Raw genomic sequence first — 144,179 nt, 5'->3', positions numbered from 1 at the left:
TTTGCAACTCCACATGAAAAAGTTACTTTCAAGCTGACAGTATTTTATTAATCTGGTGGAAGTGGAATAGGGTAGAAATTAAAATAGAAGAGTCATCAAGGAAAGCAAAGACAAATCAAGTGAGTGTATGCAATGAATTCGTCAGAGGAAGGAGATATAATGACCCAAACAAGGGGAGGTCAGGTCACATAATAGGCTATTGAAGGATATCAGCGGAATTATAATAGGAATCGTCCCAAAGGAATCCTTAAATTGGTGTGGAACTTAAAAGAGATCAACATTCCTTGACAGAAGAGGTGGATTCTGATCTGATCTGAAGTATTGGCATTTCCTTGAAAAACAGAGGAAAAATTACCCCAAGGAGAGCATTCACCGGAAAAGAGCCTATAGGTGATTACTGATGGATCAGGTGCTAGTGTCTGAACCAGAGAGAAGGAGCTGGAGGGAGGGAAAGCACTTGTGATAGACTAAGTGAGATGTCTTATGGCCCCTGCTCAAAGAAGTGTAGGAGCATGGAAATGGAAAAGTCTGACCCAGTACTGCTGATAGCAGGCAAAGGACACTGAGGAAGAGTCTGGGGAGCAAAGCAGTAGCACTAATAATTCCTCATCAAAGGAATAGTTCATTCTGACATTCTGCAAGCAATGGGAGAGCTGTGACACGGACACTGTGCAGGAGTCACCAGCCAGCAGGCAAGGAAGATGTCTCTGATCTAGCACCTGGAGGCAGGAAAAAGCAGGGCTAACGGGGCTTTTTAAAACATTCTTTAAAAAATAGATCAAAACAAGCCTATCTTGTAATAAATGTGAATACACTTTTCAAATTCTCTTCTCAAATCCCTCTAGAAAGAAGTAGAGTGGGGGAATGGCTCATTCAGTGCTCTCAAAGGTTCAGTGCTCTCAAATATTTCTCAAGCTTCTCAAATATTTGGTGAAGGTGACAGGAGTTGAAGCTCAGATTGTGCCTTGATTAGGTCCTTTTGCACAGTCAACATGGTGCACAGAAACATTAAGCCAGCCCCAGTGGGGCTGAAGTGCATCCCACCATCATGGGGTGAATTCTTGGCTTCCCCATCACCAACACAAGGGGCATGCAGGAGCCAGCTGGTAGGGGAAGGGGCATGGAAGGGATGATGCAGTTTGGCCTGCAGAACAGTCCCTAGGGGATCATTCTAGCCAGCACAAATTTGAGCAGCCCTGTGGCTGCTCTAACTGGTTCCAGAGAATGGTTTTCCCCCACTCCTAGCCTCCAGCTGATCAGGGGAGTCATAAAAGATAGCTTAGAGCCATCTCAGCTACCCCCCCCCCACTCGTCTGCCTTGAAAAACAGCAATTACTTTTTTTTATTAAGACTTAAATTCAACAACATAATCAAGTTAGAGACAGCATCTGGCTTATTCCACAACTCCACCCACACAAAGTTCAGTGGGCTATGGAGTTACACAATACACTCAGCCAATGAAGAATAACTTAGAAGCATTACGTCATCAGACCAGACCCTAAGGGCACATCACTGTTACCTAACAACTTCAGAGAGTTGATTAACCCTTTTGTGGGTGTCAGTAACATCACACTCTGCTTATTTGTAGTTATGTAGCTCGACAGGCACAGCAGGGGGAAAGGATGGCATGCAAACCCTCCCGCCCTGCATGCGCGCACACCCACACACAGGCCGAAGTGTGGTATTTAATTTGTCATGCACCAAGTCGGGGCACTTAAAAATCCCTCAGTAAATAAACAAGATAAACAAAAAGTCTCGCAAAATAATTGAGTGTCTTAGGTTTGTTATGAAATTGTACAGTGCAGTAATTTAAAATTGACTCATGTTACATCCTTTGTTTTGGAGAAAAGATGGAATTTAAAAGGAATAAGATGTCAATGAGTATAAATATGACGTTTCTATCTAAGGCAGGCTCTATGTTGGGGGCATTCAACCTTGACAATGTCACTTTAAGATTCAAGGAATAAACTGTGAAAGAGACTAGACTTTTTTTTGTCTAAATTCACTTATTCTGTTCTTGTGTCTTTGCATTATAACCACATTCTTTCTGCGTATCTTTAGGCGCATCTCATCATTATGCATGTGTTACCAGCTCTGAGGCATTTAAAGTGATCTTTTCAGTCTGAAACAGGATAGAGACTGCATACTTTCCCATACAACCTGTCCCTTCCATACGCCTGCTGGCAATTGATTTTCATTGTTCATAAATCCAAGTCTTGTTTACGCTGGAATACAGGAAAAGCTGAAGGAGACTGCAAGTGTGTAAGCCATGGTGGCTTTTTTTTTTCTTTTTTTCTTTTTTGGCTTTTGCTATGAAGTGATAAATGATTCTAGGTCCCCTGTGGGTTAGAGGGCACCAAACTTCAAATAACTACAACATCCGATAACAAAGTTTTTCTCCATCATTTGCAATCAAAACACCAAGAACACAGCCCTCTGGACCCCTCATCCTTCATGTTCAATTGTAAATCCTGATTAAATAGCTTGCAGGTGTCAGGATTAGAGTATATTCATTGGGAGCCTAAACACAGCACCAGCTGGGTTCCTCATTTGCCAGTTGTAGTTGCTTCTTTGTTTTGAAACTGTTGACAGTACAACTAAAAATATTCCTTTGGGTAGAGACAGAGTTAAATAACAAGCAGGATGAGTAAGAGAACAGCTGTAGATATTTTTCTGTGTTTAACATACCTGCCTTGTTGATTTATAGTAAGTCCCCTATATAATGTACATTCTGTGTAATCCAAAACATTTAACCTTTGGAGCCGGGGCTGTGATAAAGCTATCAGACGCAGGAAAGGGGCTTGACAGGCCTTGTATTACCAACATTTTTCTCAAAGGAAAATTGAAATATAATTGTACCCCACTTTCAGGATACACACTCAACACGCAATATTATGTTATATCTGATGCTATCAGCCTAACAATATGCCGGGCAGCTACACAGCAGCATGGAGAGGTAATTTTGTCAATCCTGAAAATTTTCCTCCTGTGCGAAGTCCTATCGACTTCAGGGTGACTGGTAGCATGAATAAGGATTTTGGCAAAGAATACAGTGACTACCTTTGCTTTGTGCTCTTTACGCACACAAGCACATTATCAACCTGTCAAAACTAACCCTATTAATCATCAGTTTAACTTTAAAATTCCAGTGAGTCGCCACTGAAACAATGTCCCACTGTGGTACTGGGGCACTGTTTGGTTGGTACTGCTATCCTGAGATACAATACCAAGGCCCTGACCACTTGCAGTCAAAGATCATGTCACTTTCTTCTATTTTGTTAAAGCCGGGGTATTATCCAGATTGCAGTTTGGAATTACATTTTAGCTACCTCAAATTTCCTGTAGTTTTCAAACTGTTTTTTATCTTCCCTTCCCATCCTAAGCCCTCATGTAGAATAGTTACTGTGTTGTAACCCAGACGTTCCTTAATTTCAATGGTTGGCGAAGCAACTTATACTGAACATGCATAAGAAGGAAGGCATTATGTATACAAAATACATTACTAGTCTTGCTCTAAAAATGGGGGGGGGAGTGGAAAAAAGAAAACAGAAAAAAATGGTGGGTTTTTTTAAATTACATTGCACTCAAAAAGAACGGTATTTTGTGGGTTTCAGATAATCCGTTCACGATAAACTTAAACAAGATATTGGACTTTTTACACATTTGTATTTATCCATGGAAAGGATTCTGTAAAGTAGACATGCACTGTAAGGAGGCACTCACTTGCTCATGACTAGCTGGACTTGCTTTTCCCAACATCAAGTCTCCGGCAGAATTCAAAGCATACTTCAGGGATTATTTTTAAGAGGAAGTTTTTTTAAACAGGCTAAACTTGCATTGTGCTCTGATATATTCTTCCAGGTAAATAATGTAATAAAATAATGTCAGAACATAAGAGGGTAGGGTGGTAGAGAGAGTTAATGCCAGAGTTTAAAATAACATGCATTTTACCCTGTTCACATGTCTGACTGGCAGAGCAAGGAATCAATTTACAGCAAGGGCCAAAGATCACAGATTTTAGGGGAGCCTGGGGAATGATTCCCCCAACTGGTGCAGTAGGGTGAACAGATGAAAGAGCGAACGGTCGTTGTTTTTCTTTAATGGTAACACTGTATTCTGAAATGACACACAGCATGCAGGAAGAACCAGCACAGATTTCAGAGATAGTGCAGGTTTGTGCGCTGAAATACATTTTGTAAGGCCCTGGGTAACATGCTAGCCTTTCACCTCCAGAGGCCTGGGTTCAAATTTAAATAAGGTAACAAGTGAAAGTGCATTTGGTAGTTCCCTCCTCACCCTTACTGGTCATTAGTCCGCATCACAGAATTACATTCCAGTTTGTCAAACTCCAGGCCAAATTCTGCTCTCATTTACACCACTTTAAACCTCGAGTAACTTAGCCAAAGTCAGGGGAGATGCTCAGGATCTATACAGATTTTAACAAGAGCAGATTTTGGCCTTTCATCTTCACTTATAACAACCAGTTTTGCTCTTTAAGTTGTGTTCCACCATGTAAGCACAACAGACGAACTTGCAGCTTTTATTTTTCAAATCTCTTTCACATGTGCGTTTACACCAGACTATCAACATTACTGGTATAGAACTAGAGAACAGTATGTGAGCGCAGAATCAGGTTTCCCCATCTATACTCAATGGCCAGGACTGGAATCGCAGGGGTGATGCAGGTAGGATTGTGAAATACTTGCTCAGAGCCTGCTTCCAAGATGCCTAGCTCTGCGCTTTCTCATTCACGGACAAACAATTCAAACACAACCAGACTATAATTCTGCCATTTCAGATGAGGGTGCACCTTCCCCAGGTTGTACATGAGATTGGCTTTCACTAATAGAAATTATTTGTAACATAATTTTTGACTGAATTAGGTTTCAAAGTGTGCTAGGCACCTTCCAAACATACTGAAAGACAGTCCCTATCCTGAAAATCGAAGTGTGATTTAATACATAATAATAAAACAATAATATACATAATATATCCAAAGGCACAGTGGGATCCTGGTCCATGACTAGGGCTCGTGGTGCTAGCGTAATACCAATAATAAATAATAATACAATGGAAAAAAGATAATAGTTTTTAAAGTAGTTCACTATTTGCCTCTCCGCTGCCCTGATGGATTGGTAACCCAACGTGCCCCCATTGAGGAATAGGAATTCTTAGAACCACAGAGGAAAGAGACCTATTAGAGCATCAAAATCCATCTCTGTGGGGTCAGTCTAGCATTGTTCCATACAGGGCATTTTCTAGTGTTTTGTCTAATTTCATTTTAAAAATCACAAGCAAATGGGCTTCCACTAGATTCTGAGGGAGTCTATTCCACAGCCCAATACATCTCATTTGCAAGAAAATGTTCATATATCTTCACTCAAAATTTGCCTTTTCTGAATTTCCATTCCATTGCTCTTTGTTACACTCTTGTATAGCACATACAATATTCCAGTATAGCCTTGGTATTAATGCCCTTTAACAAATCTGAGACTGTTACTTCCCCCTAACCCTTTGGTTATCTTTTTGCCAAACATGGCTGCATGTATCAGACCCAGCTTTCGAAAGTGACCTCGGCGTTTGCACTTGCAAGTAGTCACAGGCACAATCTTGCAGGTGCAAATTGCTGTCGGTGCTTTTTATGGTATTCAGCTATTCCTGAGATGTAGCTTGCAACATGCCATACGGAGTATAAAACTCAGGCTAAACCTCATCTGCAGTAAAAGTTGTTCAACAGTCACACAACCTTTATTGGACAACTCTGTCTCTGTCTTCCTCTAATAGTACCCTGAGCTCTGTTGGCTGAAGTGTCTCAAACGAACACAGCTTCCAGACTGACTTTATTCTAGCACTGAATTTAAACTCCACAAGGGAAAGGTGAGGATTTGATAAACACACAGGTCTTCTTGCATCCAAATACATTCCCTTACGTGGGCACCCTGCAGTCTTTCCCATAATCTCCCTGGCAAACAAGTGTCCCCTATTTTCCTCCAGTAGAGATATCATAATGATGTCTCACAGGCTGACGTGGTCAGAGCCTATTTTAATGTATTTCTACAGGCTAGACAGTTTCCTGTTGGATGGGGCTTTCTGGACAGGAGGAGTAAGGCTGTAGGTTTTTTATATATTATGAGGCTATTTTAGGCAGAAATGCTTTTTCTCCCTTGCCCCCAAATCTTATTTCCCCTGATTTACAGGGTCAGCAAGACTTTACAGCAGCAAATGCACTTTATTCTCAGTGCCTTAAAGGTCTGGCTAAAATTTACTTCTAAAACAAATTTCTCACAAATTCTATGTCCGTTCAAAAAATATTTTTACATTAAATTGAGAAATCTTAATTATCGTGCGTTAGAGACAAGAAGTTTTGCCAGCTAAGGATGATTCTTTCAAGGCTATATTTTTAGAAATATCTAGCTAGTGTCACTTTAACCCATTTGAGAAGAAGTTCCAATTTTAAGAGGGCTAATTGCTTTTTATTGTGACTCTACTTCATGTTTATAAATATTTCCTGAATACTAAATTGGAAAAAGCTATGTGTCATAAATCTCCAACAATATAGCCAATATATTTCTTCCAGATGGGCAACAGAAGTATTTGGGGGAGGCCACAAAATGGTCTTCATCACTGTGACACAGAGACCCCTGGAAAAAGGGTCCCCCCGCACTTTGCAAACATCTCTCACCTCAGACCTGATAAAAGGTATGCACTGCACACTCCTTTCAGCAGTGAATGGAGTACGTACACTACACACTACCCCCAGCACGAATATAAATAGCAGTGTCGACTGTGAGGCGTTCCTTAGGCAAGTTGAGCAAAGACACTCCTGAATCCTGTGGGTATGTATATGTACATACAAGGCTCAGTTGTTTAGCTTTTCGCTATACTAAGACTTTTAATGGGAAACCCTCAGTGACAACGACAAATAATCAAAACTACTTAAAGGTAAAAAGAAACTTTTCAGCATGACAGGGGTTTGTTCTGTCTGTGAATAGTAACAAAAGGCAGTTTTCAGGGTAACACAGAGGAAGGAGAAGCACTCTGCAGACATTCACTGAGGAAACCCTTGGTGGAGCAGGGGGTACTTTCATGAATAATTGGGTTCTGCTTCTTGAGATACCAGCGAGCTCTGCAGTGGAGTGAACTTTGTGAGGGAAATCTATTTTATTATATAGGAAAGGTAACTAATGATAAGCATGGACTCAGGTTTGTGGTTTATGATATGTTTTGTATTGTAACCATTTCTTTCCACTACACTCTCTTGTTTCCAGTTACACTTCCAGTATTTTTTAAATATACCTACTTTTGTTTTATTACAAGTGCTCACAAGTGCTATATGGTTTACAGGAGTGGTGGTTTAAGGTAAAACTGGAATACTGGGGAACACTGCACCTTTGGGTGCAGAGAATCTGGACTTTCTGTAAGTAGCCAGTGTCAGGGGTTGAATATCACAAGGGGGACCCCCTCCCCTCCAGAGGCAGGACATAACAATGTGACTCAGTCTTGGATGCTCCAAGAACCATCACAATCACCCTTGTGAAATATTCCTGCTCCATGAAATAGTTCTGAGCAAGTTCCATGGGGACGAACTTCAGAAGCCCTTAACAGGTTGAGTATCACTTACAAGAACCCTGTCTGCATGCCTCAAGCCCGCTGGTGAAATACTAATACTAGATCACTAGAGCCAAACACATACCTTACATATTGGTCACCGGTTTTCTTCCCCTCCTTCCAACGTTCTGAGCCAAAGTAGCAATGGTAAATCCTAGAACCATGAGTGCAAAGAAGCCTAGCACAAGCTATGACATTCTTGGCTGAGAATTGTAGCCTGAATACACATCTGAAGCTCAGTGGTTCTTTGCTAGTCTTGCAAGTCTTAAAGAGTATTTTGCCTACATGTAAGATGGTAAACTGGTTTCAGAGATGGATTTAGAATGCGAACCTGAACGCTGCTGGAGAGGGCCACCACTTCTGTAATGAAAAGGTCATATTCGTCTCATATGCCTCTTTGCCAGATTTCACTCCAGGAGAAAATAATGTGTCAAAATTTACCAATTGCCCAGTAAAAGGGAGCCATAGGGGCCTCCATTACATATGACAACTAAGAGGACAGAAAAGGACCACAGCATGCAAATGTTCCATACTACAAGTAGGCACTCAGTTTGCGGACAAGCCCCTACTAAATAATGGCAGAAAGGGATGAATGCACTGAAGTGACAGAACATAAAAAGCCAGTAATGCATTTGCACTGAGTGGGCCAGTGACCAAGGTGTAGGTTACTAACTATTGTTTTCTTCTTCTGACAGGATTTTTTATTTTGGGACATACTCCCTCATAAAAGAGAAAAAGTGGAGATTTACAAATCTTGTCACCTTTGCAACGATGACAGTTTGCCACATCATCAGACAATGGATACAAGTAGATCAGCAGAGATTCTTATAATCACCGTGATTTAAAGTCTGCAGCAAATGATGTGAACAATCATCATTTACAGAAACATTGTGTAGTTCTACTTAAGAGGTTTCCTGTATGCATGGACAGTATGCTGCTCTCTTAATTCACTTATAAATATGCCATCCTTGTAAACTACCCCTTTCCATATGATCAATGAGACAATTGGTTCATCAACACAGCCAGAAGAATATGTATTTCAGAGGTTTACTCCATATATCTGCACAACCCAAGCTTTTGTTCAACACAGTCTTAAAGGTGATAGAACAACAATATCATATACAAGTATATAAACTATATTTGCCAAAAATGACATCTGTGTTCTATTTTAGCTCCACAGATTATGATTCAAAATGTGAGAAATAAGCATTAATTTTATTTAAAGCAGAAATCAATGTTTAAACCAGGAGTGGGCAAACTTTTTGGCCCGAGGGCCACATCTGGGTATGGCAATTGTATGGCGGGCCATGAATGCTCACAAAATTGGGTGTTGGGGTGCGGAAGGGGGGTGCAGGCTCTGTGGTGGGGATGAGGGGCTTGGGGTGCAGGAGGGTGCTCCAGGCTGGGACCAAGGGGTTTGGAGGGTGGGAGGGGGATAAGAGCTGGGGCAGAGGGTCCCAGCCAATGGGAGCCGCAGGGGCAGCATGCGGAGCCTCCCAGCTGCCCCTACACATAGGAGCCGGATGGGAGACATGCCGCTGCTTCCAGGAGCCGCTTGAAGTTGCATGGAGCCACGGCATGTGCGGAGCGGGGCAAAGGGAGACAGAGTAACCTGATAGGACAAGAACTATTCCCACTCTGTCAAACTGCACAACTACTTCACCTTTCCACCTGTCCTTCTCAGGTGTGTACGAGGCTTTGTGTGGTGTGTGTTTCCTGACTCTTTAGTATCACTAAAGAAACCAAATAATATAGTTGTTTCCCTACAGTGCATGCCATTAAGAATAAGTTATTCACCATCAGCCGTAGTTAAATGTACCATGGTATTTTGGGAATACCAAGGATACGTAGTACAGCTAAATATCACATTGCGGCACAGAGAATATTTGCTATAGTTCATATTGTACCTTGGATCCCCCTCCTAAATAGCCACCCTGGGCAAAATTATTTTCTCATATCTGCACTGTGGATTTCAGTTCCAACAGTCTGCATGTATGGAACTCCCTCAGAATTCCGATCAGGATTTCCATGCATCTAAAAAGAGCAGAATATCAAATTCTAGATCAGTTATAAGGATCTGAGTACAGAATTTTGCCCTTAGTCTGTAATAATATCTGGTGGCTACTTTATATACTGTAGTTCCCTCAGTGCTACTCTCATGAATCAGACAATACATTTTACAGGTATACTGTACACGCCATATAAAGGGAACCTTCAATTAACATGATGTTACCCACCCTTATCAGACTGAATATTCAGGTAGCATGGTAAGAGGTGGAACACTTTTGGAGCATAGGCTATTGCCATACGACTTCCTGAACCCTCTACTTACATTAAATTGCTACTGTAGTTACCTTCTGTCTAACAAGATGATGACCACAAAGACTATTCTGAGGCAACCATCAGTGTTACTCTGTCTCTGAGGTTCCAGATACAGAACTTTAACTCAAGTTTTAAATAAATAATTGGCAAAATGAGGTATTTGCTGATTAAAGTGTGTCAAGTATTTTAGGTCCCATCACTACAGAACTGTCCTCATCTTGAAAACTCTTTCAGACTGCATAGCTGTGCTGGTTGCTGCTGGACCTGGTGCACAGAGTTTTCTGGATTTTAGGATCAAGAATGGTTGAGTCCTGACCTGTCCACATAGGCCAGAAAAATGGTGTTGCCAGATCAGTTCTTGAAATTCTTTCAGTTCACAGGCAATGTTTGTATGTTAAAGAAGGCTTGCCTGACCTCAAATGTTTCTAACAAATACATAGATTACCCTGCTGCATGACCTTAATCTAGAAATACACACGTGATTAACTTTCAGCATGTGAGTAGGTCTATTGAGATCGCTGATTGCCCTGTTTTTCCTGTTGTTCTCTCTCTCTCCTGTCACTTTGATTAATTATCTGTTTTTGTAATAGTTGACACTAGACACCTTTTATGATAACATTTTTAGCTCCATCACATGCACGTGTTAAATTTGCAAGGAACGCCTAGCACCGCGTAACCCTCATTCGATTCCTCATGTTTGGCACCTTAGGTTGTCACTTTCATTCTTACATCTGAATGGCAGTGGAGTTGTTATTAGAATTTGAATATTCTGTCAGTAAGAAAACATCAGTCAAAGCATGTTCTGTCAAAATCAAAGGCAATCCATAAATGATGGCAGTAACTCCGTTATATGGTCACTGATTTTTTGTGCCAGCTGATGCAAGACAACAGGGAATCAGTGGCTGACAAGCAAACAGCACTCACCAATGACAAAATGACCACGCAATGAAAAACTAGAGAGTTATAAATGGTATCAGTCAATGTCAATTTGTATATCATAAGAAAATGTTTAACATGACCCCAATTTGTATAAGTTTAATGCCAGCACAAAATACTACGCATCTGAAGAAAAAGGTGACTTTTAGCACTGACGACATGAATCTCACCAACTTTCACAGACGGAGTAAAATTAATTTAAGATAGATCCAAGTTACACAGACTGAGTCCAATGGATTTCTCTCACTTTGTTAACTTGTATTAATTTCAGCAGACTCTGCCTTACACTGGCAAATTGCTGCTGATCAACATAGGTCATTATTTTGTGAGTTAACACAAATGTATAAGAAGTTCATATTCTGTCTTCCTGAATGTATCACAAGATATGGTGAGACTACTGTAAATTACTTATAAAGTCACAAAAACAAACTATACAATCTCCCAATATTTAAATCAATGAGACTTAAAAGATGCTGTTTCACAGCGTTTATGCCTGATTTACCTTTGAGTATTTTTATCAGCTATGATGGCCAATTTTATTTAATGCAATCGAAAGCTCTTTCATGTAGCATAATTTAAAATGACCACATTTTTCAGCAAACAAAATGAGAAGCCATCAATGACATTTACGCAACCTCAGGAGTACTGTTGAGGTTTGGCTAAATAGTGATCAGATGAAAAATTTGTTGGTTAACTCTTACCAAGGATGTCCACACAGAGTGAAGTCTGCACTGCAACATTGGATAATACTTGTCATTTTTTTTTCAAATGAATGTTTTTCATTTGGAGATTATATCATGAACAGATGTACAGATAATGTTAATAGTCCCTTCTGGAAACATTAATCACAAAGTTTTACTTATTATTTGTTGTAAGTATTTAAAAGTTGAAGTCTTTCCAGAACTGTCACCATTGAAATATTCCTTTTGCTATGAGTTAAGCTGCAAAACTGCGATTATTTTACAGGACTAATGTCTTTTTTGAGGTTTTTATTTAAGGAGGAAAATGGTAACAGCATGGTAACAACGTGCACCAACAGGAACAATGTGTTTCTACTTTAAGACGAAGTCACAAAACCCAACTCTACCAAACTGGTTTAATGCTTCAGTAAATAGTTAGCATCCACAGAAGAAAGATTTTGATTGTCAATATGATATTAACATGATACTTTCCATTCCCAGCTGACTGAGCAAACATTAACCAGATTCAGAGTAAGTGAAGGGCAAGGCCCTATTACCAGAGAGACTGCAGTCTCTACTCCACATGGATTCCCACATGCAGAAAGAACACTTTGCAGGTGAGCTGCTCTGCTACCACTTTGAAATACTTGTATGTGTGTGTGCTGAAATACTTAACAGCTGTGCAAAAATGCCCAAAAACCTAAGAAAATCTAAAGCAAGTCCATTCATTCCCTCTAGTCTCAGACAATGGCTTATTGGTCATTTTGCTGGCCTGGTCAGGAGTTCCAAGTTCTTTTCCCATTACTGCCATAGACTTGCTGTACCACCTTGGGCAAATCACACAGGCCCCAATTCAGAAAAGCACTTAACCACATTCTTGGGTCCATCCCTATTCAGGAATGCATGCAAGCATGTGATTAAGTGCCAAGCACCCACAACTCTAAGTGAAATCAATGCAGGCTGCAAGTGCTCATCATCTCTGATAATTAGGCCCTATTAGCCTCTCATTGTGTCAGTTTCCACACAAAGTTAAATGGAGAGATCTACTTCACCTGAGGCGTAATTAATGTTTTTAAGCCATTTGATAAAACAAAGGTTATTAATTTGTGATAATAATACCATAATGGTGAGCGTCTAGATAACAAGAGACTTTGCAATAACATGCCTTAGTCATCTGTTCTCTTCAAGAATAAATAGATTGAACACTGAATAAAGGAAGACCTGGCCATAAGGGGATGTTTCCATTACTTGATTTTTCAGATGATCTGTTTTTAGGATCAAGAGAGCTCTCTGAATGTAACGTATACCGTATTGCATTTCAGTGAAATGGATATATTCTGTACTCCATGCAACAGAATGCATTAATTTGTTGGATAACTCAGGTTGTTCCTTGCCAAACTGATCCTCTACATAGATCCTAAAGCATAATTTAAACTTGAGTGTGAAAGTGCAAACATGCACTAAGGATTATTTTGACACATGGTATCCATCATTTGGATTTACTCCTTTTCCAAAATAAACTTTCGTCAGTTTCCCTGTATGTGTGAATCTTCGGAACAAAGGCAGAGTGTAGTGTCATCAGATACATTTATATACAGACCGTTGAGTAAACCAACATTATTAATGAAGTAGAGTTGGTGGGAAGCTCTCCATTTTTATTTTGGCCACTAGAATCACACTCATATTTTAAAAGGGAAATTGACTTTATGTGTTTTACGGCCTGGTTCTGCTACCTCATAGGAGTAATCTTACTGATATCACTGAGACCACTTGGGTGAGTAAAGACTACTCGTATGAATAAGGATTTGTAGAATTAGGCCCTCATTAAGAGATATTCTGCATGGTAGAACACAAATCACATACACATATTGCATCTGTGCAAATCACAGGACATGCAGTTTGCAAGGATTCATGTGAAGTTTTTCTTCAGCGCTAATTCAAGTGGATTTACATACCCTAGGTTTTGCGCAAATATATCTCATTATGCCAAAACTTGTAATCCCTATTTAAAGGAAAACAACCTGTCATTTCCCACTCACGGGCTATTTATACACATTGGTTTTATTGCTAGTATGAATTCCTCCATAGCTGATCAATTTTTTTAAACATAGCTACAGTATGGTGCAATTTGGATAAGAAATACATTTGATTTGAATTTGATTAAAAAACAAAACAACTCCACACCAGAGTGCATCCATCCAAAGCTCTAGGGCAGTGGTTTTCAAATTTCTTAGGCTCTGCACCCCTTTCTAAATAATGTAGTCTACTACGTACCTCTATCTGAGATTGACAGAGATGATGTGTTGAGGGGGGGATCCAGGGTCACATGCTCCCTCAGATTTCTGTTTTCCATTTAGCAACAGCTTGTAGAAGTTTTCAAACTGTGGAGTGCATGCTCTCTAGGGGGCCCGGAGGAACATTCGGGGGGAGGAGTGAACAGTGACACCAGATGCAGCTGGCCCAAGCTAAGCCACCTGACAACACTAGCGCGAGTCACCTGTCAATGCTCCCCCCCCAAAAAATGTTCCTCCACACCCTCCGAGAGGGGCACGCCCCACAGTTTGAAAACCTCTGACTCACGCAGCAGAGAGGACACGTACACCAATGCTGCTGCAGTTGTAATTGAAAGGAAATTATATGTTCATTAGATTGCCACGTCTCCCTAAATAAAATGCATTGTCCGCTATTTGAGGATTTTTATCACGTACCCCTCGGGGTATGGGCACCCCAGTTTGAAAACCACTGATCTAGGAGACAGTCTCACAAAGGGGCTGTAGGCATTGCAATGCCTAACTTTTTGGTATCCTACACAACCCTGAGTTAGGGGCCCAAGCTCCCCATACAATGCATAGGGTGAATTAGGTGCCTAAAAAGGGATTCACAGAAGGCAGCACACTGTGTGGGGAGCTGCCTAAACTAGCCAATGGGAAACACCAAGGAGAGGGGTGTGGCCTAAGCCCCACCGCTCACAGAGAATTAGGTGCCTGACTCTGAATTGGGGAAGGCATCTATCTCCATTTTGGATTCACAGCTGTGAACCCTTTCCTGGAGCTAAGTGCCTAAACCAGGTGAGTCTTTGCTCAAGAAAAAACAAGGCTGTAGCAGTGCTACCCCTATAGCCTAGTGGTTGGTGCATTCACCTGGAAGCCAGGGGATCAAATCTCTCCTCTGCCTGATATGGAGAGGGATTTGAACCCAGACCTCCCATATGCCACTACTGGACTGTGGCTCTTTATCACGCTTTTTTTGGAGCTTTTCCACTTCGTATAAATAGCTAAAAATTCACTGGAGCAGAGATTAGAACCTGGGTCTCCCACAGCCGAGATGATTACACTAACCACTAGCTTACTGAGCATAAAGGGGGCATCTGTTTTATCATTTTGTTAAGGGTGCCTAATTCCCCGTGTGACTTTAGCCCCCAAAATCAAAACGTAACATTTCAGTATGTCCAGCACTTGCTTTTTTTCCTTTCAACCAAAACAATTAGCTGAAATTGACACAAATTCACAAAACGTATCAGTCGACCCACACCTGCATTTTTGGGGCAAATAAATGTTTCAGCCAAAAAATTTGGTCAAGGCTCTACTCCAGATTGTGGTTCAATCAAGCCTTCCATTAATCCAGCCCTGTTTCAAGACACTTACACAGAGAGCATGACAATCACATTTGCCATACATCTGCCAATTCTTTCTATGATATTTCCAGAGAACACATCTAGCCATTTAAATATACATTCAGCCCCTCTCCATTAATTAGCTTAGCAAAGCAAAATCCCTACTGGACTTTATGCATTCCTCTGCTCTTCCCCTTTCCGGTGAGTATGGGGGCTTTGTTGTGTTAGCCAGGTTGTTCACTCATGCCAAAAAGTTATTGTGTGTGCCCCCAGTTTTGGTTGCCCAACTTCAGTCACCTTGTGCCTGATTTTTAAAGGTATCAGTGAGCCACATGAATGGATGCACATAATTAGAGAGCATTTCTGAAAGTGTGGTTGCAAGAAAAAAATAGTAATGGTGAGCAGCTTTTCTTCTATGACTCCCTCATTGGGCTAAATGAAATCCCTCCTCCTTCCCCTGTAACCTCATCTTTATTTGCAATCTGAATCTTCTCTCAGCAGCTGCAGAAGTCCCATGGACCCAGTCTTGCATGGACAGTGAACTGCTGAAGATCAGAGCTAATACACTGGTAAATTATTGCTGAGTCCAAATCTGATTATCCTTGAGGACTCACAGGAATTAAAAATAAAGTGTATGCCCTTGTTAATACAGATGTATAATGAGCAAAACATCACTGCTCCTTGAAGTGCTGCTAGCTACATTAAACAGTGCTGGTTTCAAGGAAAAACACTTATTTAAACTGGGAATAATTAACCCATTTTAATGTATCTACATATAGAAATAAAGGAACTATCATTACACAGTCTAATCAATCTTTCTGACGAAAGGCAATAAACTCTGGAAGGACTGCATTTTAACTGCTGTAGAAACCCTTCAGTTTCATTAAATGAGGCAACAAATTGCTATTCAGGAAATTATTCTTCAGTCAAAATATATGATCAACACAAAGCTTCACACCTGCACAGTCATAGAGTGTGCTTGTTATAATGACATTTGACTTTGTGCCTATTATATTACATGACCCAGTAATGGGGTTTTAGTATTTTCAGTTTGTAATGTCTGGCAGGAGTCCCAAAGTAATTTTCAATTAAAAGGTTAGGCCCTGGTACTTGTCAAATGTGACGACATACAGTGCCACAACAATATGAAATAGCTTCCTTACAATTAAACTAATTTCATCAGGTCTTTAAGTTGGGCTTGCAAATATTATGCCTCTGGGCAACATTTCTCGACTAAATACATACATGAAGTGTAATCTTTTTCTGTCATCACCACAGCTACACAGGAATATGTGTGTGGGGTTCAAGTCCATTTAGCTGAAGGGACTCAAAGGGCTGAACATTCCACCCACATTACTAACAGTATGTGTTGTGTTGACAGTGCATTAATAGACTGACTTTTCCTGAAAACGTAAAACAGACAAAGAATCGTGCTTACAGATAATCCCATGGAGTCTGAGTGGTTTTATTAAACAAGCAATATGTGATATTGAACCTGCTTTAAATTAGCTTTCCTCCAATGGGATTGTAATAAGCATTTGGGGGTGGGGAGAACTGTTGTGGGTCATTGCTTTAATTTAATTATTTATTTTTACAGCTCTGTAGGAAGATACTTAGGAAACAGAACCTGCTTGACAACAAGGAGATGATGTGCACATCCTGGAAATCTAGGGCCGGATCCTACTTCCACTGAACTCACTAACAAAACCTTTGTAGACTTTAACACATACATGACTGGGCCCCTAATCCTTATATCAAGAGTTTGAAGTAAGAAGAGGCACTTGTGATGCAAACAAATATTCATAGGGTACTCTGACGCAGTATAGCCTAGTGGACAGAGCACTATTAAAAGGTTAACCCAAATTGCACTAACTGTCTGAGACTCTAGTGAGGACCATGGAGAAGGAGGTGCATGCTACATATTCCTTCCATCTCCTGCTCACTGCACCACAGAAGCACAAAGCTGAAGCGTCTCCTCTCACCTTTGTAAAGCATTCCACTGAACAAACAAGCACTGCAAGTCTTCTGGGCTCTTTCTGTTGACTCCTAGGAGATGCCATTTTGAATCATGGGAGCAAACTGGGCCATGGTCCTCAGGTACAGTATAGCCTCTCACAGCACTTACTAGTGGCAGAATTGCAGTACTGCAATCTTCCATTGAAATTAATAGGAAACTGCAAAAACAAACAAATGTTTATCCTAGTTCTTTATTTTTTTCTGCTCATTTCTGCTGCAGACTCTTCACTTTTTCTCCTTAGAAGTTGAGGCAGCTGGTATTCCCTTGTTTCCTGCTGGCCAAACCAGATTAGGGGGATATAGCTAGTTTGAGTGAGCTTTTAATAAACAAAGCTCATGGGGGTGGAGGGAAGCATAGAAAAGCACAGAGGAATAAATGGCTAAGACCAATAGGAGACAGAGGCCAATGAAGCTGGGTTGTGAGGTCTTGTGGGCCTACTTCAAGGGCTTGAGAGAGATCTTGAGCAAACGGCCAGTCTTATTAAAATGCTACTAGGAGATACCCTTGCTGCTACTAGCAACCTGATCGTGTTTGCTTATTCCTTCCACCCATTTGAATTAGTGCAAGTGTATATCTAAAACCTGCTATTTTTCAAAAGTTAAAAAACCCTATCATGACTGGTCTCTGTTCTTCCTCCTCACACTGAACCCGTGCAAGTGCCCAGCCCATGGCTCCCACACATAGCTGTCACGCAACAAAGAGGCAGAGTTGATGCTAATACTGTCCCTACTACATTCCAGTCTAGGTGTTACTTGCAGAGCGATGGGACGATATCACTACTAGGAATGTGCAAACATTACAGGCATAGATAGGCCCCTTAGGGGTCATCCCTAAGCTCTGCTGCAATCAGTTTGATGATTAGAGTTTTAATACAGTGCTATGGGTATACAAGGACCCTGCAGAGATCAGAGGCATATAAAATACCCCAGCTACTTCCAGACTAGGAATGTGCAGAGTTACATGGTGATGTATTATATTGTGAAACAACTCCAACCAAAGGGAGCAGCATGGCAGAAAGTGTGAAGGTAATGAACTTGAAGATGATGCAGAGAAAGAGAGGAAGCTGATGGAGGGGTCTGAGAAGCAGGCTGACAAGAATGGGAGAGGAAGATTATTTTAGCAGTAGCATTTGAATAGATTGATAATGAGACAGACAAGAAGGTAGGCCAGAGAGACGGAGTCAAGAGAAAATAAGGCTAAAGTTAAGGCCTTTGGATTGGAAGGTTAACTCTTCTGGCCTGCTGCAGATTTGATTTAGAACTCTTGGATTAAAGTATATTTATCAGGATTAAAAGCAGAGTCAGTGTTTCAATGTGTTAGGGCATTTCCATTCAGGAAATTCATAATCACAGCTTTTGCAATCAACTGAGAGGGAGAACGTGTGATAACATTCTTTAAAGATTGCGCAAATGTACCAGTGATTTCAGGAGCTGATTTTTTCCAGGTTGGTTTAAATTGAGGGATGAATGAACACTCTAAAAGCATTTTCAGGCACCCTAGGGTTTTAAATCAGCAAAAGAAAGAAATAAGAGCTATTTCAAAAGGTATTTAACACGTGGACTTCCCATATCCTGACAGGAATAGAACACTAAAAAACGAAAGAAAAATGCTAATGAGCTACACTACAGGCTCCTTTATTGGGCAGTTCTAGGGTGACCAGACAGCAAATGTGAAAAATCTCTGGAAAATCTTTGGAAAATCAGTCCAAAAATCAGGACTGTCCCTATAAAATCGGGACGTCTGGTCCCCTTAGGCAGTTCATACCTACCTAGACCTATCCTTCAGTCAGTGGCTACAGATTTTTCCTTGGCGTTACATTCTTTTAACTTAAAGAAACAAATTAAAACTTGAGCTATGCTGAACCCTGAGGCAGTTCTGAGACTGAGGATCAAATGGATTTCCATGACCTAATTTGCCATTTTCAATTAGCATGATTCTATACCCATTCAGCCTTGATTCCTTCAGAACCCATCTGTCGAAGGTGAAACCCAAAACAGAAACATGTGCACAATGCTGTTGATTTATTTTGTTAACAGTTGTTGACTATTTAAGGGTAATTCTTGAGCTTGGCTAAGCAACAACTAAAGGAGCCCATACCATTCTACCGGTACATCAAAGAGGAACAGGTACAAAGAGGATGAAATCCTGGCCTCATGGAAATCAGTGAGAATAATAATCAAGAGAAATGGGATGAACGTAAGAAAGAGAATATTTAGGCTGAATATACAGTGAGGAAATATTACCACACATCTGCACGAAAATACTCAAGGTACGCACACAAATGAGATAGATGTGTATGCATTGGTCAGTTTAGGACCCAAGTGGGGAGATGTGTATAAAAATAGCAGATTGCATAAGACTGCAGTGTGCATAAGTTAGGTACATATAAATATGAGGACATAGTTGTATGCATATAACTTTGATCATCTGACCAATAGTGTAATGCCCACTTATATGGGTGCACAACTTCCTTCTATAAGTTCTAAAATGTTTATTTTTCACCGTCCTGTACTTCTCAAACCTGCAGCACCCACACACAAGAGAAATCTCACATAAAAAGATGTTACTGTGCTCAGCCAATATGTAAACTTTGTGACTGTGAGTTCCACAAGTGCTGTAAAAGAGGACGCATTATGAAAAACATTGCCATCCTCCCTCTGAATTAGTAGCATGTTCAAGTCCATGAACAAAAGCCCCTCTTTCCAGCGGAATCCTCCCAAAACCACAAGGAGCATGGAAATATATCTTAAGTAATGCATCTTAAAATTTTCAGGGTATATTATAAACACAGCTGCGCAAATATTAGCATATGAAAAAAAGAATTTCAGCCAATTAGCATGCATTCCACCATTTAAAAGCCCCCTTGGTGTCATTTTTGTTTCAGTAGGAAGAACTTAAATTTCAATTGTAACTATTCCAGAATTTTTCTTTAATGGTAATCTGCTTTTCCACAACTTAAATCTATTTTATTTTCATTGCAATAGATGTTTCTAAAACGTAGCATCTGGCTAAAAACAAAGAGTTTGGGCATTGTTTGGCTTTGTCTTCTGTTTATGAATGCAAGGTGAAGTACATAGCAAAAGGAGAAAAGTTGTCATTGGTTTAATTCTACCTGCAAAGTAATTTTTTTCTGAGGTAGAAATAGTGCACTAGTTTTCTGTGGGATTCAAAGGTACAACTCATCCTGACCAAAGAACATAAAACTTTGATTGATGTAGATATACATTTCCACGCAGCATATTTATTTTCATACACTGCTGAATTCCACTATTACAAATTTGGAAATATTTATTATAAGTTCCTCTTTGAATAATATTTCATTCTGATTACACTAGTAACATGTTGACATTCTATCAACAAGATTTTCACCATGTGTATGTTAAGCAAGTCTTTTTAACAAAAACTATCACAGTTTATGAAAGATGTCTCCCTTGGCTGAATGTTCAGAGTGGAAAGCAAATGATAAGGGGACTTAAAAAGGGTTTTAATAAATGTGTTTGTGGGAATGTTAAGAAGAATGAATTAAACTGCAAATGTCAAATATTCCCTTTATTTAGGCAGTGCCTGGGCCAGCTAAATGCTTTATTCAGAATATTTATGTCATTTCTGCTTAATTGTGGAATAAATTGATGCTAAAGGAATTAGAAAAATAAATATAAAAAGATTATGTGAAAATAGCATTGGCAGTTTGAAATAAATGGAAAAACTAAAGCGACAGCTGGCACTTTGCCCTAGCATCTAGTTCTGTAGTTGATTTATTACAGACTTGCAGAGATGGTAGCAATAGATGCCCTTTAATGGGATGTCAGTGCCTCCACTTCCAAAAATATGGAGATCTATAAAACTTTACAGGTATCTAGAAAACACATTTTTTCCCTAGTACATCAAAAATTGATCTACTGCAGTAGAAATATCTGAAAGCGTCATCAGGTTTTAAACTAAGCCTATTGAATCAAAAACACCACTTTATGCAGCACTTCGGTGTTCTTTAAAAGACTCCCATTTCAGTTCTGACCAAGGCCAAGCACGTGATAGGATCACAAAAAATGATCGTGCTAACCTCTTCTTGTATGAGGAGATCACCAGTGCTTGGCTGCAATGAATATGTTGCCTCCATACGTGCAGGATGTTTAAGATTTTGAAGTTAAAACGAGCTTCATGTCTCAGATTAGAGATGCCACAAGAAAACTCAGCACTAGCAGAAAAATCTGATAGAGACCTAGAAGAAGCAGTGGATGCTTTTGTACTAGCCAAAGGCCCTGACTACTGAATAGAATGGTACTTTATGGCCATAAAGAAATCCTTGACTAATCCGTGGAGCTTTCCTTGATGATTCTCAATGCCACTTTAGGCTTGGTCAAGGAAAGCTGCATTTCTTGGGCTCTGAAAACTGCTAGATGCAGATTCTCTCTAGAAGGGTGGGCTCCTCAGGAGAGACTGGGAAACTTTGTCTGAGATCCTGCACTGTATTCCTACAGATCAGCTACTGCCTCTTTCTTTTGCACTACACCAGAGTCAGATTCTTCACTCTTTGCTTTTGAGGCCCTAAACAGTCTTGCCACACTTACCTCTCTGCTTTTATTTCTTCCTGCTTCCCCCTCTACACTCCTCTCTGTTCCTCTCATTTTACTGCTTCCTTAGTCTCCGTCTCTTGCTTTGTTCCTTCCATCCTACTGACCACTATAGTAGTGAGTACAAAGCACCCGTCCTCTGAAAATCAGGACCCTTTACAGTGTCTCAAATTGGACACCCAGAATAACTTGTCATTTTTGAACATTTAGGCTGTCAGAATCTCCCCTTTTCCTGCAATACCCATGAACTATTGTCCCATGTCTTGCACTGGTTTGTCTTTGTCCTGTCTACTGTAAACTGTTTATGGCAGAAAATGTCTTACCCTGTGATTTTTAAGGGCTATTTATATTTACAATGCTCTATATGTGGATCTTATTTATAAATAATTACACAGAATGTCCTATTTGCTCCAGCAGATGCTGCTAATATGAAAGCACATTATTACCATACAATGGATGTGTGTGTGGGGCATGGTGAAGGAGTCATATCCCTTATGAAGTGCTGTTTGACCTGTGAGGAGAGCTACTAAACAGGTACCAACAGACACCACAGTTGAGCCTGATCTGAAGAGAGAGAGTAATTTGTCCATCTTTTTTCCTGGTTCTCTTCTTGTCTACAAGTGGCTGTTCCTATTCATCATTTGAGAGCCCACTGAGAATTTCAAAGATATTGCCCAACCTTTTTCTAACTTGATGGAGGTCAGCTGGTAAGGATCTCTACCTGTAGAGCATTATTGTCCAGGACATCAAATGTGAATAATTTATCAGGTGACCTCCAATTATAATATTCATTTCTATAAATGGATCTCAGGGCACACCTTCTGTATATAGAAAACACCACTTCAAAGTTAAGAGACCATGTTTCCCTACCTTGCTTACCTATTCACATAAAACTCTAGAAGGCTGCAGAAACTTGTTTGGCAGAAACAAAGAAAATGAAGCCTTCTTTATAGTGCTTTTCTCTCAACAACCTGCTCTGGCCTCCACTGAACTGAACTGGGTCCCACATTCACCTCACACAGCTTGGGAAGTACATTTTTCCTTTATATTTGCACTACGAAGGGGAGTGTTATGAAGTTACAAGGAGTAAATAACAAGCAACATAAGAGGAAGGGTAACAGTCATTTTCATAGGAAGCTTTAGAATTTAGTAAAAGCAGCAAAGAATCCTGTGGCACCTTATAGACTAACAGACGTTTTGCAGCATGAGCTTTTGTGGGTGAATGCCCACTTCGTCGGATGCAAGAGAATTTAGTACTTTCCCTAATTATAAACCCTTCCTTTCAATATACCTGTAATGTCTGACATTCTAGGGATTTCAGCTCAGCCAAAAGTATGTTTCCATGATGAAGCATAATGCAAGGTCACAGCCCCTGGAAGGGGAGGGGGATGAGCACTGAATCATCTTCAAAAATGTTCCTCCTAAATCCAGGAATTATTTTGGCTTCTTCTTTGCTGAGGTCATTTTGTGTCTACACTGATAGTATGAAATAAAGAAATCTTCATGGTGGACTTGTAAGGCAGCTGAAGCAGAGTTTTCTGGGCTGTTACGCAAAATAAGATCAATGAGTTGGGGGTTCTTTTGATGGACCACAGCACTGGGTGTTTGAAAGCTCTCTGAGCCCAATAAGGTCCCCTATTCCTCCTGATTTTTAGGGAACACCTACAAACATAGCTGGCCTCATGTGTCCAGCATGCTCAGCTACACAGCATGCCCACTTTGCACCATTCATAAACTGTGCACAGTGGCTTTATACAGCACTGACAAAGTGGCACCTACTCCAGGTGATTCTCACATGTGCTTGGAGATCAGCTGTCTGCAAATATTTTCCTCACTACTTTTCTTTCATAAATTAAAGTAACAGGCCGTTTTCCCTCCCTCTACCACTGACTCATCTTCTCTGTCTTCTCTCACTCTGTTTATCTTGTGTTGTGTTTCAGGCCCTACAGATGCCTACATCTAGAGTACAGTAAATAGGGCCCCTGCAGGTAGATCACTGCAGGAACAAACATCTTTATTTTTCCTTAAAGGAAAAAATTCTTGGTGTGGTACCTTAAATTGTATTTATAGTCTCCGGAGCAGCTAGTTAGCTCTGCCTTCAAGACCCTGGCTGCTTCACCTACATAAACCGCTCTTGTCACAGCTCTGCAGAGCTTCTGTAGGAGAAGGAGTGAAGGGAACCACTGGAACAGCCCTGGTTTAAAACATTACAAAATAAGAAAATAACTCCCTGGACTGGGCATGATGGGTCCCATTCACCCATGTGCATACTGCCCGCATAAGGCCCACATCCAGCAAAGTCCCTCTGAAACCCTTCCAACAAGCTCGTTACATGGGGTGATCTTCCCCTTATTCACATATTGCTGTAAGCCACTAACACGGGGTTATTTCAGCATGGATTTCTCACCCAACGCTAGCTCATTCACGTGAACCAACAGTGAGCGTGGCCATTAACCCTAACACCACATATCAGACAGGCATACATCTCATCCGTCCTGGCTCAGTTCTTTGCCATGATGTTTGCCCACCCTGAACAGTAAATTTACTTTCTCAATGTATTTCGTCAAATGGTGGAGGAATATCAAGCTGCTGGCCTTCTCTGGCTCCTCCAGTGGGACTGGGGATTGAGCCCATGGCCCCATTCTGGCCCCCTGGGTAGCTAAGGCATCAGCAATCATAACTATACCACCATGAGCATATCAATTATTTGCAGCCACACACCTGAGTTTGCATGTTAGCCTGGATTCTGTCACAACACATGCATTATATAGAAAAGCCAGCTGTCCACAAGAAAACCCCCGGCTGGTTCATGAGGAAGAATTGAACAAGTGAAAGGAGGGGGATAAATCCTCTGCATTCTACAGCATTCTACAGTTAAAGCTGAGAATTTTTGGCTTAAGAAAATGGCTTTCTAGTGCCCTCCTGAAAGGAAGGGCCGGGCAGAGGCACTCCTGTCAGAACGAGGCCTCAATATTCTCCATGGCTTGCATGCTGAATTTCTTCGCTTTTCAGAGTTGCACTCCCTGGTGGCCTTTTAACACTTGTCAATTTGCTTAATATACATCACTTTAGGTGACCTTACTGTGTTATTTTTATTATTAATAATGGTCATGCTTATTACTTTAGTGCTTAGGGAGCAACCAAGGTCAGGACCCCACTGTGCAAGGCACTGTACAAGCTCAGAGCAGCAGACAGGTCCTGCACTGAAGAGCTAAATAGACAAAGAGGGAAAAGATATAACAGACACACAGAGCGATCGGTGTAATGGTGGCAAGCGTCACACTAGATCCACTAATTCGGAGGTGGGGGGGCTTAGGGAGATGGAATGTAGTTAGGAGAGAATGAGCTAAATGGAAAGACAAGGGATAGCCTTGCATTCCCTACACTTACTACACAGAATACCTTGAATACGACAAATACCTAGGTTATCTAATTACAATACTTATTTAACCATAAGGGACATTTCCCAAGTTTGTAAGTGTAGCGACAGTATATTGCACAAGATGGGTGAAGTCCTGGTTCCTTTGACGTGAATGATAGAACTCCCACTGATTTCAATGGAGCCTGGATTTCCCCTATGAGTTCACAAGAGTACAACTAGTGCTAATAGGGTGACTAGATGTCCCGATTTTATAGGGACAGTCCCAATTTTTGGGTCTTTTTCTTATATAGGCTTTTACCCCCCATTTTTTACATTTGCTGTCTGGTCACCCTAAGTGGTAAGCAGGACCTGTGTGAATTACAAACAGCATATATCAAAAACCCTTCAACTTGCACTTCCCCTCATTTGCATATGGTGGTTTTATAGTTTTGCAGATCAAGAAGCCACCACAGCGTTCTGGAGTTTGTTTAGCTCATGCAGCAATGAGGTACACTCAGTGTTTGGTTTTTCAACCAAAAACACTGCAGGGGTTGAAATTAGATAAAACCTCATAATTCACCAAGTTTTTCCCCTTACTCTCTATTGTAATTACCTGTTTGTTTCAGTTTGGTTACTAATATTTTTCTCAGTTCCAAAAAGGTTTCAAACTCTGTTTCCTCACCTTCAGTTACACACACAGTTTAAGACCTGAAATTCTGTCTCCCTTATCGGTAGAGCTTAAACTGCCACCCTTCGTCCCCACGCCCCCTCCTCATATGTGAGGAATCTTTCAAACCTGTACTTGGATAGATTGCACCCCAGATAAATACAGCAGCATCTCCCAGTGTTAAACATGGAAGGGCTTCATTAATTTTCTTGGGGCAGCACACCTGATTGACATCAAATTCAGGCCCTCCTAGCCCCAGCTACATAGCAAAGAGAAGGAGAAGAATAATTCTGCCTATGGACTGTGTGGATAGGCAGAGCCTGCTCGGGAGCTGTGAGAAATCTCACACATGTTTGGTTTTCAGGGGTTCGTGTGAACCTTTCCTTTGATTCTCGATTTTACGTGGTTTTGTCCTCCCTGAGTTTCACTTTGAGTTTGAGGTTTGAACAAAAAATGTAAAAGCTCAAATTGAAACTCAATTGAAACCACCACGTTTCATTTTCAAAACCATAAATGTGCTCCAGGTTGCTTGAAAGGTGCAGATTAAGGAATTTAAGTGGAACCGTCAACAGCTCTGGGTTCATTTTTGAGTTTATAACAAAATTTGAAAGCAGGCAAGTTTCATGTGGTTCTGTCAGGAACATTTCACACAGCAATTCTCCAGGCTTATTTTTGGCAGTGGGGGGAGGAATTTTCTCCCCTCACTTGCCAAAGATGTTGCAATCCCCTAATTTGCCAAATTATTTTCCTTTATAATTTCTGCTCAGAGGATCTCCTCCTTGCTCTCTCTGGAACAGGAAAAGCATAAGACCTTGAGGCCACAGATCTTTAAAACTCGGTCCTCCGAACTCACAGTTTTAGAACATCAGTGACTCCTTGCATATATTAACACGTCATGTCGTCATCGCCAAAGGTCTTATTGCAGAAGCTGGCAATCATTTGGGACTCTGCCACTCAGAACAGGGTGCTACAGGATGCCTGGCTTAGCATTCTGCAGGCACAGGAGATTCGTACACTCAGAACAGGGAACAGCCTTCACAGCTGCAGAGCACAGGAGGCCCAGAGAACCTCTTAAGGCCAGCAGCTGTGGAAGGAAATTTTGGCTGGATTGATCCATTATTGTTGATGCACACGAGGCATGAAACTCATATTCAGGAAACAGTGCATGAGCTGGAAAGACTTGCTGACTTAAATCATATGTTTAGTTATGCAACTGTATAGTAGTTGGATCTAGCTTTGATGTGGAAACTGTTATATCAGTATTGTTGGTATAAGTAAAATCTTATGCCAGCCTTTCCACTGAAACCGTCCATTATATATATACACACATATGCGCACGCACGCACACACACACACACCCTCTCCTCACAGCCGCCAGAACAATTTCCCACATCATCTACATTAGGCCATTAGTCCAGTAGTCACTGCTTACAAAAATTGTTACAAGCATAACCTATGTAAAGTTAAAGATCTCCCCTTTCATATTATGAACGAAGTAGACATGGTCCAGGATTTACTCTCACATGTAAGCTATTTGCCATTCCAGACTACCCGTCAATATGGCAGTCTGCCTGGCAACATAGCCAAAGTCTATCTTCCAGAGGTATCTTAGGTGAGCAACATGCAGATATCGAAACAGAATCATAACTGTGCAGCATCTCTGCACTTTTCAGTACCTTTGGTTCAGTCATGAAGTGCATAGGAACCAGGAGATCTGTTACCACTCTACTTCTGGCTTACTGTGACTTCTTGTGACACCAGCGCTAACTCACCTAATCTCTCTGTGCCTCAGTTTCTCCTTCTGTAAAGCAGGAATAATTCTTACCAACCTCATAGGCATTGTATGGTTTAATTCATTAAAGTCTGCAAACCACTTTAATATGCTCCGATGGAAAGTGCTATGGAAGTTCAAAGCATTAAATATGATCATTAATGGCATCAGCACAGCTACTGGGAAGGTTGGGAGGATATTTGCCCCACAGCTTTCAGCAGTGTCTTTTCCCCCTTCATCTATGATGAAGAAATAAAAGAAGGTCAGTTCCAGTCCCATATGTACTGCTGTGTGAAGTAGCAGCAGCAGACTCGACACCCTCCATTCCCTCCCCTGTGGAACCACACACCAGTTCATGAGTAGAGTTGCTCACCAGCTGAAAGACAGCAGTAGACTTAGACTTAAGATCAGAAGGGACCATTATGGTCATCTAGTCTGACCTCCTGCACAATGCACCAGACTCACCCAATGGACAGAGCCAAGGAGGAAGAGCCAGCTTCCCTCCTGCTGGCTACAAAGGAAGGGGGAGGAAGACTCCTCTCCTCACAACCCTATAGCACTTTGTCAGAGGCAAAGAACACCCATCAGATCCACTTCCAATGAGGATGAGGAAGGAACTGCTGGGAAGGTGAAAGATATGCCCCTATTGGGAGACTGGACCCTCCCTTCCCCAAAAAGAGAGGGGAGTGGGACAAAGAGCATTTGGGAAAGATGAGAACAGAGGACATTAATGGGGGAGACACAATATTAGGTACTGTGGGAGACAGGACACTGGAGGTGTCAGAACTCCAGGGAATGGGGATAGAAGGCAGAGTACTATGGGAACAGCCGAGAGCCAGCAAGCACAGGGAACTAACACAGGAAGAAACAGAGAATGGAGAGACCTTGGGATACAGCCCTGATACAGAGCACTGGATGACACTATAACAGAAAGATATCTACATGCGCACACACACAGGTGCATATGACGCTATGGTGTAAGTATATACAAGGTGCTATGGGGGGGGGGCTTTTGGGAGGACAAGAACTGAGCTCAGCTGTGGAGGCAGTTCTTTGTATATTTTGGGTCAGAATTACTCCACTTGTTCACTCCCCCCACCCCTTCTTTGTGGTTGCACCCATAGTTAATGGGGTCAGGAGCTGTTTGACCCAAGATCACCAGTTTGGCTCTATCCACATCCCTAGTGAACAAAGGTTGTTACAATCTGATGGTTTGGGGATGGCTAGTGAGAGGTGAATTTGGTGAGTCAGGTGGTCTCAGCCCACTTCCCAGTGAACGAATGTCCACATCACAAGAAAGCAAACACCACCAATGGACTAATTAGCAACCCTGCACAATGCAAGCGAGGTGTAAACAAGCCACGGAGACTCGGCTATTGCTCATCAATAGAGGCGGTTTCTCCAGGGTATGGTTGAGGGGGCACATTGGCAGGGCAGTGTAGGGAAGCTTTCACTGCTGCTGCCTTTGCTGTACCTGTTCTGTGACAGAATAAGATTTCGTTCTCCAGAACTGCCAATCCAGTTCTTCATCTCACCTTTCAAAACCTCTAAATTCTCCCCAGAAACTGGTGAGAAAACAGGGAAGTGGGAAAGAGAGAAATGTCCAAACCAAAGAACACAGAAACACACAGTGTCAAAAGAGGGTATGAAGGAAGGTACTATATTCAGGCAGTCCAGGAAACAATGGGACCCTTCCAGTCACTCACTCAAGTAAGTAAATATCAAAGCAAAAGCTCTCTCCTTCCCATTTAATATAAAAGATACATTTTTGAATATTTCTGCTTACCTCATAAAACTTAAGTGGAATTAAATGCTTCTGTTAATCAGGAAAAAAAATTATACCAAAAGGATTTCATTCCACATCCTTCTTTTGCAATTGTGTAGTCCCAAGGGCCCAATCCTATTCCCAATGGAGTCAACAGGATATTTGCCACTGACTTCACTGGGAATAGGATTGGGCCCCTTTTTGTAGCAGAGGGTTAATTGAACGTAGTTGAAGCTATATTGTAGGAGACAGGAGTAAATCAAATTATGTGAAAACATTCCCACGGTTTTGATTTACTTCACAGAAAAGAAGCAAAATATTAGACATCTTATATTACTTTGCATTTGCCTTGGGGGCAGTATGTGAGGTAAACTTGCAGAAAATTCTAAAAATGTAGCAATAAGCCCTTTCCACCAAGTTCTGTATGATTGCTGCTTTATGGAGAATATATTTTTTCTTCTACATTGTCAAGTTGTAATTTCTAATCCCATCTCTTTTATACATAGAGGCCAATGGATTTGACTGGTTTAGATTGTTACTCCTATGCAAAAGTGAAATTACAATTGTAATTATTTTTATAAACAGAAGGACTTGCTTGAAGCAAGAATACTTGGAATGGTTGTAGTGTTGCTGCCATCTACTGCGGAAAAGTGAAATAGCACCTCTTAAAGAGTTGATTAGAGGGAGGGAGTTGGACTCTGCTCTTTTTTTTATTTTAAAAATCTGTATTATATTATTTATCATCATGTATTTATATTCTGAGCACTCAGATGTATCAATCAGGATCAGGTCCCATATAAACACATACTAAGAAATGACCCTTACACTGAAGAGATTACAATCAAAGTCCTTGATCCTGCAAATTGTTCTTCTGTGGGTGCAGAAGTCCGAGTGCCTGGAACAACTTAACTTGCAGGATAAGGGCTTAAAAAGACTAGTGCAAATGAAGGCAGAATCTGGCCCTGAGCGCAAAACAGTGAATGCAGAAAACCATGCTGCACAGCTGATAATACCTGTAGAACATAATGGACATTCAAATATAATTTGCCTCATTGTGAAAAGGGAATTTCAGATAAACTGCACCAGAAACTAAAAAGGATAAATATATCCTCATTGTGAAAATGTTAATTTAAATAATGAAACAACGGGGACCTTTTGGGTGGAAAATAATTCTCTGCTGCTGTATCTGCTGCTCGTGATACATGATCATTAAATGCCTTCAGTCAATTCAGGAAAGTAGTAATGTTTTTTCTAGGATTATGCAACTCAGAAGGTTCATTTTTCCCAGTCTGAATATGGAACAACTTAGTATTATCCATTATTACAGTGCTTATCTAGTTATGAATTTCATTTCCCAAAAAATAAAACAAAAGGTCTATGTATCTATCTCAGTATGTGATAATGATTATGAACCCTTGTTTTCAAAAATGACAACTACATCATGCAAAAGTGTAATAGCTCTGAAAAGTCTTTGAGAATCTTGATGACTGTGATCAGACTTGTGTTTATCCCTTCTACTGCGCAAAATTCTTACCGCTGAGGTTATTATGAACTTACAGGAGTGTGGATGAAAATAGAATTTGACCCAGTAAGTGTTTGCAGAACAGAGTGATGTGTCACATTGTTAACAAAACAGCTTAATTAATTTACCTTTTATAAAACACACACACACACACACACACACACACACACACACACACACACACTAATTTGAATGCGTGATGATTACATTCATTAGGAAAAAACCCGGCCCTACTGAACTGAATGCCTAAATCCCATTGCCTTAAATAGGGCCAGGATTTCACCCACTACCTCCAGTGTATATTTCTCTATATGTGTAATTCTCTTTTGTTCCTGCCTACTGGTTAATGGAAATATACATTAATGGAGATCCATATCCTATTTGCATAAATGTATCACTCAGAGATTTTTAGTCATGCAGAGCCAAATCTTGCTTGCCTTTTTCACATATGTAGTTCCAGGGACTGACCGAAAGCCTCTAAAAGAAATATTATACATTTATACTCTTAAATCCATCCAATTTTAAAGGACAGCCCTTACATTCCAGAGCACTTAAGTATTTAGTGGAGTGAAATCCTACAGCCTGGCCTTTTAGCTTCTATAACATTCCAATATAATGTCTCAAATGAGAATTACATTGATTAAAAATTAAAGAAGGAGAAAGATGAAGACATAGCTGAGCAGCCCTTCGTTATACACTGAACAAAAATGACTTCCTTATTGCGTTATAAATCAATTTCAAATTACCTAAAGAGAATGTTGAAAGATTTGGCTTGTTAGAAATAACCCAGTTCCAAAGATGCGCCCCTGAAAGAGCTTGTGCTGGATTGGGCTCAGATTAATATCAACATTTTGGCGATTCTAATAACAAAAGACTGCCAGAAATATGTTATCTATCAAATGTACACACAAGAAACATGTGAGAATATTAAGACCAGATGTCACAGATATCTTAGAAAATACTTATACTCTCTCAGTCCTGTGCAAGGCCAGACATATGAAAACTTATACAAGATAAAATTAATGTAGCTTTTTTCAGATTCCTTCCAAATAACTGTAAGTTGTTATCAAACAATTTATGCTTGATGACACCATTGTGGAAAAGAAGGTTTGTATCTTTTCTTGGCAGTGGCTCTAACCCTTAAGAGTCCTGAGCAGCAACAGTTCAAATAAATAAACAAAGTCACCTTTCCTTGTCTGTTATTCAAAACAGCAAGCTCTGTTTTAGAGAAAATGTATCAGACTATTCAACTATCCATCACCATCCAGCTGTTTAAATTCTAATTACTCCTCTAATGACCAGGAGACAGTTTTTTTCTACATACCTAAGTGAAAGGGGCCCAGTAGAAGAGTGACTGCAAACCTTACTCATAGTAATTAGTGCATTAAAAAAATAATAGAGGCTAAAAACAAAAGGCCATTTAGACCAGGGTTTTGTGACCCAAAATTGGATCACCAGAATGCATCAAGGGGTCACGGTGTTGGCTGGGCTCATCTCTCCGCCCCAGGCAGTGTAATCTGGTCATGGGGTCAGAGCACCACTTAGATTTAGCCAAGCTGCCCCTCTGTCTATCTTGACGACGTGGGGGCTGGTGGGGGTAAATTTTAGTGAGTGGTGCTGCAATCCCATGCACCAGGTCACAATGTCACTTACACAAATGTGGCCTAGCCAGCCCCACCCTCCAACAGGAAGGCTGGGCCAAACTTGATTAGCAGTGCAACTTTGGAAGTCACAACGCCGGGGGTAGAGAGGCCCAACCAGGCCCACAGGACAGGAATCAGGAGGGAGTGGTGGTGTCCTGTTCTCCAGTGAACAGTCCTCACCCTGCAGCCAGGTGTCCTCACCCTGCAGCCAGGTGTCACCCCATCTTCCATATTCCAATATTGCAAGACAGTAAAATCACCAGAGTGGGCAGCACTGTATTTCTCATTGGAGGAGGTTTTTTAAGTCAATAACCAATAAATAAACCCAGCACAACAACTTGGCATGCTTTTGGCCTGCAGAAGGGTTGATATAGATTACAGTAAGCAATAAGATGGTGGCCATTTTCAGTAACCTTATTCAGCAAAATCTCCCACCGGCGTCCATTTTCCTGACCAAGTAAAGCTGAACAGGGATACAATTTACTGTCAGTTCTTACACACATACACAGAGCTTAAATGAAAGGAAGGTTCTGATACAGAAAAAAAGTCCAGCCATTTTAAAGTTAAAGCTGTTGTTCCAGCCCTAACCCTATACCACTGTGAGTAAAAGATACAGTAACAATATCACTTTTATCTGTAAAGCACTCCAAGCCTCCTACCAGAAGCATTCAGGGGTCTGCACATCACATTAAAAACTGTTTACAAAAACACAAGGGCCCGATTCAGAGAAGCTTAAACACAAATTAAATCCATCCCTAGGCAGAAAAGCACTTAAGCAGAAGTTTAAATCCGGTTGAAGGCAGTAGAATTTAAGAACATAATTAAGTGCTTCATTGAATAGGCATGGATTTGAGGACCTTCTTAAAATTAAACACATGCTTAAGGGCTTTGCTGAATCAAGTCCTAAAATGTTACAACTGAAAAAAAAAGCATCCTCTTCACAATTATAAGATGTGAAGGCACACATGGCATGTATTAATGGCTTAGTTTCTTTCTTTTGAATAATCTGATACCCAATTTCTGTAGCAAGTGGAATAGGGATTACATTGTTTTTTTAATTTCCTTTGTTTACTAATAAAGAGCAGTCAATGTGTCTTATTTACCCTCCGGAATATAGCAGAGCAAGGAAGGGGTGCTTCAGTCTCCATCAGTGGAATGTGCTGACGGGAGTAGGAGGAGGTGCTGAGGTTTTATTTACTTATTTTGTTAATATCTTTAGGCCCCAGGGCCCCATTCCTGCTCACCTTGGCTGAAATTCAGATCAGGGCTGTCAGCCTGGGAGAGCATAATATCTTCAGGCTATGGGCCATTTAGAAGTTTTTCTCAGCTCTCACTGAAATTTTTTCCTTGGCTCAGTCAGCCAGCGAAGGACCTAGTGGCTCCCCAGGTCCCTCCAGTTATTCCCTATGAATTCAGGTGCCAGCTATGGTGTCCACTTCAGAGACTGCACCCTGAGAAGGAAGCTGTGCTTGAATGCCTCATGTGGGGTATGATCCTGCAACCCTTCCTCATAGATACAGTCCACCAGTACAAGTCTTCCTATGAGTAAAGGTGGCCGGGCTTGGGTCCTTTGGATCCGAGTGGTTAGCCTGAATTCCGGCCCATGCTGCAATATCCACACTGCTATTTTTAGCCACTTGCTGGAGAATGAGCTACTGTGAGTCTGTCTACTGGTGCTGGAAATCCCAGCTGCAGTGCAGACATACTCTAAAAGAGAGGGCAGCTGCAGAGCCAGTGTCAGCTGAAGGGATTCTGGTCTCTGTGAGGGACAGGAGCCTGGAGGGAGCAAGATATGGAGAAGTCCTAGATGGCTGTGATCTTTTTAGAGATGGAGTGGGTGTTCCAGAAACAAGAAGAGGAGGGAAGAAGTAGCATAGATGTGAGGTTAGGAATGATTGACTAGAGGGGCAGAGTAGTGGCACAGATGGGTGTGGGAGGTGGAGAGGATGAGGAAGGAGCAAATCTCATCAAAGATGAAGGGGAAGAGGCAGAGGAGTGTGTGGACGTGAGCTGGATTGGTGCTGGTGGGAAGAGGGGCGGGGAGAAGAGGAGCAGGTGGAATTAGTAGAAACTGTAGACAGGTGATGGTAACAAGGATGGGGAAATGGAGGCAGTGGGGCGGGGGAGGAAGAAGGATGCTATGATGCAGAAGGGTATGATGGGAGCCTTGGGTGGCAGATGGACAAGGTTACCAAAAAAATAAATAAAAATTAAAATTAAAATTAAAAAGATACAGGGGGAGACACTGGGCCAGGAGATGGCAGGGCTTGGATCCTTTGTGTTCCACAGATGGATTTCCCTCTCATGCTGGCATAATTCCACTGACATCAGTGGACTTTCACTCATGTAAAACTGGTGTATAACATTCAGCCTCTTAGTTGGCTGCCTGATCCCAGACAGCCTCAGGACACACATTATTACTATAAAGATTTAATCACCATAGCTTCTAGGTAACAACGCATGAATTTCATATCAAGTTCCATGATGAAGAGCAAATTGACTCAGTGCTCCTGAACTTCAGCAATAAAGCTACTTACTTAGACCTTGATTCAGCAAGGAACTTAAGCAAATACTTAACTTTAAGCATGTGAGCAGTCCAATTACTGATTCATGCCCCTAACATCTGTTAAGAGAATGCCAGCTAGACGAGATGCCCCAAAGATCGCCTTACTCAGACATAGGCTGGTCTCTGGCAGTACTAAATTGCACAACACCAGAACCTTTTGGAGTTGCCCTTTCCTGCACCTTGATTTATCAACAGCTTTATAATTAAAAAGAAAAAATACTTTTCTACTTGTTACGTTTGATATAATCAGACATATCAGACCTTAACCTCCTTCCCCTTGCAGGAGGACTCTGGCATCTGTGGAATGCTGTGGTCATACAAGGTTAGAACCTGAGCTGCTGTTCCCCCCTCCTCCCACAACTGAAGGAGTTCAACTGACCCTCCATGTGCCTAGAACTAGGAATTGCATTTGGGAGCTGGAAGAGCTGCAGTTCAGGTTACAGTCGATGTGACATCTCCATTTGGATCCCCTCACAGATGCCAGACTCCTCCAGCAAAAGGGGGTCTGATATTTCTAATGAGAAAGAAGCAGAAGGAAAAACATTTTTGTGGAAGAAAAGTGTGTTACCTCATAAAAGAACACTAGTGGGCAAACCTTGTAACGTTACTTTGCCGATTCCCTTTATGAGAACAGCAATAGACTTTATGGGTCAAATCCTTAGCTGGTGAAAGGGGAAACAGCTCAACTGAAGATCCAGCTGAGGATCTGGCCCACTTTCTTTATTTTATATAAGAACTGTGGTATCTTAAGTACAATATCGGTTTACTACTATGATTTTATAAGACAAACATTTTAAGTTGCATTTAAACACTGAAAAACTGTAGAACCTTCTCTTGATTAAATCTCTGATTTACATCAATATTAACAAGGTTAAGATATTTTTCTGCATCTTAACTTAAAAGGCATATATGGAACAGACTGCTGCATATTTTTAAAATAGTTAATTAAAATTACACCCCTGCAAAACTTTAAATATCACTTTTGAAATGAAAAATAGAAACACCACATTTAGGAATGATTTAAAAATGTAAATATGCTTGTATCAAGTATCTCAATATTCATCAGGCTGAAACTATAAAGCATCATTAAACCGACGTACACTATACTACATGGGAGTTTGCAGGTCAAAAGAGGGGTCAAGGCAACCAATAGGAACAGTTTTCACCTATATACAAAGAAAGCATTAAAAGAAATGCAGGCATGTAAATTATTTGTGCTACAAACAGTTTGAAGTGGGCCTTTTACTACTGTTATCCATCTGCACTTTTCAGTGAATTATCTTCCTTTTCTTCAGGAATGAGTAATTAACCCTTGGGAAGAATGATATTAATAAGTAAGAATTACCCAGAGAATCCAGTCCCTGTGGTGAGATTGGACGGCAAAAATGGCCAGGGTAACTTTGACAGTCAATGCATTTCACATTAAGGGCCTAAGGTGGCAGTCCTCATTTAAGCACAACTTCCATTAATTTCAAGACAGCATGATCAGGCCCTAAGTTTCCCCCCACATGTAGATGTGAAGAGTATGGGTGCCTCATAAGAGAGGAGTATTTTACAATTATGGAATGAGACATATATAGAATTATAAACATCAGCAATAGGAAACATTGGTTAGCTCCTCCAGTCCTACCCTCTACCAACGCAGAATTGTTCTCTACAGTGCATTTATTAGTACTTTGTCTAATTTAGTTTTAAACATCCTGCCTCTGCACAGGGGGCTGGATTGACCTCTCAAGGTCTCTTCCATTCTTACATTTCTATGATTCTATGAAAAGATGGGACTTTCCCTTAGGAGACTATTCAACAGCTAATATACCTCAGAGTTAGGAAGTAATGCTTGATATTCAATCTATATTTTCCTTTTCTTAATTTCATCCTCTTGTTCTTATTTATTCCTCCTCACTCCCCAAATACACCACTCTCAATACTTCCTTTCCCTCATCAGTGCTTCTACAAGAGTGAAATAAATTACAGTGCATCAGCTACAATGCTGACAGCTTCTGGTGCACAGCTTTAGCAGTAAGAAATCAAGTATTCTAAGGGTTATAATTCATTTCCCCTACTTACAAGCTATAGATCAATTACAAGAAGTGAAATTGCAAGAGTGAAGCTTTTAGATTATCATACTTAAGGTTGATTTGTAGCTTTCTCTATACTTCCCTAGCCATCATTTTTATAGTATATAGAAAAGGTCTACAAAGCACAAAATGCATTTTTTTAATTAACATGGAAATTTTAAACAAAGATTCAGGTCAGAATAACCAGGATACTGGTTATTTTTTAGGATATCAAAGCAGAAAATGTATTTTGCAGATTTCGGAGAGTTGTGATAACATGGAACAAATTCTCTACATAGTACATACATCTGCAAACCTGCATTTCACCTCCATGATTGGCACACACAAGACACCAGACTTTTCCCTCTTTTCAGCACACCTTTGATGGCAGAGGGCCACTTTATGCATCTCTACAATGCAGCTGAGAGGCATGATTCCCAGCCTGGGTAGACAGATTCGTTCTAGCTCTGCTAGCTTGGGCTAGCCATGCGAGCACAGACCATATTCTTGTAAAAGTAATTGTGTTAAAACTAAGCAAAAAATGAAAAGACCCTTTTAAAAAGATATTGGGAAACAGTTTTCTTTTTTCTTTTAAACTGTAATCTCCTTTCACCACTATTTTAGTGGGCTGCATGGCTGGAATGAATTATAGAGCCCGGCCAGGGTTTTCAGAAAAGGCCCTTCCACCCAAGGAAAAGTTCAGTTGCATTCTGCTTTAATAGCATTTGGCAAGCTTACACTATTGTTTTTGTACAAACAGAAGTAAATTTGATATGAATAAAAAACTGCATTTAATGTGAATGAAACAAAAATCAAATTCCGTAATCTTCAAAAGAAATTATATACTTGAATGATTAACTATGATGTATTTATAAAACTAGAATAATTGAAAACAGGATTTTAAGGTGATTCATGTAGACTGTGCTGAAATATTTATTATTGCAAGTCCAGAAGATCTGTCTGGGTTTTGTCACTGGAAATGTCTAAACTCAGTGTCCAGATGTTTATTTAAGTTGCTCCCACATAGTTCTAATGTCAATTACCAGAGGTTATCAGAGAGCATCACTGTGTATCTTCCTTGACTAATATTCTCATTTCTTCTGCATCTTTGATGTTTTCTTTCATTAAAATTCCTGGCCTACAGCCACAAAAATCTGCTGTTCTAGCAAAAAAATGGTCTGCAGACATGACATATGATGATGCCCTATGTCTGTGCAAGGATAATATTTATCATCAGCTATCATTTAAGTAGTATTATAATCAGTACAGTGCCATTTTGAAACAGCTAAGATGAATAATATGAAACTAGAGGCTGAGAACTTATAACTAATATGAGACAACATAAGTCAGTAAAGAAAATATTATTTCACATAATGAGGATTTGGGGAATCCGTATATTTATCTTTTTCCTTACATGGGGGGAAAAAACCAGCTGAAGACAGAGGCATTTCACACATAATTAGGACTGGATCTGATGGCTCTGTAACTCCAGAAAACACAATTGCGCCCAGAAGCTCTCCTGAGACACTTAGGAAACTGTGGAACTTTCATAGTAACCAGGAGGCAACAGAGCATTCATAATCTAACAGAGACTTGAACATGTCTGTCATTTTATGCACAGTCCTGAGGTCTTTCCTAAATTCAAATGCAAATATGAATAATTACTGTCTTGCTGGCTAACAGCTTTCTTTGAAAGCTCATTTATGCTCTTCTTCCCCTTGGAGATCAGCAGGCTCCTTTGGCTCATGTGAGTTATGAATAGGGCCTTATCAAATTCATGGCCATGAAAAAGGCGTCACGGACCATGAAATCTGGTCTTTTGTGTACTATTACCCTATGCTACACAGATTTCACAGGAGAGACCAGCGTTTCTCAAACTGGGGGTCCTGACCCAAAAGGAGGTCATAGGGGAGGTGCTGCAAGGTTATTATAGGGGGATCGTGGTATTGCCATCCTTACTTCTGTGCTGCCTTCAGAGCTGGGTGGCTAGAAAGCGGTGGCTGCTGTCCAGGCGCCCAGCTCTGAAGGCAGCACCGCAGAAGTAAGGATGGCAATGGGCGGCGAGAGTGGCAGCTGCTGGCCGAGGGCCCAGCTCTGAAGGCAGCAGCACAGAAGTAAGGGTAGCAATACCATACCAGGCCATCCTTATTCCTATGCTGCTGCTGGCAGTGGCGCTGCCTTCAGAGCTGGACTCCTGGCCAGAAGATGCCACTTTCCAGCCGCCCAGCTTTGAAGACAGCACTGCCGCCAGGAGCAGCGCAGAAGTAAGGGTGGCAATACGACACCCCTACAATAACCTTGCAATGCTCCCACTACCCTCTTTTGGGTCAGGACCCCTACAATTACACCACCATGAAATTTCAGATTTAAATAATGACATTTATGATTTTTAAAATCCTCTGACCAAGAAATTGACCAAATGGACCGTGAACTTGGTAGGGCCTTAGTTATGAAAAATGAATTACAATTAAGGCTGTCAAGCAATTAAAAAAATTAAACGTGCAATTAATCATGCTGATAAACAATAATAGAATACCATTTATTTAAATATTTTTATGTTTTCTACATTTTCAAATATATTGATTTCAATTACAACACAATACAAAATGTACAGTATTCACTTTATATTTATTTGTATTACAAATATTTGCACTGTAAAAAACAAAAGAAATAGGATTTTTCAATTAATCTATTACAGGTACTGTAGTACAATCTCTTTACTGTAAAAGTGCAACTTACAAATGTAGAATTATGTACCAAAAAACCTGCATTCAAAAAGAAAATGTCAAACTTTAGAGTCCAATCAGCCCTACTTCTTGTTCAACCAACTGTTCAGACAAACAAGTTCATTTACATTTGCAGAAGATAACATTGTAAACACAAAACAGGCAACATTATCTGAAAGTGAGAACAGGCATTTGCATGGCACTGTTGTAGTCCACGTCGCAAGATATTTACATGCCAGATGCGCTTAAGATTCATATAACCCTTGAGACTTCAACCACCATTCCAGAGGACATGCATCCACACTGATGACAGGTTCTGCTTGATAACAATCCAAAGCAGTGCGGACTGATGCATGTTCATTTTCATCATCTGAGTCAGATGTCACCAGCAGAAGGTTGATTTTCATTTTTGGTGGTTTGAGTTCTGTAGTTTCTACATCAGAGTGTTGCTCTTTTAAAGACTTCTGAAGCATGCTTCACACCTCTTCCCTCTCAGATTTTGGAACGCGCTTCAGATTCTTAAATCTTGGGTCGAGTGCTGTAGCTATCTTTAGAAATTTCACATTGGTATCTTCTTTTAATTTTGTCAAATTTGCAGTGAGTTCTTAAAATGAACAATATGTGCTGGGTCATCCGAGACTGCTATAACATGAAATATATGGCAGAATGCGGGTAAAACAGACCAGGAGACATACAATTCTCTCCCAAGGAGTTCAGTCACAAATTTAATTAACCCATTATTTTTTTTTTTATTGAGTCATCAGCATGGAATCATGTCCTCTGGAACGATGGCCGAAGCATGAAAAGGCATATGAATCTTTAGCGCATATGGCACAAATATCTTGCGACACTCGTAAATGTAAACAAACTTGTTTCTCTTAGCGACTGGCTGAACAAGAAGTAGGACTGAGTGGACTTGTAGGCTATAAAGTTTTACATTGTTTTCTTTTTGAGTGCAGTTATGTGACCAAAAAACCCTACATTTGTAAGTTGTACTTTCATGATAGAGATTTCACTACAGTACTTGTATAAGGTGAATTGAAAAATGCTACTTCTTTTATCATTTTTAGTGCTAATATTTGTAATAAAAAATAATATAAAGTGAGAACTGTACACTTTTCTAAGTCTCATTCAAAGTCAACAGGATTTAGGCTCCTAAGTCACTTCAGCACTTTTGAAAATTATATCCACAGTCCCTATGACAAGGAGCTTACAATCCAAACCATATGACAACTGCAGGGACAGGGATAACAATCACATACAGACTTTTTTTTAGCAAGAAAAATCGTATAAACAAAATATCATCTGCCCCTCAATCTGTGCTCACCCACTTCACAATCGAGGAGGTATTGGAGCTCTACATGGCTGCCACAGCCCATCAGCTCAGCCCCTAGCTGTTGCCAGCCTTCTACAGTCTGGCTCAGACCCTCCCATCACTGCCAGTCCTGGAAGGACAGAGCTTTACACTGGGCGCTGTCTATACAGGGACCTTGAACATCAAGCCTTAGTAGGCATAAATTTCTCCTTACTCAGGCCTTTCACACTGCACTTCCAGGAAGGACTCAGCAATGTATTATGAAAAAAAAATCACCAAATCATAAATCTAAGTAACATTGTCATGGAATTGTGGGTTTCCTGCCACAGAATTGGAATTTGTGTCACAGATTAGATAGGGCCTGGGGTTTACTATAGCAGTGGGGGAGATGGTAGAGCTGCAGTTCAAATATTGGTAGAGAAGAAGAGATTATTTTATAACTAGCTCTAGGCTAATCCTATCGCTACTGGGCAGTCTTTTAAGTAAATAAAAGGGTATGATATCACTACCATGAGGGTTTCTCTTAAAAGACATTTTATGATAGACAGCAAAAGTATAAACAGAAATATTTCAATAAGGTGGGCAGTCAGCAAAAGTATACAAAGGGAGTCTTATACAGTGTTCATCTTTAGACTAAGGCTAGATTTTGGACTGCAACTATTTAAGCCTGTTACAAATACACCATTATATTGGACACCTTGATCTAATAACTAACTACATTAATACCATCTGTGTACACAGAGAGGGAAGAAATACAAATATCTAAATTAAACATTATGGACTTCAGTGACCTCAGTGATGACGTCAATGGATATGCACTGATTTATGCTAGGTGAGGACCCAGTCCATAATGTCAAATTTAAAATGTAAGCTGGAGGGATACTACTTAGTACAAATTCCTGTAACTTCCCATGGTAAGAAACAACTCTCACCATAAAAAGAACAGGAGTACTTGTGGCACCATGTACTGGTATCAACCATGCCAGTTGTATTTCACTGTTTTAAATATGAGTATTCCCATTTTCCTAGTGAATTTTCATCCCAAAAAGACAAGGTGGGTTAGGTAGTATCTTTTATTGGACCAACTTCTGTTGGTGAGATACACAAGCTTTTGAGCTTACAGAGAGCTCTTCTTCAGGTCTGGGAAATGTACTCAGTGTCTCAGCTAAATACAAGGTGGAACAGATTGTTAGATTCTTGTAACAAGCCAGAAATCCAGTGTGTCTATTCAGTCCATGATTTTTAGTGTCTAGCAAAGTTATGAATTTAAGCTCCCAGGCTTGTCATTTGAAGGTGTAGTGCAGGTTTCCTTTGAGAAGGGGGTCTGAAAGGTCAGATGTAGAATTATTGCTTTGTGAAAAGTGTTCACCCACAGGTGATCACTTAACATCTGGCCACTCAGACTAATCTTTAAGGAAGGAAGTCAGCCTGGTCATGGGATTTCAGCCAGAGACACACCACAGTGCAAGAACAGGACCTGAGGAAGTGGATGTTGAGAGTAAGCCAGGCTAAGAGTTGGCAGAACAGACCTTGTGATGGAAGAGAGAGGAGCAAAAGAGTCAAGGGTGGAGGAGAGTGAAACATGGAGAGAATCAACAACCATATCGACGAAAGAAAGGGATGAGAGGGCAAGGAGGAAAGGGCTGAAAGCAGACGAGAACTCATTAAAGCTGATGGACTAGATATCACAGAAAGGCCAAGGGACAGGGCACACTGGGGGAGCTGATGGGCGATGCTGAGACCAGATGATAGTCATGTGGGAAATCAGCAACCGAGAGATCAGAGCAAGCGCACTGCTAGTGGAAGACCTAGGCAAGTCAACAACCTTTTTAGTAAGTGAGAGAATTGAACTAGTGCTGCATGGTACAATGAAGAGATGAGGTTGAGGAAACTTCCAGATGAGGGATCAGGTGGGTCATCAATGTGGAAGCTGAAGTCACCAGAGATATAACAGGAGTCAAAATCAGAGAAGAAAGCTGATGGGGAGGAATTGGGTGGATGGTAGATGATGGCAACACAGAGGGGAGAGGGAAGAGTCAGATGCAGGGTTGTTCACAACAGAGAGTGGGAAGTAGTGAGAAGTTGGAAGCAAAAGGAGCAGAAGAGGAGAAACTCAGCTCCCTCACCATGTCTGATCCAGGGCAGGAAATCAGAAAGGAGGACAGACCTCTAGAGCTATGTCTGCACGGCAGCTTTGAGGTGTGATTCCCAGTGCTGGTTGAGACTTGTGCTAGCTCAACTCAAGCTAGCGCACTAAAAATAGCAGTGTGGATGTAGTGGCATGGGTGACAACTTGAACTAGTTTCATGAGCTTGGACCAAGGGGGTCAGGTGGGCTTGGATTCAGGTGGCTAGCCTGAGTTCCGGCCCATGCTGCAACATTCACACTGCTATTTTTAGCCACTTGCTGGAGAATGAGCTACTGTGAGTCTGTCTACTGGTGCTGGAAATCCCAGCTGCAGTGCAGACATACTCTGAAAGAGAGGACAGCTGCAGAGCCAGAGTCAGCTGAAGGGATTCTGGTTTCTGCGAGGAACAGGAGCCTGGAGGGAGCAAGATATGGAGAGGTCCTAGATGGCTGTGATCTTTTTAGAGATGGAGTGGGTGTTCCAGAAACAAGAAGAGGAGGGAAGAAGTAGGATAGATGTGAGGTTAGGAATGATTGACTAGAGGGGCAGAGTAGTGGCACAGATGGGTGTGGGAGGTGGAGAGGATGAGGAAGGAGCAAATCTCATCAAAGATGAAGGGGAAGAGGCAGAGGAATGTGTGGACGTGAGCTGGATTAGTGCTGGTGGGAAGAGGGGCGGGGAGGAGGAGCAGGTTGAGCTGGTAGAAACTGTAGATAGGTGATGGTAACAAAGGATAGGGAAATGGAGGCAGTGGAGGGGGAAGGAAGAAGGATGCTATGATGCAGAAGGGTGTGATGGGAGCCTTGGGTGGCAGATGGACAAGGTTACAAAAAAAAAAAAGATACAGGGTGAGACACGGGGCCAGGAGATGCTCCCTGGTGCTTGCAGCAGCTCTCCCTTCCAGGCAGCTATATTGTGTTGCCCAAGGGAGGAGGAAGAAGGCAAGCCTGTTGGGATTTGCACAGCTGGGAGAGTCAGGGTGGGACAGTGGTGGTGAGGAGTATACTGGGACAGAAGCCTCTTCATAGTGCAAATACTTATTAGGGTGCAGCTGAGGTTTAATAGGTTAAACTGAGAACCTGAAGTGATGAATATTGTATCCAGCTGAAACTGAAGAGAGACTTTAGATATGCAAAATCTCTCTTAAGAGAGACCTGAGATCTACATTGACTAAGAACTTGGCATTTGGTGTTGCTGAGCATCTGCCACTCAGTTGACTTCAACTGAGGTTGCAAAGTTTTAACATTCTGAAAAATCAGATGTTAAATGGTCAAGACTACAGGATGTTCCACCTAAAAGATGAAAACTTCAGCAGTATCCCTTAATAGCACAGTCAGACATTGATTCATGAACGAATGGGTGGCACTTATGAGCCGCCAGCTCTTCCTACACCACCTGGCTTTGTCCTTGGGAAGATTCTCTGCGTGCCCCTCCCCAGTCAAGAACTGAGCTTAGAAAAGCAAACAAGATCACAGTTTAAAGTGCTATGGTTGCAAGAATCACCAGAAACTAATGCATAAATAGGTTTAAGATTAGTGTGGGTGGTGCTTACATAATTAAACAGGAGCAAAATCCAAACTCTTCTGGCAAGTTTGCTTTTAAAACCCACAGGATCACAAAGTAGACATGCTTCCACAGTTCCATCCCTTTAAACATGAGGGACTGAGGAGCAGAGTGTCTGCTATTTAATCTTTCAATATACAGGATTCCCCAACTTTTAAACAAATATAACCAATTTCCAGTCAGTTTGCATTCTAATATAATCTTCAAAACCTGAAGATTCAACATGTTTTCCTAACCAGTTCAACTGGGTTATTTTTGTACTTAAGGTTAACTGTCACCAGCAGAATCGGATTTTAAAAGCGTGCATAACAGTAGTCAAAATGCTGAAAGTTTTGGATCTAATCGGATGCTTCATTATTCCAGAATGTACAAAACAACTATTCTCACTACATCCTGCAAGCCAAGGCCCTTTTCTTCTTTTCAATTAGCATCCTCCAGTTCCCTAATACAGCAACACAATTTCAGAATTATCCTTTAGACAATAGGCTTGCTAGCTATGATTTAGCTTGTTGCTTATGCTTGGAAGCTAGAAAGGAATCTGATGTTCAGGGTCCCATATTTGAAGGACACAATGCTTGAGGCTTCAGAAACATGCATCTGTACACAAGACAGGTAGCTATGTATGATTTGCACAAAGCGTGTTTTATAGGTATGAGCATACTTTTTCAAGTATGGCACTTCTCTGGAAAGGCCCTTAAGTTTCCAGATGTTAGTCATTCAACGCAGACTACACTATACTATATTTAATGCTAGTGGATGAACGAAAGTCTTTTTACCTGCCATGGCTTGAGTTCTCCTACAACAGCTAATGCTATTGCCAATAACTAAGTCAGTAGCAGGGAGCTGTATTCCTTATGCTGCAGAGGAATCTCAGAACCCAGGTCTTGGCACGTAAAATAAAGAATTTTCTATTATTTTTTTTATCTGAGCTGTATTTCTTTGTAATTAACAAAAGCTTTTCATTGGTGCTCTTCACCTTCAAACTTCAGTTGAAACAAAGAAAATGCTACTGTGTTTGAGAGATTTTTGATCTTCAATGGTTGGCTAGTTTGCATTACTGAAAAAACACCCAAGACTTTATTTCCTCTAGAGGAAATAGAGGAAGGATCTGTTCTATTAATTTCAGCAGACAATAGTATTCCAAAAGTTTAATCAATGTACAAAAATAGTATAAAAAAATCAAGGCCTTTAATAGAAAATATTAGTCTTCAAATTAATTAAATCTCTAGATTTGCTTAACAAGAGTCACCATAACTGGAGAGAACATCCCTTAGAGCCTGAAGAGGATTTGAGTTATAAAATAACTCAGAGTTCTTATCTATTCACAATAGGTTTAATAAATATTTATTCCTTTTATGTTCATTTTTCCCGCCAACTATAACCATCTTCTTGTAAACACTCTGTCACTGCTTACCACAGTATGCTGAACAGCTACTTTAGCTGAGCTATATAAAGCCCAATGGGCAATTTTCAGAGGCACTGAGCACATTCTCTGTCTGTGAAAATCAGGCCACAAACACCAATATAATTTCTACTTAAACTATTAATCCCTTCCCAGAGCTACAGTGCCACATCTCCTCTAGCAAACACAGCAATCTACATGGCCAAGAATCCTGGTTATCGAGTTTTTAAAAGGGTAGCGCAAGAGATCAGTTATACTGTCCACTGCCAGGTATTTTCCTTTTTGAACTCAGTCTTCCAAAGAATGGTAGTCTTCCTCATCCCTCACTTCTCTGTACTTCATTGAGGTTTCCCCTTCAGGTTCATACCGGACCATTTTAATATTCAACATTTCTGCTAGTTTTTGCGCAGCAAGTTTGGCTTGCATTTCCTAAAACAAACACACACAGGAAAGAGAGAGACATAAGTTAAACTACAATTTGTTATTCATCCTGGATATCAAAAACCTACTAGCTGAAAAATAGAAACATTACAGAGTAACTGGCATGATCACATTAAGTTTCATCCCAGCAATTCCTAATATCTGCAAGAAACAGTGGACAGTTCCTTAAATTTAAACAAAAATATCTTTAATATTTTGATTTAGAAATGATTTCATTTTATTACTTGAGCAGCAGCTTCTCATGCTGCAATTCTTACATAAGACCTGCTTCTACTTGAGCAAGATCAGGCCTATGTAGAGATGTGGCCTACCAGAGTCATCACATGACTGAGAAACAGAACTCCCATGCTCCAAACCCAGCTCTGACAAAGACTGTGGCCTTTGGCAACTCCCGTAATTGTTCCAGTTCCAGTTTCCCCCTTCGTAAAAAGGGGAAATAACATTTACCTAAATCACAGGAATGCAGAGATAATTAATTAGTACGTACTTATAAAATATTAAGCAGCACCACACTGAAATTAAATAGCCGAATACCAACAAGTTTTTACTAGTTGTCTAGTTTTAAACATTACCAGTCTGTCATCATATGGAATTCAATGCCAACATCCAGTGCCAGATCTCTGTTCAAAATGAAACTTCTTTAACCTCCAGTGACTACAAAGAACTTGGTCATTGCCAGTCACAGTGCAAAGAAAATCAACTGTAATTACTTGCACACCTTTCAGATCTATAATACTGGATACTTCTTTTGCCTTCATTAGCCTGAATAGGTAATCCAGCATGCGCTAGTGACTGGTATGTTTGTTACTGAGCATACTTTTTGAGTTCAAATCACAGAAGTGACAAGTAACACTGTAATGAATTGATCATTACTATATGCAAAGAATAATGCTAAATTTTATTCACTGCTTGATAAACAGCTCTAAAGAATGAATTTGAAAAAAAACCACTGACAGAATAAAATAGAAAAATTAATCTGACCTTATAAAGAGTCTGGAAGTCTCAACTGACTAACATATGAAAGGCATAGCCTTTATACTGTGGCTTTCAGAATGGTCCCAGCAATATAATTACATTTTCCAGACCAAACAGTAACACCGATTCGTACCTCATAAATTTCTTTTTGCTGTGTCTGAATTGCTATTGATTCTTCTATGGATAACAATTGGGTAGGTGCATGATGAAGTGGTGGCAGCCGGGCTGCTGTGATGTCATCCAGATGTTTCTTATCTCTAAGACGTCTTTCTTCTTCAGAAATCGAAGACCCAAGTCTCCTAGGTGAACGACTAGGTGAGGAATCATGAGATGAGACACTCCACTCAGCTGGTAATCTAAAAGGGATCAAATGTGAAGTTGCGACCCATATTTGCAATGTGAATTTAAGACATAGTTTTAATTCTAGAAAGAGTCATTTCTGATACAGAAAGACTAAGAGACAGTATAAATCAGGTCATATTATAATGTACCACATAAGTGAACAATAAGCCGAACTTTCATAGTACTTCTTCATGTAAAAAGGTAATTAATTTTCACAACACATTTATAAGAAAGGAAACTTTACCAGTGAGGAAAAATTCATGGCGAGGTTAAGTGACTTCCTTGAAGCCACAGAGTAAATCACTGCTTTAGCAAGGATTAGAATGAAGGAGTCCCCAACTCAGCAATGAGTCTATTAGAATATGCTGCCTCTCTCAATCTACCAAACACTATCTACTTCAATTAACTTCCCTGAGGTTGAGGACATTCATTTTCTCACAGGAAATGCTCCAGCACATTGAAGGATCGTGCCTTACTTAAGTACAATCTCTCTCTACACACAGGTTTCTAATACTAACCATAAAATCACATACTACACAGACACCTGGAGTCACTCTTTCCTGCCTTCCTCTGAATATCTGAAGTTTTTAATCAATGGAAAAAATGAACTAGCGATTTCATACAGCTTATAATCTTCTAATACTTTCAACATACTTTGTAGTGGTCTGCAGCTACAATAGGTCCATCTTTTCAAGTACATGAAGACACTGTGATGATGCTCCATCATGCATATCAATTATTTCCAGCATAGCACCTAGTAAAGGTGCAAAACTCTATCATATCACCAACTTGTAGCAAATATTCTTCCGGGGAAAAAAAATCTCTGCCAGAAGTTATACTTCTAGTTCTCTGTTTCTGCTTATTTTGTGCCCATAAAATGGCAATGGCTGGGAGTCAGGGAAACTTCAGGTAGTCACTGTTGGAAGTTTCCAGACAATTTTGCCAATACAGAAATTAAAATTTAGAGTGATCCTGAAAAGCCACCCACTATTACAGTTCAGTTGTAATCCTAAAGGAATATTTGCCAGTTAAGTAATAGCTTTGTAGCATGGACCAAAAAAAAAAAAACCCTTTAAGTGTTGATGATGATTATTTATTACTTGTGGAATCAGGAGACTAAGCAACACATTTTAAGATAACTTTTGAATCGGGATTTTAGCCCCAGTCCCCACATGTGGGGGACTAACACATTAAACTAGCATACCACAAAATGCCATATGTCTTTTTGATCATCTAATTCTGTCAAAACAAAGCAAAAGCAAAAAGCATTTACAGTCGCCAATTTTATATAGATAGTTAGTCCTCCTATTTATGAGAAACTTCTCTATTCTGTAATACTTACATGTTGGTTTTAAATTTATTTTTTGATCTTGGGTTCTTAGCTCTTGATTCTAGAACTTCAATATAATGTGGCTTTTTTGGTGCCACCGTGGGAAGGCTTCCAAAGGGATTATTCTTAAATTTAGTAATGTCCTGTTCTTTTTCTGATTTTCTTTCACTGTTATTCCCATCTCCAACTGCAACTCTTTCAAATGCCTCAACCAGCATGTCACCACTGTTGCCTGAAGCATCCACTGTACTTTCTATTTCACCCAGAGAACTGTATTTAGGTATCTGCTGGTCAATTTTCATCAGGCTGATTGAGGATGAATTTAAACTGGATTTACTTTCGTGAGATTTTGCATGGTCTTCGATCATACTCCCTATTTGATCACGTTTTTTATGGCCCTTTGCAGAAGCCGTATGTGTGTCTCTTTTCTCGGTACATTCAGCTTCCTTGTCTTGGAAAACAGTTTTAGAAGTTTTGTTTACATTAGTAGCAGAGTTTTCATAAATAGATGAGAAAACTTTATTTGTTGATTTGTCCTCACTCAGGGCAACTCTTTGCTTGTTTGTATTAATCTCCTGTTGTTTTGTCTGAAACTCCAGTCTAACAACAGACAACAGTTCAGTTGTTCTCCTTAATTCTTCATGTTGTGCTATGGCAAGCTTCAGCTTTTCAACAAAATCAGAGATCTTTTTACCTTTATCTGGAAGTCTATAAATAAAAGCCCTAAAAATAAGAAAGAAAGAGTTACGTGAGAACCCTCAGTCTTACTTCTGATATTCACATATGTAATATCCGATGGATAAAGTTAATAGTTTCATGAAAATATTAAAACATTGCTGGTTCCATGACATAAAACATTCTGAAAACATTAGAATTCTAAAGTTTGCATAAATGCAAGACATCTGTAGTTTTATAAGTTCATGACTATAGCAGAAAAAAAGTAATCATTTTACCAAAACAAGTGAAGATTATTCTGAGCTGAATTAATGGTATGGCAAATATTTTACAGTGATTTCATTTAAAAGATCACAGAACTCGGAGGGCAAAACACAAGACTGAAGTGAACTGTGCTATGATTACTGAAGATATTTATCAATTGACTTTAGAACTGTGAACATATGTAAAATTTGAGTATACTTCTTAAACTATTGTCTTGACAGCCTTACCCAGAATAGTCTTCACAACTCTATTATGTTATCAAAGCTATCTGTAGCAAATTAATCAGAGAAGTGTATGTGTGTGAAATCCAACCTAGAAATTTATGCGATTCTGACACAAATGAGTAGCATTCACAACCAGTAAATTGGGTCCAAGGAAGTTTTACTGACTTACTAACAGGTAAGTGGCACCGGGCCGGAGCCCAAACTCCTCCTGCACTCCACACCACAACTCCCTGCCCTGAGCCTCCTGCCAGACCCAAACCCCCTGCCCTGAGCCCCCTCCTGCACTCTGAACCCCTCCCTGCACCCCTGCCCTGAGCCACCTATACACCCCACACCCTTCTCTGCCCCAACTCCTTGCCCATAGCCCCTTCCTGCACCCTCCCATCCCCCACACACCCTTCTACACCCCAACCATCGGCCCTGCTTGCAATTTCCCCACCCAGATGTGGCCCTTGGGCCAAAAAGTTTGCCCTCCCCTGCCTAAGAGAATAGGGCTAAAATTGCACATTTGTGCAGGATGCATGTTTGTTCTAGTTCTTCCTTTTCCCCCACCCTTTAGTCTTCCTTCACTGGAAGGAAAAAAAAAAAAAGATATGTCTTCATACTAAGTTAGCTACCTCACTGTCATTTTTTAGAAGGGACCAGGCACTGGAGTTTTTACCTCAGCATAGCTAGTTGTAATCAATCATAGCCCCACTAATTGGGGTTTACCTCAACTAGCTATGCTGAGGTATAAAACTACTTGTGTCTCATCTCCTCTACAATTTTACATCAAATTAGCTATCTCGATGTGAAACAAGACATATCTTTTTTACAATGAACACATAGCCTAAGATTAGATACTACCTCTCTATATTCCCCCCATAAATTGCGTTCCCCTCCCCACTTTGGCCTTTACTCATTAACTAACACACACACACACACACCTTTTATTGAAACGAGACTAGAAAGCCTCCTTAAAAACAATGTATTTCTGTAGGTAACATGTCAGATTTGACAATCATTAAAGCCTTGACCCCGCAAACATGTAAACATATGGGGTGGTTTTACTCATGTGAGGAACCCCATTGACTTTGAATAGCGTCACTCATGCTTAAGTGCTTGCAAGATCAGGCCCTACTAAAGCAAAAACATCACTTATTTATTGTTCTTCACTGGTTCTTGCTCCCAGGCTCAGGATCTAAGTGATCACCACGTGTTGGGTCAGGCAGGAATTTTCCCCCAGGTCAAATTGGCAGTAACAAACTTTTTCACCTTCCTTTGCAGCGTGTGGGTGCAGGTTACTTGCCAGGATTAGCTTTGTCTACCTAACAATCATTTTCCTGCCACTGCAGGGGCTTTGGGCATTGGTGCACCTCAGTCCCACCTATTCTCTGCCTGTGGCACCTAACAGTCTAGTTTCCTGTAGACCGTAATACTTTGGTCACTGGGTTTAGCGTGTGGGTGCTGCGTCGTGTTGGTGGCTTGTGATACACAGGAATCAGACCAGATGATCCGGTCATCCCTTCTGGCACTGAATTCTACAATAGTCTGATCCTGTAGTGCTTGGACTCCCAAATCCTTCTGTCCCTTATCACAGCACTCTCTGTGCTTGGCAACAGCTCCCGTGAGGTGGCCCTTTCAATAGGGGAAAATCATTATGACTCTTGGGCCTGTTCTGCCCACTGAGTCCGATCTGTGACCTGGTTGTTATCCCTCTCAAAAGGGCACAGCTCCTGTCACCGTGGTATCCACCGTCCAAAGTGACAGCGGACAGTGGGGGGACGGGTGCTCATGTAAAGTCACTGGCAGGATCAGGCTTCACTGTGTCATGTCTGCGTGTGTTGGAGGTGCTGGCGGCTGTGGGGGGAGAACACGAGGCAGGCAGCTGTGTGTGTGTGTGCACGTGTTAATGTAGGGGAAATGATAGCGGTGTGTTGGTCTTGTGGTAGTGGTGCCTCTATGTGTGTTGGAGGTGGTGGAAGCTGGGAGCTAGGGGACAGGACAGAGGACTGATCCGTGCGTGGGGGGGATGGGGTGACAACGGTGTTGGGGTAGTGGTGTGTCTATCTGTGCATGCTGGAGGTGGTGGTGGCTGGGGGGGAACAGGAGGCAGGATGATAGCGATGCATTGGTGTTGGGGTAGTGGTGAGTTTGTGTGCACGTGTGTGTGTGTCTGTGTTATAGGTGGTGGTGGCTGGGGGAGGCAGGAGACAGGGCAGCTCTGTGTGTGCACGCAGGTGTGGTGAGGATGACAGCGGTGTGTTGAGGTAGCAGTGCGTATCTCTGTGTGTATGCGCATGTATGTTGGAAGTGGTGGCTGGGGGGGGGCAGGAGGCAGGTCAGCTCTCTGTGTAGGGCAGGGATGACAGCTGTGTGTTGGGGTAGCAATGCATCTTTCGATGTGTCTGCGTTGGCTTGGGAGGTGGGGGAGGGCGCATTAGGAAGCAGGGAACCTGTGTGTGTGAGGCGGGGTGTTGGTGTAGCAGAGTGTGTGTGTGTGTGTTGGAGGTGGTGGCTGTGGGGCAGGAGGTAGAGCACCCGTGTGTGTGGAGCAGGGATGACAGCAGGTGTTGGGGTAGCAGAGTGTGTGTGTTGGAGGTGGTGGCTGGGGGGGCAGGAGGCAGAGCAGCAGTGTGTAGGGCAGGGATAACAGTGGGGTGTTGGGGAAGCAGAGTGTGTGTGTGTTGGAAGTAGTGGCGGCGGTGGGGAGGGGGTGGCAGGGCAGCTCTGTGTGGGGGGCGGGGATGACAGCGGGGCGTTGGGGTAGCAGTGTGTGTGTGTGTGTGTTGGAAGTGGCGGCGGGGGGGACGACAGGAGAAGGGGCAGTTGTGTGTGTGGGGCGGGGATGACAGCAGGGCGTTGGAGTAGCTCTGTCTGTGTGTGTGTGTTGGAAGTGGCGGCGGGGGGGACGACAGGAGAAGGGGCAGTTGTGTGTGTTGGGCGGGGATGACAGCGGGGTGTTGGGGTAGCTCTGTCTGTGTGTGTGTGTTGGACGTGGCGGCGGGGGGGACGACAGGAGACGGGGCAGTTGTGTGTGTGGGGCGGTGATGACAGCAGGGCGTTGGGGTAGCAGTGTGTGTGTGTGTGTGTTGGAAGTGGCGGCGGGGGGGACGACAGGAGACGGGGCAGTTGTGTGTGTGGGGCGGGGATGACAGCAGGGCGTTGGGGTAGCTCTGTCTGTGTGTGTGTGTTGGACGTGGCGGCGGGGGGGGGGACACAGGACACGGGGCAGTTGTGTGTGTGGGGCGGGGATGACAGCGGGGCGTTGGGGTAGCTCTGTCTGTGTGTGTGTGTTGGACGTGGCGGCGGGGGGGGACACAGGAGACGGGGCAGTTGTGTGGGGGGGGCGGGGATGACAGCGGGGCGTTGAAGAGAAGGTGCGCGAGGGCAGCTCTGTGTGTGTGTGTTGGGGGCGGGCAGTTGGTCCCCGGCGGGAAGCAGTTGCGCCGGTTACCGCCCCCCTCTGCCGCGCGGGCCCGTGCGCGGGGAAAGACCGGCTCAGCCCCGCCCCGGGGCGCTATCCCGGGGTCTCGCCCCCCCCGACCCGGGGCTCACCGAGCGGCCAGCAGCCTCTCCTGGCGCCTCAGCATCTCCCGCAGCTCTTGCAGGCTTCGGCCCCGCAGCTCCCCGCCTTCCCCTGGCGGCGATGACATGCTGCCGGCCGGCCGGCTGGGAACGGGCACGTGCCACTGCGGGGGGTTCCCCAGAGCCGGCTCCGCCAGCTGCTTCCGTTGCCCACAGGAGGCCACCATGTTACCGGAAGGGACGGTACGGCAGCGGGGTCAGAGTTTGTTGAAACGCGGGTGTGTGCGCTGCTGAAGGCACCGCCCCTTCCCTGGGCCCGTAGCCTGTCGTCCCGCCCCTCTCTAGGTCCCGTTCTTATACCGCGCGCGCACACCCTCCCCCCAGCCGGATGGGCCCCGCCCATCCCTGGCGCCTTCAGTACCTACCGTCCACAAGCCACCACGCCACCCCGACCCGTGTCTCCCCCCCTCCCCCACCATCCCAAACGTGCCCAACCCCCCTTCTGCGAGTCTGCCCCCTAAACCTCCGCCCACCTTCCCCTGTCTGACCAAACACCCCCCCAGTAAAACCCCTGCATCCCCCACACAGACATTATAACCCCCCTCAGTCCCTTCCCACACACAAGCCCCAGGCTCCTCCCTCCACTAAACTTTCCACACAACCCTTCTCCAAACCCTGATCACCTCCCCCTCTACATGCCCCTGCTGGATCCCATATACACAAATATACCAACTCATGACCAAACCTCCTCCTCCCAGGCCCCCTTATCTCTCTACCCGCAACTACTTTGGGTTCTAATATCCCACATCCCTGCCAACTGCATTCCCGCTTTGCACAGAACTTCACACTCACCTTCCAGATAACCGTGTATAGGGTCATACATTGTGGGGTACTGTATCTTAAAAATAAACTGTCATAGATGATATTGGAAGCAAAGCCAGTTGTGAATGCAATCCTTCGTCACCCAATTGTGTTCTACCTGTTCGGACCAATGATGCAGCCAGCTCAGGCTCTGCAATATTTTTTCTACTGAGATCCTGATGTCTCATTTTTCAACCTAGCCAATCAACGATTACTCATGCAGTGTTTTAATTCATTAGGGACAAATCTTGTTCATTCCTCCATGACAGCAGGAACGAAGACAGAGAAGAATCAGTGTGGTGGTTTCACTGTTCAGAGGGCAGGATCAGGCTGCTTACTCAAGTCTGAATTGTGGGGACTTTTACAAGTCCCTCCACCTCCCAAATTAGCTCTTGGTAATGGCTGAAAAAGCAAAAAAGATGGGAAAGGACAGCATCTATACCTTCTGTTCAGCACTCTTAGCAGCCTGCATGTATCAAAGTGGAAAAGTTGTTCCTTTCGCTCCCCCAACCTGGGTGCTTCTGCAGTTAGAAAGCAGACCCTACCGCTGGATAGAAAATTTCCTAATGCCTGAAGCAAGTCATTTTGTTAAACTTTCTAGTAGTACTTTAAACAAACAAACAAGGATAATAGAAATTAGCTGTCTACCACCCCCAGAGCAACATTTATATAATGTTGTCATATTCACTCAATTATTGTGCAATGGGGCACCCCTTGTAAAGTGACTGGTGTCAGAGAACAGATACCAGGATGAGATTCAAAATGGCAATTTTCAAATACATCTATATTCCCCCAAAACATTAACACAAGACAACCAGCAAAAGAGGAGAAATGCACTCAAGACTACAGGGAGTGGGACTTAAACAGCAGGAACCAGGAAGAGAGGGGTGGATTGAGAGGAGAAGGAAGGGAATTGAATGAGGATGGTAGGGTGGCGCCAGTTTCCTATTTCAAGCTGAGCAGTGCAGATGTTTGAAAAGATCTGTGGCTTGTGAACCACAGGTTGCTGACTTCTGCACTAAATAAATCAAGCGACTCAATTGAGGCAAAGGGCCCTGAGCCCATCAGAGTTCAACTCAAGATGGATCCCCATGTCACAAAGTCTGCATTCTTGGAAGTGGTCATGATGTTCATTGCAAGGAACACATTTTGTAGTAAGCTGGATGAAAGAAATGGCAAAGAACAGAAGCAGATACTTGTGTCCAGTGTTCAACAATCACTTTACTGAGAAAGTAGTGAGGGTCTAGATTTCTCACAAAAATTGATTATTTGCATTTTTCACTGGTAAAAATCCAGCCATTTCCATTTGTTTCAATGGACATTATCTTTTAGCTGACTATAGGACTTTAATTAGGACTCAAGATTTTTAATTGTCAGGGATTGCTTAGTAAGGGTAAAGGTGGAGATTACAGGGATTTTTGCAAATTGACATTTTCTATTGACTATTTTTAGTTTGGCCACAAATTTACATTTTGAAAATACAGGTTTTTATAAAATGTAGTGACAATGGATACATTTCTACCTTTTTAAAAATTTCCCAAACGAGGACAGAGAATTTGAAGTAAACAAACATTCCTCTTCACAATGCAAGAGCTAAACCTTGCAACACTAAAAAAGCCAAAAGTGAAACTGACTCCATGGACTTTCAAACAGAGAAATGCAAAATCTAAACAAAGAACACAAGACAGTGTCCTTGTTATGTCAAACTTGTTTTAAAATATCTTTGTGCATAATACGCAAGATAAATATAGAACTTCAGACTCCATTGGTTTGCTTATTTTGTTTTTTCTCAACTGGTTGTTATGAGTGCCATGATCTTTATTAAACCCACTCCATCTAGTAGAAATAATAATAAAGACATTAGCTGAATGGTGGTTCCCAGGTGGCAGATTTGGGTCTTTTAAAGTTTATCCCAATAGAGGCCGCTTGGTCCAAGTACTAGTAAAGAGACACATTTCTCAGAGATTGTTAAAACAGTTGTTTTATGAACAGGATGAACTGAAGGCCAATCCCAGAGGGATTGAGGGAGGAAGCATGTTAAAATGACTATCCACCCCTTTGTTTGCTCAGCTGGAAGGTGAATGGAAAGGCTGAGGGCCAGGGGAAATGAGATTAATCAAGTCGGCAGCTACCCATTGAAAAAAAAAATACCATGATCATGGTGAGAAAAACCCAACTAAATGACTATTGAGTGGATTGTATCAGTGCCTGCTGCCCCTAGGCCAGATCATCCCCTCCTGCAGAAAATCCTACAGGAGAAGGAAAAAAAATATGTTTGCCCCATTTCTTCTTGATCATTCTGTCAGGGGAGGCAGGTTTTGCCTCTGACAAATAGGCAAGAATACTCCCCCCTCCCCAATTTAGATGACCCCGTGGAAGCTGCAATAGGCCAAACGAAGGCTCTAAGTCCCCTGCATCTGCTCTGAATTCTAGCCCCTCCTCTGGCCAACTCCCAGTAACCCTTTAGACCTATAAATGGAACTTTTTTAGCTTACTCTTCACACAGCAGGATGATGCATATCCCTCAGCTCACCTCCTGCTGCCCTATCTCTGCCTCTTCTCCTTGTGCAAACCACAGAGAAAGAGGTGGCAATGTCATGGAAAGAGAATGCCTCCTTCTTCTGTAGGGGAACCGGGAGGCACACATACAGAGGCTTCTTTTCATGCACAGGTCTAGGCGGGATGGTCTACAGCTCTATCACTATTACACGTTGAGTTGCTGCTGTGTAACTTCAGTTCAATCATTATTACATGTGCAGAAAGGTAATAGCACTTACAATTTATATTTCTAACTCTAAACTGCAACACCACCATGCAACCGTAGGAAAAATGGTGATGGGGATGAAATCTCATGTTGCAAATTACCAACATGAATCATCAGCAATGATGTGCTGGATACAAAACATGTGAGAGTTCCCTTATGGCATCACTCGTAAGGACAATCACTCAGACTGTGACATTTGTCTGTCTTTAGCTAGCATCATTAGGAAGAATGCTGAGTATATGATGCCTGTATTAGGATACGATTTAGAATTCTCTTTATTGTTTAAGTATGATCAGCAATTTAGGTGGAGGTCATCAAGTGATCCAGCTATAGAAAAGAATGGGGTGAATATACATTCCTGGTCGAGTTTGATCTTGTCACTTATTCAGCAGAAGCCATTATGGATGCCTAGGCAGTGGAAAGCAGATGAAAATGCTCAAAGGTAGAAATGGATCTGAAACCCTCTCCTCACTCCTACCTCCCTGCTATGAACTGGCTTTTGGAGCAATTGCGGGGAAGGGGAAGGTCATGCATTCTCAGGCCTTGCCAGCTGAGAGTACAGAGAACTGTTTTTCAGGAACGAAATGCCCCAAACAGCCCTGTTTCCAGGACAAGTATATGTCATCAGACTGAACATGGTCAGCCTAATACAATCTAGGGACTTTGGCCACTTCTTTTTCTACTGGGGTTCAGAAGTAGCATATTTACATTGCACATCAGTAAGGTTGCCAATTTTGCTTGGACGTATTCCTGGAGATTTCATCACATGACAATCTTTAATTCCTAGAGACTCCAGGATAATCGTGGAGGGTGGCAACCCTACACATAAATAGTATTTTCATAGCTTGTCTTGAAGAACGTTTTCTTTGTGTTAGAGCATGTTTTGCCTCCACATTAGAGGGGAACATTTCTTCCATTTACCTACTATTTTCTTGAACACTTTGTTCAGCACTCATATAAGGTGCTTCGTATTTCACAGGATTGGTCCCCTTTGTTTCTTATAGTAGTCGACTGTACTATGCTCCCCACTTTGGATATTGTCCCAAGAGAAAGTGCTATCTAATAACAGCTGACAGAAGGCGATAGTCTGTTTTCCATCATGTCTGAAGTCAAATGCAATTTATTCCTCAATAGTATAAGAACAGTTGCTATGCAATTCAGTATTATTTGTATGGCAAATATCTTGGAACCTATAAGAAAATCCAATTATAACAAGAGCAAAAGAGAAAGAAAATCCACTCTTCTGATAAATAAATTATAATAAATGAAGTGACAGATGACACAAGGATAGGAGAGAGGAATATTGCTCTTTTTATAGGGAGACTAGGCTTTCAAGTAATTAGGCAATGTATCCAAAAGAATATTGTTTGACATATTACCGGTATACAACTCATTGGGGACATTCCAATAGAGATAGATGTTTGCATGTGTTGAATTTTTAATACTTCTGGAAGGTACCAGACTGAAGCTCTCTATCCACACCAAAGGATTTTTTCGGGGTGGGATATATAGGAAAAAGGCTACAGCATTAAAGCCGGTCAACATTTTTCAACTAAAAAGTTTTATCAGAAAAATGTGGATGCATCAAAATTGTTGATTTATCAACTGGGAAGTTCTAAAAAAAATAATAAAAAAAAATCTTAATTTAAATTGATATTTCAAAGCAAAACTAAAAATATTAAATTTTGACTCAAAATGCCATTGACTTCTGGGTTTTGGAAACAAAATTTTCCATTTTCCATTTTTATTTTTTTCTAGTATCTCCTACTTAAAAAAATTAAAATAGATGTTTCCATCCTCTTTCCCCCTTCCCCCCCGCCCCTCTGGTGGTGTGTGTTCCTACACTGATGATGGTGAGATCTCCTGAACAGCCTATGGGCTTAATAAAGGGCCAAACTTTGTACACTTTTTAACCTGCCCATCCACTCATAAAAACTCCCAAATGTCAAATCAGTGACTTAACCCCCCTGTTCCCCCTTAAAAATCCAACCCCCCACCCAGAAAATCCTGGAATTCTTCATGAAAGCTTAGAAGTATTAAAACCTCCAGATTTAACAAGATTTTATTAGTGCATTTTGGCACTTTACAGGAAAACCAGAGTCCAAGTCTGAGAGGCACCCCAAAGCTATCAAAAATGCCCATATAAAAGTACATCTCAGAAAGTATTAGCTAAGCTATACCACTTAGTTTACAGAACTTATCTTAAGAAAGCAAACAACACTGCTCATCATTGATTAGTCCCTGGTTCTAATCTTTGCTATTGCTTGCATATTTATAAGACTCTTTTGAGGCAGTCAACATATTATTTGCTTCATTTAAAATATGCTTTTAGAAGACAATATACACTCATTAATATGTCTGATTAATAATGGAAATTTAAGTTATAAAAAATGGGCCAATTTATTCTAGTGGTATAACTCCAGTGATGTCAATGGAGCATCATCCCTGATGTACTTGGGAATCTGTCTTCATCTGCCCTTGGTTTAGACAACAGAATGGATAGTCATTTTTAGAACAGTTTTTTTGTGTTTGTTTTTTGAGGGAGAAGGGACCACTATGCCAATTGTTGTGTATCCAAAACAAGTCTACATTCTCTTTTCTTTAATTAAGAGCTTCATCTACTTGATACTTAGCTCAAAGAGCAGTTTTCAGTCCTAAACAAGGGAGTGATTTCCTGTTCTCAAGAGGACATCTGCCAAAGGAAACATTAACAAGAAAGTCCAAGAGCCAAACAAATCACTTTCAAATTCATACATGTTTAGCACCTAGAAGGGTTTGTAGGATAAGTTGTTTCTATGATTTTTATGGTAAACTTATGTTATGTTCTAATTAGTGCTGAGACACTAGAGTTTAAAAATTCATATAAAATATACAATATTTATTGCAGTTTATCCTTTTCAAATCCTACATATTGTAGATATTAAAATGTACAATGTAATTATTATTTATACAGTGTATATGCAAACTGAATCCGCAAATGCTTTTTTGAGTTAAATACAAGACAGCTGATAACATGGTTTAAATTACAAAAGAATATGGGAGTATGAACACTGTTTTGTGATCTAAATAAAACGATATAATTTACTCTTACATATTCAATGCATTTTATAGGACCTAGCTACATGGATCTCATTGACTATTCCAGAAACTCCCTAATTTCCGGTGTTGTAAGACATATTTATCCAAACCAGTGTTGACAAACAGGATATTGAATTATGAAAACATTTTTACAGTTTGACTTAGGTACATATACTCAAAGGCCCGAAGGACCCACTGATCATCTAGTTTGACCTCCTGACAGTGGAACTATGCTGATTTACACAAGCTGATGATCTGACCCTAAATCTTTAACTGTTCTCTGAGTAACAAACTTTTTCCCCCTCTCCCTCCTTCATCATCAAAGACCACACATTATCCATCCATGAAGTCTGAACAAAATTCAATTATAAAATCCTTGTCTTTTCTTTTAGTTAGTGATTTCTGTGCAGCATATCAGATATCAAGATGTTTTTAATTAGTACATAGTTTCTTCAGTCCTTTTCATTTAGTTTAGAAATTAATCCATATTTCAAATTATTCTATAAATCATAATATATTTTTTAAGAGGAAACTTCTACAAGGAAGACTCAAGATCCAGTTGCTCTGAAGCAAGCCCAGTGCAGTTTCACAGTCAGAGTGGTTGATTTTTTGCTTTACTCAGAGTTAATGAGACCTATATGACATTTTCAGAAGAGATTCCACTGAACCCTTTGAAAGCATAATGAATTTCCTTTTGATATTTATAATAAAACACAGCCCAACGTTTTCCCCATTCTCTCACAATCTCCAAGCAAATGCCACTTGCTGAGAAACTCCCCCATATGACTGTTGTTTCTGAACCTTTGCCTATGTAACTAACTGCATTGGGCTCCATTATGATTTAGGGGAAAAAAGGGTTAACATCTTTTGTAACCATGCACCTTTCACTCATCTTTTAATTCAGTCTTCATCCAGCCACCTTAAGCTTAAAGATTGCTCCCATATAATAAACCAGCCTCATCACATGATTAAGATAAACTGCTTGTGGAGCCATCTTGCCATGTAAAATGTCAAGAGATGCTTGTGTAATGAACTGTGGACACCAGAATCACAAGTGGGATTCAGTTCAAAAATCTTCAGCATCAAGATCACAGGCATCTATCACTTGAACAAAGTAAGACCAATGAGGGCTTATCGACACTTGAAACACTACAGCGACATAGCTGCAGCGCTGTAGTATTTCAGTGTACGCACTACCTGTGCGGATGGGAGGGGTTCTCCCATAGACGATCCACTTCCCTGAGAGGCAGTAACTAGCTCGATGGAAGAATTCCATCAGCCTAGCACTGTCTACACTGGGGTTAGGCTGACTTAAATACATCTCTCAGGGGCGTGGATTTTTCATACTCCTGAGCAACTTAGCTGGGTCAACCTAACTTTTTAGTGTAAATCAGGCTAAGTTATGAAATAGTCTGAATGGTTGCTACTATCAGCCACCAGAGGGAGTGATGATCACATGCACTAGGCAAGCATACCATATATGCATTGGGTATACAAAAATCAACCACCATCAGAAGAGTTCTGTGTTGCTTGAAGGCTTGTCTTTCACCAAAGTTGGTCCAGTATAAAAGTTATTACCTCACCCACCTTGTCTCTCACTATCATCTCTGGCACATATTAAGGTATTTGAAGATCCTGCCAATAGTTTCACTTCTCATTTATAATTCTGATAAACTTCAAACTGGCTGTAAGATGGTGGAATCCCAGTTCAACCAGCTTAGTCTCTCAGAAACCACTAGGGCACCAAGTCTTAGGCACCATAGTGTAATTCAAGGAAAAATCCTCCACACAAGGTTAAAACAACAGTTACCACTGATGTCAGGGTGTGAGTAGTTTCAGTGTATTTGCTACCTGGTCACAAGACAATTCCTCTGGTTTGCAGTATAAAAATAGCTCCTCATTTCAGGGGTCTATAGAAAGTAACCCATTTTAATAAAAAGTAGGGGGCCTTGTCCTCAGGCCCTTTCCCAGTGGAGCAATTTCTATGCCTTTTCACTAGGAGAAACAGGTTTATCCCTTCACTGGTATTAATGCAGAACCAGTATTTTAGGAGTTTTTTTTCATTAAACATTTAAGAGCTATTTCTATAGTAGCACAGATTATAATAAAACACTTTAGATAAGCAGATACTATACCGATCTCCAGCCGACTGTATTTGAAGTAATTTACATATTCCTTGATTTTTTTAGGTGGCGGGGGTCGGGGAGGAAACAAACAAACACTTACTTTGAATTTTGAAGGTACACCTCTACCTTGATATAACACGGTCCTTGGGAGCCAAAAAATCTTACCGTGTTATAGGTGAAACCACGTTATATTGAACTTGCTTTGATCTACCAGACTGCGCAACCCTGCCCCCCCCCCGAGCACTGATTTACCGCCTTATATCCGAATTCGTGTTATATCGAGGTAGAGGTGTAGTATAATACTGAACTTTGCTTTTTATAAAATGAACATTTTCAGTGTTCAGAAGTTGAAGTCCAGGTTCACTAGGCCCTAACTCTGCAGATTCACACACACAGTGAGATCTACTGTGCATATGAACTTGCAGAATTGGTGCCTTAGTTGATATTCCATTCCATTGCTTTGGTCTCTTCGAACAATTAATGTTTCTGAAAGTGTTCCAAACTATCCAGTCACTTGTGATTCGGTCCTGAAAAATGTGCTATTTTATTTGCTGGTTACAAAGTGCAATTTCAAGATAAACTTCTCTAACAAGCATCCCAAAACATGAAAAACTTGGGAGTAAGCAAGACATTTATTAGATGTAAATTACTGATCATTTTAATTAAAAACACGATCTCTTACTTTGTTTCTACAGCTGGTGCCAAAGTTTAAAATCTTGGGTTAAGGTTGGGGAACACATTCATTTTGTGAAACCCTGAGGCATGCCTAGTGTCCTCCAGTAATAATATGAAATGTTAGAGCAACACTAAGTAACAGTACATTTTTTAAAATAAATGCAGCTGTGACTAATATAAAGTTACTCTTTTTAAAAACTCATTTTAATAAAGCCATAAGAAAACATTTAAAAATAAAATTAGCATTATTTTTTAAACTCTGGGATTATAAACAAGATGTGAAAAAGCATCCCTGTATTCAAATACTCACATGTAGAGTAGATGGAGTAATTTCTGCTGGCACATGGAAGTTGGGCATGAGATGTTAAGCCAAATTTTGAAGAAATAGTCTTCTCAATCAAAATCCAAAATCACATAACAGAATAATGCAGCTACTGCCCTTTGAAGGCAAAATTCTGCTCTATAGTTATCCATTCCTCTTTCCAGGGCAAAATGGGCCAAGAACAAATCCAAATCCAAATGAAGGGCCTTGACTACAAGACTTGGTCCTGATTCTACAAACATTTATCAGTGAATATAATTGCTTACAGCTAACTGTAGTACAAACCGAGGTCTCAATCCAACCAAGCAGTGAAGCTTTAGTGCTTACTACTGAGTAGTAAGCAATATGTTCACTAGCAAGTGTTTGTAGGATCAAGTTCTTTGATAGTTATCTAAGGTACACAGCTCCGCTGTAAACATTCTGCAAAAGAATGTTGGAGATTAGTGAACCTTTTGGGGGCAAACAGAGCCTTTAGGACTGTAACAGGTGATCCATCCAAGAAGAAAAGAGGTGGCTTGCAAATCAATGCCCTTTTTCAGGAGAATTATAGATTTTACACCTAATTATATTAGATTGAAAATAAAATAAATTACAGCTTCATTTTACAGAAAGAATTTCAACACACAATCAGAAAAACTGTACAAGTCTCTCCTTCAATGTGTTTGAAATATGACAAATTGCACTAAACAGCTTCCTCTCAAGAAGCAATACATATTGCATTTTCATGCTGCTCTTCTTCCATAACCCCATGCAAAACACTAATGTCAGTAGCAACATCAGATATGGAGCTACTAAAAAGCCGCACACAGAAAATGTTGAGCAAAACTCTCAGCTGCTGGTCTTCTCTGTGGTTGCTTAGCTTAATTCTTATCAGCTGCAAAAGGCACTTGCTTATTGAAGGAATGCACTGACTTGTGTGTTTAAGATGTATTATTCTTCACAGTAAACTCCAGGACTCTCTTGAATGGGGTGTATGTCCTCACAGGTCTTGAAGTTTCAGGAGACCTTCTGCTGTCGATGTTTGTACTACTAAGAGATGAGAAAGACATTTTAACTGTCAAAGTCTCTGAGGTTCAACTTGTTTTGCTTAACATGTCAATTTGGGCAGCTGACTGTAAACTTCACTGCAAAGAATTTGTGTCCTGAAGGTTCTTTTTGATACTGGCTCTAGAAGCTGTAATGCACGTTAGAAACACACCAGATATCTTTTTAAATGTCATGAAGAACTCTTGATAATCTTACGCCAGATACTAGCAAGTTTGGGATGTGAGCATCAACAAATCACATATTGGACTATATAGCAACACAGGTGCTCTAATTTAGCATGCTTGTGACATGGAATTAAAAAATAAAATTGACTGTAAAATGTTTCATAAAAACTAAACTAGGTATATGTCATGGATAAGTTTCAAGAATGGGAGAAATCAGAGCTATGCAAAGGCTGCTTTGAGATCTAAAGGGGCCCCAAGAAGCACCACAAAGAAGGGTTTGTCAACTTCATAGTGCCATTAAATTACGCTCTAGGCTCAAAGTTGCCAAACAAGTTGAAAAACTGACATGGCAGTTTTTATATCAGGAGGGCAAATTATATTATACAAGATAATTTACTGATTTCATGTGCCTACTTGCATTCCTCAAAATTAAATATTTATTTTGCAGGGCTGTTAAAATGGATTAGTGTACTGCTGGGTGTTTTAAAAATGGCAAAGCTATTGGGGTTTATTGTTCATGGACAATTATTACTTTTTATTTTAAGTGCATTTTGAGCAAGTTCTATCCCCCTCCTAATGCAAGTGCACAGAGCTTTGGTTATAGCCGAACTAATATGGTTCCACTGAAGCATGCAAGAGAGAGAGTGTAGCCCATACAAATAGGCTGTGAAGACACCCTTCCCCTCAAAGCAAAGAAAGCGGTTTAGGTAAAGGCTCAAGAGATAAAACACAACTATGCAGATCCACTGGCCAGTCCCCATGTAGGGCTGGGAGCATGTACAATAACTACGGCAGCCTTAAAAGGAGCTCTACTGCCACTACTCAACCTTTAGAAGGAGTCGCCATTTTTTCCTCCCACCCCTGAAGCTTGTATTAGTCAGGCTTGGAACAGGATTCACCTAGTTACACACACGTAGTTCAGCAGTTAATATGTTAATAGTTATATTGTAATAGCTTTCAGAGGAGCTCGTACTGCAAACAGTGGTCAACAATATGTTTTTTCCTATATTAGGTTCCTGTAGTATTTCAGATAATATCTAGCAATTTTAAGCAAACACTGACTTTTTAAAATAGTGATGGACCATGTATGTTCTGAATACACAACATTAGCCTAATCTGAATGACGGATCAGCCAAATTCCAGTACTGCCCAACATTCTAGATACTTTATGCAACCCAACTGAAGTGCTAAACTTCTGCTACTATGTTCTGCTACACTCACGGTAGGAAAACTTGAATGCTATTTTTCCTACAAGTCACAAGAACAATTCTTTGATAGCCCCCAAAAGATGGAACTCTAGGGGTCTAGGTTTAACTCCTTGCTCATTTCAACTTTTTGTAGTTAAATACTCCAGGAGTCTCTACCATGTTCCAGCCTTTAAAGGAAAGAAACATGTTTGTTGTAGGTGTCAGAAATTAAGTCAATGGTAAATATCATTTCTATGCTACACACCACTCTGTATGCCATGAAGAAAAAGATCATTAAATAAAAGCATGTTAACTATTAGACTGCAGAAAAGTTCTTGAAAAATTACTGTTGGTAGAGATAGAAACTGTTGTTCCAAATCCACATGCTATTTTAATGGATAGGTTTATTGACAGAGTGATTTTCTACAGAGAACTCTTTCCAGTAAAATTCGTTGAAGTTCTGAATACCTAGATGGAAGATCACATCCTACTCCGATCTCTCTCGTTTCTACATTAGTCCTTGGCTGGGTTTCCATTAAGTAGTCCAACCTGTCTTGTAATTCTTTATTCTGGAAAAGAAGGATTTTCTGCATGACCTTTCAAGTTGCATTTTCCGAGAAGACAAATAAGTTTAAATGATTTCAGCTCATTAACATTGTATTCTCTCTTTTAACTAATGAAGTCCAGTATAAGGCTTTCTTAAACAACATTCTAAAAATATTATTTAGAATACACAAAATTTACTTATTTTTGGAAAATAAAGTTACTGTGACTGTAAAACATAAGTCAATCAATGACGTTCATATAGAATGCTAGATTTTTTTAACGTCTCTAAAGTGTAAATGCATAACTATGTTAAAGAAGTTCAACATGAATGTGAAGATTATTTATTACATGCATTCATGATGATCCTGATGTCACAACTATTTCTGTTTCCATATTCAAGACCAGTTACTACATACAGTGAATTTACATAAAGAAAATATCAGACATCATGATTCTAACTCTAACAGTTCTTATAAATCACATCAAAACAATTTTAACCCTTAAAAGAGTAAAGCTAATTTAAGTCCTTACCTCGCATTCTAGAAAAGAGATTTTTTCTAGAAGCTGCTTTATAAACAATTCCTTTTGCATGATCTTTTTCTTTAGTATTTCGATCTGTGAATGAAAAAAATAAGGAAGATCTTAATTCAAAGAGGTTAAAAAAAAAGACTTTATTCCATAAACAGAAATGAAAACTCATTGGATTTCAGTGTGCCGCCAATATTGTACTTTCTGTTCTAGAATGTGTAGATATTCCAGAACAGTTTGAATTCAAAAGGGTCAGCTTGGATGGTTTATACCATGGTCACAGCCATGCACTAACCTGGCTTATGGCAGATGCCATGATCATACATGTGTACTAACATGGCTTCTGATACTTCATGCATTTTTAGAATATGGAAAGTAAACAAAAGTTTTCAAGTAACAACTAGCTGATATAAAAATATGTAACAAAATAAAACAGGAACTCCATTACAGGGTTCAGAGGACTCTGCTCTCAGGGGTTTTGAACTCACCCAAAACTTTTATTATATGGTTGCTAATCTCTTGCCCTTTTTTGGCATTTATTTAGCATAACATGAAAATTAAAATATTTCTATATGAAAACTTTTATATTTCACAGTTGTGGAAAAAAGTCATTACCAACAATTGCTTGTCAGATTGACGATAAAATAACAAGAAGAGGCCACCTCAACAGTAATGTGACATTTTCTGCCCTCTGTAGGGAACATTAACATCGATATAGTGTTAATAACTTAAGATTCTCCCCTTCATTAGGGCAACCTTTCACCACTCAATTTGTGCAAACTTGTCCTAAAGCTAATTTACCCAGCTACAAGAGGATCTCCCTTGAGTAGTGGGATCCTTGCATATTCTAGAGCCACGGTAGCAATTTTTATCACACGTCCCTCCCAGTCACCACTGCAATGGATGTGGCCAGAAAAAGATGGGCCTGGCCAGTATGCCACAGAGCTCCCAGTTGCAGTACCAGTCCCTTGGGGTCACTGATAGCTGGCTCAAGGCTGTTCTTAATCTGGGGGACTGGTTCAGCTCAAGTAGCCTCTGAAAGCCTCTATTGTCCCCCTGCCAAGTTGTGCTGATGCTGCTTGCCTGCAGCTGAGGTTCTGGCCCAATATGTGCATTTCTGTCTCTTATGAAGGAGTATTTTTAAGAAACCTGTCGACTGATTGCTTAAGTGAGTTCCACTGAAGTCGATCTGAATGCTGTTTAGAACAGAACACTAGTATAACTACTCAATTTTGTGTTTTGAGCTGACAAGATTGAAGAGATTAACACTGAAGGCTTTGCAAAAGTACATTCTAAAAATCTAAAGGAGAAAAAGGGATGCTGCTTGTTGTGTGTGTATGAATATGACCTGAATGATGTAGTTTCAGGCACAAGAGAGAGACACAGCATCAAGAGTGACAGAAGATAGCCCAGGTTACAGCCTACATTACAAAAACTACACTTTTCAAGAACAATTTCAGGTTAACTAGTTGTGCCACTACAGTGGACCAGGTATAGCCTTAAAACATTGTTTTAAAACCATTCATGATACGGCTAAACCGTGCTAGCTGTGATGGTTGTTAGTACACAGTTTCTGTACTATAGGCTAGTACAAAGAGGGAATTTTGGAGGGAGGCCTCAGAGGAGCAGAAATGGACATTTTCCAGTACTTACTACACGTATGTAAGAAGTGATACCTGAACACTGCAATGCAAAACCAATGCTACATCCAAAGTACATGAATTACTTTGTTGCTCCAGATTTGTATGTTGTATTAAACGGCCATTGTCTAGACTTTAGGCCTGAAATTTAGGTTATTAGTAATACACTAATATGTACTAGTAATAAATGACTTAATACACGAGACTGTACCCCTTTAAGAACAAAATAACACTACTTAGTTATTCATTCTATTAACAAATAAATATTTTAAAATTAGTTTTTAAGTTATTAATGGTATTTTCTAAACTGTTTAAGGATTCCTTAATGGTCTGGATGAAGGAACACTGACAAGTTTTATATTACTAGAACCACTCCCCTATATTATTAAAACTGAAATTTCTTTTAAATATAGTTTTTTTTAATTTGCTATATATACGTTGTTTTCTTAATTTATTTCCAACATGGACAATAATAATGAAGTCAGATTAACTTTTAGGTAACGCTGGTAGAAATTTTTCAATGAAAAGATTTTTGGGTGAAAAACCAAACAAAAAATAATTAATGAATTTTTTTGACAGGCTCTGCTTTCAGCTTCTAAATGCTGTAATGTTTTGCTTCCACTGCCTGGAAATACTTAAGAACCACCTTTTCTGGTGTTTTTTTTGAAAGGTCACATTTCTGTTTACATCCCAACTATATTTTGGAATTTGAGTCAATGGTGTCCCTCTAATATAAAATACAATTGTTGGTATAAATATATTCTTTTTAGATTAAAAGCTATATTTTAAAGGGTGCAAGTCATGTCCTATGTGCAGCAAAAGGGCTGATAGCCAATAGCATTTATTGGATTCTGCACTCTGTATGAAGCTAAGTCACGTCAGGACTTAAACAGTTAAGTTCCAGTCCACCTTTACTGAATAATCAACCACTTAAAAAAATCAAAAGATCACATTAACAACTGGAATCTGGTTTCACTGAAGTCAGGATGAATTTTGATGTTGGATTTCCATGGAAGCAGAATCAGATATCCGGTTAGACTTTTAGCAAACCTAAAAGTCCTGCATGTAGTATGTCCTCCTGCTCATGGAATGCCCCAATGATATAAGTGATTTTACTGTTAACCATAGATGCTGGAATACAACATATGAAAAAAGGTCATGCATGTAGATTCTTCTTTAGACCTGCTATACTAGCATACAGCCTAGCACTGTGCAGATGAAGGAAGGGGAATGCTACAGGACCTGCCGCTCAGCAAAACTGGATATGCCATAGCACAAAAACCTAAACATTTCTCCCCCCCCTTCCACAATTAAATTCAATAGTTTGGGCTGTGAGCCAAGAAAAATTACATAAATGCCTATAACTATGTTGCCATAAGAAAATATTAAAATACCCATGAGTAATAAAAATAGGTATTTTCTATAAAATTCTCATTAAACCAAATGGATTTTACCCTGTCAGATTGCTGAATGCCGTGACCTTTACATATAAAATTTTAAGGAAAAAAAAGTAAAAAACTATTTATTCATAGAAGTGCATTAAAGTTTTATTTTAATTAAATAAATTAGAAAAACAGCCAATCAGAAGGCAACGGAAGTTCCGAATAATTCAGTTTTCCACTTATAACTGTCACTGTGGTACACTGGTGAGATAAGGTGTTTGAGGTAATATCATTAACATGCATCAGAGTAAAACAATTTCCAAAGGCCTGGCCAGCTTTCTCTCTTTCTTCATTTCATCTTTTTTCCCCCTTTTTAAAATTATTTTTTATTAAACTGTTTTTTTTTGCAATTAAAAACACCTTTCTATGTAAAACTCTCTAGCATATCTGAAAATAATCAATTTAAAAAGTTTCAGAGAAAGAGGAAAAGAATCTGAAAAATTCAATTTAAATATTAAATACAATGGCCATCACATTCACAAAATATCCATTGCAAACCAATATAAAAAAAATCAGTGAGTGCAAAAACCCCAAAACAGTTCTAAAGAGAAAGACCTGGAAAAGGTTAGAGTAAAACACAGATGAAAAAAAAAAAAAAGGAAAGAACTTAAAGCCTAAGATTTGTGAAGACAATAATAAAAAGAAGTACAGCCACCATGGGTATTTATCTTAATAAAAGTGATGTGTCTAATTTGTATTTTTAATAATCTATTTTCAATAAATGTGCCATAAAAAGAGGTGCCAATTCAGTTATTATTGAAAAAAAGGCAAGAGTAAATTCCAAACTGTAAATTTTTCAGCTAAATGATAATGATAAAATACATAGCAGTGAAGAAATGCTATGATCAACTCATCCATTTCTTTGCAAATAGGGGGTTTATTTTCAGTTCAAGCTGGTGCTCCTTCATCGGTCTTTCACTTTAAATAGCAGATTCTTCTCTGGCTAAAATATAGTTCCATGAGCATTGTCATTTAAAACTAGAATTTAAGTGATCTTTTCAGCTTTCATATCTTCATAGAAAAGTAATGTTTATAGCACTTGCAGACACCTGGACAGCTATTGATCCTGGTCTTTAATTACTGCTGTGTCTAACACTATAATTATAATTATAGTTCAGCCAGCATTTTCATTATAAGTGGGTTTAGTCTTTTCACAATTTTGAAAGTGGAATATATTAACAGTATAAATGTTCTCTCATGGTGGTATTTGGCATTAATATTCTGTTCTCTAGCCATGCACAGAAGGAAATCATTTTGGTATTAGAGATCTGTATGTGTAGCGAGAGCAGAGGTTCAGCTTGAAACCAACTACAGCTGTGTAATCAGAGGACAATTTTACCCTTACTGAGGCAGATCCTGTTACTGGAGATATTATACAGTAGTTGGTGCCAATTCTGATTTTTAAATTAATTTGGAAAACAAATGTTTTTATTTAGAGTAGTAATCTAATTAGACACCAATAAACATTTTTGAAAGCGAACTAGGGCCTTACATCTTTAACTTTTCATAACAGCTTATTTTACTGGCTTACACAGCATGATTATAATTAAAAAGCTTTATACCATGAAAGATAAAATTGAGCAAAGAAGCTGGTTCAGTATCACACAGTCAGGTACAAGCACATGTTGTCTGATTAAAATGGAATCAACATATATATTTATATGTATTCCACATCTATTCAGAGTTAACACTGTATATACAGATCTGAATGGTCTGAAAATGGTCTAGGGAGATTATATCTAGAATTAAAAGGAACATACTGAAATCCAGAACAGAACATCAAAATGGAAAGCTTGATGGACTCTTCCACCGCTCCCCAACATGGTATTCTATGATTTGGCATCAAATTTACTGCATTTGTGTTCCAACACAGGAGCCACTACTGGCTCTGGAGACTGAACTAAACACACCAACAGCAACATATCTTGGCTCATTTTAACACGGCTTTATGGCTGTAGTTCAATTCTATTAATCCTTTTCTTCAGTTCCTTTGGAGGACTGTGCTAAAATTGTAGATGAGTAAGTATACAGGTGTATAAGAAAAGCAAAGATTCCTATGGCCTAAAAGTGTATTTGTTTATATCAGTAAAAACAATATGGGGTAGGATCAATAGAGGATCTGATTGGACCATGTGGATTACACTTGCAGTGAGTTGTTACACAAAATACCTAATTCCTCAAATCCTATAACGCTGATATTTTATATATAAGTAACACTTATATATAAGCGTTCAATCCAAGATTTTAGCTATGTTGACTAAAATGATCCTAATCCAGTAGGGGCGAAATACACCCAGCAGTGGACAAGCCACAGATGTCTCTCCACGGTGCAGGGAGGAGGACAGAGGTGCAGAGAGACTTTGCACCCCCTAAATGTGGCAGAGCTATTCTCTGTGCCAAATGCACAGAGGCCAGCATGGAGGATGAGCAGGAATGTAGCTAGTGAGCTTGCAGTTATTCTGATCCTTTGAAGGGGACAGTCAGGTTCTTGGCAACTGCTGCAGTTGCCTGGAGGACCTGGAGGAGCCACCACAAAGGGGCTACAGAGCTGCTGAAGCCTTGTCCATGAGCTGATAGTGGATTTAGACCTCCACTTCCTCTGGGCAGAATTCTCCACTAAGGCCTGGTCTACACTGGGGGGGTAGTGTCGATGTAAGATACGCAACTTCAGCTACGGGAATAGCGTAGCTGAAGTCGACGTATCTTATTTCAACTTTTCTCCCGTCCTCATAGCGCGGGATCGACGTCCGCGGCTCCCCCGTTGACTCCGCTTCTGCCTCTCGCCCTGGTGGAGTTCTGGAGTCGACGGGAGCGCGTTCAGGGATCGATTTATCACATCTAGATTGTAAACCTGATTGTATTAAAGTTTTAAAGGACTATAATACCCCTGATGAAGAGATGCTACATTTAAAGGAAACATGGAAAAGGAAGCAACAACTCTGGATGAGTATAAAAGATATATTAAATAAAGCATTAAATTAAACACAATACATAGGTACAGTACATTGACATAAGTAACAATGCATAAAGTGAAAGCGTGATCTTCACTATGTGAGGAATGTAACAAGGATATTGGCTCAAATACGCACTCTTTCTGGTAAAATGTTTTTAAAATAACAGCAGTAATACTTCAATCTTCCATAGTGCTTTACATTTTGCAAAGAGCTAGGCAAACATTATCTTATGGAAACTAATCTAAAACACACACAACATCCCAACACACAGAAAAAGAAGGTCTTTGGCATGAGCACTGGCAGCGTAAAACAGACACACAGTATGTGGGGCAAAAGACCAAAAAGCCATGAAGTCAGAGTCTCAGAGTTGGGATATCTTGCAGAAAGAAGTGGGTTTTAAGCAGCCTGTTCAAGGCATAGGTGAATATGTATGGGGAGAGGAGGAGCATGACAAGTTAAAGATGATAATCAGGCTGAGAGCCTGACAGAAAGGATGGCAGAATTATCCACAATGAAAGGTGTGGGGGAGAAGTGTGGAGCAGTTTGGGACAAAAATAATCCTCAAACTCGTCTCAGACTCACTCCTGGATCCACTGCAATCTGGCTTCTATTCTCTGCACTCCACGGAAAGTGTTATCAGCAAGGTCTAAAAGGACACCTTTCTGGCCAAGACTTGGAGCCTCTAATTCATTTTTATTCTTGATCTTTACTTAGCCTTCAGTACTGTTGGTCACTCCCTACTAGACATCCTGTCCCCCTAGGTGGTTTTCCTGGCATTGTCCTCTCACCACTCTTCTCCTCCTTCTCTGACTGCTATTCTGGTATGTCCCATAGCCCCTCTCTGAGGGAGACCCACAGGGCTCTAACCTAGCATTTGACACTATTCCCTTTACACCTTCTCTCAGCTGTTCTTATCTTTTCTCACAGGTTCCACCAACATCTCTACACAGAGTCACAACTGTTCCTCTCTTCAGACCCATACTAGCCCATCAAGCACATCTGACTATTTCTCCAACACTGTTATTTGTATAGAGCCTAGAGATCCTAATCAGAGCTGAAAGCCTCATTGATGTGCATCCCCTAAAACATTCTGGATTGCTAGTCATCAGCTCAACTTTAATATGGCCACTCTAAAGCCCTTTCTTCTTCTTCTCAATGCTCGCCATCTTACCTCATTTTCTGTTCTCATTGACCACACGCCCATCCTCCCTGTCCTGCAACGCCCATGTCATCTTTAACTCTCAATCTCTCACCACACATCTAGATCATCATCAAATCTTGTATTGTTTCTCTCCACAACACTTAGATAATCCAACCCTTCCATTTCACCCCATCACTGAAGATGCTTGACCATGCTCTCTTCTCTCTCACCTTAGAGACAATGACCTCCTCAAATTCCCTTCCTTGCTAAAACAGACTGTCAATCCTCTCTTTGGCTTTGGCTACACTTGCATTTCAAAGCGCTGCCGCGGCAGCGCTTTGAAGCGCTAAGTGTAGTCAAAGCGCCAGTGCTGGGAGAAAACTCTCCCAGCGCTGTCCGTACTCCACCTCCCTGTGGGGAATAACGGACAGCACTGGGAGCGCGGCTCCCAGCGCTGGGGCTTTGACTACACTGGCGCTTTGTAGCGCCGCAATTTGCAGCGCTGCAGAGGGTGTGTTTTCACACCCTGCGGCAGCGCTGCAAATTTGTAAGTGTAGCCAAGCCCTTTGAAAAATTGTTCCCCTGACTTCTCCTGGCCTAGGCACTCAAGTTTTGCTTCAAGGCCCTACCAAACATCATCCTGGACTAAATCTTGGAACTCTACTTTGCTCTCTTTCGTGTCAACAAAGATGCTGGTTTTGACAACTACTTAATTTCTTTTGCCCTCTCCTGTCCTCTTCTATACAGCCCTCTGTGCATAGAACAAACTCTCAAATTCAGTGCATCAGGCTCTCACTCTCTCCTCTTCCCAATCTCTTTCACAGACCCACTCTATCTGAAGCTCCAAACAAGACTAAGAATATTTTAAAAGAAACAATCTAATACAACTCCTTCCTCTGGGTCTCCCAAAGTGTCCTGTCTGTACTGAAAAGTTAATATTAGTTATATACAATTCAATCTTGAGATGGTGAGAGACATCTGAGAAGAAATAGCCAGAAATGTAAAGTTAATGGTGGAAAATTTGATTTGGGAGTCATCTGCATAACGCTAGGTATCTGAACCCATGAGAGTGAATAAGATCATTAAAAGGAGAAGAGAAAGCAAAGAACATTGCCCTGGGACAAAGATGTGGGGAAGGAGCAGAAGAAGATCTGCAAAAAGAAATGTTGAAGGAGTGAACAGTGAGGTTAGAGGAGAATCAAGAGAGTACAAAGCAATAAAAAGCCAAGGAAATGAGAAAGAGAATGACAAAAAAAAATATTTAAGAGAATGATAAAATCATGTAAATCTTTGCCTTTTTAAAAAAGGGACTGTGTAAATGGCACAACTTTTACATTTTTTTTGGCTAAATATAATCAATTTCAGAGCTGGAGGCTTGAAAATGTGTATTGATTTATCAGGTTGGATTAGATCCAGCAGTTATTTAAATTCACCCAAGATTTACCACACGATGATATCATCCAGTTGAAGTTATTTCTCAGTACATCACATTGTACATTTACATGAGTATTGTATACTATAAAAGCCATTTATATTTTACTGTTCATCTGCCATTAGTGAATTTGACATCAGTAACATGGTGATACATGACAAACAAAAATGGACAAACAAGTTATAAACATGACTAAACTTATTACATTACAAACACACAATGGACTAAACAATACAGGACAGACAAGACATTACAACATTGACTAGAATGCTCAGCCTTCGTCATCTTTTTAGGGAGACAGTTGCTGTACAGGAAAGACCAGATTTCATTCTAAGAATCTGATGTTTCATTCAACTTTAATTTTTAAATAAGCCATGTTTATTGTATTCTAGGCATTAGAGCTGAGATTTTTCCAAGGGGCTCTATCAAAAATCAATAAGAATGAGCATCTTATTTCCTTAGGCCCCATTAGAAACTCCAGACTCAAATTATATCTTATACTTTTAATGTCACCGTTTCAATTCTCTCTCTCTCTCTCTCTCTGTGTATATATTCATATATCAGTAAAAATAGATTTAACATAGTTGTAGTAACAGATATTACTCAAGCTAGGTTTAGTGTAAGTTATTGCACTAATTTAAGGGACTTTCTAATCTGTCTAATTCTAGTAATATTATACCAGACTTTGATCTCAATCTACTGCTACAGTAGCTCTGAGGAATCACTGGTGTTCTAGTGTGTTAGAAGTGTTTGTACAGTGTCTAGCTTAACCGGGTACTGACCCCCCTGATTAGGGGCTACCATAATACAATAACAACGTGGGTTTAAGTATGCTAGTTGGTTTGCTGCTCCAAGAACAGACCATTCAAATCCAAGCTGCAGAAGTCAATGCTTTGCAAAGTGGACTCTATAGATGAAGCTTGACCAGCAATGACAGATTGATTCTGCCACAAATACATGAATGAATATTTCCACCCAAAGATCTCTGGCGATTCTATTTTTGTTGTTTGTAAAGGTCCAATACATGCCATGTAGGATGTTGGACTGTATAGATTCATTTCTTAGCTTCACTGAGGAATTCCAAATGTTTATGATTCTCTGCCATTTCTGCTTTGCAGTTGCTCTTCTTAAGCCATGTTCCCATATGGCTTTCCTTTCTCTGTGTGGGCTCCTTTGTTGAAAAATAAATAGATGTTGTATCCCACACAAGTATAGAGTTTTGTTAGTAAAAATACAGCATCCCAGTTTGGATGGTGACTCCATCCTCCATGTTTCAGTGTTGCTTCTTTTACAGTTTTAAAAGTATTTCCATATTAAAACTGGCGATGGCATGTAATATGCCTGGAGTTTCTGAAATGTCTCGATTAAGCAGTTTTCAGCTGGTTATATAGCCTTTTTTGTCAAGATTCCTTCTCTTTTCCATTTGTTCAAAATAATATGTATCTTCACTATTCGGGGTAGGAATCACTCCTTGGCAGATGGTATACAAATATTCTCCCTTTCATGCCAATATCTGCTACAATAAAAAAAGGATATAGCTTCTTTTTCTTATGCCTGGCCGTCACTTATCTTCCAATGAATCTGAGACTAAATGTGGAGAACAGCTCGTGTGCCATGACCTGGAGACAGTTCAATTCAGTAGGTTAGGGGAATGTCATTCTAAATTTCTATTCTGTAGATAATTTCTTGCCAAGGGGGAAAAAAAACCACTTCTTTCCCCTTTAAATCTCTCTCTTTCCCAAAATGCTCAGTTTCAATTTCAAATTCATTCCTCTCTCAGTGATTAAATGCTTTATTATGTCTAATAAAGTCCCTTGTGCAATGAAAATGTGATCTTGTTTTTACAGCATAATAATCAAAAGCAAAGGAAAGAAACTTCAGATCTTTTTAAATTTCACCAGGTTGAAATTTAGCACATAGTCACTCAGCCTAGATGAATACTTTTGTTCATTTTAAAAAACTAAAAATAATTTGATTTAAATTTTATTTTTCATTTTAAGTTTTTTTAAGTTGTTGTTTTTCTTAATTTTAAGTCCCTGAATGAGGTTTTTTTGGGAATGGAGGCAATTACATCTATCCTCCACCAATGCAAGAGAAGGAAAAGATCACTTTAAAGAGCAAGATTTCACCCAGGTCCCTTAGACACCTATTTCAGTTTTGTAAGCAGACAAAAAAAAGTGAGGCAAAGGTTTGGTAGCAACACCATTACCAGGTCAGAAGCACTTCTATCATCTTGCCTCAGGTCTCATATGTCTGCATCTGCCTGTCCAGTTCTGTGTCATCTTATTGGTGGCTGATCTCTCCAGTGAAAGTGTTATGAAGAAAACATTTCTGCCCACTTCAATGAGACAGTTCTGCCTAAGAGTTTCACCACCTTTTACCTTTCTTTCACTGCATTTACACAGGAGAGCAAGAAGCAGACTATTGATAAGAGTCTCTCAATTTCTCCCATATTGATATTTATCCACTGAGATCTAGAATGATCCACCTTCTCTGACAGTCTGTCTCCTTTCACTTCCTTTCCTAAAAGCATCTGCACTGTAAACGTCCTAAAGTTGGCACAATTTCTTTTTTAAAATATGAATATGCCACGCCACCAAACATTGAGATTCTCCACCTGCCATGGTGGTGGGGTCTTTCACATAGAGTCATTGGCATGGTAAGTAAAAAGGAAGTACAGTGTATTGTGTAGGGGGCAGGACCAGATGACTATAGGAAAGTAGTGAGAAACAGGTATGTTAACCCCAGGCTAAACAAATCCCTGTTACCGTGGTAACCAAATGGTAGTTGCTCCAGGTTAATCAAGACACCTGGGGCCAATTAAGAACTTTCTAGAAAGCAGTGGAGACAGCTAGGTTGATTGGGACACGTGAAGCCAATCAAGGGCTGGCTGGAACTAGTTAAAAGCCTCCCAGTTAGAGGCATGCATCAGCAGCTGTAGGAGGATGCTGTGCTGCTGGAGAAACTGGGCAGGACAAACCCTATCAGGCACAAGGAAGGAGGCCCTGAGGTAAGGGTGAAGTAGATGTTGAGGAAGTGGCCCAGGGAATTGTATTTGTCCTGTTTCAAAAAGTCAGCTACAAATAGCTGCTACTATTTGGGTCCCTGGGCTGGAGTCCAGAGTAGAGGGTGACTCTGGGTTCCCTCACTCTCCCTGATTAATCACATAGACTGAGAGACAAAGACTGTGTGAGGCAGGGTTGCTTTTTCCCACCTCCCTTGCTGGCTTATGATGAAAGTGGCTCAGTAGGCTGTGACCCTTCGAGAGAGAGAGGGAGAGAGAGAGAGAGAGAGAGACTACATGGAGGGTTACAGTGAGCCTCTGAGGCTAGTGTAATCTGCCTGGAAATGTGGGATCCACTGAGACAAGGTTGGAGGTTTGTCACAATTGGGAACACATTTATTTAAGAAAATAAATTGAGAAAATCTGTCAGTGCTAAGTCATCTGCAGTTCTTCCCTACTTATAACACCAGACTTTGTTAATATGCAACAACAACAGCTGGCAAGAAAGTTCTCTAACCAATAATCTTTGTGTCTCACACAGTAAAGAAACCCTATAAGGCTGCAAAATAGCTTTGTGTGGGATCAAATGCAAAGAGATGTTGAAGGTCACAGACTCCAGTATACTTCCATTTCATCTCTAATTTAAACATTTCTTTTCCTCCCGCAGTTTCTGTGCTTCTGTTAAATTTATGTCTTGAAACTACTACTAGTTTGTCAAGCTGACCAAACTTTTACTAAGGCATGTAAGATGAGGGTTTATTTTAAGATAAGGAGAACTTTGGAGAAAACACACTCTTGGTATGTCGAACACAGAAGGTTGATCTTGGGCTTGATCTTTGGTCCTATTGAAGGCAATGGCAAAGCGATTGTTGAATTCAATGCCAGCAAGATTAGGGCCTCTGTGAAGAGCAGGGTTTAACAGCATTATTTTATGGGACTCCTTCTGCATCAACTCTTAGTCACTTTGTTCATCTTCCCTTACTGCTTTCCTACATCCATACTTCACTTCTGACTGCTCCTTTTGGACATGTCTAGACTAGGGTTGACCACAACCTGCTAAAACTTTCTTTTAAATCTTGGACACTGTCTACACTCGTGTTTAAGTGTACTAGCTAGCATATTTCCTAATCTAGACAGAGTCTCTATCAGCCCCTTCTAGTTTCATGCAACCCTTCATGCTTGTAGCATCCCCTTAATTATTGTTTGCTGAGTGCCCTCAGGCTCCTCCTACAACAGAACTAAAGATCTACCTATTATGTGGAGCACTCTAGCCATAAAAACTCCTTACCAGTCCATGTTTGCTCAGTTTTGGATGCTTCTGTAAAGAACCTGTGTTTGCTTTTAAATTTTAGACACTCTGGGGCATGGTCTCTTATTTATTTGGCACCTTCTACACATGGGACACAGAATATATGGGATTTCACACAAACTCTTGGTACAAAAGTAAGGGCTAGCACAAAGCTGCCTCTATATAGGAATAAATATTGCACTACAATGGAGCTAGGCTGAAAAATTGTAAAAAGGAAACATCTTAACTTTTTCATACAGGAAAATCTTATGGCAGAGCGAACAGGAATTGGGGGAAAATAGGAAAAGAAATTGGGTAGAGGGGTCTAAGTTTTGATATTTGCTTCTTAAGGTCCCTCAAATCCTGGTGTGAACAGTGAAAACAGATCCCTACAGGGCTGACAGTTCTGGTGGGAAGATTGCACTCCAACTTTGGGGCATCTGGTACCAGATGTATCTCCTATTAGAATCTATAGGAATTGGATCAGGCAGAGATGAGGCACTGCCTGGCTGACTAAGCTGTACAGTCTCCTGGGATCTAACAATTATCCAGTTGGGATGGTGCCATATTAAGATACTTCTATGGCCCCCATTACAATGGTGTTTGAGCGGCTGACAAACTTTAATGTATTCATCCTCACAGCACCCCGGTGATACTGTCACAATAAAGATGATCAATTCAGACCTCAACTATCCCTCATTTTAAAGGGCACCATTCATCTTAGCCTCTCGCCATTTATATTCCACACAGATTTGTTGCTCCTCCACTTTTATTGCTGAAAATAATTTATATCGGAATAAATAAAAAAACCTGAGTTTACAGTGTTCTTTACACTGAAAGAATGAATCTCATAGCAGTTAAGTCTACATTGGGATGCTGAGTTGTAACAAAAGCTTATGCTGTAGTCAAGCAAGCAGATGCTTACCTGAGCTTCTAACTTAGCTCTAAAGATTAAAGCTTCTTGTTAAAAAAACATATTTTCCTTCACCTGATACAAGCATTGTTGATATTTCAACAATCCATCTAATTTAGATACCACATATTGCTGTTCTGGGGTTTCTAGAGTAACCTGTTTTCTTAAAGTCATGCCACAGTGATGTCAAATTGCATTCTAAAATAATTTCCTAATTGTAAAATACTTTATCACGCTTTTTCAATGATACTTAAATTGATGTTATCATTCTTCATAAGATAAACACATCTCTATAAACAGTAGGATGGGTTTTTGTTTTTGAATAGAGACGAGGCATGAATGTACTACAATAATGACTAATAAAGTACCTTAATAAATTTTATCTCCCCAAGTTACTAGCTATTTCCTTTTGCATTATCTAAATATTTTAAAAGACTAACAGAAGCAGCAGTTCTGGGTATACTCTGTTGAAGACAAATTTCTGAACGTTACCTAACTGTGGAGCTCTAAAATCTCCCATATTTCGGAGATACATTAAGTATGTCTGCCATCATTTAATTTACTTCCAAACCACTGGTGCCACTGTCTTCAGACACCATTTCCATGGTGTCCATTCCTTCAATGCCCCACCAAAAGCAGAAATTCTGGTGCTGACATCTCAGTATCTGTCATGGGCACTGATTCACTTATGCAATGAATCCACTCCAAGAAATTCTGTTTGAAGCTTTGATTTCAGAATGGACATAAAAGCATGACATCTATTGTGCTTTACGTTTAGGTAAATCAAGTATTTAAAGGGGGTGCACAAGCAACTGGGTGGGAACATTAACCCCCACCTCTTCCCTATTGTGGACTGTTCTTTTTTTTGTAGCAGCTCTAGTTTCTATCATATACAAGACTGCTTTACTCTAGCCTTTTGAATAAATACAACCATTTGAATACAGTAATAAAAAAAAAAAAGCAGGCTGATACCAACTTAGATGTAGCCTGAAACACAGTACTTTGGAATGCCTGGGAAAGCATAAATTAACCCATATCCTTATGCAGTTAAGGAAACAGGGCTCCCAAACCTATTGCAGAATCCATTAAGAACTGCAGAAAGTAGAGAATACAGCTCTAATTGTGCTCTGGGATGTGCGCAGAACCCTATGTGGGCACAGCAATCCACACACACAGAGCTCATTGTAAGTTCAGGGCCAAAGCTTGTATCTGCCATTATCTGACCTGATGAGGGATGACCAATAACAAACTTCTGCCTTGGGAATGCCAAAAACTGTTAGTGGTGAAAAAGGAGAAATAGGTAAGGGAAGTTGGATCACCTTAAAAGAAAATGAGAAAGAAGGTGGTGCCACTGAAAAGATCCATGTGACGCTCATGATGAAATTGATTAACAAAGATGCCAATAATTTTTTGTAATTTTACATTCCTTATGGCTGTGTGACAATATGAATTTTCCCAATTGCCATAATTTTAAAAAAGAATTCAAGGCAACAGCCTTTTATCTTAACGAAGTGGAGACTTGCACAAGGGCCAAGAAATGACTTGATTGGTGTCATACGACTTTCTATTCTCTAGGATGATGACAGTGATTAAGTTATGCATCTGAGCAGAAAGCTTGTTTAAAAGCTCTAGAGTGATTCAAAAAGGCATTCCAAGATGAATATACACTTCTATATTATAAGGATCCAACCAGACAAACTCACCCTTCAGTTATTTTACTGAAGTTTATGAAGTTACACTAGGAATGCATTTGATCCAATATTTTTGTTTGCTTTTGCCAAAATGTGGAAATGTGGAAAGGATGTAGTTGTAGAACCTCTAGTGAGCCAAGTACGTACAATTATGTTGAGACAAATTACTAACAAGTTGCACCCATGTAATTTAGTACATATTTTGCAATAAAGACCAAAAATTAGCTCATCCTATTTAGCATTTCTTCACAAATATTCCTGGAATCACCTTGCCTGCCCTGCATGTCATGGCTGAAGAGAGAATTCTAGTAGTTTTGTGAAAGAAGAATCTGCAGGGTGCTCATTTGCTTATCTACACTGAAATGAAATTCGAGTAATAATTCTTAATATGTTCTGCCAGTAATCAATTAAATAAATGAGCACTGGAGAGGGAAAAAATGAATCCTGTCTATGCTGTGGTATAAAGGTTTTAACAACATGTTTGGAGTGGTTGGTTGATGTGTAGGTGGTGAAGCCATGAATTAGGCAGGTCATCCAAGCAAAAGCGCCAATAAAACCTTTATACTACTGTGTTATGCACTCAGTATGTGTCACACATTTTACACCCAGAAATAGATATTTTTGAATCCCTCTGCCTACTCATTTTCTTGCTACATATTTTTGTATCCCTCTGCCTGTAAAACTTGTCTCCCTTAATATTAAATGTACAATTATATAGGACTGTACAGGAGAGGAAAATTATAACTAATAATTAAAACACCTCTAAAACTGGCCTAAAATATCTTTTCCACATTTAACACTATCACGATTTTAAAATTAAACGTCTCAAGACTAGAATGGGTTGAAAATTTTCCAATTTTGTCAAGTTTTACTCTTCAAATACATTTTTGTGAAAATTGCATCAGAACCAGCTTTAGTTAGGGGCATTCAAGATTAGAAGGAAGTGCTGCAGGGCAGACTCTCAGCTGGTATAAATCATCATAGGCCCATGAAAATCAACCAAGGATCATTCCACAGGGAATCATTTCCTCTTTCAAGTGCCAAAAAATCTTCCATACCTCGGCCTGTGAAATATTGGACATTACACTTGTCACTGCTTGAGGACAGAACACTGTCCGCATTTCAGGGAAGGAGGGGACCCATTTATTTAGGAGGATGTTTTTTAAAATGACAGCTTTTTTAAACTGCTCTGACATTTGGAACGTTAGAAGTAATCTGAGGAAAAAGAGGAATCGGTGAGAAGAGCACATGTGAGGCAGTCAAAGGCACATGATGAATGCAAATGAGCATATTGCTCTACAATGTAGCATGTGAGTATCACCACACCATATGCAGTGTGTACATATGTATGCATGATGTATATGAACGTTGTATACTAATGCCTTTTATGGGGTGGAGGGATAGCTCAGTGGTTTGAGCATTGGCCTGCTAAACCCAGGGTTGTGAGTTCAGTCCTTGAGGGAGCAATTTGGGGATTGATCCTGCTTTGAGCAGGGGGTTGGACTAGATGATCTCCAGAGGTCCCTTCCACCCCAAATAATCTATGATTTGCAGTTTTGAATGTAACATCAAAATATAAATATTAAATTCTACATTTGATGTGAGGAAATTTTCAGACATTTAAAATTATGACTTGACAGCTGGCTAACATTCCAAGAACAAGGGCAAAACATCCCTATCCAGAAACCTATGTAATCATTGTCAATGCCTCATTAGCGGCAGCACCAAGCGCTGTTTTTAGCAGCAGTGTAAAAAAAAAAAAAAAAAGTTTAAATGAATGTTCTCATCTTTGGAACAAGGAAAACAAACCAGGATAGAGAAATTTTCATAGCAAAGCAGTAATACCACAATACTGAATTAAGGGAGGCATTCCTATTCAAATCAGCAACAGCATCCATAATAATTCTCCATCACATTGAATGTTTGTCCAAATCTAATTGAAGGTGAATCTTCAGAGTCCTCCCTGACTACAACATTTGGGCCCAATACACTAGTACAATGTCACTCCAATTTAAACCCAATTTAATGTCCAAAACCCTATGCCATAGCATCCCAGTCTGGCCTGCCTGGGACGGTAGCTGGCCTGGCTGCTGGTAAATCAGAGTGGACTTCACACGGAAGATTGTTTTACCTTCCATTGGAGACCAACCCAGCCCCAGCTAGCTCCAGGATTAGAGAAGCATAAGGGTGGATTAAAACCACTTCTTCCGCACAGAATGTTTCATAGCTATATTACTAAAAGCAAATAATGTTTTAGCTTTTTCATTCCACAGACCACTTGGTTAGAGAAGGAACCAACATTCTCACCCATCCAACCAATCCCCAACGCCCACTATTTGTGTGCAGCACTTCTCCATTACTCACTGCTTGATTCAGAGAGTTTCATTCCATGAACCACCTGGAAGGGATCCAGAACTACCATTGATACACGGACTATAGCCTGAGAACCACTGGTATAAACTGTTTTAACTTCCTCTTTCTGCTTTGCAATATACAAATGCATAGCTCATCCACTATTGATGCAGTAAGTATCATGGTGTAAGAAGGTAACGTGCTAAATAAAGCAGCAAACAACATGCAGAGCTTTTGATAGTGGAGCAGGCAGAAGGACTTAGAGAGCTCCCTCCTGGGCTATGTAGTCAGCTTTATGGCGTACAGTTAAAACCTCTAAGCAGCTGCTTAGGAAATATATTGTTTTGCTAGAGCTCACCTCTTCAACCATATGTTTGACTTTCTTCTGTTGGCAATGGACCATGTCATCCAGATGTTTGATTCGTTCTCTAAGACCAGCTGCAACCTCTTCCAGATGCTGTGACCTGATAGAAGTTATAAGAACTAAGTAAATATGTAGGAAGCCATGCAGTGTAAACAAAAAACAACAAAACAAAAATAAAAAAAATAAAAAAACACAATGCCAAGGTAGATCAAGAAAAGGAACCTCGTTAAATAAGCCAAATTCCACTGCCAATGTCATTTCCTATATTCGTCTAAAGTTCATTTTTATGGTTATCTGTTTGGTCATTAGTCATTGTCAGACACCACCCACTTAGCTCACCTTTACCTTACATATCAGAGCTGCCAACATTTAGAGAAGTTTCAAACCTGTTCAAACAGAATGATGATCTGGGATCTTCTAGGCACTCAGTCCTGGAGAGCTGCATGCACATTATGGTTTGTTTTAGCACTTACAAACCATTATCTGATTAAATCCCCACTTCATCACCAAGAGGCAGATATTAACCCCATGTTACGAATGAGAAAAGTAAGAGTTCACAGAATGTCCTCACTGAGCTGTCTTACAGTTCAACATAGGATGTGGTACAGAAAATGCTTTTTAAAAAATGTTGTGAATATACATACTAGAGAAAGAGGTAATTAAGATATTGATTGCAAGGATCCTAGCGGCCTGATTTTGGGTGTTCAGCACTTCTGAAAAGAGTCAGGCCTTTGTCTTTTATATCTATTTTTAAAAAGCATCACAGATGTGCATGAAATTATACTGACCTAAAAACAGATATTTCTCAGCAATGCAATGTACTCTACCTAATCCATCCTGATTGCAATCAACTTCTCTCAAAAATAAAGCTGAGAAGGATGAGTTTTTGCAAAATAAATTCTCTTGCAGTTTTCCTACATAAAATAAGGCAAATATAATTTGGGAAGGAATTATCCAGCTGGAATATATTACATCCCAAGTTAATATAACAGATTCAGGTTTGAAAAACTTAACAATGCTAGAAATCTCAGTAAGGAGTAAAAGCTCACCTCTGTCTGTCTGAATGGGTTTGAGTTTTTGCTCCAGATATTTGGACTTCATGTTGTATCAGTTGTTTTTGTAGCTGGTGGCGTTCCTAAACAAGAAAATGTTATTTCTCCACTTCACATTTTAAATTTAAACTCCATTAAGTATATTATATTGTGATTTTAAGAGGCCTATAATATGTTAAACAAAAACAGAGGCTGATTCAGCTACAAGTTATTACTATATTACAAGTGAAGCATGTATTTCCAACAGCCAAGAAGCACAGAATGGGGAGAAAAAAAAAAAAAAAAAAAAAGCTTGAGTAAGGAGACCCCTGAATTCTCAGCTGAGCACTAAGATAAATAGCAATGTTTTCAGTATTCAGCACCAGTTTGCCAGTGTGAAGGGGCAGCTTTGCTTGCAATTTCATATTTTGTAAGTAAGTGCGACTCTGAAGGATAAAGACATGTGAGCTGAAATGCAATTCTGAAAGAACATTATCTTTCTGACCCACAAAGGGACTCCATCCTTCTAAAATTATTATAGGTCAAAGATATGATTACATTTAAGGTCTTGGATGCAGAGATTAAATGAACCATATGACCACTGTTGATTATATGAATATCAAATTTTCTATATTGTTCCTCCAAAAGGATCTCCTGATCCAATGTATTTTGGCAGAGAAAGGAGGCGTCTCCCTATTTTTCTCCCAAAATGTCCCTACTTATATTGTTCATATGTTACCCAGCATGAGTGCCGAGAGGATCCATCCACATGTAGGATCTGATCCTGCTCCACTAGAGTCAAAGTGAGTTTTGCCATTCATGTCAATGAGAGCAGGACTGGGGCCTTAAATAACAGCCAAATATTTAAAGAGCAACACAAGCACAACAGCAGGTGTTAAGCACTGACTGCATAAATTAATGAACTAAAGTGAAGTAAAAGTACAAATGTATTTCCTAACACCAAGGACCATAATGTACCATTTTACTCATTGAATACCACCTTGTAACTACGAATAAATCCACTAAACTCAGTGGGATGACTTGCAGAGTAAGGAATTACAATCTGGCCCAAAGTGATTTATCCAACATCACTGCTAACTGTTAATATAAAATAAATGAGGCTATGTCACAGCTAGATCTTAAACTGAGAAAAGTCCACCTAAATAGTTATAATCCAGATAATGCACTTTTGTTAGCGGGGCAAAGAGGACATGTACTACATATAGTTTAAACAAGGGTTAGTAATCCCATCTAGCCAGCAAGTGTGGGTGGTGATGTTTGTTTCTCTGTATTAGCAAATAATTAGTGGTTAGATTTAAATTGAAGCTAAAGCACAACAAGAACAAAGCTTTTAAGAATTGAGTTTTATTATGTTTTAGGATTAAAATAACCAAAACCCTAAGTTCTTGTCACCACTCAGGATTTCTAGTGAGTCCTTACTTCTGCATTTCTGTCTTTTAGACAGTAAGTTCTTTGGCAGGGATTGTATTCATTTTCATATATTGAACAATGCCAAACACGCTGAAGGCACTAAACAAATAGTACTGCAGACTCCATTACTGAATATAATGGAATCACTGATAATTTGAGACTAATAATTACAATGAATTTGCCGTTAGCTGACACTGGGGGCATAAACCTGTTTCAAACATCAGGCAACTTCCAACAGACAAGGTTCAGATAATAACTGTATGTGTGAGTAGAGGCACTGCACCACTACTAGACTTCCATTAGAACAATTATCTCAAAACCAGTATGCGTTTCGCCCTGGAACAAAGTCCATAAAATAGAAGAAGGCAGGGCAGGAGATATAAGGAAATGACAGAAAACCTGCTACAACTCGTTCTACAGCAGTGCTGCTAACGTCACAAGAGATAAGCGTCTGGCAGCATTTCTGCTTCCAGGGAGTTACAAGTCAATTGTAAAAATATGCTCAAGGCTGCAGCATGGTAGACCATATTTGAGCCACGGAGAAAAACATTTGACAATACTGAGTGCAGAGAAGTAAGGAAGAACTTTTTTGTAGATCAGAAGTAGACTAAACTGAAAATCTGGGGTCACTGTCAGAGTATTTTGAAAAATAATCTAAAAATAAGTTATGTGCATGGAAACATAGATGGTTGTTAACATGCACAGAAAGTCTGACATCAAAATTCAAAAGGAATTTTAGTCGGAAGTCTTAAGGGTTTCATCCTGATGTGCATGAACCTCAAGGTGCAATTCCAGTTAAAACTAATTACAATAATAGGTTTTTTTCCCCAATGCATTTAGATAAAAATGTTCTTATATATATATATATATATGTATTTGTTAGCCAGGTAAGCTGTACATTTAAAAGATTTTATGACCATAATGAATAAAGGACCATAAAGGATCCAGAAAAAACTTGTTCAGGCTATTGAGATAAAATGTGTGGTTTTTTTTTTAAACTGTCCTTTCAAAATAAAGATTGGCCCCTTATGTGTCTCAGCTCCGAGGTAGCCCTGAACGTTTTTGCAAGTAACAGCTCCTACAAACAGTAGAGTGGGCAAAGAGTGCCAACTTGCCATCATGTGCCCTCAGCAGTCCAAGTGCTAAGAGCATGGACGGATGCAATAAAGGATTTTTGATTTTATTAGCAAGAAGAAGACAGAAGTGGTGAGTGGAGTAGAGGCTATTGATCCACAGGGGACTGAAGAAACAGGTGCACTCCTATACATGTCTTGCATTTCTGCTAAAAAGAGCATAGATATTGGCACCCATACTTTAACATTCTGTGTGCAGCGAAAGTTACCTCTTCCATGCGCTGAATGAACTGATCCAGCTCTCCAATCCTCTTGTCTTTTTCCTGTATACTTGTCTCTGTAATTTGCATCTTCTTATTTGCCTCCTCAATGGCCTTCAGAAGTCGATTTGTTTCTGCCTTTGAACAAACAGATTTATGTTCATATCCACAAACAATCAATAAAATTGATGAATGAAAAGTAAGGAGCTGATTTCTCTGCTATACAATGGGTTTGTTTTTTTTGTTTTTTTTTTAAAGTAGACTCAATAAAGCCAACAAATCTGGATGCCTAAGAACTGAGACTGTTTTTGCAAACCAAACATCTAGCTATAGCATCATATATGAGTTTTGTGACACACAAAATTTGGGTGATCAGAATTTAATATACGGCTTTAAGACTTCTCAGCAATCAGCTTTAAAAACAAAAAATGTTTGCACACCACGTGAATATTTGTTCTCCCCTCAGTGGATACACAAGTACTCAGTACTGAGAGAAGAAAACGTGCTATTCCCAAGAACAGTATGTTTAGTTACCAAAGCCTGTCACTTTTAACTGCATTTATATCTGTATGACATTAAGGCTTGAGAGACTGACTTCAGTCTCAGTGGCTATCTGTGAGTAGTGCTAGATAACCTTGTTGTGATTGTCCAGAAATATACAAAACATGATCAGAGGAAGGTTTTGGGAGGAAAAAAATGTTCTCACAGGATTTCTCTACTGAAATTAATTTTTTTCTCTTGAGATTTCACTAAAGTCAGAGGATTTGTGCTTTGCATTTTCTTAGACCAGGAGTAGAAACACATCCCCTTCATTTTCATTTTGAAATTTAAATTTTTACTGTCCATCATGTTTAGACGCTCTCTTTCTTCAGCTATAAAGCTCTAATGACTATGAAAGTTTAAAAGTTACTGTAACGAGGCATGAAAGAAAAAGAAACTGGTGTACAAATAAATTTAAGACTTCGATTCTGGTTTTACATTTGTCAATATAATTTAAGGACTGTACTTCAAACACTGAACTGAAGAACACTCTTACAGACTGGCTGTACGTACTATTAGAGTTTCTTTCTCGGCTATATGTTTCTGTTCTTCTTGTTTTAGTTTGTCTTCATACTGGCTGTACAGTCTTCTGGTCATCTCTCTCATTACATCAGCATTGGCTTCTTGAGAGCATTCTACCTATAGGAGTTAACAAAAGAGGGAGAACTTCTACAGCTGAACCACCTCCAGGTGAAGCATTGCTGGAGACAAGAAAAATGGAGCTCAAACAAACCAAAAGGTAGAGATGTAACTATGTTTATAGTTAGAGACTTCCCCTAGTATTGTTACAAAAATATACTCCACTACTAAGCCCGAGTCTCAGTTACACCAAATCCACATTACAGAACTCTGGCAGTGTAAAGGGGCCTTTCAACTGGGTGTAAGTTACAATTACACCAACTTTAGAACCCCTTCACACTGCCAGAGTTAAAGTGCTATTAGTGTAACTGAGAATCAGGCCTTACTCTTTATTAAGTTCTCTCATGACACTCTCTCATACACTTGAAGTTTGCTCCTTGGTATGAAGAATAATTTAAAATTCTCTAATTTTACATGAGTGTAGCTTATAAATAAGCCTGAACCAAAACCCATATTCAAATGCCCATGAACTTTGCAGTGATCAAAATCCAGATCCAATATTTACATTTTGAGCCCATCTGTGCTGTAGACTGAAATAAAAGCTAAATAAAACAAAACTAAACAAAATAGCTTTGCTAGGACTTGATTCTCCTCTTACTTGCTCTGCTGCAAATCTGGAGTGACACCATTAAAGTCATGGGAGTTACCCTGATCTAAGTGAGAGGAGAATCTAGTCCTACAAAGCTATTAACTCAGGGTATGGCTACACTTACAAATCTGCAGCGCTGGTAGTTGCAGCGCAGGTCGTCCAGCTGTGCAGGGCCAGCGCTGGTGTGTGGCCACATTCACAGCTACCAGCGCTGCAGTGTGGCCACATTTGCAGCATTTGCAGAGCTGTTGGGAGTGATGAATTATGGGCAGCTATCCCAGCATTCAAGTGGCAGCAACGTGCTTTTCAAAAGAGGGGGGTGTGGGGCAGTGTGACAGGGACCGGGGTGGGGAAAGAGAGAGTGGATTTTTGGAACTGACACTGTGCAAAATCAGAAAATTTTCCCACCCCCTTACTGTTAACTGAAAACAGCCTGCATCCAACATACTCTCTTTCCCCCCTCTGCCCCTTCCCCCCGTTTCTTTCAAGCAAAGCAAACACTCAACCCCTGTGAATGACTCCTTTTCTCCCTGCTGGTCAAGCAAAATGCAAACACTCAACCCCTGTGAATCACACAGGGAGGAGGATCTCATTTGATTGTTTACAGATTGATCACAGCAAACAGGAGCTGATAAGCAGCTCCGGTAGAGCAGCTCTGGTAGCAACGGAGCTCCGGAGGTTCACAACAAAACAAAGAGAGTCTGCATAACAAAACAAAGGGAGTAATTTAGTTAAAAGCATTCTGGGATACACCCTTATACCCTGGAGGCCAATAACAGCGCTGGTGTGTGGCCACACTTGATGACCAGTGCTGCAGCACCAGCGCTGCAACCCTTATTCCCCATGCTGAGTGAGGTGTACGGCCAGCGCTGCAGCCAGGGAGTTGCAGCGCTGGAAGTGCCCTGCAAGTGTGGCCACTTACTAATTGCAGCGCTGGAAAGCCTCCACCAGCGCTGCAACTCGCAAGCGTAGCCATACCCTTAGTGTTATTTACACTGGTGTTAATCATGGTAATAAGAAAAGAATCAGGCACTTAGTGTTTAATGCTGGTACTCTGAGTGCTCATGCATATAAAAGATTTCTGTTTTGAGCATCTGGGTTATCTTGTTTCAAGGACTGCAAGATTTATCAAACCCTTACACTGTCTTACTCAGTGGGAACAAACTGTTCAAAAATTTATTGCACTGCATACAAATAAAAAGATATTTTGTCTTCTGAAGAGGGACAGATCTCTCGGAAGGATTCCATTTGCACTGTAGATGCCTTCTGTGGCATCTGACCCAGATCGCTACATTAGGACAGAGAGCAAGTTTCTGCCAATACAATCAAAAGGAACAGGAATTAAAATTAAGTTTCCTTAAAGTATACACTGAACCTCCAGAGTTACAGTAATGTGGTTACAAACAACAAACTAGGAAAGCAGAGTTGCAACAGTTCAACCCTAACCTCCCTAAAAAGTGTCAAAATGGAGTATAATTTCCTGTGCCACCTCTCCCACATTCCTTTGTTTACAATTTGGGTGGCCACTGCACTAACTAACAACATTCTCAGGTGAGAATATAAAAGAAATGATTCAAGTAAACAGAGAGAAATGGACCCGACTGACGGTAATAAAGGAAGCTGGTAATTTTTGCCTTTTCACAGCCAACCCCCATAATATCATATCCTCTTCTTACTCCCCCTTCCCCTCCCCCCAAAAAAAATTAAAAATCAGATCTGGTGGATGTTTCTGCATATGACTTAACAAGCAACTTTTACTATGCCAGCATGTGCTTAACTTTTAGCATATGATCACATTCCATTGATGCCAACTTGCTTGACATTAAGCACATGCTTAAGTGCTTCACTGAATTGAGGCATAAAAGGCTGAATTCTGCCCTGAGACATCACACATAGATTTCCCTCACTTCATGTTTGGGCCAGGACATGTCCTCAAGATTAGGATAAACTACAAATTTCTGTTTTGAAATCCTGATTTCTTTTCCTCTACTCTCTTCCTTTGATTATCCTTTCCTTCTTTTTATTCCCTACAGACCACAGCAGATGCAAGCAACACATCTACTCTACACAAACCATGTAAAACTATTGTTGAAAGGAAATTAGAACATAAAAATACATTAGTAAGCTTGTACCCCCCTCCCCTCTTCATTTGAAGGATCTGGGCCATCTATCTCTATGCACTAATGTAGGATACAAGAGCCCCTAAGATAATCATCTGTTTCTGAATTATTTAAATGTCAGTAAGTCAGTGGTCATCTAATTTCATGGAAGGTATTTAATGTTTGTTTGTTTTTTAAATATTTCTGATACTGCATGTTTGTTCCAAGTTATTTGAAATGCTGTTAACTGCTCCGATATGATTTAATGGAAGCTTCCAAATGCAAGACAGTTGAGCTCATAAAAAAAGGCCCATATGATAACTCCAGCTTGCGTTTCATTCCCTTGTGCTTACTTGAAAAGCTGTCCCACAACTAACTTCTCTTTTCAGGGTAATTTGCTATTAGGATGCACCTCTCTTGCCCAATAAATACTGTACATGTGCACAAAACATAGATTTCTGATGAAAAATTGTGAAAGGTACAGTACTGCCTGTCAATAACACTCCATGAATGGTCGGTGAAGAACTCTACACAAATGTGGCCAAATCTTTTTCCAAGCAATTAATCTCATTGACTCAGCAATGTCCTTATTGCACAATATGAATAAGGGAAGTTTACATACTGTACCTTTAGTTTCAGTAGCTGGTTTTCAACTTGGGCAGTTTCCAACTGTTTTTGCTTTTCTTTCAGTTTTTCCATGGACTGCTCATGTGTGTGTTTTAAATTCCTTATTTGATCCCTTATATCTGTGTTCTCCAAACTAACATCCACTAAAGTTTTCTAAAATACACACAATGAAATATACAATTTGAAGTAGTATTAACAACAACAAAAATCATGATTTGACCAACCTACCACAAGAGGCGTTCTGCAATATTTAGAATATTTTAAAGTTTACTGTTTTGTTGACATAGTATTAACATAGTTAATAGCTTTGGCCATTTAAAAGTATGGTTTCCAATTATTTGCTTTACCAAAAAAATCTCTCCATAAGAGCATGTTCATTCAAATGGAGTCCCAGAGAGCTGTGATCCAGAGGCAGGGGCGGCTCCAGGCACCAGCACGCCAAGCGCGTGCCTGGGGCGGCAAGCCACGGGGGGCGCTCTGCCAGTCACCGCCTCCCGCAGGCGTGCCGCCGAAGGCAGCCTGCCTGCCGTGCTTGGGGCGGCAAAATACCTAGAGCCGCCCCTGTTCAGAGGAAGGGACGTGCATGCATTACAGTGCAAACACCACTTCCATTTTATACTGTAATATAACTGAAGTGAAATGTTGGACTTTCCCCTCCATTTTTCCCCTCTCCAAATGCCAAATTTTAAGATGATAAACCTGAAAACGCAGAAGTTTGACACCAGGGGAAAAGAGAGTCAAGGAGGCTAGCTGCAATGGATGCCAAGCTGAAAACATTTTTATAAACAAGAAAAATGACCTTTGTATGTTTACAGGAGTGGCTACTCAATATCTGTAAATTTAAAAAAAAATCATTGAAATTTCCATCAATAGAAAACAATAGTGGGACAAAATCATGTGATGTGTCATTGGTTTGTAAAATATGGAAAGAGTCTCCATTTCACCTTTAATTTTCCATTAAGCAAAGGCCAAGGGCTTTCACCAGCTGCAATGGAGCGAAACAACACTGTATATTGTAGTATAGCCTTTTAGCCAGCAAAACTCCTGGATTTTTCTTAAGTTTATCATTTATCTGTTTTAAATGTTCTTAGTGACATTTGATGGTTAAGATCCAAATGTGTATCTAACCATCATCCATCCCTCATGTATACTGTTAAACTGATGGCACAAGAGGGAGTCTAGGATGGTGGCTGATGATGGATCAGGCCATCCTCTTTGATAGAGCTATTAACAGCATACCTGCAACTCAATTGATGCTGATGTCAAGGAGCTGTTCATTTCACTGAAGCTGTCCAAGGCTGCAGCCTGCACTTGCATGTGACTCTCTAAGGATTCCTTTTCAACATTTGTTATCTGAACAGATTAAGAAAATATATTAAAAAACAATCCTCAAATTTTAAAATTCTTTCAAACGGATGATAGCTGCCACCAACTTAACACTGGAGAGACAACAGGTTAAAAACAATGGGATTAAGAGGAGTTTGAATCTCTAGGTAAAATTTTCTCTATTGGAAATCCTGTGTTAACCAAAACTTCATTTTAAAAGCTTAAATTTTGGCCTTGGAAGCAAGCTATGCTGAGATACTGAAGCAGTTTTTCAGTGTCTTCTCACGATGTGTGCCATCATGCACATTAACCACAGCAAGGACTTAAGCTCTAACTCTTGTAGTCATGAAAAGAGAACTTTCTTCTAGCTAAACTTGGTAGAAGAAATTCATCCTTGTGCAGAGGGAATTCATCCCTTTTGATGCTTAATTGGGGCTTACCCGGTGCATAGGGCTCGTGCTGACCCTGTGCACAGAGGCAAGTTTCACCCAATAAGAACTCCTGAGGAGTTTGTCTCACCTTGAAGTTGTACTTTGCATATTTTTAAATTTTGCCAGTTTTCAAAAAGAAAAGATTCTGGTTTATAAAAAACATTGTGTATCTCTAGAAACTGCTGTGAGGATCTCCATGAAAGATCAGCTGCAAATGCATATAAGAGCATTCCAGCAGGTGAAACAACACTCATACTCATTTACTGTTATTTAGATAGCATGGTAAATTTTCACAATACTTTAGAGTAGCTAAAATATACAGACCCCCAAATTGACAAAGTCTCTGCCCCAAACAGTACACAAACCAAACACACACAAAGAGATACAGGACAGCTGTTTATTAGCTGTCTGTGTCTTCAGTGCACAACTGAACAGGTAGGAGTAGGAGGATATTTAACAGCTGTTTACTGGGAAATCTGCTTTAGGCACATGGGGTGGAGTGCAAGAGGACATACAGTCAGGAGTAGGTGAAGGAAAGATATGGAACAGCTTAGAAAGAGGCTTGGGTGGAGTGCAAGGAGCACGACATGGTGTAGGAGGAGAGGAGACCAGGATCGCAGGGAAGCAAGTAAAAAGCTTTGACGATAACAAACATGAGATTAAATGAGAGAGTGAGCAGTGGGGTGGAACCAACAAACATTTACTATGTTTGAACTTTACATACAGAAGAAAAGGTGATCAACCAACAAACCATAAGGTTGATTACATACTGTAGTAAGTTACAAAGGCTGGAATTTAGTTTACTGGAATGACCCATTGAGTTGCAAAAGTGACTTCCAGTAAGCAATAGACATCACGTTCTTGTATAACCCCCAGTCAGTTAATTTGTCAGCCCACAGGACAGTAGCTTTCTATGATAAACACCATCCTCAAGTCAGTATTGGAATATTAATCATACATAATCACACAGGCAATGTAATCAACGGTAGTCTTTATTTACAAAAAGTAGGTAATGGGGTGGTTCTGTCATGCTCCTTTACATGATCAGACCTGAAGAAGAGCTCAGCATAAGCTCAAAAGCTTCTCTCTCTCACCAACAGAAGTTGATCCACCTTGACTCTCTAATGCTCTTTTACAGACAGAAAAAGCCTCTGCCCTGTTTTCATTTTGCTTGAAAAATACAAAGTACTAAAGGCATGAAAAATAATGAACTTAAATGGCTCTAAAACATGATTTGTTTCATGCTACATACTGTCTTTCATAAAACATGTTTATAGGTAACCTTGTCTGGTTCACCTCTTATGACATCATTATAAATAAATGTGAACTTACTGTTAATTCATTTGTAAGTTGCTGTATTTTCCGTTTCATTTCACTATACTCTCCATACATTTTCTTTCTTACTTTTTCCAAAGTTGCTCTCACCTGTAGTCAGGCAAATTATAAGCCTTTGTTATTCAGCCTTTATCACAAATATAATTTAGATTATAAACCAGACAACAATGTGCTCCAAAGACCAAGATCACCTACAGCGATCACCATTGCTAAGCCAATGCTTGTTCACTGTGACATTTGTAATTCCCTTGAAGAAGTGTCTTAGACACCACTGTGTAGTAGCTGAGGGTTAATTTACCTTTTAAGGCATCTATCTGTATAAACACTCATTTGCATGAATTTAGAAACATAATTAATTTCATCACTAGATTCCAAAAAATAGGCTATTCACCAATTTGATTTTAATACAAAAATTAAGCATAATTAAAAATAACTGCAGGTATAAATTGTTATTTCCTTTATGTATTTTTAACACTGGAAACAAAACTGAGTTAGCTACGTTAATCAAACATGAACAGAAGCAACTTTCTAGCTCAGGATTAACTAGTGTTCACAAAGGCCACATCTAAATATATAAATGTTCCCTTACATGCTACCTTCCAGACACATAGTTAGAGGTCGCCCTTTTCACTCAGTCATATGATTACCTATCAGACTGATTAGGTATAGTACAACAGTGAACGTAGTTGGGCTTATGCACAGCTGGAGTCAGGTGTGGAGGCACTGAAAGGCGGCCACATTCATGTGTAAGTATGTAATAAAAGGGTTCTCAGGACACATTTTTTGGTGGCCTCAGAGTGCGGCCACCAACCCTTGCTGATGGCCAGTCTCACACTTTTTCCTAAAACACTTAATTAGCTTTAGGAAAAAGAAAGTTAATATGCACGTACACATGTCCAAATCATTGTAATTTATTTATTGCTAGCTAGTAAGTCTGTTGAGAAAAGTGATATTAACAAACATACAAGTATCACTTTTCACAGCAGACTGACTCAGCCCTGCCAAGCCTGGGGACAAATTAAGCCCTGGATGCGGGGCCAGGGGAGGCAAAAGGGGACTAGAGCCTGAAGCCCTGCCGCCGGAGCCTGCTGCTGCACAGCCAGAGCCCAGGACTGGAGCCTGATGCCCTGTGGCCAGAGCCTGCCACCCCAGGGCTGAACCCCACCACCCCTGGGAAGGTGGGGAACTCACTGGGTGCCTGCTCCTCCATCGTTGTGCCCCAGGTTTCTCCAGAGGGGGGAAGGGCCCAACCCCTGTTGGTTGCTGGGGCCACCAACACCAAGGCAGGGCATCCAGGAGCAACAGGGAGGGGGAGGGAGGCTGTGTCCGCAAGCAGCAGCGGCTCCAGGCACCAGCACTCCAAGCACGTGCCTGGGGCGGCAAGCTGCGGGGGCGCCCTGCTGGTCGCTGTGAGGGTGGCAGTCAGGCTGCCTTCTGCGGCGTTTCTGCGGGAGGTCCGCCGGTCCCACAAATTGGGCGGCTGGTACGCTGAATCCGAGGGACCAGGGACCTCCCAAAGGCGCGCCGCCGAAGGCAGCCTGCCTGCCATGCTTGGGGTGGCAAAAAAGCTAGAGCTGCCCCTGGCCACAAGAAATGTCCCTGGTAGTCGCATTTGGCCATGCTGGCTGCATTTGAGAAATGCTGCTTTAGGGGGTGCACTCTCAGAAAGGGGTTTGTGCTGCATGGCCATGCCCCAAACCATGTAGTCCTGCCCCCTTTGGAATGTGCACAGCTGAAAGCACCGGGAGCTCTCTCTCCTTCCCCTGCCACACACCATTCCTTGTGCTCAAAAAATAACCCAGCAGCGTCTCTCCCCACTAGCGCACCTACCCAGAGAGCTATGATTTGACCCAATATTTTTAGTCTATTTTAAGGTTAAATGTTAAACATCACTTTATATGCATATATGTAGTGAAAACAGACTTTGATTTAACACCTTGTTGTGCTGCAAAGATGCAAGTCATTGGGAGGAGCAAAGTTTATGAATTGGTTTAGTTGAATGCAGCTTTACATGGAGAGAGAGAGGATCACACCTACCCCCAACCTCTATACATAGCACTACCAGAATCAAAGCCTAAAAATTTGTTCTTGTCAGACTTTTATATTAAAAAAATATGACAGACAGACAGGCCGGCCGGCCCTTTTGGCTGTTTTTGAGAATCTGTTCGGACAACACTGCTGCCATCCTTTTGATTAGAGGACACACTCTTCATTTTAATACTTGTCTGGACCTAAGGCTTTGATCCAAATAATAAGTGTGTATTTACAAAGATTCATACTTCAATAGGCACAAAATGACCCGGGGGGTCCTGGGGAGGGGTCTGAAGTTTTAAACAGGACATGTCTGTGAGCTGGCATACTGTGTGAGGAAAAAAGCCAACGATGAGGACAGCACTAGGGCAAACCAAGCCAACCCAGCAAATCCAAAGACAAGCTGTCCAATCAAAGTTCTTTGGGGCAGCATCCGTCTCTGTTATGTGTAGGTACAGTGCCTGGCACAATGGAGTCTGGATCCATGATTGGAGCCCCTAGGTCAGTGGTCTCCAACTTTTTTACACCCAAGATCACTTTTTGAATCTAAGGGCAACCCAGGATCTACCCTGCCTCTTCCCCGAGGCCGCGCCCCGTCCCACTCACTCCATCCCTCACTGTCCCCCACACTCACTCACTTTCACCGGGCTGGGGTGGGGGTTGGCATTCGGGGGGGGAGCCTCTGGGCTAAGGCCAAAGGGTTACGCAGTGTGGGAGGGGGCTCTGGGCTGAGCCTGGGGCAGGGGGTTGAGGTGCAGGTGGGGGTAAGGGGAGCAAACTCTAGGAGGAAGTTTGGGTGGAGGACGGGTCTCCAAGCTGGGGCAGAGTGTTGGGGTGCAGGAGGTGGTACAGGGTGATGGCTCTGAGAGGGGGCTAGGGCTGGGGTGCAGGAGGGGGTTCAGGGTGCTGGCTCCAGGCAGGGGCTCAGGGCTGAGTTGTGGCCTCCCACCGGGCAGCACTTACCTCAGGTGGCTCCCAGTCGGTAGCAGGTGCAGTGAGACTAAGGCAGGCTCCCTGCATACCCTGGCCCCACACCGCTCCTGCAGCCCCTGCGGGGAAGGGGGGCATGTGCCTCCACATGCTGCCCCTCTCTGCAAGCACCGCTTCCACAGCTCTCCCAGCCAATGGGAGCTGCAGGGGCAGTGCTTGCAGGCAGGAGCTGCACGCACAGGTAGACCCCTGCCCCCTGTCCCCGGGGGGCACCGCGGGCTGCATCCGGGGGTGGCGCGGGGCCAGGGTAGGGAATCTGCCTTAGTTGCTGCCAGGCTGCACCGCCAGAGATTGCAATTGACTGGGAGATTCTCAAGGATCGACTAGTCAATCGCGATTGACTGGTTGATGACCATTAGCCCTAGGTGCTACTTCAATAACAATACCACCACCATTTTGGCTCCCATCATTGTAGCATTTAACTATCAAGGCAGTAGGCTGATAATGGATCAGCTCTGCTCACTTGCCACAGCCAGGGGCGGCTCTAGGGATTTTGCCGCCCCAAGCACGGCAGGCAGGCTGCCTCTGGCGGTTTGCCTGCGGGAGGTCCACCGAAGCCATGGGACTAGCGGACCCTCCGCAGGCAAACCGCCGGAGGCCGCCTGCCTGCCGCCCTTGTGGCGCCGGCAGAGCGCCCCCCCGCAGCTTGCTGCTCCAAGCACGTACTTGGCATGCTGGGGCCTGGAGCCACCCCTGGCCACTGCCCTGCATTCTGTGTAGTCATTTACACCAGTCAGAATGAGAGCATTTGACACTTACTTTTCACTGGTGTAAATGACCATACAAAGGACAGGTCAATGGAGAATTGAGCCCATAATATTTAGAAAGAGGGCAAGTTTCCTCAACTACAAGAAGCCACTTGGTAAGAGAGAATCAGTGATCCCTATTAGAAAATGGCCTAACACAAAGATACAGCCTGCGAGTGCCTGTAAGCAAACACAAGCAGATATTAGGAATCAACATTATTACATCCCCTTAAATTGTTAGCCTGACTCACAGCAATCCTCTCGTTTATATGAAAGTTGATCTCTTGAACTTGAAATCAGTATAGCATCATCTGCACTGGCCAGCTTCCGTAAACTGGCTTCAGGGGTGGGATGGAATAAAGAGAGAAGGATGGATTATTTGCTTTGTGCTAATTAGTGGAATTACTAACTAAGCCTAGAGGGTCAAAGATCCACAGATGAAATGTTTAACTCCTGCATGATTGCGGCACTGAAGTCAGTCTTACCAGCGGCACTGAATTTACACTTCTTTCAGGAGAGCTGTTACTTATAGTTGCTATGGGAATGTTAGCTTCTCTTATTAGCCAATACTATCTGTACAGTAAAATTTGTGCAAGAAGCCACTGTTATTAGGCAACCCCCTACCTTGAAGCTGCCCCAAAGTGTCCTTAAATGAATTGACTACTTTACCATTTTTAGTAGCTCACCCAGAACTGAAGAGGATGGGTTTGATCAATCTTTCAAGTGCTGCTTAAACAATTTTCTATGTATTTGATTTCAGATTATAAGGGCTTTGGAACAGGGACCCTATGACTTGTTTGGCAGCTTACTTGCTGAACAGAAGCAGGAATGTAATGCTCTGGTCAGTGTGTGCATTAGGTATCCACCTCGTTCCCAACCCACGGAGGATGAGAGTCTGTTATAGTCCCCTGCTACAGAACATAGGTTTTTTTGACCAGGTTGTAGAGACTCAATAAACAACAACATTACAGAAAGGATCTAGAGAACATCTGAGAACATCTAGAGATCAAGAGAACACCTGAGAACATCTTTTAAAATAAAATATATATATATATAACTCACATCTTTAATGTAATTCATCTCTTCTTTCAGCTGATGAGCTGACCACCTATAAACCACCATTTCTTTCTTATGGTTATTGTCAGTCCTGTGCACCACACCATACACCATGCCATCAGAGAACTTCCCTGTAGACATTCCATTCGGTACATGGTAGGGTTGCTATTTAAAAAACAAAACACAAATGAACAAACACCTTTTACCCTAAGTAATACTAAACACAATAACACATTCAAAACAGAAAAAGGGGGCATGCTACAGATCTGCATAGAAGGATACAGACATTCCTTAGGTCTTATATACTTGCATCATCAAGGAATGAGAGAAGTTTCATTAGTCTTAACAGAAATTACGTGTATGTACAACTAGAGTTCAACAGACTGATTTCTGGGTGAGAGAAAGTAACGGGGTTATTAAAAAAAGAATTAATTGTTCAAGACATTGACTTACTCAAATTCATCATCCGGATTTGCTCTTTTACACTTGTGTATATGTATGGTTGGGTTTGGAGGCTAGGGGTAAGTAGACGCGTAGGCACAGCCCATAGCCGCTGTTTTCCTTTGCCTGGAGCTGCTCTCAACTTTTGTTTATAATTTACTTTAAAAATGTTTCTTTATGCACCCTTTCAAATAAAAATATCCTGGAGGAAAAACCAGGAGACGGGACTTGCAAGATGTTTTATTGCTCATTTTAAACTTTTTCATGAAGAAATACACAATAGATACAGTTTTCATAACTTTCTTACACAAGGTCAGTGCAAGTAAGAATTATAGTGCAAAATATTTAGAAACTTTTATGACTAAATGTGGGTCATTTATACATACAAACCCTGATTTAACGTAGTTCTCAGGAAACATCTGAAATTGAAACTTTCAATTAAAAAAGGAATACATAAATTGCATTTAGAACATGAATTTTAGATTACAGTGGTTTGATATTTAGTGCTCAAAAAAATCAGGACTTACTTGTACTATAATTTGTTTATATTTTAAGCAGTTCAGTTCACATTTGAAGCCTTTATTTATTTATTTTTTTAAGCTGGCATACTTTCATGGTATCCCAATAGTTTAGTAACATCATTGGAAGACTTGAAGTAGGGCAATAAGCTGCATGGTATTTGCACATATTTGAGTAGGTGTTAGGAATGTTATCAATTCTTGTAAGGGGGACACAGAACTCGGAACTCAGGTCCTGGTAGGTAAAAGTATAAAGGAAGTTAAACTAAAAAAATAGATATGCATGTGTGTGCCCCAATTTCAGAGGAACACTGTGTCCCCGATTCAGGCTTTCGACACCTCTGAAAAGAATTAGGTACAAGGTGTCACGAATTGGGCACCCAAAAGTGAAGTGCACAAAATTAGTGAACACTGTTCAAAATACGGCTGAAAAATATTTATGCATCTGCTTAACTCTATGCACATGAACAGTCTCATTAAACTCAGCATATAATATAAATGTTTGCAAGATTGGGCATAAATCATTAAAAATTACAAACATACATTTTTAGTTTTTTTCCTCTCTATGTACTTGGCGGGACCTGGGTAGATTTGGGAACATTCCTGAACATGTCCCTCAGATAAAGATTTTGTAACTAAACAAATATTCCCATTCAACAATAAGAGCTTTTAAAGCTTTTAGGTGTTGAAACCTATTAAGTTTTTAACACCTCCATCACATTTCAACAGTAAATATTCTCCTTCCCCATCAACTGAGGGATGAGAAAGCTGCAGCTCAATTTTCAATCTCTTATGATGTCACATCCCACTAGCTCTCCAGTTCTTCAGATAACACAGAGAAATAAAGACCAACCCAGCATGCTATTTCTAGTGTAAAAAAGCTAAAATGCTGGTGGGGGATGAAGAACAAAGGGGATTATTGGAGTTCACATTTAAAGTACTAACGTTAAAGGAACCAAAAATACATCTCCTGGAACTATTCACTCCACAAGACAATAAGCTGGCAACTGTCATATGTAATCAATTTGTGCTGTATTCTTAGACACAGTACACAAGTTAATCTCTCTGTTTAGAGATTATTTTTAAATGATACCTTGTATTGATTTTGAGCAAGCTGGTTTGTTTATATTAGATAATCACACTCTACATTAGCTGTGCATGTATCTGGGAAAACAACAATATTTACCATACAAATGAAAAGAAAATATTGCTGTAGCTTTGACATTTAAAACAACATTACATAATTGTGAAATATTTCCAAGCTTCTGTTATACTGATATTTTCTCCCCAACATCGTATACACCTATCACCCAACCCCCTCCCACCACATTAAAAGAACATTAAAGTTACATCGTCAAGCCCTCCAAAGTTAGGAAGTGCCAGAAATAAGGTTGCCTGTGTAACCTTAATTCAGACCCTTTGTGCATGTGCATTATGATACATTCTCTAATTACATGCTCATATGCTGGGTTTCCCCCCGCCTCCAACAGGACCTCTACCTCATTCATTGCACAAGATGGACCTTCTTGGGGGATGAATCAGGATTGTGTAGTAAAGGTGGCTGTTGTCTATAAGACCTCTGCCTCATTTATTGTACAAGTTGGAAGGTGTGTAGTTAATAAGGCATGGCAGAAAGAGATGGATGGTCTCATGCTAATAGCAGTTGAATGCTGCCCTGGACAACTGGATTCTGTTCCTACCTCTGGCACACAGAGTTCTGGTGTGATGCTAGGCAAGACAATTAAAAATCAAAACATTTCACGGGTAGTCATTACTTGTGTGTTTCTCATTTTCTGAGTGCCCAGCTTGAGACCCTGGGGTCTGATGTACAGAACACTCACACTCTGATTTGCTAAATTCTCATGGCTGCAACTGAAGTCAAGAGGAGTTGTTATTTGAAAATATCAAGTGCTATATACTGCTAAGCGCCTGAAAAAAAATCAGGTCTTAGACATCTCTAATTGAGCATTCCCTCACTACTGGTGCCAGTCTCTTTGCTCAGACATTCCTAGTTCCTCCCTCCCTTCTCTTCATCTGGTCCATCTCTTCCCACTCCCGTTTCTCCCCTCCCTGTATTTTTGCCCCAATCACCCTCCTCCCTGGCTCCTTGTAGCAATCTCTTTGCGTAGCCAGCCCCAGTTTCCCCCAGGCACATCTTAGCTCCTTGTCATCTCTCTCTCCCCACCACCTCCTGCACTCATTCACCCACCACTGCTTTCCAGTCCCAGTCTCCTTCTTCAACCATCTCCTGTCTCCCCCCTCCTCTAAGCACTGGGTCTGATCTCAGTGTTGTCATTCCTTCCCAAATGGCTCCCAGATCCCCCATTTTCTTTCACCAGCTCCCAGTCCCAGCCTCTCCCTGTCCCAGTCTCCTTGCCAAACAAGTCTCAGCCTCCTTTTTCTCCCAACCCCAGCCTCCCAACCCCAGTCCCACTCCCACCTCACAACTCCTAGTCAGTTTCTCTCTCCCCCTTTCCTCCTCCTGTCCCAGGAAGTCTCCTTGTCCCAACTACTCCTTTCCCTCCTCCCTGGTACAGGTCTTCTCCCTTCTGCATTCCTCCTCCATGTTGTCTAACCTCATTCTGAGAAATGACAAACTTATGAAAAATTCAGAAAGCCTTTGACAAGGTCCTCATCAAATGCTCTTAAACAAATTAGGGAGTCATGGGATAAGAGGAAAGGTCTTCTCATAGATCCCTAACCGGCTAAAAGATAGGAAACAAAGGGTGGGAATAAACAGTCAGTTTTCACAGTGGAAAGAGGTAAATAGCAGGGTCCCCCAAGGACCTATACTGGGATCAGTGCTGTTCCACACAGTCATAAATGACCTGGAAAAGGCTGTAAGAGTGAGGTGGCAAAGTTTGCCGACAATACAAAATTACCTTATAGTAAGCAGTTCCATACCCCTAAATCACTTTTGTTGCCCTTCTTCATACTTTTTCCAATTCTAATATACCTTGTTTGGATACGGTGTCCAGAACTGCACACAGTATTCAAGGTGTGGGCATACCATGGATTTATACAGTGACATTGTGGTATTTTCTGCCTTATTATCTATCCATTTCCTGTGAGCTTTTTTTTTTACTGCAGATGGACATTGAGTAGATGCTTTCAGAGAACTACCCACAATGACTCCAAGATCTCTTTCTTGAGTGACAACAGCTAATTTAGAACCCATCATTTTGTAAGTATAGTTGAGATTATGTTTTCCAATGTGCATTATTTTGCATTTTCAACATCATTTTATTGCCCCATCATCCAGTTTTGTCAGATCCCTTTGTAACACTTCACAGTCTGCTTTGGACATATTTATCTTCAATAAGATCGTAAGAACAGCCATACTGGTCAGATCAATTGTCCATCTAGCCCAGTATCCTGTCTTCTGACAGTGGCCAATGTTCTTATGTTCTATAAAATCATGAATGATGTGGAGAAAGTGAATAAGGAAATGTGATGTACTCTTTTATATAACACAAGAGCCAGGGGTCACCCACTGAAATTAATAGGCAGCAGATTTAAAAAACAACCATCAGGAAGTATTTCTTCACACAAAGCACAGTCAACCTGTAGAACTCATTACTAGGGAATGTTGTGAAGGCCAAAAGTACAATTGGTTTAAAAAAAGAATGAGAAGTTCATGGAGTATAGGTCTATCAATGGCTATTAGCCAAGATGATCAGGGACACAACCCCATGCTATGGATGTCCCTAAACCTCCGACTTGCAAGAAGTTGGGATTGGACAACAGGAGATGCATCACTCAAATTGTCCTGCTCTGTTCATTCCCTCTGAAGCATCTGGCCCTGGTCACTGTCAGAAGACAGGATAATGGGCTACATGGACCACTGATCTGACCTTGTATGGCCCTACTTATGTAAATTCAGCATGCAGTAAACACCCAGAGCATGGAAAATGTCAACCCAAATGATTAAAATTTCACAAACTTATAAGCAACTGTAAAAAATGGTGCTAACAACCTCATCTACTACACAAACGCACATGCACAGTATAGTGCAACTATACACATACAATTCCACACGGAAAAAAAAAAAATCACAGGCATATTTTTGTATCCCAGTAATCAAAGCTACATAATCACATACTACTCTACCCATCATTTAAAAACCATTTGCTTTGTTGAAAACACAGAGAAAGCAAGCTTGTTTTACAGGAACTGGGTGGGACATGATTCAACACTGGCTTTCATTTCCTGGGTTGTACAATTCGTTTGGTAGTTTCATATGAACGCCACCCTTAAATAATTACTTGCATTAGAGCATTAAAGAATAATTTCCGTCTCCTAGATGCCCAAGACAGTAATTGTTTCAATTGTGGAAAATTACTTCAGAAAGTAATACGCTTCTAAGGACCTGAACATTATCCATGGAATAGCTACTGCCTAGCAATTGTAGCTTCCAAAGTCTCATAATTGGTTCATTATCATTTTAATGGCACTGTAGTAGCTGAACTTGTTGAGCCTCAGAAACAAACTTCTACTGAGTCTCCAAAATGGTACAGGACTCATTTAAAAATCTCGCTTATAGGCATTAACATGGAGATTATGCATAGAGCTGTACAAATGACTGATTTTTTCCAGTTTTCTGGCAGTTACAGAAAGACAGAATTGTTTGACCAACTGAAAAGTTAAAAAAAATTGCTCTGAATTTTAAGATTTGTTTTAAAAATTAAATAAAATGAGGACCTTTATATGAAATGTCATTTTGAATAGAAAAAATGAAAATATTTTGTTTGAAAGTGTGGAAACAAAATGTTTAGATTTTTTCTTCCTTGTTTTCAGCAGAAACAATTAATCAAATTCAACACAAAATCATGAAATGTTTGGGTTGACCCAAATGCCCATTTTTTGCAGAAAATTTTTTAAGTGGAAAATTTCAACCAGCTCTAGTTATAAATTTTCTGGCCACAACTGAGCTTTTCCTATGCCAGGCAATGTATTTGTGCAGAATGCCTTGGGAAGATCTTTTCTGGCAAAGATCTAGTAGATTCAAATTAACCAAGATCCGTATCCATCCAAACCACACGGTCCCCCAAATACACTTATTTCCCATTAACACACAGGACAGTAGATTTACATGGAATTGTACACGTGACATGTAGATATATATATATTATACAATCACTGCTTACACCTCTAACCATGCCTTTTGTTATCACCGTCTACTCCAGGAATTGTGCCTCCTTTCAGGCTGTTCTGTACGTTTAGAAGAATGTCCCAAGCTTTCTCCCTCTCTCACAAAAGAGAGAGCTCAAAAATTCCCCTAGTCTGAAAAGCATTCCACATCTAATAAGTACATGACATTGTACATTTGTTCTCTGCTTTACACTGTATTGTTTTGGTTTATGTAGTTCCTTCATATTGTGAACTCCCAAGGTTAAAGATCGGTTACAGTTTTGGCACAGTTTTCCCATTGTTCAATGCTGTACAAATTGACAGCACTATCTATGTTATATTCTCTTTTACTGTCATTTTTCTCCAGTCTTTTCCCTCTTTCCCTCCACTCAAATCTCTTTCCACCCTGCCTCTCCCACCTCCCGCAAACAAGTTGGTAGTTCTATCATTTAAAGTTTTTTTCTTCTAAACTATTTGTAGCAGGGTATAAAGGCACTACCTGGCCATGGCCAACTAGGGTGTTAATCACAATTCAGCTGCCTGTTTCACTTGCACAGCTACTCAGGGGAAGGGCTAGTGGAGTGGCCGCTTGGAAGGCAGAAGGGGAAAAATTCCTTGGGGAAGTTCAGGTTCACACCCAGGGGTCAGAGAATATCTTACTGATTATCTTGACTTATTTTACATTCTTGCTATAAACAAACACTTACCACCTTACAAGAGAGGATCTTGCTGACTGCAATTGTTTTTTCTCATGTTATTACACCAGTATGCACCTGACATTACACATCTCTTCCAGTTTGCGTTCTCTGAGCACTTACTTACCCCTGCCACTGGTCTGTGTTTCCCCATCAATATTTTATCTTTTTTTCTCCCTTCCTTTCTTGTTGTCCTGTCATACCTCCTCCCTACCATATTCCCTTTCTCCCAAATCTCCAGTGTCTCCCTCTTCCCAACCCAGCCTCATAGAGCACTAGAGCCTTCATAGCCAGTAAATCTGTTTAACATGTGTTTACAGCCACACCTTTTCCCTATTCCAATACAGAGGGGAGCCAGGTTAGTAGATCCTCTCCCCACTGTTCATGTATTCAGTGATAAAGGGGTGGAAATGGTAATCACCACCTCCCTCTGCTGCATGGTCAATGGTGAGGCAAGTGATAGATCTCTCAGTTGGTGATATTAAAAGTCAATGTGTGTCTTCAAAATGTTCAGGACCAGATGAGCACTGGCTAGGATCATTGCACTCAGCTGCTGAGTTAACTAAGCAAAGTGGTCAATGCTAGTGGACTTTAAAGCCAAGATCCAACCTAACCACCCCCATTTCTGGTCAAAATCAACTACTGCTAGAAAAATGTAAAGGAAAGAGTTTTAGCTACCACGGCATTGCCACACACTCATCACTGTGATATCAGAGCACTTCCTTGAGCAGACACTATAGAAAAAGCGCTGAATTTTATTTAAAAACTATTCTAACATGCTAGCTCAGGGTTTCTCAAACACGAGTCGCCGCTTGTGCAGGGAAAGCCCCTGGCAGGCCGGGCCGGTTTGTTTACCTGCCCCGTCCACAGGTCTGGCCAATCACGGCTCCCACTGACCGCGGATCGCTGCTCCAGGCCAATGGGAGCTGCTGGAAGTGGCACGGGCCGAGGGACTTACTGGCCGCCACTTCCAGCTGCTCCGCCACCACTTCCAGCAGCTCCCATTGGCCCGGAGCAGCGATCCCCGGCCAGTGGGAGCCACGATTGGCCAGACCTGTGGATGGGGCTGATAAACAAACTGGCCAGCCTGCCAGGGGCTTTCCCTATACAAGCGGCGACCCCTGTTTGAGAAACCCTGTGCTAGCTGCTCACTTAAAATTACAGGCTTATTTTGAGTGATTTCTGAGTCTGTGCTGCAATGTAAGTTAGTAGTGAGAATATATCATTTTGATGCACAGCAAATGCTACATGAATCTATCTATAGTAGCTTCCAGGGATGTGCTTTGACTCAATGTGCAGTAGCACAGACACAATACATTGATACATAACCCATAGCATATCCCAAAGAAAAGCAGATAGTTATTTATTATTATTCAGTTCCTTGCACTATTTTAAATAGATATAGACACCTGAGATGTTGCAAAATTCCTGCTAATTACCAGGTGTCCAGTTTCTCTCTCAACCCAAATAATAGAGAGTTTGGTATGAAGCAGAGCTACCATAAAAAACAGTATGAGGTGCAATAAAGTTCTCCTCAGAGCGTAAGTGCTGCTTTTTGCTTCCTCTTTTATAGGCAGGCATGATGCCTATTAATCTACATGTACAATAAGAAACACGTGCCAAGGAGAGATTTTCCCCCAATCCATATCCAATATGCCATTTTAAAATCAAAAGATATGTTCTAGACTTTCTCATCACTCCACATTCCTCCTAAACAAGAGCTCAAAGTACATTCTAGGCATCCCTTTTAAAAAAAAGAGTAAACCCATCTAATTTAATGATTAAGACACATCTTGGTGTGTTTGGATCAGTGGTTCTCAACCTATTTATCATTGCTGGCTGCATCCAATGCTACCTATAAGGCCCTGAGGATGTCACATGGGCCACAGCTGTGTGCTGACTGAGCCACAGGTTGAGAACCACTAGTTTGGATACACAATAACGGATTCATGTAGGGATGGGTGGGTTAAATAAGAACTTAAACGTTTTGGCAAAACCTAATTGTTAATTACCTGTAATATCTCAAATCAAATCCTTTGGCAGCTACTAAAAGTAGTTAAGATATGTTTCTTATTTCTTCCTGTTCCCAGAGCTATCTGAGTATCTGCTATATCAGTTCTGTCTCCCTTTTGTTTATAATACAAGTTACCAATGATATAGACAGTGATAATGTTCACACAGTTGATTAAGTTACAGATTTCCTGTAAAGAAGAATAGCATCTTTATTATATCTATTCCATCAGCCAAAATTGCACTACTGTGATGAGAGATTATTATTTTTCTTGATATTACTTTGGTGTTCATGAAACTCATGTTACATTCAGCTAGGGTGACCAGACAGCAAGTGTGAAAAATCGGGACAGGGGGTGGGGGGTAATAGGATCCTATATAAGAAAAAGACCCAAAAATCAGGACTGTCCCTATAAAATCAGGACATCTGGTCACCCTACATTCAGCCTACTTTGCAGATGCTACATAATATTTTTAAATGCATTATGGATATGGAAAATGTGCCAATACATATCTTTTCAGGCATTATTTCTTGAAATGCAGCATATATGAAATATAGACTGAAAGAAATATACAAGTTAACGTCTATGATTCTATACCATTTCCAGGAACTTTAGAAAATTCAAAGAGTACCACAATTAGGAAAAACTATCACATTTATCTACCAGTGAAGTAGCTGATTTTATAACATATACTGTAGCCTAGTAGCACCTAGGCAGGGAGGGATAGCTCAGTGGTTTGAGCATTGGCCTGCTAAACCCAGGGTTGTGAGTTCAATCCTTGAGGAGGCCATGTAGGGATCTGGGGCAAAAATTGGTCCTGCTAGTGAAGGCGCAGGGGGCTGGACCCGATGACCTTGCGAGATCCCTTCCAGTTCTAGGAGATTGGTATATCTCTAATTATTATTAATACCTCACTGTTATATACTGCTTGTCATCAGTAGATCTCAAAGTGCATCACAAAGCCTACTTTAGTGGGTGCTCAACCCTGGAAAGTCTATGTCTCATCCAAAGGAGGTGCAAAGAACTCAAAAATAGTCAGAGACACGTCATGAGATCACATTAGTGCAACTCAGAACCACTTCTTATTAAAGGAGCATCAGGTAGAGAAGTCTACGACCCAGTGCCATCCCATGGTATTTTTATAACTCTCTGGCACTGCCTTTGACACAATACTACCCCTCTAGCTCTTATCCTTCCCAAGCAGCCGGCAGAGATGGGAAGGGAACCTGGGAATTATCCATTTGCTCATCAATATTTCTGTTGCCTTGTCACATGGAAAGCATTCTGCTGATGCAACTGTTGTGTTTGCTCTAACAGTGCCAATCAGATCTGTAGACTCCACAAGAGTTACATGTGGTTCAACAGTCAGGTGGAGATTCATAGATCAGAGTAGGGCAGCGTCACAGGGCATGCTACCTCACCCTTTCTCTTTGCAAGCAATCCTCACACACTCTTACTTAAGTTCACAACAGCATATTTTATTTACGTCTCATGCAGTTTCATGTCCCATCACCATAAGGCTTTACCCAATCTTCAATGTACTCCTTGACCAAGGGGTGATGGTCTCACTTTTAAGATCCTGATCTTCTTTGCCTTTCCTTCCAGACTTTGCCTCTCTCTTCCAGTTTTTTTTAAATGTCCCAGCTGATGAGCTGAATCACTTTGTTAGTTGTTTAGTCATGCAGTCCCTAACCAATTATCTCCTCAATTTGGCCCACATGGGGATATTTGCAAGGTGCACAGAGAGATGAATCAGCCTTAAACTAGTCACAGGTTCTTAGGCCTTCTCACTGCATTGTTAGCTTGAGCTGTAACTTGAGTTTTGCACCTAACCTGACTACAGTCCACACAAAAATCTCTAGCTCAATTTAAATGGTGCTTGAAGCTCCTGCTAGTTAGAATGGGAATGCAGTATCTTGAATTACAACAGCTCATCAACTACTAATCCAATCACTCTGGATATGTCTACACAGCAATTTAAACCCAGGCTCAATCTAACCTCCACCTTGTATCCACACAGCAAATGTGCTAACCTAGGGCTCATTCCCAGGGTCCCAGGCAATGTTCCCTCTATTTTTTCCAACCATGTGCAGAATAAATTTTATTATGTGCACCGTGGGGATGTGCGCCACTAGTAGAAACAAAACACTTAGATATAATATATATTTTTTAAAAGTTACCATAGGTATAATTACTCCAGCCAGGATAGGTTAAGCATTTTAGATCTCACTACTCAAAGAATTAAATTTAAGTGTAAGAGAAATAAAAATTATGAAATGCATAGACCAGTCAAAAAACTAAAACAACACACTTTGAAAGAGTAGAATTACACACACACGTGTGTGTGTGTGTGTGTGTGTGTGTGTGCTGGCTGCTGGAGAAGTTTCTGAGACACACTGTGCACTGTCTCTTTAAAGCACTCACTGAAAGTTGTTCTGCTCCAGAGCCCTGTCCCCTCTCTCCCACTCTGCAGAGATTGGGGGACACTGGCAAGGGAGAGAGAGAGAGAAAAAGAGAGAAAGAGAGAGCACACACACACGCGCACACTGGCTGTTGGGGAAGTCTCTGAGACACCATGTGCTGTCTCTTTAAGGCACTCACACCACCCAGAAGGCTTGTTCAGACCTCAGCAGCTCTCTCCTGCTCCGAGTCCTGTCCCCTCTCCCCTGCTCTGTGGTGATGGGATACAGGGTGGGGGGAGGGGGACACCTTGACATCAGCATCCCCCCCCCCACCCCACCCCACACACACAGCACAGCCAGCAGGAGGGTCCCAGGAGCAGCTGCATGAGCAACCTGGCTGCAAAACAGCAGCAGGGAGGGGCACCTGAACACATGCTGCCAGATGTGCTCTGTTATCAAGTGCGCGGCACTCGAATCACTCCTGGGAGGCTGCGTGGCTTAGAGGGTACACAGGCCAAGACCCTTCAGGGCTGGAGGGTCTGAGCCCATATTAAGTTGGGACCTAGGGTCTGAGCCCTATTGGTTTCCTGTGTGCACATGGCTTCAGCTTGACTTGGGTCCTAGAAGTGCTCCTGCGTACCCCAGAGTTCCTGGCAGCAGAGGAGCATGCAGCCATGGAGCATGCCAGAAGTGGCTCCCTGTCACTGGGATATTGGATTAAAAATGCAGTGTAGATGGTCAAGCCAAGGATTCCTTGCCACAGGTCAGCTGACTTAAGTCCCACTAACCCTTGGTGTACATTACTGTGTAGACATAGCCTCTGTGAGAGTATTGTTTTGCAGTGTGATCACACTCAGTAGGCCTGAGTGGAGCAAGTTGAGTGTACTAACTGCAGTAAAGACAAATCCTTAGATGCTACAGTATGGAACAAAGATGGGTATAAAATTCAGTAAGTGCTCAAATAAGGTCTTGTCTACACTATAGAGTTTTAGTCAACAAAAGTTTGTTGGCGATCAAAAAGCGCTATAACAAGACTGTTATTGCATGTTCACACTATGCTCCCTCTGTCATCAGAGCGCATCCACAGTTGGTGCTCTAGCATTGTGGGTAGCTATCCCATTTCTGCCGCTAGGACTTGTGCAAAAGCAGAGTGGATCGCAGCACATCATGGGGGCAGGTTCAACATCCCATGATGCATTATTTTTGTCCCAGCATTCCATGGTCTTCGAACTGCATTTTATGAATTTTTTCATTGACCTCTGTTTACTACGCGCCCGCCATCTCTGTGTGAAAGAATGGATTCTGCACTGCTCCTGATGTGGTCACTGTTATGTACACATTGTGGATCGTCATACATTATATCACGAGCTCCCAATCTGAACAGGAATCAGATTTGCATGACCTGCTGTGTGCCATGGAAAGAAATACCAGATTAACTTTTGGCATTCATGGAGCAGCTGCACACAGTGGACTCCTGAGCTTTTGAGTGCAGGAAACAAACACTGAGTGCTGGGATGATGAGCAGTGGCTACAGAACTTTCGGATGTGGAAAGCCACCTTCCTGGAACTGTGTACGGAGCTCATCCCAGCACTATGGCACAAGGATACCAAAATGAGAGCTACTCTCTTGGTGAAGTGCACGGTGACCACAGTGTGGAAGCTGGCGACTCCAGTCTGCTACCAGTCGGCCGCAAATCAGTTTGGAAGTCGACTGTGGGTCCCACATTAACATGAGTGAACAGGGCCATTAATCACATCCTGCTACGAAGTACTGAGACTCTTGGCAATGTGTGGATGGCGTTGCAGTGGATGGCGTTGCAGCAATGGAATTCCCTAATTCCAGGGAGGGACGATAGATGGAACACATTACAATTTTGGCTCTGAACCATCTAGCAACAGAGTGCATCAATAGAAAGGGGTACTTCTCTATAGTATTGCAGGCTCTTGTGGATCATCATGGGCATCTCACTGACATCAACGCAGGCTGGTTCGGGAAAGTACATGACGCATGTATCTTCAGGAACACTGGCCTGTACAGAAAGCTGCAAGCAGGGACTTTCTTTCCAGACCAGAAGATTTCCGGGGGGGGGGGGGGGGAAGAGAGAAGAGGGGGCGCAATGAAATACCCGCAGTGATCCTGGGAGATCCAGCATACCCCTTACTCCCATGGTTCATGAAGCCTTACAAGGGAAACCTGGACAGCAGTCAGGAGCGCTTCACCAATAGGCTGAGTAGGTGCAAAATGACCATGGAATATATATTTGGCAGATTAAAAGTGCATCTTTATGGCCTTTATGGTGGATTAGATCTAAGTGAGGAAAACATTCCATTAGTCATAGCTGCCTTCTACTAATCTTTGTGAGGAGATGGGTGAAAAGTTTGACTTAGGGTAGGTCCATACTTACCGCGCGGGTCGATGCGGAGAGTTCGACTTCTCGGAGTTCAAACTATCGCGTCTAATCAAGACGCGATAGTTCAAACTCCCCACGCGCTCCGGTCGACTCCTGAACTCCACCACCGCGAACGGCGGTGACGGAGTCGACCTTGGAGCCGCAGAGTTCGACCCCGCGGCGTCTGGATGGGTAAGTCAGTCGAACTAAGGTAGTTCGACTTCAGCTACGCTATTCGCGTAGCTGAAGTCGCGTACCTTAGTTCGACCCCCACCCCGTAGTGTAGACCAGGCCTAGGGGTAGAGCGCAGAGCAGAATACCTGATCGCTGATTTTGAGCGGCCTGATACCAGGGCTATTAGATGGGCACAAGAGATGGCAATTCGAATCAGGAAGGGTTTGAGGCAACAGTCTGATAATGAGAACCAGTAATGTCTATTTCTGTTCAGTAATCTGTTCATTATTTTGAGTTTTCTTATTTTCCCTAACACTTGTAATGTTTCCCAAGTGGGATTTACCATAAGCAAATGATTAAAATGCATGCATATGTTTTACTACCAGCAGTTATCACTACATGTGGAACACAAATAAAGACTGGTTATCTTTCAGAGAGTTTGTTTTTATTAAATACCAATTAACAACCAATACAAAAGGCTTGGTGGGAAGGGAGTTAGCAGTGCAAGGCAGTGGATGCTCTCATAGAGCTGGACTTAAGCACAGCTCATTTTGGAAGCTGTCCAAAGGGGTGGAGTGAACAGGATACTGAGATGTTCCAAAAAGTTGGAAGGAATGTGTGGGAGGAGTTTGGAGAGGGCATGGAAAACAGTTCTGTATTGGCTGCGGGGAGTGGGGAGGGACGTGAGCATGCATTGGTTCTGACTGAAGTGGGATGAGGATCTTCGGCATCTCTGTTTGCTCCTCCATGACTTATCATCTGCTCATGGGCCTTTTGAATGCGCTCCACACTCTCCTTTCTATCCCATCTTTCCATTTCTCTCCCTGTGTTCTCTTTTTTCTGCCTCAGATGATTGGAGAACCCCGCAGAACATGTTCTCCTTGCTCCACCTTGGTCACTTCCTTATCTGATGGAGGTGCTCCACCGGTGTGTAGGTGGTTCCCCTGAAGGCCACATCTGCATAAGTACAAGAAACAATAATACACAGAAGCATGATTGTTAGTGCATGCACAGCACTGAATCATTACGTTAAAATACGTCTCTTTTCACATATGAATTGTTTCTCACTGTCCCCTGGCAAGCAACAGCTTGGTGAATACCCTAAACATGGTGAGTTTGGCCCAGGGGGCAGGGAGTTAGGCATTCAAGATGGGGCAAAGGATCTAAGGGTTTTTTTTAAGGGGATCACTGGAGGCGAGTAGCAACAATATTGTAAATTCTGCCACCATTTTCCACAGGTGGGGATCACTGAAGCAGATATCTCACTCCTGATGGTAAGCAAGGATGCAAGGGTGCATCTACTTCATGCATGAAGCTTCAGACCTGGCTCCTATGCTGCTTGCCTGTGTGCCACTTTGGTCCCTGCACCAGTGACTGTTGATTGGCCCGGGAAAGTTTCCTACAACAGGGGAAGGAACAAAGCAGCTCTGCCAAAGAACCTTTGACCAAGGATTGGCGAATACCTCCAGGAAAGTTCCCTAGCGACCTCTCTGGAGGATTCCTATGAAATCTCGGTGTGCATCAACACACTGTTCCATCACACTGCTTAGCTGCACAGAGGAATGTGAAGCACACTCAAACACACTTGTCTTGCACATTTCTATCCCTTCACCCACTTCTACAGGATACAAGGACACCTATATATCAAATAAGCAAGTGGCATCAGCTCAAAAAGATCACTTACCAGGAGTCTGCTCTCCAGCATCTTGCTCGCCGGAGACGGACTGCTGGGACTGGCTAGACACCTCCTGCATGGAGAAGAGTTCCCGATTTGCAGCACCACTGGACGACCCTGCCGTGGGCTCCACATTATCCTCCAACTCCACCTCTAGGTCCCTGACTTTGTCCACTGTCCACCGCCTCCAGCCCCATCAAAGTATCCACAGGGCTCTTGGCGGTGGAGATGGGGTCCCCGCAAGGATGGCGTCCAGCTCCTTATAGAAGCAGCAGGTCTTCAGCGCAACACTTGAGCAACTGTTTGCCTTCCTCACCTTATGGTACACCTGCCTCAACTCCTTTATCTTCACTCAGAATTGTGCAGTGTCCCGATCGTAGCCTTTATTGCACAAGGCATAAGAAATCTGCCCATAGGTGTTGAAATTCCTTCAGCTGGAGCGGAGCTGGGACTGGACAGCCTCCTCTCCCCATATACTCAGCAGATCCAACTGCTCCAACTGTAGTCCAAGCGGGAGACCATTTGCCCCATGGAGCCACCATGGTCAGCTAGGAGACTGTGATGTGAGCTCTCCATGCTGAGCAAATAGGATGTGGAATTTTAAAGATGGAGGGATGGATGCCTGTTTACGTAGCTGCAGGGCAGCGGAGTTCGAACTGCTGACCCGAGCAGTGAGGATGGGCATTGTGGGACCTCCTGGAGGCCAATTACAGTGACAAAACCAAGCACGGTGTCGATAAAAACTTTGCCGCAAAAAGCTCCATGCTTCTCATCGAGGTGGTTTTATTTTGTGCCAAAACAGGAGAATTTTGTCAATAAAAATGGCATTGTAGTGCGTACATCTCCCCTATTTTGTCAACAAACGCTGCCTTTTGCCAATAAAACTGTAGCGTAGACAAGGTCTTACTTTCATATCCAACAGTAGTATTTTTCACAATATCCAGTATTTAAAGACAATACAACATTGTGATCATACAGCTTTGCTGTCCAGTGACTGTCATGCTGTTCCTTTCGGTTCTTGGCACTGCACAGCTGTATTTGCATACTTTAATTGTTAAATACAAGCCTGCAAACTGAACAGTCACCTAACCCCTGTCTCTATTATCCCCATTTATAAAAGGTTATAGTTCCCTGTCTCACAAAGGCGTTCTGAGGATTAGTTAATGTTTGTAAGACACTTTCAGAATAAAGGTAATTTTATTAATGTTGAGTCAGTCGAATATGGGTGGATCAACTCAGATATTTGATCACATTATCTTGAGATATAAAAGTATCTTATCATTCTTCAAATAAAATTTAAAAAAAGAATAAATAGAGCCCTGTCGGCATTCCCAGTTAATATGCAACCAGATAGGGTTTATACAAGCAATCATTACAGTGACAATAAAATCCATCCGTAATAAATTACAAAATTCTCTTAAAGGTATTAGGTGAAAACCGATTCACAGTCAATAACTTTTTGCAGTTGTTTGTATCCAGTGGCCATTGTAGATAGATAAATGCATATCACCATATAAACAATCTGATGGCATGAGGGGTAAAATGCTCCACATGTTTTTGAATATTTAATTGCAATGCCCACTGCCAACTAGATATATACTCTTGAATATCAACAATTATTATTGACAAGAATTACTTACCTTTGGAAAACTATCGGACTGTTATAACTCAATGCAATAAGGTCATACAGCTGGTAGATAATTCTATATTTAACTAATATAAATCATAAAACAATATGTAGGAAGAATCCAGTGTCTTGGGAATATGTAAACAAACTTACCACTCTGCATTCTTGACTATACCAAGGATTAATACAGTTGCTCCCCCTTAATACATTCGCTGGTATAAAACTGCCAGCCTCAACTTGTGTTAAATTTGCTATTTGAATGTACAGTTGTAGGGGGAGGAGGTGGGAAATATCATTTGCTTCCTTTAAATTCAAGGCCCTACAGTGAAAAAGACTGTCAGAAATAAAAACTGTCTCAGCTCTGATCATTCATGGGCCTCTGACACTTCTTTTCATTATTGTTTCCCACATACTACAGTCAATATATATCCTGCTCCAAAACAAACTAGAACTACTCTTAATGTGGATGGACCCTACATCCATTGCCCTAATTAATTAGCAGAAATTCCTTGGGTATCAGATACAAATGAGGAGAGGATTTAAAGTAGCAAAAAGTATTCCACATGCTACAACTACTCAGTTTAAATATTATGGGTTTGATTCTAATTGACACTAATCCATCTTCGAGTGGGTATAAGTCACATTTATAGCCACTTTAAGACCCCTTTAACAGCACCAGAGTGATGTCAAGGGGCTTAGTGTAAATAAGAATCCAAGCCTGTATCTTTGCACATTTGATATTTGATAAACCCCTTTATAATTTTGACAATTTTGAACAAAATTGAAAGTAGGGAAAACATTTGTCTCTTGCTAGAATCAGGCTAGAGTTACCTTAGTTTAGACATACTATTAAGTAGTTGTGTTTTGAGGTGATCCTAGTGCCACATCACAATTCAAGCATTGTTCTGCTAATTTCTTGTTTCAGTTTGGTTTATTAAAGTGTTCATGTGGTCAAATAATAAAAGCTTTCCTTTTTAATCCTGGCTTAAAACAGGATAAACATATTTATGGCACTAAAAATCTGGCACCAAGTACTTTTTAAAAGGTGTTTAGGTGCCTAAATAACTGTAAAAATCTGGCCCTTACAGATTGGTCTTGCACCAAACTCACGAAGTTTTGCCACTGCTTCTGTAGGAACAGAATTGGACTCTGTCTCTTTCTCACTGCACTGCTCTCATACCATTTTCTTTCCAGAAGAACCTTGATTTCCTTCCTTCTTTTGTATTTTCCCCATCAGTATTAGTCTATCTCCTCTGTGTAATATAGTTAACAACTTCACTTCACTTTCCCCCCCCCCCACCCTTCTTCAAAAAGTCATAGGAAGGCCAGTTCAAACACACATTTTTAAGGCCCCAATCTTGCAAAAACTTAAGTACGTGCATAACTTTACACACAAGTAGTCCCCCTGAAACCAGTGGGGACCATTCATAGGTTTAAGACTTGCAGGATCAAACCCTACGATGCTAAACTCTTCGAGACAAGGACCTGGTCTTTGCATGCACTAGTATGGTGCCTAACACAATGGGGCCCTGGTCTTGATTTGGACCTCTGTTTCAAGATTTTATTATTTAATATTTGTAAGTACCTCAGCTGCCCATCACCTAGAGCATATGTGCTGCAAAGCTGTTCTAACTCTCATACCTCCAGGCACAATTTTGCTGCCACCAACTTCAGAGCTCACTCATACCTCAGTTTTGAGCACAGTATAACTTTTATGTGAAATGTCAATTTTCTTTTCTTAAATTTGCAAAGATGTTGAAATTCCCATCAATGTTAATCGCAATTTCTGTGGAAGGGATGAAACAAACACATTCTGATTGTTACCAAGTGCATGCTGGTAAACGCCAGCCTACACTCAATGCACTTACTTTTTTTGTTCTTTCCGGTTTATTTGCTCCTTGTTCAGAAAATGAGCCTTCATCAGGTGGCACCGTTAGGCGTAATCTACAGACATTCATCTAGAAAGGAAACAAAGGTCTTCTTTCAGTTTTAAGAATGCAAAGGTCATTTTAATAGACTCCTCTATTAAATAAGATGTGCTAGCTTTCGAGTTTTCATCCATACCACAAACAATGGAAAAAGTTACTTTCTAATGGCTGGGTTTTTTAACTGGCAAGAACTAATTCAAGGAGAACATTACATACCTGAAATAATAACATGCTGTTGACTGAAATGGGGTTTTGCTATGTTCACCCAAATGACATTGAGAATTGAAATACACTAACACTGAAAATAGCTTTCTTCAGTTTCTCTGCTTTGATTGCAATTTGGCACATCTTTGATCTTTAAAATGGGAGATTCAGTATCTGAGAACACAAAATGCTTTCTAGAACAGACCCTGTTTTTATGTCGAGGACATACCAATAGCTTGATCCTGGAAACACTCATGAGTTTAGTTCCACTGAATTCAATGAGATTAATCACATCGGTAAATTATGAACATGGCTAAAAGATCATAAACTCTTTCATAAAAAAAGTGTAATCAAGGTCCCTCTTCCTACATGACCTTGGAAAAGACACTTCCTCTTTGGTGAAATGGGGTTAATAATACTGTTTCCCCCTCACACTGTTTCCCTTTGTTGTCTGTTTAGATTGTAAGCTCTTTGAGGCAGGGGCTGTCTTTTACTACAAGTTTGTTCAGTGCCTAGCATGACAGGGCCCCAGTCTTGGCTAGAGCCTTTAGGTGCTACAATAAAAAGCAATAATGATTCCTAAGTAATGATACAAAACACACTCTGTCCAAACTAAAACCCAGACTCTCTCTGACATCTCCTTGTGACTGTCTAGCTGTCAGTTCAAGCTCAACATGGCTAAAAGAGAGTTCTTAAATTTCCCCCCAAAAAATCCTACCCCTCTTTCTTAGACACTATGGACACCACTACAGTCCTACCTGTCACTCAGGCCCATAATGTGGGTATCATCTTGGACTCTGACCTCTATGTCTAATTCTTCACAATTCTTTGTGCATAACAAGTCTAAGATCCGGCCTTTCCTATCCATCCACACAGCTAAAATGTTCCTCCAGGCCCTCATGCCTCAATTACTGCAACATCCTTTTCTCTAGTGTTGACAAATGCAATCCTGTTTCACTCATATCCACTGAAATTGCTGCTGCACAGATCATTTCCCCAGCCTGTTGCTTTGACCATTTCATCCCTCTTTACATCTCTCCATTAACTCCCCCTGCTCTGTCACTTTGAACACAAGCTACTTGTCTTCACTTTCAAGGCCCTTTAGATCCATTTAGATCAGTGATACCCAGACCTCAGTGGTTCAGGAGCCAAATTAGAGATCAACATTACCCAGAAGAGACACCATAGCGTGAATTCATTGTTTCATTTACTATAATGCTTTATATTCGTATTTCAACAGTATGACGGGAAATATTTAGTTTTTACTCTCAGCCAAATGACTGACCATGTATTATTATTTTATCAACTACAGCTGATTAACAACATAGTAAAAACATCCTGATTGGTTAATAATTAAATCACAGTGTTTTAATATCATGTGCTGCAAAGAGCTGCAGGAGACACATTAAAGAGCCACTTGTGGCTCGCAAGTGAGCCTCAGTCTGAGTATCACTGATTTAGATCTTTAAAAAAATATATAAATTTTGCAAATGGATCTAAATACAAAAAGAGCTCAATGCCATTAATCAGCATTCAATATCAAACCTACAAAAAGAAGCCAACGTGCATGTGATGGAGGAAGTTAAATTTGGTAAGGAAACATTTTAATTTCCAGTTTCCAAAGGAATTATAACAATGTGATTTATTTTTAATGATGAATACAACCGTGACTGTGTCCACGTACACTGGCTTTTGACATTGATTAGGTGGTATCTGGAATTCTCTTCTAATGAGAGTTACAGATTCTTCCTTTCGGCCATTACAGAGAATTTTAAGGCACTTCCTGTTTATAAGTTCATAACCGTACCCTATGCTACTAAACTCCTTGACTTTGGAGTTTATTGGCACAAAATATGATTATCAGGAAGCCCATTATACACCTCTTTTCACCCCATCCCTTTAATTTTCACATTCCACTGTTCTTTCACCCATCAATTTAGCAAGGCTCTTCTCCCTAATACATATTTGTTTACAAGCATGAACCAGAAGGGAGAGGCTGGCAGTCTTCCAATATAAGCAAACAAAGACAAACATTTATGATTGTTCTTGTGGAGACAAGCACCTTCCTGACCCGTAGGACAGCAAGAAAAGACAAGGGAATTTAGGGGATTGCAAGGGAAGGTGATGAAAGAAAGGAGGCCAAATCTTGCTCCCACTGATTTCAGTGGGAGCAGAACTGGACCAGACAGCATTGAATGCAATCTCCCTTTCAGTGATTTGACAACCTGTATTTCTTTGATTTTAGGTATTTTTCTTGTTCACTGACAAGAGAAGGAGAAACAGAAGCATACACCATCAGGCAAATGAGCCTGGCATTCAACACAGGAGCCAGTGAGCATAGAGAGATTATAGCAGTTGATTTAAAATATTCACAGTACAGTTATTTGTCAGTAATCATACTGAAATTGTACAAGTCCCCGTATACTGACTAGTGAACAGTGACTGTCTGCCAGAGTACAGGTAATGGGAGTCAAATGCTATTTGGTTACTGCACCCAAACAATAATTATGCAGACCTGCAATCAGAGTGCAGGAAACCGAATAACTGGGAAGAGTAATACATTATGATTAGCAAATGTACAGCATCCCCAGCTCTTTGACTGGTTGGCTGAGACCATTCCACTTTGGTATTTATATTTTTCTCTTTCTCCTCTTTCCTTTTTCTTTAAGTTTAAAAAAAAATTCAGAGTAGCACCCTTTTCATACTACATTCTCTATTATCCCCCCCAAAACATTACTGTATTTATATTACCATAACACCTAGGAGCCCTTCTTTTCTCTGCCTTTCACTTCCCTATCCCCTCAGCCTCATAGAAGTACGCATATGCACACACACTCCAGGAGATCAAATTTTCATCAGTATTTCTGCCATGAGTACTGCAAGCAGCAAAGTGAAACAAACTTTACTGTTTCATATTTCAGCTTGTAATGCTCACAGAATACTAAAGGCCAGAATGTTGTAGAGTTCGTCAGTTGACAAGACTGGGATCCTCCATCAAATTCTACAGACCCTTTAGGAGACATAGATGAAGAAACCACACGTCATCACCCCGCAGAAATGGAATTTGTTTACCAAACAGGACTGTACTCAGACTTTCACAATCACCATACATCCCCAATTAAATCAGAACCCATGCACCAATCCCAACATCTCTGCAAATGCCATAGAAAACAAGCACACATTTTCAAACAGAACCAGTCACTAGCCTTTTGGAGGAACACCAGCCTGAGGGTTTGTCTCAAGGGGTACATGAAAGAAGTTGTTACATGGTGCCTTAAAACAGATTAGGCATATACTCATATAATCTCACTTGGGATCCCAGAATCTCTGATGCCATAAAGCATTGAACCAACTCTCCCATTCAATTTTAATAGAAAATGTAATTGAAAGATTTTTTTCACACAAGCTACATACACATGCAGCCAGATCCTCAGCTGATGTTGCCTCTTGGAGAGGTAGTGCTTTGCATCATTTGTTCGCAAATTTATTGGCCAAAAGAAGGAACAACTGTGATGGGCTCCAGAGGGAATCAACCCCAGCAGTCTTCAGCTGTGGGGATGGTTGCAGAAATTCCCCAGAAAAGGATGGGGGTACCTCAGATAAAGTCTAGGGAGAGACTGACCTAAGTGCTGGGTGAAGGGGGGAGAAATATGACTGAGCTGAAGAAGAAACGGACAGAAACACTGGAGTTATGTGGAAAGACCCTTTCAGTTGCTATAACAAGTACTGTGTTGCTGTAGAACTTGTAGCACAGACATACTCTGTGCAGCCAAGTTAAGGACTGGAAGCACTCACCCATCTACCTCCATGTCATCAACAACAAGTTAGAATGAAATTGACCATATCATGCTATTACTGAACTCCTGGTAGATGTAGGGGTGTAACTTTGGTTTTATAAAGAATCAGAAACAATCTAAAAAATCCATAACTTGTAAACTTTATAATTTGCAGTGACCACAGTTTTAACAAACTACTCAATGCTTAAAGTAATCCCAATTTGACCAATACTATGTGCCCACTGTTTAATCTGTGATAACCACCAACCCATGAGCAATATTCCCAGAGCTACTCTGAATGTCATCTGTGAGACTGATGCACACACAGGGAAGCAAAGACTGGTTCACTCCAGCTCTTAACATTAGTTTGCCAAATGGAATGGAAGTTAACAATTGGAGACATGCTTATCAGCTTCTAAGAAGTAGTAGGTTATCACCAATGATAGTTGTTTGCAATATAGAACTTAAAAAGAAAACACTGAAGGTTAGTTTAAAATTTTAGAGTATATTAAAAAAATATAGGGCCCCACTTCCACAATCCTTATTCACATCGAGCAGCACACTCTCTGAATAAGCAGGGGTCTGCTTTACACAAGTAAGGGTACGTCTACACTATGAAATTAGGTGGAATTTATAGAAGTTATTTTTTCAGAAATCATTTTTATACAGTCGATTGTGTGTGTCCCCACAGAAAATTCTTTAAGTGCATTAAGTCGGTGGACTGCGTCCACAGTACCGAGGCTAGCTTCAACTTCTGGAGCGCTGCACTGTGGGTATCTATCCCACAGTTCCCGCAGTTTCCGCCACCCATTGGAATTCCACTGAGATCCCAATGAATGCCTGCATCACAGAAGCTTTGAAAACCAGTTTCATGACTGGCCAGGCTATGGTGTGAAAGTTCTGTTTGTTTCTCCTTGATGAACCCCCCCCCCCATCCTCTTGGTTCACTCTACTTCCCTGTAAGCTAACCACTCTCCCCTCCCGCTTTGATCACCGCTTGCAGAGGCAATAAAGTCAACGTTGCTTCACATTCATGCATTCTTTATTAATTCATCACACAAATAGGGGGATAACTGCCAAGGTAGCCTGGGAGGGGTGGAAGAGGAGGGAAGGACAAGGCAACACTGCACTTTAAAACATTAAAACTTATTGAATGCCAGCTTTCTGTTGCTTGGGCAATCCTCTGGGGTGGAGTGGGTGGGTGGTCGGAGGCCTCCCCACTGCGTTCTTGGGCGTCTGGGTGAGGAGGCTATGGAACTTGGGAAGGAGGGCGGTTGGTGACACAGGGGCTGTAGCAGCAGTCTGTGCTCCTGCTGCCTTTCCTGCAGCTCAACCATATGCTGGAGCGTACGAGTTTGATCCTCCAGCAGCCTGAGCATTGACTCCTGCCTTCTGTCAGCAAACTGATGCCACTGATCATCTTCAGCCCGTCACTTACTCTCTTCAGCCCGCCACCTCTCCCCGTGTTCATATTGTGCTTTCCTGCACTCTGACATTGTCTGCCTCCACACATTCTGCTGTGCTCTGTCAGTGTGGGAGGACAGCATGAGCTCAGAGAACATTTCATCCGAGTGCTGTTTTTTTGCCTTCTAATCTTTGCTAGCCTCTGCAAAGGAGAAACATATGCAGCTGATGGAGATAAAAAAAAGGAAAGTGGTAGTTAAAAAGACACATTTTTAGAACAATGGGTACACTCTTTCACAGCAAACCTTGCTGTTACATTACATAGCACGTGTGCGTTCGTTACAAGGTCGCATTTTGCCTCTTATTGAGGCCCTGCTGGTTTGGTGTGAGAGAACACTCACGCAGGGCCGGGCAACAGAATTTGGCTTACAGGCAGCCATGGTAAGCCACAGCCTTTTGGCTTCTTTAACCTTCATAACATGTGGGAATGGTTTCAAACAGCAGCGCCCTCATTCTCATACCAAGCAGCCATTGGGTTGGCCATTTAAAATGGGTTGGCAATTTAAAAGGAGGGGCTGCGGTTTCCGGGTTAACGTGCAGCACAAACCCAACTAACCCCCACCTCCACACACAATTCTCTCCCCTCCCGCCACCACTTAGCTAACAGCGGGGAAATTTTCTGTTCAGCCACAGGCAAACAGCCCAGCAGGAACGGGCACCTCTGAATAGCCGCTTAATAAAACCACTCTATTTCAACCAGGTGGCCATGAATGATATCACTCTCCTGAGGATTACACATAAAGAACAGATGTTGTTTGAATGCCAGCAAACACCAGGACCATACACTGCAATGCTTTGTTCTGCAATGATTCCCGACTACATGCTACTGGTCTGGCATGGTAAAGTGTCCCACCATGGAGAACGGAGTAAGGCTGCCCTCCCCAGAAACCTTTTGCAAACGCTTTGGGAGTACATCCAGGAGAGCTTTATGGCGATGTCCCTGGAGGATTTCCGCTCCATCCCCAGACACGTTAACAGACTTTTCCAGTAGTTGTACTGGCCATGAATGCCAGGGCAAATTAATCATTAAACACGCTTGCTTTTAAACCATGTATAATATTTACAAAGATACACTCACCAGAGGTCCCTTCGCCTTCAGGGTCCGGGAGCCCACCTTGGGTGGGTTTGGGGGGTACTGGCTCCAGGTCCACAATGAGAAACAGATCCTGGCTGTTGGGGAAACTGGTTTATCTGCTTTCTTGCTATGAGCTATCTTCCTCATCCCCAAAACCTGCTTCCGTGTTGCGTTCTACTCCACTGACGGAGTCAAAGCACAAGGTTGGGGTAGTGGTGGCTGCACCCCCTAGAATGGCATGCAGCTCATCATAGAAGCGGCATGTTTGGGGCTGTGACCCGGAGCAGCCATTTGCCTCTCTGTTTTTTTGGTAGGCTTGCCTGAGCTCCTTGATTTTCACGAGGCACTGCTGCGAGTCCCTGTTATAACCGCTGTCCTTCATGCCCTTGGAGATTTTTTCAAATGTTTTGGCATTTCGTTTACTGGAATGGAGTTCAGCTAGCACAGATTCGTCTCCCCATACAGCAATCAGATCCCGTACCTCCCGTTCGGTGAGCTCTTTTGCTATTTTGGGACTCCATGGTGACTTGTGCTGATCAGCTCGCCACGTTGGCCAAACAGGATATGAAATTCAAAAGTTCACGGGACTTTTCCTGTCTAACTGGCCAGTGCATCTGAGTTGAGAGCACTGTCCAGAGCGGTCACAATGGAGCACTCTGGGATAGTTCCTGGAGGCCAATACCGTCGAATTGCGTCCACACTACCCCAAATTTCACCCGACAAGGCCGATTTCAGCGCTAATCTCCTCGGAGGTGGAGTAAAGAAATCAATTTAAAGAGCCCTTTAAGTCGAAGAAAAGGACTTCGTTGTATAGACAGGTGCAGGGTTAAATCAAGGTAACGCTGCTAAATTCGACCTAAAATCATAGTGTAGACCAGGCCTAAGAGTAACAGATGCAAATCCTGAACGATTATTTTGACAAATGTTCTGCAGACTTTATTTTTATTTTTTTAAAGCAAAATACTAGAGAAATATGTGGAACCAGAATGCCAGCAATACGGTTTGAATGACCAAAATGATTTATTTTTTTTTAAGCAAAATAATTAATATTTGTCTACTGATAAGCTGTCCTATCCTAAGATCTCCATACTGCTTCCACTGGAATAAGATGCTCAATATTGACCCAACTACTGAAAATGGAAAAATTCCCACTGACTTTAAGAGGGTGTGGGATCGAAAAGCCGGAAAGATTTTTGGTTATGTCAGTAAAGATACAATTGCTTCTAGCACTCAGGTGGTTTGGGGACTGGAATTTTGTCCAGTAATTGCCTGCTGCTTGCCTCCATAGCCTTTTTTTTTTTTTTAAATCTTTACTTAATGGTTGAAGTTTAAGAACCACTCACTCTGCATATGGTCGGAAGTTATTCTAAACTTCTGAAGACAAGGCAAGAAACAAGTCTCTAATTTCAGTCAGTGCAAAAAGATTAATCTGGTGATAAGGGACAACTGACAGACAATTCATGGAAAAAAGTCTAATTATAGCCATCTTACATTCATCTCTAAAATAATATGATTAATGGAACTTTTCCTGTGATCGCAGGTAGATGGGACTATGACATCTTGTCTTGGGTGTAATTTTACTTAATTTGTTATTCTAAGTGTTTTCATTCCCTTGCTTGGGAGCTAACATTTCGCTACAAAAGAGAAAGGCACTACTCTAAAGAGAGTTTTACTTGCAAATTAATTCTGTTGTTCCCATTAGAAAAAGGTACTGTGTTCTTACAAACTACCAGAACTACATACTTTGTCCTGGAATGTGTGTTAGAGTAGATTAAGTTAAAAAAAAAAAAAAACTTGCATTCTAAAATATACTCTCAGTATTAACCTGTTTAGAAGAAAGATATCAAACATGAAACTTATTATGAATAGTGAGGATGGGAATCACTTTATTCTAAAGAATTAGGAAATACAGCCACATTATACTATGTAACTCTCCATTAAAATATCTTATTTCCTTATTATTACTATAATAATAATTGCAGTTTCCAAAGCTTTCTAATTTTCAGTTTTAACAACTTTGCTTCTCACCCACCATGAGTCTAAGTTTGTGTACTCCTTATATTTGTGATGAACAGTGAATTCAGAGAGTTAACTGTCTCCTAGCGTACGAACACAGGTGACTTTGCAACAACAACTTCACCAGTTTCACTGGTTACTGTCAGGGCCGCCCAGAGGGGGGGGCAAGAGGGGCAAGTTGCCCCAGGCCCCGCGTCCCGCAGGGGCCCCCACGAGTGTTTTCCGGGGCCCCTGGAGTGTTTCCTGTCTTCCCGCGGCTCCGGTTGAGCTCCCGCAGGCATGCCTGTGGCAGGTCCACCGGAGCCCGGGACGAGTGGACCTGCCGCAGGCATGACTGCGGAGGGGGCGCTCCTCCCGGGCTCCGGTCGATCTGCCGCAAGGTCCGCCGCCGAAGACCCCGGGCCCCCGGAATTCTCTGGGCGGCCCTGGTTACTGTATGCAACAGGTGTCATGATAACATTCCTCTGGTTTTTTCTTCTCTGATGAACAGGTGGGTGTTGCTGTTAGATGAACAGAGAACTATTATGTATTCCAGAAACATTACAGACTTGAAGAAGAGCTCTGTGTAAGCTCAAAAGCTTGTCTCTCTCATCAACAGCAGTTGGTCCATTAAAAGATACCGGCTTTGCCTACACTAGCACTTTTGTCAGCAAAACGTTTATTGACCATGGATGTGAAAAAACACCCCCCGACCGACATAAGTTTCACCATCAAAAGCCCAGTGAGGACAGTGCTTTGTCAATGGGAGAGCGTTTAGCGCCGATATAGCTACCGCCACTCATTGAGGGTGGTTTAATTATGCCAGCGGGAGAGGTCTCTCCCATTGGCATAGAGCGGCTACATAGGAGACCTTACAGCAGCGCAGCTGCAGCAATATAGCTGTGCCACTGTAAGGTCTGTAGTGTAGACATTCCCATTACCTCACCCACCTTGTCTCTCTAAAAACATTACAGTCACACAATAACACTGGTTTGTAATGATAAGCTCATCCCTGATCCTTGTTGTTTTATTGCCACTACAGCAGGTAAAGAATGTGTGTCCTCGCATGATAACAGCATATGTTGTTATACTACTGAAAATGCTATTTAAAGTAGGGTGGATGTGGGGACATTCTTGTCACTATATCTGCCAGAATTTTAACAACATTTAGAAGAGTTGCCAAGCAGATTCATACATCATCATTACTGATCTTATCTTGATTGTGAAAGATTCCAACATATTTAAATATTGTTCTATTTAAAAGGCTCATGGGTTTAAAGCAACACCCACTAGCTACAGCATCTAAGGCATTCATCCTTAATCTGTTGTCATCTGAATGTGAAAGTCCTTGATTCTTTAAATCCAGCTGGATGTTTACAAACAACCACACACACAGAATGGCACACCTCCCCTCCTGGAAAAACTGGAGCCACAATGTTATGACTAGTAAAAGAAAACCTCATTGTAGAGCCCACAAAATTTGACCCTGTTTTCAGTAGATAATTAGACTGGAACAGAAACAAAGATGAAGCACTGATGGGACACGGGGAGGGGGTGGGGAGAGAAGTCTGCCAAAACACAGAGGGAAAGTTTGTGCTCTAATTAGTGAAGATTTAAAAAACCACACACACCAACATTATTTTGCAGTATCCTGCAATGTTTTCTTTGAACTGTTCTTGGAAATTGTGCATTGTCAACCTTGATCTTGCTGTAAAGTATGTTCGCTCTCTAAAGTAGTAGGGTGATCAGATAGCAGGTGGGAAAAATCAGGACAAAGGGTTGAGGGTAATAGGTGCCCATATAAGAAAAAACCCTGAATATCGGGACTGTCCCTATACAATCAGGACATCTGGTCACCCTACTAAAAGTAGAAACATTAATTTTGAAAAAACGTAAAATAAAAAAGAAACGCACAGGTCCAGATCCTCAAAGGGAGTTATAGTCCTAAATACCTTTGAGGATCTGGGGCACAGTGGGTGTTTCTCTTGAGACCAATACACTTTCTTTTACAGCTCTAGTCTTTGCCATGCGATAAAATATATTTTGGCACATTTGTCCTCTAGTCAAAAGTGAAATCGTTAGTAAACTACATCTTCCTGTACACGTGTATAGCTAGAGGGCAAACGCGGATGGGCAAATATATATTCAGCCCTTTAAAAACAACCCTTATTAAATGATGTGCATTAAACTCACACTTCTTTCCGTCACCTGCTCTCTTCTGTAGTTTTTGTCTAAGCCTGCTGGCTGCACGGAGTAGAAATGGGGAACTAGACTTTTGCCCTACATTGTAAAAACTCCTGTCGCGAACGGGGAAGGAGAAGAGTGGGGGATTTCTGTGGCGCTCTCCAGAGAGCAGGACGCCTGCAGTCTCTCCACTCCCAAGAGCCGGCGCCGATCACCGGACCCCACACCCTAGGGCTCACGGTTGCCACTGGCGGGTCAGGCTTTGGGCAGCCGACTGAGGCGCGATGAGGGTGAAACAGCAGAAAGTTCCCTAAGCAAAGGCGAGTTTAGGGACGTGCACCCACCCACCTACCTCAGCCCGGAATCCCAGCCCAGCCAGGCGGGGGGCAGCCCCGGCCGGAGCCAGCGGCGCGCTGAGCCTTCCCGCAGGACTCTCTGCGGTCCCGCCCGAGGCCGGGCTCGGGCTCAGCAGCACCGCGCGGGAAGCAGCCCGGGGCTCCCAGCGCCCCGCGGCCGGGCTGGGCAGGCTGAGGGGCCGCAGCGGGCTGACAGCGGCCGGAGCCCGCTCCCGAGGGACTCACCCGCTTCTTGCCGGGGCCGCTCTCGCCGGCGGGCGGCCGGGGGACGGTGGCGGTGACGGTGAGCGCGGAGCTGTAGCGCAGCATCTTCCTCGGCCGCCTTCCCCGCACACTGACTCGCGGCCGAGCTGCCCCGCTCCGCAGGTGCGGCTCCAGCCAACGCCCCGGGGAGGGGCCGCCGCGCCAGCCTGACGAGCACGGTGCTCCCCGGACTCGTCAGGCAACCAGCGTTTTATCGCTCGGCCCAGCCGGCACTGCAGCGGGGCGGCTGGCCGGAGTGGGCCCGGTGGGTTAGTGTAGGAGGGTGTGTGTGTGTGTGTGTGTGCGCGCGGGCAGTGGTGTGTACAGCAGGTGTGTGCACAGGTGCCACGGGACATGGGTGTGTGCGCGCTCGGGGCAGCCAGTTGTGGGTGTATGTACAGCTCTACAGTGTGTGCAGTAGGCATTTGTGGGTGTGGGTGTGCACTGGGTATTTGTGGGTGGATTCCAGGAAGTGTGTGCACGGGTATTTGTGGGTGTGTGCGTGCACAGTAGGTGTGTGCACAGGGCATTTGTGGATGTGTGCATGCACAGCAGGTGTGCATACTGGGTATTGTGGGTGTGTGCGTGCACAGCAAGGGTGTGCACTAGGTATTTGTTGGTGCACGCACGCACAGCAGGTGTGCACACTGGGTATTTGTGGGTGTGCATGGGTCAGTAGGTGTGTGCACTGGATATTTGTGGGTGGGTGTGCGCACTGGATATTTGTGGGTGGGTGTGCACCTGTGCACTGCAAGGGTATTACAGGTCTGTCACATCTTAGGCGCATTAACATGCGCAATTTCAGCTTTACATGGTCAGCAAAAACAAGAGAAAAAAAACCAAAAAAAAAGAGAACAACAATTTAAATACTGTTTCTGTAGTGCGGGCGATTCCGCTCGCCATTACACTCAATGTAATTTTGACTATACACGATTTTCGCTTTACACACTGACTGCAGAACGTAACCCTAGCATAAGATGAGACAGACCTGTAGTGCGTGCACCTCCTGTGTATGCACAGCAACTATGCACAGGGTATTTGTCTGCGCACAGGTGTGTGCCTAGCAGCATGTCACATGTATTGTGTCAGGGTGATGAGTATGTCCATCTCTGCATGCATGTGTCTGGCATGTAATGCAATTATGGGTGTGTTCCAGTATGCAACAGTTGTATAGTGTGTATGCTGCATGTATGACAGGTTTGTGTGACTACATTGTTAGTGTGTGCTTAATAACTGATTAGTGCATTATTGTGCCCATTGCACGTGTATATTTAAAGTGTTAGTATGTGCATAAATATTGCATCTACTTGCATGCATCTGGCAGCACAGTAAGTGTGTAGCATGCACATGTTTTGTCTGTTAGTTATTATTTATATTGCAGTAGCATCTAGAAGCCCCACTCATGGACTCATGATATATTAGATTTATATCAAATGTGTGTACAACAATTGTTCATAGTGCATAAGTATTTGTATGCATATAGTATGGAAGCATAGTGCATGTATGCAGAGTGAGTGCTTGTGTGTATGTATGTGGATATTGTGAATGTACAGTATATAAATACATATGCAGTGTGTGGCTGTTTGAATATATACAGTGTGCATATACTTGCATATATTATATTTATTTGTGACAGATAGCCATGCATTCCATCTTTTACACTGAGTAAACAGAATAAAAGACATAAGTTATTTATTTGCAGTGTTATAGGTGTGTTGGTCCCAGGATCTGGGGGCAGGGGGAAGGTGGGTGAGGGTTTTTTTTTTGTTTTGTTTTTTAAGTGAACCAACATCTCTTTGTGAAAGCTGTGGAGCTCCACAGAGCTCTTCTCTTGTTTCTTTCACCAATAGAAGTTGACCCAATGAAAGCTATTACCTCATCTGTTTTTTGTGTCTCATGAATTATTTATACAGTCCCATAAAATGATATAGCATTTTACTGACAAATAAGATATGGCCCATTCCCCCAAAGAGTTTAGATTCTAACAAAAGAGGAGAGGGGAGAGAAAGACAATAATATGGTTTATATACCTACAGTGGGTTGTTGTAATCACAGGTTATGGGTTAGTTTGGTCTTTTAAGCTTAATATCTTTGATTCTTGTTTTTTCCCCAATTCCTTTTACTTACTTCTTTCTTATTCTCCCTCTCTGTGCTCGTGAGAATAGAATTGAAGTAAATTATATAGCCTGGACAAGGACAAGGACAAGGACAAACATATTGGGGGAGGGATAGCTCAGTGGTTTGAGCATTGGCCTGCTAAACCCAGGGTTGTGAGCTCAATCCTTGAGGGGGCCACTTAGGAATCTGGGGCAAAAACTGGTCCTGGTAGAGAAGGCAGGGGGCTGGACTCAATGACCTTTGAAGGTCTCTTCCAGCTCTAGGAGATTGGTATATCTCCAATTATTATTACCTTTAACTGTCAATAGTATGGTGCACAGCAAGAGAGACAAGGGAACTGCAAAACCCATCTCATTCACCATGTAACTTTGTGTATGTATACACACAATTACTTTCTTAGGCTCTGCATGTCTGCCATATGCAATGTAATCATGGTAATAGGGTGTTACACCTGAGGGGCAAAAGTTGCAGAAAAATATGCCATATTTGAGATGTATGTAATAATATAATTAAGGATATTAGCTTTGGTGTTTTCTGATTTCAGGAATGCTAAAGAAGTAGAACTAATCTGAAATGGAAAAAGGAAAACTTTGCAGTGAACTATCAAGGTTTCACCCCTTCTGCCTCGAGTGTCCCCCTACCCACCATCACCCTTCCCTAGCCCAATATGGAGAGCCATCTGCAGAGCTAGGAACCATGTGGACGGAGAGGAGTTGCACAGGCTTTTGATAAGGAGTAATGAAGGTCTCAGGTTGGAAGAAGTGGGCTAGGGAGGACCCATCCCATCCTCACACATATTCCCTGAAAAAGGTAATATAACTTCTGCAGAGTCCCTCCAGAATGGGAAACTCTCTTCAAGGTGATCAGAGGAGCTGTGCTGTGAGGGAGGGGACCTACAAGGCCTCCATACAAATGGCCTTAGGCTCCTGTGAATAAGCAGGTTTGAAGGCCAGACCAATGGGTCTTCCCACACAGGGAGGAAGTAAAACTTCCTTCTCTGATTAATGAAGAGACAACTGCAAAGAAATCCTTCCAGCTCACCTCCCACAGGCATTTCTGCAGGAAAGAGCAATCCAGCCTTGAATTAACAAAGGCAGAGTTTACAATGCAGTGAAGTGTATATGTCTATGTGTAGGCATTTTAAAGGGCTGGATTCTTCTTCAGCAAAGAAGTGCCACCCATATTTCAGGAAAGAAAGGCAAGGAAGTAAGCTGTGGAAGGAGGAGTGGTTGTTTGGCAATGCTGTGCCAAGTGGAACTATAATGATTCTTCATGGATCCTACAGCATTAGTTTCCACATCAAGGCCTGGACTCACATGTGGGTTATGAAGCCAAACAAAATCCCATTTTTTATTGCTACACAAAGGGCTAGTCTACACTAGAATTGCTACAGCGGTGCAGCTGTACTGATATAGCTGCTCCACTGTAGCACTGCTAGAGCAGACACTCTGTGCAGCTGGGAGACAGCTTTCCCATCAGCATAATTACTCCACCTCTCCAAGTGAGGTTAGCTATGTCAATGGGCAAGTTTCTCCTGCTGTCCACGCCAGTGCTTAGGTCTGTGTAACTTGCATCACTTTTCCACACCCCTGACTGATTTAGGTTATACTGAAGTAAACACCAGTATGTACAAGCTCAAAGAGTGAAGTGTTATACTTAAGCTTCTGAAGAGCCTTCACTTGCCAGTGAGATTAAAGGATATGCAGCCTTCATTGTCCCTTAGCCCTGAAATTCATTCACAGCAAACTGACAGGTTTCAGAGTAGCAGGACTGGGAATGGTTGGGTCATTACACTAATTGAATCTATTTCCCTATGTTAAGTTCTCCTCACACCTTCTATGGGTCATCTTAATTATCACTTCAAAAGTTTTTTTTTCTCCTGCTGATGATGCTCATCTCAATTGATTAGACTCTTCCTGTTGCATACTTCCACCTTTTCATGTTCTCTCTATGTATAAATATCTCCTGTCTGTGTGTTCTATTCTATGCATCCGAAGAAGTGAGCTGTAACTCACGAAAGCTCATGCTGAAATAAATTTGTTAGTCTCTAAGGTGCCACAAGTACTCCTGTTCTATTTACAGCAAAGACTATCAAATGAACAGAATCATGTAAGGTATTTAAGACCCCAATTCAACAAGATATTTAAGTATGTGAGTAGCCCCACTGATTTCAAATGTAATAGTGGAAAGTGGTTCTGTATAGGTATTTCATTTTGCTCAGTTCTCACTACCCCTTCTCTAGCTTATTGAAATTATTTTCAGTTACTGTAGGGTTCAATCTAAAAAAGAATTTCTGGGGTTAATCTCTATTTGATACATTTCATATTTATATGAAAATATTAATAAGAATATGGAATTGTGTAACAGGATTGCATGATTTCTCATAATTGTACTACTTTAAACTTTCACAGAACCTTTCTGCTGAGGTTTTCGGAGTGCTTTATAAGCATTAATAAAGGCTCAAAACACTCCTGTTAGATAGATGAAGAACAACAACACACTGATAGTGTAGCGAGTGATTTCCTGTGTAAGAGATAGAAACCACAAAAGAGAATGTCCCACAAAGGATTAGTCACTCAAAGCCTCATCTGGAGTGGGTCTGAGCACCTGCAACTCACCTAACCAAACAGACACCAATGCCAATAGAAATGGGATTCAACTGCATGCATTTGTGCATACACGTAATTGTACACACGTTCACAGTGTGTTTGTGGGACTACTCAGAGCAGCAAAAACTGCATCAGGTAGATGTTTTCAGGATCAGGTCCTTAATGATCATTCTTGAGCAACACGCAGTCTAACAGGAACTACAGCCAAGGTTTTAAAGCATGACTAGTGTCTTTGGTTACCCAATATGTGATACCTCGAGGAGACCCAATTATCAGAAGTGCTTAGCATACATCCTGTGAAAAAGATCCAGCAGCTTTAAAATTCTTAGTACACTAAAGATTTTAATGTTGGGAAGCTTTTGCTATTGTACATTCTCTCTCTCTCTCTCTCTCTGTGTAGCAATTGTACATGGACACAGAGCACTGGTTAGGTAGATTTAACAACATTTAAAAGTGTAACTTACAGATATAGAAGTATATAGATATACATGTGCAACTTCATCCATCACAGATATGTGGCCACCTCCTGGGTGAATGTGGTCAAAAAGCATAATGCTACAAGTTCTTAGGGCCTCGGGTTTTATGTTATATCCAGAAGATGAAATCTCCAGTGGCACGTTGACACCCTGACATCCCAACATTCACCACTATCATGTCATTAGGATATGTTTTGTACAAAGAATGATACGTCCCAAGGCATTCTAAAAGTCTTGGCCTGCTAGACATTAATATCTTGTTGGATTGTATGTGCTATCATCTATGTGAAGTTTTGAAGTTTGGCAATATAGGTGTTACTGAAACATGTTGTGAGGTTGAACACCACCCACAAGTAGCAGATACCAAAAAAACAGTAAAAAGGTGAGGAAATGCACACAAGCACAAGGATTACCCCAGAAACTGTGTACAATAGAAACCTCTCAGAGATAGCACTACACAATGGAGACTGTTTGACCCAGGTCACAGCAAAAGAGCTTTTCAGCAAGTGGGAAGAAGCTATAAAGAGGGGGGAAATGGCATCATGCTGAGACCTCACTGTCACTTTAACACACCTAGAAAAACCTGAGGAACAAAGACTGAACAAGGGGGAAGTGATGGTCCCAGGCTAAAAGGCTTTATAGCCTGTGTATGAAAACCTGAGAAACCCAAGCTGCAAAGCCAAGGCAGCTTGTGCCTTAAGAATCTGCCAGGCTGTTTATCACTCAGGGTGAGAATTTGCTAATTCATATCCTGCCTATCTAGTATGTTAAGATCAGTTTGCAGGTTTGTTTATTTACTAGGTAATCTGCTTTGATCAGTTTGCTATCACTGATCATCATTTAAAAAAATCTATCCTTTTGTAGTTAATAAACTTATTTTATGTTTTAATCTAAACTAATGAGCTTTGACTGGAGTGCTTGGGGAAAATCTCTGCTTGGTAACCACAAGTATGTATTGTTCTCTTCACATTGAGGGAGAAGCAAACTGGGTATTAAACCCATATATTGGCCAGATTTGACCAGGGCAGGACAGTACTGCTCTGGGATCCCAGGCTGGGAAGCTGGTGGTTAGAAAGCCTGTGTGTAACTGCAGCTGGGTGTGTCCCTACCTGTATGAATGCGAGTGAAAAGGCAGGCTGGAGGGCTTTGCAGCTTATCACAGCAGTATAGTGTAAGAGGGAGTCCAGGCTGGTGGGTCGGGGGGCTCAGTGGTACCCTAGTTCCAGGTGGCTCTGTGGGGGGAACCCATCACAGCACAGTGCCCCATTCCCACCACACTGTGGCATTGTTTCAGTACTGACTCAACAGGAAGATTAACACATGTGGACTCACCATCTCTACTTCCTTTTCTTGTAGCATTTAGATTATCCATGTAGATCTCTCCTCTAAGTACAACCAGGCCTGACAACCTGCTTAGCTGTAAGAAGTGAAAAGGTCACAGCTGATGGTGATAAGTTGAAGAGTACAATGCAATGAGGGAAGATACTGAAGTATAAACACTGGCACAAAATAAATGAGTAATAGATGTATTCCCATAAGCATACAAAAAACAGAGGTGAAAGAACAGTTTAGAAGATTAGTGCCATTCCAACTCCTGTTCTTTTCAGGTGACATTGTAAATAAGAAGCAGTCAGCAGTATCTCCCATAAATGTAAACAAACTTGTTTGTCTTAGCAATTGGTTGAACAAGTAGTAGTAGTACTGAGTAGACTTGTAGGCTCTAAAGTTTTACACTTTTGTTTTTGAGTGCAGGTATGTAACCAAAAACAACAAAAAATCTACATTTGTAAGTTACATGTTCACGATAAAGAGATTGCTCTAAAGTACTTGTATGAGGTGAATTGAAAAACACTTTATTTTTACAGTGCAAATATTTATAATAAAAAATAAAGTGAGCACTGTACACTTTGTATTCTGTGTTGTAATAGAAATCAATATTTGAAAACATAAGATATCCAAAAATATTTAGTAAATTTCAATTTGTATTCCATTATTTAACAGTGCAATTAATTGTGATTAATTTTTTTTTAAATCGCAGTTACTTTTTTGAGTTAATCATGTGAGTTAACTGCGATTAATCAGCAGCCTTATTTAGAAGAATGCATGTCATTTTTAAAATGAATAACATGAATAGCAACATTACTGAACAAGGGGCAGGTCTCATGACTGCTGTGCAAGTGAGCTAATTAAGACTGGTAGAGGAGCAGAAAACAATAGACACGCCCATCACTACTACCACAGTTATGTTGTGGTATACTTCCTAGATGTGATATCAAAGGATAAATCACTTCCAAAAAGCTACATGGCTTCAGTATTTTTCCTTGTCAAGTGAGGTTTGGAATTTGTGAAGGCAGAAATGGACATGGAACGTGCATCATACACATGTACCAGATTAGAGTATGCTTTAAAAAATGACAGCGCGAGGAAGGAAAGCTAGTGTGTTTATACATACATACTGTAGGTAATAGTTTTTGGGAACAAGGGACTTTGAGGAAGTATTTTCCTTCTGTTTCTCCATAGGAAAGGGGACAAAGGAGACAGAATGGCATTCCTCAGTTTCCTTCTAGCTTTGTTTTGTGATATTGAGCTAGACCCTCAGCTGGGGTAAGCTAGCTTTGCTCCAGTGTAGGCAATGAAGCTACATCAATTACAGCAACTGAGGATCTGACTCATTGGTTCACATCTCCACCACATGAGTCAAGGTGCAGCTCCTTGGGTGCCCACCTCTGCCTGTAATTAAAGCAGCAAGGAGCTAGTTGAACACCAGTTGAAGGTAGAGTATAGTGGAGCTCAGCCCTCCCTCTGTTCCCCCGTACTAATAATGAATGCATCTGGCATTTGTGCTATATAAGCATATTGGCCTTAGCCAGCAAAAGAATCTGGCCCATTGTCTTTATCCTCTTTTTATACACCGAAAATAACTAAACAGTCCTACAAGAGAAACTCACTACAGTATAATGAGTCATATTCACCTTGGTGTAAGTCCCCTGATATTACAGGAGTCCCATCGGAATAAGCTTAGCCAAGTGATTCTAGAAGAAAACAGCAGGAATTCCTATCTTTATCAGAGATTCGAAGAAAATTCCCAAAAGGCCACAAGACCAAGATTTCCCTGGCTTCCCCAATAAATAAATCACTGCAATAATAGAAAGAGGAACATGGTTAATAAGTTAAACTAGGACTGTCACAGAAGAAAATATCTCATTGGCCCTAACTGGTGTGCAGTAATTGGAGGGCAGTTCACCAGGGGATTGTTTGGGTTCTGCCTTATTTTGGCATTTCAGGGAGAAACACCTATGAGTAGCTTTGTCCGGAGAGGCATTACCTAGAAATACTTTCCATTGCAAGAGTTTTGCCTAGTGAGGCATTTATTTCCCCCCATACACTATAACTCAGTTTCAAAGTTGTACTTAGAGATATGGGGAACCTCACAGAACAGATACAAATGCTCCCAAACTTTGGAGATGTTTGGATCTGTAGCTGGGATTTCAGTTCATCCCACTACATAGTGGGGGCTAAGCCCCCAAATTCATAACTTGCACAAAGTTAAGGTGGGGTTGGTGCCATGGTTTTAGTCTCCTTCAAAAATATTTTCAGTGGTGAAAAAGTTTTGTTTGATTGCAATGTAATCTGGAGCATGGTTAGAAGGGAGACCAAATAATCAACAAATAATTTACCAATAGTGCGATTTAGTGCGTAAACAAGTTACATGGGGACATGCACCTTTAATGAGAGATCCAGGAATTGAAATCACACACCCAAATCATTTGAAACTTGTCATGTGTTTTACCCGTAAACCTGATCAGCCACTCCCAGGATTTCCAGTGCATCATCCTTGCTTGTCCATCTGCTCAGCACATGGGTTAGGTTTATTTCTCTTTCACCTACCTCTTTCAGCATTACAGCTCATCACCCAATGAGCAGGAAGTCAATTGTGGGTAGAACCACCCTGCTTCTGAGTCCAGGTGACATAGTACAAGACCCAGTCATTCACCTTCAAGCCATATCGCACACTTTGATAAGGGTCCAGCCAACAGCAGCCATCAAACCAGTAGGATAGGATTTCTAACATGCAAAGGCCTGGAGATGCCGCAAGATCCAGATAAGCCTGAGGTTTGCATAGGTAAAACATTACTTTCTGAAAATGACACAGGGTTTGTCTACATGGGGAAATTGACCAAAACAGCTGTTGTCGAATGAGCTATTGCACAATAGCTATTTTATTTTGGACTAATTAAACAGTAATTATTCTGGTCAATTTCCACATGTAGAAAAGGCCTCAGGAACAAACAATGAAGGCCTGATCTAAAGCCTATCGAAATAAGTGGAAAGACTGCTATTGACTTCCACTGGCTTTAGATCATGTCCTCAGTTTGTTCCCAGCTCTCCCAACCACCAAGCTTCTTCCTCCAGCTCACGTTCCAAAATGTTATTATAATGGAGACACAAGGTAAGTGAGTCCATGAGAAAGTGCACTGGATCCAAGTGTAACATGGAAACAACAGCAAACATTCAAATCAGTATCAAGTACTGACCAGGGCATCTAAAAGATAACACTATCCAGAGCTGACCCTAGACCCAGGTGAGAAGCGTCTTTGTCAGTGCCCCAATCCATTTTTTCAATTTCTGAATACCCTATGAGATTCTACAAAGGTGCAGAACATTCTAGGAGGTTAGTGAAAAAGTGACGCCACATACGGAATACCTGACATGTTGCTTTAAACATTCTAGTTTCCCTTTTGTCACTAACAACATGAACAGCCCCCCTCGAGCCCAGCCCCCCTCGAGCCCAGCCCCTAAATCTGGCCCTGACACTATCCAATAACAATTCCTAAAATTCAGACTTCATACCCTCCTCTTCAACAGTCTAGAGAAATCCACTCCTTACTCCCTCTCACACCTTTGCACTACTCAAGTCTCAGATCTAATTGCTTCCTCTGTATGAGTCTCCCATCCTCATCTTTGTGGCTAGCCATGCAGCCTCTTATGATTACAGCTATCTTCTCCTTATGGTACTCCCATTCTCTCTGTGCAGTGGGTCACTTATTGTCCAAAGCTATCCTTAAAACCCACTTCTTTGACAGAGCATTAACAATAATCCCTGAAATAAATCACACATTTTACAAGATTTAGGCTGAAGTTAACATTTTCTATAGCATCAATTGGGAAAAATCAATCAGCAACAACAAAAAAGCATTAAATTCCCTCCCCAACTTTACCATTGTAATTTCCCTTGTAGATCTTTTGCCTATCATCATTCCACTCTGTTTGGTTATTTTGTTATATTCTTGAGCTATTCAGAGTCTAAGCTGTTGGGTGGGTACACCAGAGGTTTGCAGGGTGCTCTTACCTATATAAAATGATGCATACTCAGAGTAGCTACCAATGGGACTGAGAAACTTTTTAAAGAGCTTTTGGATCAAGTTTAACAAGGTATCTTGTTGGACCTAAGTAGGGTGGAGTAATATGAGGGCAGATCACCTGTGCATTGTTTGGGCCAAGGCCTCATTTTGGGCTCTTGAAGAAACAGAACTGGAGTGGCTTTGGCTAGAGAGGCAGCCCCTAAAGCATTGTATGTTGCAGGAGTTTTGCCTGGATGGGGATCCATTGCCCAGAGGGCTTTTCCCCCTAGTAGAAGGGGTACTATGGTATAATTGCTTTTTATGATTTGTGATGCATGCTTTGGCACAAATTAAACATTGCAGCATAGAAGGGTCAAAGACTTGGGGCTGCTGTATTTACCCCAAGCCACAGGTGCTGCCATATATAAATAATAACTGAAAAACTTCCCCATTAGCTTTGTCTGACTCATGTGGCTGTAACTCATGGCAACTTTATGGATGAGAAAGTAGACCCAAAACCTAATATTGTGTTTCAGTTTGAATAGAGATGTTGTAAATTTATTTTACAACCACATTGTTATAAGAGAGAACAGTAAAAACAGATCAGACAGAGGTGTTTAAAATAATGAATGGCTTAGAAAAGACCTGTCTAGAGCTCCTATTTTCCCTTCACCGTAATACAAGACCAAGGGGATACCAGATAACATTAAAAGGCAGTTGGTCAGCTTCTGGTCTCATTTGCATTGATATAAGTCTGGTAATGGTCAAGAAGTCAAGGGAGTTACTAAGGATTTATCTGAGTGTAGCTGTGATCAGAATCTGGCTTCATAGATTTAAAATTTGAAAAAAGGAATTATTTGAAGGCAATATAGAATTAACCTATAGAACCCTCTACTGTAGCTTATTACTGAAGCAAAGAACTTCAAAGAGAGGTTAGCCACTCAAGCATATGAAATTAGGCTATGGTCAGATAAAAAGGCTTTGTTTGCTAGGATGAAAATGACCAGGGCTATCAGTCTGGGCATACCCTCATAGCCAGCTAGCATCAGAGAGAGATTTCTAGTCATACAGTTTTACACAATTGGCATGAGACGTGACATGGGAGATGGCGAGGAGAGTTTGTCTTCCTATGATGAATCATTGGTAATTGGCCACTGTTGCAAACAGGATCTTGATCAGTGGCCTATTGCTCTGTTCCATCATGGCAACTCCCCTGTAATTTAGAAAAATAGTAATACAGGGCAATCCTGCTCCCTTTGATTTCAATAGCAAAAATCCCATTGACCATTGTAGGAGCTGGAGGTAGGTATTTTGAGGTAAAATATTAACTGGAGAGATAGGAAACACCTGGTGTTTGTTTTATTTCTAGCTTATTATTAGAGTAAATATTTGGGGAGATGAGCACTTTAAAAAACCCTTTCAATTAACTGTTCTGTGGTATATCACTTGTTTATGTTAAATCATTTGGGATGCAAAGTTCAGCAGAAAATTCTGACTACAAATTTGACAATGACCTCTTGTAAAGAAGGAAGGGCATGTTTCTCTCCTAGTTATTATGATAAGCTGTCTTCAGATTAGTGGAGGAGCATGATGCAGTTTGTTAGTGTTTTGGTTTTCACATGCTGCTGCAT

At 41.2% G+C, this 144,179-nt stretch overlaps 1 protein-coding gene and 1 long non-coding RNA gene across 2 annotated transcripts in view; one reads left to right on the top strand and one right to left on the bottom strand.

Moving 5' to 3' along the window:
- Positions 1 to 45,999: 45,999 nt before the first annotated feature.
- On the bottom strand, positions 46,000 to 132,439 carry LOC120373317 (myocardial zonula adherens protein-like). Its single transcript, XM_039491591.1, has 15 exons — positions 131,986 to 132,439; positions 120,647 to 120,736; positions 101,721 to 101,879; positions 96,889 to 96,981; positions 95,039 to 95,152; positions 93,800 to 93,952; positions 90,359 to 90,484; positions 89,315 to 89,443; positions 86,560 to 86,645; positions 85,505 to 85,610; positions 67,293 to 67,376; positions 66,684 to 66,784; positions 49,334 to 50,044; positions 47,783 to 48,005; positions 46,000 to 46,662 (listed from the first exon to the last, which is right to left on the bottom strand). The coding sequence occupies exons 1-15, from the start codon at positions 132,067 to 132,069 to the stop codon at positions 46,522 to 46,524; spliced, it is 2,400 nt and encodes a 799-aa protein (XP_039347525.1). The 5' UTR covers positions 132,070 to 132,439; the 3' UTR covers positions 46,000 to 46,521.
- A 10,323-nt stretch (positions 132,440 to 142,762) lies between these two features.
- LOC120373318 overlaps positions 142,763 to 144,179 on the top strand; it is a 3,922-nt gene continuing 2,505 nt past the window's right edge. The window contains exon 1 of the long non-coding RNA XR_005585486.1: positions 142,763 to 142,854. This is a non-coding gene — a long non-coding RNA (uncharacterized LOC120373318). The remainder of the gene's footprint in view (positions 142,855 to 144,179) is intronic.

The sequence above is a fragment of the Mauremys reevesii genome, linkage group 10 (assembly GCF_016161935.1).
Source record: "Mauremys reevesii isolate NIE-2019 linkage group 10, ASM1616193v1, whole genome shotgun sequence".
NCBI classification, from domain to species: domain Eukaryota; kingdom Metazoa; phylum Chordata; order Testudines; family Geoemydidae; genus Mauremys; species Mauremys reevesii.
Note: the sequence above shows the minus strand (reverse complement) of the source record. Positions and strands in the feature narration are given on the sequence as shown.

Excerpts from the sequence above, each read along its gene's own strand:
- LOC120373317 (XM_039491591.1), bottom strand. The coding sequence starts at position 132,069 with ATGCTGCGCTACAGCTCCGCGCTCACCGTCACCGCCACCGTCCCCCGG. Across the intron at positions 120,737-131,985 it reads GCGGCCCCGGCAAGAAGCGG|ATGAATGTCTGTAGATTACG; the intron begins GTGAGTCCCTCG and ends TTTCCTTTCTAG. Across the intron at positions 85,611-86,559 it reads ACCCATTCAGACAGACAGAG|GTCACAGCATCTGGAAGAGG; the intron begins GTGAGCTTTTAC and ends AACTTCTATCAG.